The 136,753-nt window shown below is 44.3% G+C and overlaps 3 protein-coding genes and 3 long non-coding RNA genes across 6 annotated transcripts; 2 read left to right on the forward strand and 4 right to left on the reverse strand.

The window, feature by feature from the left end:
• Positions 1-4,100: 4,100 nt before the first annotated feature.
• Positions 4,101-6,472, reverse strand: TLNRD1 (talin rod domain containing 1). Its single transcript, XM_066558582.1, has one exon. The coding sequence runs from the start codon at positions 5,936-5,938 to the stop codon at positions 4,871-4,873; it is 1,068 nt and encodes a 355-aa protein (XP_066414679.1). The 5' UTR covers positions 5,939-6,472; the 3' UTR covers positions 4,101-4,870.
• Positions 6,473-7,366: 894 nt separating this feature from the next.
• On the forward strand, positions 7,367-14,017 carry LOC136562147 (uncharacterized). The gene is made up of 2 exons (XR_010784474.1): positions 7,367-7,558; positions 9,086-14,017. It is a non-coding gene; the product is annotated as an uncharacterized lncRNA (long non-coding RNA).
• A 2,112-nt stretch (positions 14,018-16,129) lies between these two features.
• Positions 16,130-22,026, forward strand: MESD (mesoderm development LRP chaperone). The gene is made up of 3 exons (XM_066558993.1): positions 16,130-16,330; positions 20,713-20,945; positions 21,653-22,026. The coding sequence occupies exons 1-3, from the start codon at positions 16,136-16,138 to the stop codon at positions 21,915-21,917; spliced, it is 693 nt and encodes a 230-aa protein (XP_066415090.1). The 5' UTR covers positions 16,130-16,135; the 3' UTR covers positions 21,918-22,026.
• Positions 22,027-29,710: 7,684 nt separating this feature from the next.
• CEMIP (cell migration inducing hyaluronidase 1) lies at positions 29,711-80,250 on the reverse strand. Its single transcript, XM_066558617.1, has 28 exons — positions 80,175-80,250; positions 77,147-77,299; positions 76,351-76,489; positions 75,334-75,570; positions 74,784-74,963; positions 70,815-70,885; positions 69,996-70,091; positions 69,248-69,369; positions 66,934-67,075; positions 65,923-66,114; positions 58,062-58,237; positions 57,287-57,496; positions 51,939-52,144; positions 49,830-49,899; positions 48,919-49,047; positions 48,150-48,235; positions 45,337-45,468; positions 43,418-43,453; positions 42,945-43,100; positions 41,474-41,654; positions 39,401-39,616; positions 38,268-38,479; positions 37,626-37,811; positions 36,711-36,915; positions 35,879-35,965; positions 35,411-35,568; positions 33,869-33,969; positions 29,711-33,256 (listed from the first exon to the last, which is right to left on the reverse strand). Exons 1-28 carry the CDS (start codon positions 80,248-80,250, stop codon positions 33,129-33,131), a joined length of 4,083 nt encoding a protein of 1,360 aa, XP_066414714.1. The 3' UTR covers positions 29,711-33,128.
• Positions 80,251-87,334: 7,084 nt separating this feature from the next.
• LOC136562264 (uncharacterized) lies at positions 87,335-121,109 on the reverse strand. The gene is made up of 8 exons (XR_010784489.1): positions 120,849-121,109; positions 119,424-119,554; positions 119,278-119,313; positions 118,669-118,816; positions 112,820-113,009; positions 106,552-106,753; positions 91,041-91,194; positions 87,335-87,679 (listed from the first exon to the last, which is right to left on the reverse strand). It is a non-coding gene; the product is annotated as an uncharacterized lncRNA (long non-coding RNA).
• An 847-nt stretch (positions 121,110-121,956) lies between these two features.
• On the reverse strand, positions 121,957-129,774 carry LOC136562330 (uncharacterized). The gene is made up of 7 exons (XR_010784494.1): positions 129,632-129,774; positions 129,015-129,196; positions 128,524-128,694; positions 128,023-128,192; positions 126,963-127,158; positions 122,716-122,785; positions 121,957-122,059 (listed from the first exon to the last, which is right to left on the reverse strand). It is a non-coding gene; the product is annotated as an uncharacterized lncRNA (long non-coding RNA).
• Positions 129,775-136,753: the final 6,979 nt, after the last annotated feature.

A 136,753-nucleotide genomic window follows, 5' to 3' on the forward strand; every position in this document is an offset into this window, starting at 1 on the left:
CCAGAGACCTCTGGTTCCCTACAGCAGCACAGCTGCTGAGCACAGAGCATCCCAAACACTGCCAGCCCCACGTCCTCCCTCTCAGCCTCCTGACAGCCCCGAGAGAAAGGCTGTGCTGTCTGAGATTTGTTTTATTGGATCAGCCGCTGGTTTATCTAGAATAGGAAAATTCCTGTGGGTTTAATAAGAGGTATTGCCCTACAGATTTTCTCTGGTCCCACCTCCTTTCCCATCAGCCACATCCCCTGTTACTGCAAGGCTGCATACACCATGTGTTGGCTGGACCCCTTCTGTCTCTGACAGAAGTTTGGCCAAAAAGAGCAGATTTTCTGCTACTTTGATCATTTCCTGTGGTAAAAAGTGAAGGGAATTATCTGACCCAGGGTCTTTTTTTTTTTCTTTCTTAGTTTTGAAAAATAACATGGCTTTACATTTGCAAGTTCCCTTAAATAGTGTACTTGCTTTCCAATAGCATTCTGCTGCTGGCTTACTGGTTGCCTTACAGAACTTACTTTTTTAAGAATCAGAAAACACATTGCTCTGATCTCAAACTCGAACTCAGCTGCTGTATTATTACATCAATAATGACCTTCCCCATGCTGAAAAAGCAACCACAAGATAGCATCAAATTTACAGACAATACAAAGGTGGCAGCTTCTTCCCTGTTAAAAAATTATTACATTTAAAAAACAAGCTTACTTCTCTTGTGGTGGGGATAGCGTTGTTTTTGGCTACAAATGTGCATTGCATAATGCTTTTAGAAATAAGTTAACCATTTTATTAAATGCACTATTAAGAATGCATTTAACTATGACATATGTGATATAAGCACCCTAAAACTTTTTTTTTTTTCCTTCAAGGCTCCACATCAGAAAACATCTCATGCTTGTGTAAGCCTGTGATGCAATAGTCACAGTACCTGCTAATTTAAATGGTGAGGAAGATTTGGGAGCAGGGGCCTAAGTATGGTGCCAAGTGATAATCACTGACCTCGATGGGCCCTGCAAGTGCACCCTGAAAACTCATCCATTTTGTATTTCTTCTGGCCCAGAGAGTGCAAAGTAAGCATGAATCTACCTACTGAACTAATGTCCTGTGTCAGAATTAACATTCTATAAGAACAAATTCCAAATAAATTATCACAATATACATTAAGTCTATAAATGTGGCACTACAGCATTTAAAAGATACATATATTCGCACTTAGTAGTGGGACCCCACTTTTTTCAGCTCAGAAGAATGCCACAATGTGTAAGTTGTGCTTGTTGGCATCAAAACTTGGTTTTTTTCAACTTTGCTATGCTAATTACATGAGTAGCAGATTTTGACAGATACAGTGTTGAGCTGAGGACATGGTGCAGTGGGTGCCTCCCTTTGTGCAAGCTGTACTCTCAAAAGAAATGATTGAACATTTTGAACTGTTAAAATTACTATTGTTTTAAAATGTTACAGGAAGTTACTTTGGTGAATTTACTATTTGTGTATATGTATTTTTTTTATCAGCCTGTTAAAAAATCATGGCCTGGCTACATTTTCCACTTTATTTATAAAACTGAATCTTTCCTGAACTCAGACAGTTCAAAAGCAAAGGGACACCTAGGACAGTCTGGTTTATTTCAGTATTATAAAAAGAAGAAGATACGTACTTATTTATATATGTATGCATGTACCTCACTTAAAAATATAATAAGAAAGGGGAGGAAGAATCTACAGTAACCTTGTTAAAACAAAAATTGCGCTAAACCACTTCAAACAAGATCTTACCACAACAAAAATCAGCTTTATCGTTGTTAATAATACAGTGCCTTTCATATGCAGAGGTAATAAGGAGGCTGTACTGTGATCCATATAATCTCAATAATGTATAAATGAATCAAAAAGGATCTAATTAGTTCAGCGGCACCAAAAACTAATAAGTAGAAACATCAAAAGAGCCAGTGGGACATTACTGGTTTTTTGTCAGACGTGCTGCAGAGCTGCCCTTCAGAATTCTCTGGTTTGTATCTGGCAGGAGGAGGCCTCACCATGGAGGTGACCGTACCTGGAGCTGAAGGATGCTGCTGTGGCTGTGCCTGCAGCTCCCGGCCCCATCCCTGCACGTCCCGCACGGATCCTGCCCCACCGGGATCCTGCACAGGAAGGGTGGGGCGGGCTGCTCACCTCCTGTCTGCGGCAGCAGATAGCACATCCTGAGTGAACACTGCCCCTTTTCCTCCTTCCCCAGAGCCCCGGCGGAAAAGAAAAGGAGAAACAGGCACTGGGGAGGTGCCTCTGCTCCCACGGAGACACGCGAGGGAGGAGATGCAAAGGAGAGCTGAGCAGAGAGCACCCAGCACAGACACACAGGACCTCCCTGAGCAGAGACTGCACCCAGCACAGACACACAGGACCTCCCTGAGCAGAGACTGCACCCAGCACAGACACACAGGACCTCCCTGAGCAGAGAATGCACCCAGCACAGACACACAGGACCTCCCTGAGCAGAGAATGCACCCAGCACAGACACACAGGACCTCCCTGAGCAGAGAATGCACCCAGCACAGACACACAGGACCTCCCTGGAGATGGCCTTGGCCTCCTGCAAGTCCATCCCGACTCCTACAGCTGCTCCTGCCCTATGATGGGAAAAGGTTTGTGTGTGCACATCTGAGAGCTCCTTAGCAAACACTTGTGCAGGCATCCCAGTCAAAGTTAGAACACTGTGTGCATAGGTTTGTTTATTAAAATAAATAATTAGAATAATAAGAAGAATAATAAATAATTAGAACCTCTGTGTTCTATGTGGTGAAGTATGGAAGTGGGAGGACTTGTATACTTCACCACACATCTGTGGGCAGCCATACCTCTGCAGCACTCACTGCATGGCAAGAACATCACACCCTGCAGGAGTGCAGCTTGGGCTGATTATGGCAAAGAATTGTTCGTACAATTCAGTGAAGTCAGAAAAGTTCCATTTAAATATAAACAAAACCTAACACAGAGGTCCACTGTACTTAAGGAATTATCTCTCTCTAACCTTGAAGATACAGTTTTTATGTCCTCCAACAGTTATGTCTGTCCACTACCCAGTAATGGTTCACTCCACTTAAGTAAAAGCATCATATGCAAGAGAAACAACAATGCTATAAAACAAAGACCTTTCACTACTCCAGGTCCATTCCATACCCAAAGCCCAAGGGTTTCCTTCTTCAAAGGAATAAACAGGACAGTATTTGTTGAGGTTTAAGCCACAGTAACATTTTAAGGTGCCAATAGCTTTCAACATGGTTCGATCTGTAGACCTATTAAAAAACCCAATTATGCAATGGATCAGGACAGAGAAACAAAACTCCTTTCCCGAAGATTTGCTCTTCTGTTTAACAGAACATATAGAAGGCAACAGATCTCACAGGGCCACAAAGACCAGGCTGACAACATTCATCACTGCAGCTCTGGGAACTACTGCAGTATGCACGAAGCTCCACTCACACCTCCCAAGGAATTCAACTGGAGGTCAGCTGCACCTCAAAAGGTAGCCATGGTCTCCTGTAATCTACAACATCAAACTCAAACTGCTGTGACAGAAATCTCTACTGAGGAGCTCCAACACTAACCTCTGAGGAATTCAAGTACCCACTCCAGCAAACCTTCACAATCCCAAGAAGACATATGGCACACACCAGGCTAACCAGCAAAGTTTTTTAAGAAATCATACTGAAACTCATAGATTTACCACACAGATGGCCCACAACACCTGCAAGAATTAAAATACAAAACCTTCTCCAAAGTTAACACCGAATGCTGCTGAAGACAAACAAAGCCAGGCTGTGCCCTGCTGCAGCAAGCACCAGTGCTCTGCAGAGCAGTCCCAGTGCACAGCAATCCCAGTGTATGCAGCACTGCCCAGCTGCCCACAGATACAACTGGAGCAGCTCTGTGTGCTAGTACTGGGAGAGGGACAGTATTTATGAAAATAAAAGAACTGAACTGAAGCCTGTATGCTGCTGTGTAGAACTTACAGTTACGTTTGTACCACCCATTCCCTGGGGGAAATGACATACAATACAAACAGGCCTAGTTGTTCAATTATTCAAGTATTAAAAGATTCACAGAAAAGCATCTGAGAAACATAACATTTTAATAGATGAAATAAATACTCCAGTACATGCAAGATAAAAACTGACATTGGAAAAAAATTAAAAATCACTTTTGTTATAGTGTAATTTTGTTTGTTTGTTTAAACACTCACAGTAGCTTTTCCCCCAGTTTGGAAATCAACACATGGAAAACATAATCACAACCTCCAGTCCTTCCACTCCTACACACCAAATGCACTTCTAACCTAACACTTGATGCAAAATAAAAAAAAGTCATACAAAACAAAAACAAACAAAATAGTAGCTACATCCATCATCTATGTGTTGTTGGGTTTTTTCATTTTTTTAAATGAGTTAGAAACTGAGGTAACCTTTTTCCTGCACAACCGAACAGCAAAATTTAGAAGGGAAATTTCGGAAGACAAGACAAGACAAACTTTAAAAACCGCACCCAGCGCGATTAAAGCTCTTTTTTTTCTCCTTTTTCTAAGATACCCCCACCTCCCCAAATATAAAAAACTTTGAAACAGTTTTACCACTTGTGTGAAGACCTTGTTGAATAAAGGAAAATTTTATCTGCAGATACTTGCTTAACTTTAAAGTAAAATAAAAAGAAGCCAAAACTGGCTACCTTTATTAGTACATATAGTTTGAATACGTTCTGCTTCTTCACCACATGAAATCAAAGGATTGGGCTCATCCAAGCAAATTCTTTGGTATACAAAAAAGGGGTGAGGAGGTGGGATATTATTTTCCTTTAGCAATGACTGGGATCTAAACAGAAGATGTGGGGGTTAATTCACAGAATTGGAGTTCACTGGCGGTAAAGTCCTGGGTGAAGATCTTTCTCTTAGTGCCTGAGATAGCAGGTTGCAGCCATCCGAGACGGCGCAAGCTGAGTTCCTCAACCGTTCCCTGTAATCGCTCATTTTGGTGCTACTTTCGGGGTGTTGGGCTATATCCCTGAGGCATTGGGTCAGGAGCACACAAGCAGATACCACACTCATGGCTCCTCCTAGGATGGCAGTTTGCACAGCTTTGCCCTCTGGATTAATGGTGGCAGCTTTACCCAAAAACTGGGGCTCAGTGGCAAAGCCCACCAGAGCATAGACAGACTGCACCAAAGGTCCACTGAACAAGACGCACCGGTTCCTGGTCAGCTCGCTGGGCGAGGTCTTGACCTCCTTGACACAGGCCAAGAGGGCAGAGGCGCTGGTGCTCATACATTTGACGCTGAGTTTGAACTGCTCCTTAGCAAATTTATCCTTGGATTTCTCACTGGCCAGCACGCAGGCGTCTGTCAGGAATTTCAAGTTCTTGGACATGTTCTGAGAAACCTCCAGCAGGAGCTGAGGGCTCATATCTGCCAAAGGGGTGGTCTTCAAGACCCCGCAGCCGTGCTCCACCTCATGCCTACATCGGGTCACCTTGTAGCGATCCACCAAGCCAGGCATGGCAGGCTGGGCCCCCGGAGTCTCCACTGCAGCCAGGTAGGCAGCATGGGCAGAGCACTCGGTCAGGGAGACCACCAGCTCCCCCATCTCCATCAGGCTTTCTCCCACCTCCCCGAAGCGTCCCATGTTGAGCTGGCTCTGGACGTCATGGGTCAAGATGGAGAGTCCTTTGGTCCTGGCAATGATCGTGTCCCTGCACTTCTCAAAGGACTCACCGAAGACAGACAGACTCTCGGTGTTCACCGGCCTGGTCTCGCTCGACAGCAGAAGCAGATCGGCCACCAGTTGCATCTTGATCTTGCAGTGGTCGCAGATAGAGATGAGCTTCTTCCTCTGCAGGGAGCTGCTGCTGGGGATGCCGCCGCCGGAGACCTCGCTGCTGGACTTGCCGGAGCCACCGCTAGCCATAGCGCCGGGGGGGCACTCGCATGCCGCTCGCTACCCCGCTGCTGCCGCCTCCGCCGCCGCCCGAGCAGTCCCGACTGAGCCCGGCAGGATCGCTCTGCCTTTTCCGCAACATCATTCCATTAATCGCCGGGAGGCAAGAAAAGGCTCTGGGCGCCGGGGCTGCCGCTGCTCGGGGAGCGAGCTCGGCCGGGGCGCCCGCCCCGCTCCGGCGCCAGCCTCCGCTCCTACGGCGCTCCCGCGGCGGGGCGGCGCTCGCCGGGAGCCCCCGGGCCCCGGTCTGGCATCCTTTAGCTAAAAATACGTATTTTTTTTTCTCCTTTCCTTCTCGCACGCTGGCTCGCCTTCCTTCCACCGTCTCGTGCGGCTCCCCGGCTGCGGGATCCTGCGCGAAGTTCCCTTTACCGGACGCGGTACCTCAGGGACGCTCCGCCGCCGCGCGGAGTTGGGGCAGGGACGCAGCCCTCCAAGTTGCTACCGCGCCCCCGGCGCCTCCGCTCGGGGAGCGCCCGCCGGGCGCAGCTCGCAGGGGCCGGAGGGGCGGCGGCTGCGCACCATGTGCCGCCCCCGGCGCCCGCCGCGGCCCCGGCTCGCAGGAAGCGCCGCGGAGGGTGTGGCCCGCCCGCCCCGCACGGCCCCGCCGCGCACCCGCGGGGAGCCGGCCCGGGAGGGGAGAGGGGCACGGCGGGGAGCCGGGACGCGGGGGACCGTGGGGGGAAGGAAAAAAAAAAAACAAAAAGAAGAAAGAGAGGAGGGGGTAAAAAAAAAAAAAGCTCCACCGGATCCGGGTGCTGGGCCGGGCGGGCGGATCCGTTCCCCTTCCTTTGCCGCTGCCTCACTCCTTCCTGCCGCGATCATTCACGCGGCCGCTGCGCGCTCGCTCCCCGCCGCCGCCGTCCATCCCCTGCGCCCCGGGCCCTCCTCGCCGGCTCCCGCGGTGGCCGCCGCCGCACCAACTTAGGCTCTTCCCGCAAACAAGGGTGGTGGCCGCGGGCTGCAGCCGCGGATGCTGCGACCCGCCCGGCCTTGCGCTCCTCCTGCCATCTTCCCCGGCTGAGCGGCCAACTCCCAGGGAGGGAAAAAAAAAAAAATAGAAAAAGAGGAAAAAAAAAGAAAAAAAAGAGGGGCAGGAAATCTTCGTTTAAATTCCCTTTCTCAGGCTTTCAGACAAACTACTGGGAAGCGGCGGCTGCGACGGCGCTGCCAGCCAGACGCTGCACGGCTCCGGGGGAGCTCCCCCGCCCCGCTGCCTTTGCTGTAACCTCACTTGAGCCTATCGAAATCTTTTGTGCGGTGTCACCGCCCTTCGTTTAAATCCTGCCCTCCCCCCGCCGCCGCTCCGCGCCCGCCGCCGCTCGCTCCTCCCAGGCGGAGGGGGCAGCAGCGCCGGCACCGCCCGCCCGCCGCCGCCGCTGCCCCGTCCCCGCCGCGCGGGGCTCCGGAGGGGCTCCGCCAATAAACAAACAGCGGGGGTGCCCGAGGGAGAGGCCGCTGGGAGGAAGGCGAGAGGCAGCCGGACAGCGCGGCCCGGGGCGCACGGAGCAGTCGGATACCGGAGAGCGAGGAGCCGCCCCGGCCCGGGTGCCGCTCCCCGGCCGGCCCCTGCCCCGGGCAGCCCGCCAGGTGAGTGCGGCGTTCCGCTCGGAGCTCCCGGCCCGCCGGGCGGCTGGCCCGGTCCGGGTGGCAGAAGCCGCCCCTGTGCCAGGCGGCACCGAGGGGCAGAGCCCGAGGCAGCGCGGCTCGGACCCGCCTCGCTCATCCTGCGGGGCTCCGGTACCCGGGCCGGGCTGGCCGTCCGGAGTGCTGGAAACGCGGGATGGGGAACTGCCGCAGCTTCCTTTACACAGAATTACTGCTCTCAGCACAGGCCTTGACCCAGATTTTAAACCAATGAAGACGAATTTGGTCTGTTGCTCCCCCGTTTCTGTCGCTGTTTTTGAACACTGGTTACTGTTTATTAAACTTCAGCAGGGAAAATGTAAACCTACTGACACTGCTGTGTACTGAAAGCTCTACAAAGACTTCCTCTGATCTGTTTCCATTCTGCAGCACACCGAGAACTTTGTGAGATGATTCTTGTCAAAAGCAAGATGTTAGAGTCAGTAAACCTGAGGCATACATCAGGTTCTGTCCTGTTGCACAGTATCTGCATCAATATAATTCTGATTAATCAAAACCCATGTTGAAACCACATCCTACACTTGTTACGTATTTTGCTGTACCTTAAGCTGCAGCTAAATAATAACATTATTTTGCACCTTTCAATCAGAATTCTCTTTTTTAAGTCAGCCCCTTAATTCTAGGCATTTACAATGCTTTTAACAGGTTACAGAGCTCCAGAAGTACATTTGTCCGAATTCACAGTTAACATCCTGCTACATTCCTACTGCTGCAGGGGTATAAGTGACCTTGAAATAAATGGAAATTGAACCAGATTCCTCACTTGCAGTTGCAGGTCAGCTCCAACAATATCCTGGCACAAACAGAGCCCACCAAATGGATTCCATACCTTTAAAGAGCTTCAGACAAGTTTATTTGCACATATTCTTAGCCACTAGCTAGAGGAACCTTTGGCCTTCTCCTTGTAGAGCAGGATGTGAGCAGGATGAACACAGATGTGAAAGTGGGGGGTTAACAGGGTGAATGTATTGGGGGGCAGGGGAAGCCCTTGCCATAAGGCAAGGCTTGAGGAAAGGGGTAGATTCTCGTCTATGGGTGTGTCAAAAATAGGGCAGTTCTCCACCCATCCCTCCTCACAAAAACAGTGTGAGGGAAATTCTGTTTACTTGAGTCAGATTATAGCAGTTTCAAGGAAGGTCATGATTTGGGCCTAAACAATTTTGGCTTACTGCCAGCAACTTGTGTTCAAAAGTATAAATAGGAATGATTTCAGAGTGCTCTGAAAAATAAAAATCAGTGGGCAGAAGAAGCCAGCTGAACTGTATTTCAAAGTATTTCCAGATACATCCTTAAATGAGGTTAGATAGTATGCAGGACAAGGAATGTCTCTCATAAATATTAACCTAGTTTATCTTTAATGAGGATTGACCACATTTAATTAGGGTTTGAAAGATTTCATTTTAGAAAACGTAGGTCTCATCCCTGGCTAGAAGAGGTGTTACATGACCTAATAATCTTTTCCATTTTTAGATGCTGCTGCCTGCCATGATGCTCTGTGTGATTTGTGCCATTCCCCAAGGACAAAGGGGAGAGATCCTTGGTTTGGACAGGTCCTGCAGTGCCTCCTCCACCAGTCTCCCTCCACAGAAACCCAGTTGGTCCTTAACCATGGCAGTTCCTGACCAGAGCTCTTAGCAACTGCTACAATATAAAGCAAATTTTGTTTCTAGCTCTTATAACCCATCCTCAAGACTGATCCAGTCCTTATCTGCCTTGGTATTAGCCAGGGGCAAAACTGGTAATTTTTGTCCTGTAGTAAGTGTTGCATGTGGACAGTGTCCAAGGAAGTCTTGCCAAATGCCATTGTCCTCCCATAGTAGCCCTGGGTGTTTAGTTATTCTGCATATTAAATGTTTGGGGAAGAATAACTTGGCTTTTGCTTTTTGAAAAAATAATGTCAAAAATACCACCTTCATTAGTAATTTTTACCATGCAAGTGGCTTTTCCTGGAGCAGGTGCCTGTTAGATCCATCCTACAGACTGTAGGGTTGCTGCCTAGGTACACCTGGCCTAGCTGGATTCCCTCTTAGTCTGTGTTTCCCATGAACATGCAGTCTCATTCTAAAAGGCAGCCTTGGAGGTGGATTCTCCTGGGCTGGTAACCTGAGCAAGGTACTTGCTTTAAAGTGCCAGTACATGCATCTCTGTGATTGAGGAGGAGACGTGTACCCAGTGATGTTTGGGTGGGTATTTCCTTCAAAGGTCTTCTGCACATCTCTTTCAAGGAGGGTGTGTTCATACCCATTTATTTCAGTGCAAAAGTGATCCACAGGGCTTGGGCAGCTCACTGAATTGGTACAAAAACTTGGACGATGTGACAATCAGGTGGCCATGTTTGGCCTTGAAAAGATTTCACTGACAGAGTCTGAATGAATTAACTCTCTGGGGTTCAAACCAGCAGGCATTGTCAGATACAAGGGATTAAAAGGCTTTTTAATGTGGCTTAGTAGTGTACAGAAGATTGGCTTACTTGTATGAGCTCTTCTTTTGTCACATTGATCTTTATTTTGCATTGTGCTTAGTACAACAGAATCTGGAGGCTGAAGTCTTCTTTCCTGAATCGTCTGAAAGGACTTGGCCCTTTTATTGCTTAGTAAAATATTTTATTGTGAAGGAGGAATTGATTTTTGCCAGTGTAGCCACTGTTGAGTAATAGCTGAAGAATACCAAGTCGTAATAATTTCATGAGCACTGTATGTGGCCAGGTGGGTGAGAGGAAGTTACTATATGGTGGGTTGTACTTCTTTATATTACTTTCCTGTATAGATGTATTGATCTAACCTAATAGGGAGCTAGCTGATGAAGGAATAAAAGGCAATTCAGTGGTTCCCCTGTGTCAGCTGTATGTGACAAAACCCATGAGGTGGTAATTACAGGAATGATAGCTCCAGTTCTGAGGGATGCAGCTGGTTTGTCAGGCTGTAAACTGAAAATCATAGGAGGATAAAGTTGGCAGGGACTGATGGAAGAAATACTTCCAATACCAAGGCAGAGTTTGCAGAAGAGGGTGGATGAAGATGGGCCTTCCTCTCTGCAGCAGTGTAAGTCACATGGAAGGAAAGGCAAGTTTCCAAGAATGACCAGCTTATTGTTCTTCAGATCTATTTTGTCCTAAATGCTTTGGTGCTGAGTAAGTGTTTTGTGGTCAGTGCTTACAGCCATTACTTCATGAGAGATTAAACTGTGAGGTCTGGGTCTGTCTCGGGTCTGCAGAGGTGGCCATGGTCGATGCACTCTCAGGGATGCAACCTGAGAACTGGTCTGCTTGTAGCCAAAAACACAGATCTGGAGGAACAGTTAACTAGGCACTTGAGACAGCAAAGTGCAAACACAGTCACAGGTTTTGTTTCTTTTGTCTATAAATAAATAGGTTTTAGGATAGGGTGGGCTTTCACATACAGATTTAATTAATCCGGTGTTCTGATGTTCTGGTTATTTGTGTTTTTTCTTTTTTTAATATGGCATAGTCAAAACCACAGTATCAAAGGTAAGAACAAATTTATTATGTAAACAACATTAATGTAAACATCCCAGTTGTGGGATGCTGGTCAGTTCCTGTTTCTCAACTGAAAGGTAATACAGCAAAAGAGGTTTTTCTTTTGTTGTCCTTTTATTCATTATTTATTGCACTGTTTTCACCACTTGCTGTATATAATCAATTGGTTGTCCCCTGCTGTTACCATGGATATTTAATACATCAACCTGGAAAAGAGACATGTATTTATGAAAAGGAAAATGCAGCTACAAAGCTCCTCTTGCACTGAATGGACAGCTGTGCCATATTTCACATGAATACAGCCAATAATGGCTTTTTGCTTCTTGTTCTTGCCTGCCATTTGCACACAGAGATCTCTCCTGCACCTCGTGTGTCTCGAGGCTGGTGCCCAGGAGGTGCCATGCAGCTCCTTGTGTCCCTTCTCCCTCCCTGGAGCAGGTGAGAAGGGCCAGAGGCAGGTTTGTAGCCTTGAGACTCAGGAGCACTCAATGCAAGAATGCCAAATGCTGCTGGTTACAGTGGTCCAGCACAAACAGGACTCCAAGACCCTCCCTTAGACTCTTACATCTGGGTTTTTTTGAGATCAAAGGAGAACATGGTATTTTGAACAAAATGTGCAAGGGCCCCACCCTTCCTGAATTGCACTTTTGGTTGTATGTTCTGTCCTGCAGCTGTAATACTCTACAGAAGGCTTTGGGTTTCTCCCCTCCCTGCCCTCTTTTAATGTATTGTGAGAGAAGTTTAATAGATGTTTTCACAGGAGTCTCTGGTCCTACACTGCTCTCATTGTGCCTCTCTCTGTGTTCTCCAAGCAGGGTTGCTGATCATTAACAGTTTAAGCCTAGCACCTCTAATTCATCTGAAGTTCATGTAATGTATTACTTACATTAGATGTAGGTGCCAAAACTGACCTGTAAACCTAAAGTGAAATTGGGACTACAAAATTAATTTCATTAGATTCTGAAAATTAGACTATAAATGGAATTCCTGTGGGAGCTGTATAAATCTTCTTTGACATTGATTTAATGTAATTCTTTTCTTAATAGGGTAACTTTAAATTGTGTAACCAGTACATAGTTTTAACCAGCACAGATTTGTAGCAAATCTTGCAGTAAGATGAGTACTAAGAAGAACATTCTATGGTGTTTCTGAATTTAGGGATCACACTGTATAGTTTTAATGCAGTTGAGTAGACAGGCAGCATACCCCCTCCCCAGCCCTGAGCAGGAGGCAATGACACAAAGCTGTGATGTCATTTATCAGGCATCTCCATCCCATCAATGAATTTGAATTTATAAAATGCATGTTCACAGGATAACACAAATTCAGGGTAAATATTTATTTTGTGTTCAAAGCTCAAGTCAGAATCTGAATTTCAAGGTTAGTACTTGAATTAGAATTTCATGTCGGAATCACCATAGTTAATCTGGGAGAATTTTGAATTAAAGACTTAGTTTTTCAAATTGGATCCAGGAATTCAAGAGCTGACTAGCTGTGGAACAAAAATTTTAATACATGGCAAGTAAGTGTGCTTGTCTTATGCATGAAATTAAATTGAGGACTGAAATTATTCTGAATTATTCAAATGTTCACGCTCTAGATGACAGCATATTCTGCTTGCTGTGCTGCTTTTTATCTTAGACGTTTTCTTGTTTTTAAAGATAACATGTTCAGGTCTGATTCTTCAAGTTTTATTCTGCCTGTGAGTAAATTCAGAGGGTTGGATTAACAAATGCACTGTCTGTGCATGACAGCTCGGGCATTAGATTCTCTCTGCAGGGGAACATTTAAGGTACTTGAGATAATTTGACCTATGAAAACAATAATTTTGATTGTTTTACTGCAAATAACTCATAATAGCCTGACATTCTGTAAGATGTATGATAGTGCTTTTAAACAGGGAAGAATATGCTGAATGCTGGGGCATCTCAAAACTTGCATCCAAAATTACCACTGCAAGGCTGCCTTGCACAACACTTAATTCATGTGAGCTTCTATTAAACATCTTTCTGTGCCAGAAGAGTTCTTGAAATGAATTGATTCTTCCAGACATAGCAAATGCTGATAGCAGGCAGCCCTTGCATGTTCATTCTCCCTTCTGCATGCTCTAGGACTGATGTTCTGTCTTAATTGTCCGTATGTCCTTCCAAAAGGCACTGCCTTTTCCTTAACGAAGTCAAGTTCTCTGTTCTTTCTAAGGTTTAATTCCTAGGATTGTCAAGGAACAAGCTTTAAGGTTCTACTGCACTGTATCTGCAAATAAAAGTAAAATGTGACAAATAGGAATCCACTTTAAAATAGAAAATTGCATATAAAACTCCACCACCAGCTAAGACTTGAGAGAGCTTTTGGCAGGTAAAAATTCACATTTTTCTCCCAACTCATAAGAAAGAATGGTATGGAAAATACATTTTGCACAAATATAGTTCCAAAAATGGGAAAAAAGAGAGAATTTAAAACTTCATTAACAGAAATTTAGAACATCCTGAATCCTCTCATATTACAGCTTGACCCAGGCCTGCTCAATAAGAAAAACAGTTTACAAGGGAAGGTAGATTTGCCTTTCTGGTAAGATATAACTTTATAATTAAAGATAATACTCATTAAACTTGAGTGTTGCAGAAGCAAAAACGACAGTCACTGTTTGAGACCTTCCCTGGCATGACTAGATGGGACTTCTGGCTACAAGGTAAAGTATTTACTACCTTACCCTCACAATCTACAATGAAAGTAGCCATGTATTCTCTGATATTCTGTATTGCAATCCTAATAGTGTTAGCTGCTAGGACTATAAAAACTGTTAGGAAATGTGAAAATGCTTAAGCTATAAAAAGCATATTGGCATGATTCAGTAGATGATCTGATCAAAACATATTGTGCTTCAATAAAAAGAGAATGCAATTTAATTTGCTGCTGTCAGTGGTATGTGCTGCACTGTGTTTGTTTCTTGCATGGGAGAGAGGGAGAGCAGCGAGCAGGGGCTGAGCAGGTGTTTGTCCTGCAGCTGACCCTACAAGCAGCAGACTTGAACGAGTCTTCCCAGACACAGAATTTTGCCTGAACAGAGGTAGTTGCAAAGTCAGAGCCAAGCATGAAAACTACCTCCTTTTCAAATTAAAGCTTTTATTGGCACGACAATGAAATGTATCGTTTTGTTGGTGCAGTGCTGGGCGTACTGAACGACTTGTTCACCTACCAAAGGGAAACAGGTTACTTTTGAGATCCCTATCTGAACATAGTCTCAGATATTAAAGAAAGTAAGTTGGCTTGGTTTGTTCTAACAAGAAAAAACAAAATTGAAGAAAATATTTCCTAGTAGAAATTCAAGGAAAATATTTTACACTGCAAGTCCAGCATTCCAAGATAGACTCTTCTTTTTTTTTTCCAGTGAATGTATGCACGGTCCAGTAATAACAAAAGTTAGCAGAAACCTATTTTAGTAAAACCTCATTAATCACAGCAATCTGATATAGTATACCTGATGTTCATTATATTTAATGAGAGATCACCGAGCAAATGTGCTCATTAGTGGCTCTGGTATTGGACAGCTCTGTGAGAAGTACTTGTCTAAACCCTGTTTCAGTTATGTACATTTAACAAGCTCCACGAATAGCTCTGGGCTGCTTCCTGTTCCTCAGGCACTGGCAGCGTGTCTGAAATGTTATAAAACACATGGAGGCTGCAGCCCAGGCTGGTTGGTTCTGGGGGTGCTGAAATCTTGGATCCCACATCCTCCTCTGCTGTTTCTCATGGTTCACGTGCTTGGCAAGCTGCTCCTTCAGGTGCCGTGTCTCCCCGGTGTTCTCCAGCTACGTGGCCCTGCAGAGTCTGCTCACTTCAAGAGTCAGCCAGGCTTTGGAGAGCCCCTCAAACCCACACCTCTGCCTCCTCACTGCTTTTGTTTTCCATGTGCACACCTTGCCCATAAAGGCAGTGGGTTCCTGGTTCATTACATGACCAGAACTGGACCATCTGGGGTTGAAACTAATGATCCTTAAAGTCCCTTCCAACCCAAACCATTCTATGATTACAGCATTCTATGATACAGTAACAGAATTGGGGTTGAAGAGTTCTCTCAACAGAATTATTTCCTCTGCTCTGAACCTGATCTACCTTCAATACTGAAATAGAAAAGCAGCCTCTTCACTAATCAGCCTGACTGCAATTAATATCTACCAGCAGCAATAACAGTGATGCTTCCTTGAATTCCCAAGTTTAAACTTGCTGGAATCCAAGGTGAAAGGTAGAAGAGAAGATTGTACTATCTGTAATTAAAATGCTACCATGAGGAAAAAATTAAGATTGGAGTGAAATAAGGCTGTGCAGACATCCATGAATGTAATTTGGTTTAGATGTTGGAAAAACCCTCTGTACAAAGAAAAACCCGTATTTAAAACAACGTATTTTATACGTTGTTGTGGTGGTCAGATGTTGTGGAGTTCTATTTTAGTAGCAAACAGCATTAATTTTAATAGTTTTCTTTTAGAACCCTAATATTGCTGAGACAGTAGTCAAAATCAGAAGACTCATGCAATGGGCCCAGATCAGCAAACCCAGATACTTTTCATCCTGTTTTTTTAAAAAAACAGGAGGCAACCACATAGTTTAGATGCCAGGCGCTGGGCCCATCATTTATTTATTCGTTTTATCCTTTCAGTGCCCAGCGTTCACTCCCTGCCCGGGGGCTGCTCCGCCTGGAGCGGGGCTTGGTGCGGGGACAGCGGCACCGGAGGAGGCGGCGGGGGAGCCGGCAGTGCCCGGCAGCCCCGGCAGTGCCCGGCAGCCCCGGCCGCTCCGGGGACCCGGCCCGATCCGCCCGTCCAGCTCCTCCTCCCGGCCCGATCCATCCCGCCCCGCTCCCCGCTGCCCTTCCACTCCGCCTCCCGGCCCTATCGCTCCGCTGCCCGTCCAGCTCCTCCTCCCGGCCTGATCCTCCTCGCTGTCTTCCAGCTCCTCCTCCCGGCCCGATCCGCCCCGCTCCCGTTCCAGCTCCTCCTCCCGGCCCGGCCGCGCTGCCCCCGCCCATGAGGGAGCCGGGGCCGCCTTCCCGGGAGCGGCAGAAGATGGCGGCGGCCGCGGGCTGGGCGCTGCTGGCCCTGGCGCTGTGTCTGAGCGCGGCGGCCGCGACCGGCGGCTCCGAGGGGAAGCGGCCGCCCAAGAAGAAGGACATTCGGGACTACAACGACGCGGACATGGCCCGGCTGCTGGAGCAGTGGGAGGTGCGGGAGGCGCCGGGGCCGGCGGTGTCCGCCCGCAGCACGCGGAGGGAACGCCGCGGTGCCGGGGGGCGGCGAGGCCGGGCCGGGGCAGCTCCGCGGGGCAGCGGCCGCTCTGCCCGGTCCCGGGCAGCGGGGAATCCCCGGGCCTGGTCGGGACCGGGCGGGAGGGATCCCCGAGCCTGGTGGAGGGTGGCCGGTGCTGTGTTCCTTCCTCCGAGGCTCCGGGTCCGTGTGTGGGGGTTTCAAAGTCGGGCGAGCGGCCCTCAGCCTGCCCTGCCCGGCTGGCCCTGTCCCGCCTTCCCAGAGCCCCAGCACCCAGCCCGGTGCTCGGTGCCTGCCAGCAGCCTCGTCTGGCTGAAAAGTCTGGTTTTTTCCAAGTATTGAGCGATACACAGTGTATGACCGAGGGGTGGATACCGGAAGGAATATTAATTTCACGTTCACAGGGTAGATACGTTGTTTTGGTTTGGTGTTTCTTTCCTATCTTTCCTCATAGTAACAACTTCTAATTCCAGCTCTCTCTCGTCGCCTGCATCCTTATCAGCCCGCTGCCTTAACTTTCCTTGGTGGTTTCCCATCACTCTCTTCTCCATGTGGTTGTCATGCCACTGTTAGGTTCTTTTCCCTATGTTATGTTCCATCATCTTCTGATAAATGCCAGAGCACTCCTCACTGTCATTTATTCTTTCCCATGAGTTTTTTTCCTGGAATATTTTGCAAAAAACCCTGAAAGAAATAATAGAGAGAAGACTTCTGTTTTATGTAGCACTAGTTGCAGCTGTAAGGCAAGGTGAAATGTGTTTTATATGTGAATTATAGATAAAGTAACAGGAAGTATGGATGCCTGCCTTGGTCCTGGTTGGCAGGTTATGGACTTGTTCATCCCATGGATTCCACATATCCCTTTAGGAAGGGAAGTTCTTATAAAATTGAGTTAAAATTTTAAATAAAATCAATAAAAGGTTCAAAGTTCACTTTTTTCGTAGTGGTATCAGCCAAGGACCCAACAGGCCCAGCCTCCAAAAAAAATCAAGGCTTCATATTGCCCATCTTGAACCAAATTTGGCCTTGTAGGAAAATAAAAAACCTTAAAAGGTGAGCATCTCTTATTAATGAGATGGCTGGAAGGGGGCTGTTGATGCTGTTGAGCTCTTGACTGTGTATTCTGCTCCAGCCCTAGTGGGCAGGTCAGGAGGCTATGGAGGGTTTTTCCCTTTCAGCTGGAGCAGGTCCCTGATGCAGGTCATGGTGTGCTGCACAAATGCAGATGTGGCAGAGCAGCTGGGGAGTCACTGCTGGGGCTGGGGGCATCCCTGGGGAGAGGCACATGGAGCAGAGCAGGGACTGAGCTCAACAGCTGGGGTTGTTTGGTCTCCTGGGATGGTCAGCTGCAGGGCACTTTGCCATAGGTGGGAGTCAGGACACACAGGGAACATGAAAGGCTTGAGGGGGTGGTGGAGCAGAAGAAAGGGCACGAGTGCACTTCATGGAGTGGGATGAGAAACAAAGGGGCCACTGAATTCGGGTAAGAGCAGGAACTGCGCTTGGGAATGAGGGACACAGGAATGATCTGTACAGAATCAAATGTCATTACTTTCAACTGAATGAAATTACTCCAAAGTTTTTTTATTTCCATGGCAATTAGTCTAAAACCATTGGAGGATGGTGGTTATGACATGCTTGGGTTCAGCCACAAGGCTGAGTGTGTGGCTGCAGCAGCTTTCCCAGCAGGAGCAGCCACCTCTGCACAGGGTCTCGTGCTGCCCCTTGCACCCTGTGCATGACTGCCTGCTGATCCACGAGGGTGATCTGGTGGAAAACAGGGATGGGCAACAGGGCCAAGAGGCAGAGGTGCTTCAGCAGCTCAGTCGCACAGCTGGAGCTTGGAGGAAGCCACCAAGGGATTTTCCTCATGGAAGGGGACTCTCCTGAAGCCTGGAGTCCTGGGGAGCTGGACACAGAACTGAGAATCTGGGCTGGAGGACTCTTAGTTATTGAAATGTCAAGTGCTTTAAAGAGTTCATTACTGTTACAAGCTCAGGGTTTCTCAGGCTTGACTCTGATCATTGAATAGGCAAAGCAATTAAGTGAGATAATGTTTTAATGTTTTTAAAAATCAAAATGCAGGGCATTTATGAGAAATTTCTGAAAATGGGAGCTGAGGAGAGGAGCAAGTAAAGGAATATGCAGTTTTTCCTGTGTCTATATAATGCTTTTCCTCTGGAACCTCATGTTACTGTTTAGGTGAGTGAGTCTGTGTCCTGGGGTGACTTCATGATGCTGAGTTGAATCCCCATTCATCTGTTTAGCCCAGAAATAAGTTTTGCACCCTTAAAGCTAGGTGAGAGTGAAGGGAGGGGGAGAAGGAGAAGCAGTGGGATGTCTGAGGTGGCTGTATTCAAAAACACAGAGATAAGAGCTTCAGCCTTCCTTCTCACAGACAGCATGGACAGGACAGAGCTCTCCTTTGCTCTCAGTTAGTTTTTAGCTAGCTGAGGCAGAGAAGTTCCCTGGACTGTGGCTTTTCTTTTTCTTCAAAGTGATTTGCCCTGCTCTGGACTGAAAACCCAGGGAAGCGCTGGAGCTGAGCCCTGTGGCCCTCCAGGGCCTGGGACACTGCATTCCAGTGCAGGAGGGACTGAGAGGAGACTGAGCTGAGCCACACGCCACAGAAAGGACTTTCTGAACTTGCCATCTCTTAGGACAACGAGAGGTTTTATTGTTTAATATTATTATTTTTTTATGCTTGTGAGTACTCTTGCTTCTTGAATAAAGTTTTTTTTCCACTTTTCTCCAAAGAAATCTTTTCCCGAACCAGTAGAGAGAGAGAGGCCACTTGAATCTGCTTTCTAGAGGGACCCCTTTGGAAGTTTCCTCCCAAGTTTGCCCTAAACCAGGACAGTCTGCTAGACTTTACAAAGCTTACACTTTTCCTTCACTTTTTTCCTTTTAGATAGCTTTAAGCACAGCTGCATGACATTTTGTACAGGAAATAAGAAAATAGATGCCATCTAGGGGAGCTCTTGGCATCTTCTGATAATATTTCCATTCGAAGTGAAAGGATACAACTTCAGGAGCATTTAGTTGAATAGTTAGGAAAAAAATAGGTAATACATGTTAGTAGCTCATGTTGTCACTAAATCCAAAGTCAGTTTCTGTATTTCATACAGAGTATTTGGAAATGTTTCTTTCTGCCTTTTTCTTTCAAAACTGTGGAATAAGCTGGCTTTGCTCTAGTCAAACCAGACTTAAGCTTCTTTTAATTGTGGAGAATGTTTTTCAGTCAATCACACAAGATTTTGTATTTTCACTGTACTTTACCAATTTGACCATTCTCTGGCCTCCTGTAAGATTAATGTTCTCACTTAGTGGTGGCAGGGACTTTCTTGGGTTCTCCTTTCCTCCCAGTTCACTCATTTCAGAAATTTCAAGGCGTGTGAACTACTTGAAGCATGTTTCAGTCTTGCAAAATTGAAACAAATACATAATTAGTAAGGAAAGAAAGGATAAAATTTAAGCCTCCTACAGCTTCTGTTCTGCAGTGCATAAACTTTAAAGTTTGCTGTTACAGAAACCAGGTTCTGGCTTATTGTAAGTTGTCACCATATTCAGCTCACAGTTGTGAGCTGTTTTAGGGAGCAGCAGTTTGATTGTGCCTTTCCAAATATTTAAATAGCTGTCAGCCTCAGCAGAAGCATCAAGAGGTTAATTTTTTTCTTTTCTGTGGTAGTGATTTACTCTGGGTGATTATGTTGTCAGGCTGTGAGCTGCATCTGTGCATTAGAAAAGTCATGAAACCTTTAATCAAAGTCTCTCTGTGGCATAAGCACACAGAAGATCTGAATTCTTGTGGGTTTAATTGTTTAAAGACACAAAGTAAGGGGACTTAAATTCTCAAGCAATCACATGATTCCCAGAACTGAGTTTTGACCTCTGAAAGCAGTATCAGATGAATTTTTTTTTCAGATATGTGTGTATGAGGCTTTTTATTGCAACTTTCCCATTTCATCTTGCATGCATAATAAGTATTTGTGAAACTGAAGAAAAAAAATACCATTTTACGAGTTTCATAGGTGGAATTGTATTGAATTAGCCTTAAGGCTGAAATATTTCTCAGTATGTGATAAAATGAGATTCCACGTTTCAGTATGAAAATGCAGCATTTTCAGGGGAGGGTTATAAATGGAAAGAGCACTCTTGGTGAAGTATCTTGAAACAACAGTCACTATTCCTTTTGGTTTCACAGTCTCCATCATTCAGCTAAAAAATATTTTATCAAAGTACAGTTATTCTCTAAACAAAGAGGAATTAGAAAAAAAAAAGACCCAAAATATATTTGTGGAACAGTTGAGTTTAAAGCTTCCTTGTTGTTTTCAAAACAGAAAGATGATGACATTGAAGAGGGAGATCTCCCTGAACACAAGCGGCCTCCAGCACCTATAGATTTCTCGAAAATAGATCCAGGCAAGCCTGAAAGCATCCTGAAGCTGACAAAGAAGGGGAAGACTTTGATGATGTTTGTCACAGTGTCAGGAGATCCAACAGAAAAGGAGACAGAAGAAATCACCAGCTTGTGGCAGGGCAGCCTCTTCAACGCAAACTACGATGTGCAAAGGTGAGCTGTGCACAAGGATAAAGTTCCTGCCTTTGCAGAACCCTTTCTTTCTTCCTGAAAACCTTTTCAACTGTTCATCCTTTGCTGTTCTCTATCTCCATCATCCATTGCTGTTTCTGTTTTCTTTGTCAGTTGTGACAAAATTTGTGGTGTGGTACACAAACCTCTTCAATGCTCGTGCACTGTGTGCGTGTGTGTATAGCCCCAGTTCTTTTTATCTCACTATGGTTCAGCTATTTATCAGTTCTAGCTGCAGTAGTTTGCCTCTATGTGCCTGATGGAAAACATCACACTCTGAAGACTTGTCACCCCAAAAGGCTTTTTGTTCCCCTGTTAAAAAATTTGACTCTTTTTTCTCTCTGAGAGAGAGAGCATAATTTTGAAACAGAAGTGCTCTTGCATTGAGGCTGAGAAGGCTTGCAGTGAGTGTATAAAGCAAATTTAATGCTCATTAGTGGATTTTTCATAGTGCCAAATTAGTTCTAAATTTGTTTTCTTATTCTTACTTCCTTGGTTACTTATTGATAGACTTCATACATTTTATTCTAAATGTCATAGAAGATTGTTCTCTTGTCCCCATCCCCAGGCAACAACTAGACCAGCTTCCTGCTCTTAAACACGTGCCTCAGTCATGGAGGAGTGTTTAAGATGCTGGAGTGTTTGAAAAGCACAGAGTTAACTGAAAAAAATGTGGATTTTTCCTGTAGGTTTATTGTTGGCTCCAACCGCGCCATCTTCATGCTGCGGGATGGTGGCTATGCCTGGGAGATCAAAGACTTCCTGATCAGTCAGGAAAGGTGTGCAGATGTTACTCTGGAAGGTCAGGTTTATCCTGGCAAAGGAGCAGATGGAAATGAGAAAGTGAAAAACAAAACAAAACCTGAAAAAGCAAAGAAGAAAAAAGACACCGAGAAGAAATCCAACGGCGTCAAAGAGGACAACCGAGCAACCAACCAGAGAGAGGAGCTATGACAGCCACGGTGCCCAGACTGAATCCTGCTCTGCTGCTCCTTGAAGGGAATCTGCTATTGAGTCCTGGGTTTTGGGGAGGAAGGAAGCAGAGACTACTGAAGTTTAAATTTATGTTGAAATTCACCAGTTTACTCATTGCTGTTGACCATTTGTTTAGTTACAGGAAAGGTAATGCTTCATGACAGCAATTGACTGCTTTAGTTTGTAATTTTTTATGCTTTTGTTGTTGTTTAAAACTAGCATACGAATCTGTGTGTCTAACATCACAAACTTAATTTAAGTGGCAAAGAAGAATTATGGTCTCAGAATATGCTGATTTTCATCTGTAGTAGCTGTGTCCATCTTGGGTGTGCAAATCATGGATTCACAGCTGCTGAGAGCCAAGTGCAGTGTGAAAAGATTCTCTTGGATGATGGCTTGATACACATAGTTGGTACAAAACTGCCCAAAGTAGCAAAGAATAGTGGCCAAAGATGCCTGAAATGACAAAGTTTAGGACATGTTTGGTTAGACTGCCTGTTTGTTTAAAATAAACTCAACCCGTTGTGTCCCAGGAAATCTGTGTTTAGGAGTATGATGGACTCTAGGTAGGAACTCTGCTCATGCACTCCAGATCTGTGCAGGAGGGACACTCTGTGCCCTGCAGAAGTGAATGGAACTGTAGCATCTGCACGAGCAGTGTCAGGGTGAAAAGTGAAGATGAATCCAGGGCACTCAGGTTGCTCCTGCTGCTAAAAGACTGTGCCTGTGGAAGCACCTGTTCCTTGTGCCCTGTTACTCAGGCAGTGAGCTGGGAGAAAAAGCTTCTAGCTCTGAAGTAAATTTGGTTTACTGATTTAATGGTTTGCTTAAATATTTGAAAAAGCTCTAGTTATAGCACAGAGTTAAATTTTGAGTCAGACATATCACTTACTGATGCTGATCTGGTTAGATTTTGGTGTGTTTTTTCCTTGGTACAGATTCCTGATTGATTAGGTTGATTATAAATGACCATTTGATTCAAATACTATGAAGTTGGACATATGGGAGCCAATACTTTGTATAATTGGGGGGGGTTTATTATTACTCAGATTGTATTGAGTCAAATGCTTTGCTTAGAATTGTTTCCCTTCTGCCTTACTACCAGTTAGGGACAAAAGGCACCGAGTGGTGTGGTCCACATCATTTTGCAGAGGATGAGCACACTATCAACTGTCTTCATTCAATACTGGTATGGAGTTATTTTTTCTTTAAGGTGCTAAAATCCAAGTGTCTTGGATAAAAGGTCCTAATTGAACCATAATGGTTGATCTTGTGGAATACTTCAGTATCAAAAGTATGAAACTGTAACTGAGTCCTTGTTCTAAAATAAAAGATGTCACTAAACTTACTGTTTTGAGGAGTTGTAAAACCTTTTAAATAGATCTGCATTTGCTTATGTATTCAAGAGGCAGACTAACTCATCTTTGGTTTCTGTATGTAAGGACTAAATGATGTTGATGAAGGTTCCAGTTGATTCATTTTATTTAATTTTAATTATATTTCTATGAATTTAGATTAAAGAAACCTCTGCAGCTTCACTTAATTAAACAGGCCTGTACCTGTTTGAGTGGAAAATTAATTTTTTTTTCTTCAGGATTAACTGTTTTTATATTCTACTACTAATGCAGATGTGCAGCAGAGTTGAGAAGAGTCTCAGTGATACTTGGACAGTTGAGCTGTGCAGTCCAATTTTTGTGCATAACTAATTTATCATTTGGTCACATATTCTGAGCTAGCATCACCTTCTGTAAACAATATTGCTTCTCATCTCAAGGGAAGAACAGAGGTCAGATGAAACTATAAAAATGAAATATTAATGAGTTTTTGCTTTTCAGAGTTACGGTATAGAGGTGACAGTTCAGATTTTTATCAGAAATACATGGAAGTGCAGTTTTGTATTCCTCCTAATGTTATGTCCTTTTTGATCAGGTTTGGTTTGAGACTTGGAGAAACAATTACTACACTGTAGCTGTAGCCCAACTTTTGAGTATGGATACTTTAGTCATTCATAAATCTACATTTACAGTAGATTGGGTCTTTCCCCTTTATAGTTAAAAGGGGCTTTGTTGAAATTGACCCAGCCAATTGACTTTTTTTTTTTCATTGCTTGGTTGTTTCTGGGTCAGTTTCCCATGCCAAACGCAGGTGAGTCTTGTGCCACATAGCTCAATCAATTTTCAAAGTGTTTGGTGGTTTTTTTCTTTGTTTTTTTTTTTTTTTTTTTAAGGTTTTCATCTGTGTGATGACTTGACAATTGCTTTTTGATATAAAACACAAAATGCTGTCTTCACAAAATAAATTTATTTTACTCTTCCATTTTTCTTCTCCCTTTTTCATGCTTTACACTAAACAAATACTTTAATATACCAGTAAGTGTACTATGGCAGTCTGGTTGCTTTACCCCAGCCAATCTTTCTCTGCTATCACAGTTCATTACTTAAGAATAACCTGAATTGCCTTTTAAAACTGGTAAAGTCTTTTGAGACAGTTGCACTTGGCCTGGGACAGTGTTAACTAACTAAATGTTTGGTGATGAGTTAAGAACCCCAACCCTATCACACACATGAATATATATATATATATATATCAAAATAAATATCCTCAAAAAGTTACATAAGTCCAGGAATGTTCTATGAGTACCTCAGAAGATTAAATCTTTGGAGGCTTATCAGGCTTTCAATAACAGATTTTTTGGTTCCACATAGAGGACATTGAGATACCTCCTTTAGAACTAATTTCAACCAGTAGGGTGGTAATTATAGCTCTTACTATTTCCTTTTTTTTCCAATTCTCTACAGAGGTACATGGAAAATCATCTGTTTTCACGACAGAAAAAACATCTGCTGCCTTTCTCCTCCCAGCATAGTGGCTTCTCTGTTCTAGTGCTAGAACTAACTTTTACTGAGCTACTGTTAAATTTTTAACCCAGCTGTCCTACTCAGAAAAAAACAGTTTGTCAGTGATGCTACACAGGATGTGGTTACACTTGGTGAAAAATTTCCTATGGACAATCAACTTTTTATGTAATAAAATACTGGAAAAAATATTCTGAGTTTTGTTGGTTTGAGTTTTTTCTTTAAACTGCTCTGACACAAGCTACAACAGGATTTCTGATCTTAACTTAGAGTGGTCAAAGCAATTCTCTGAGCAGTCAGGTCAGCCTTGACTTCTAAGAGAATCTACTTTTCTGTCACTCTTCATAGCTCTTTCAATTTTGTCCCAAAGAGGAAATCATAAATTAAAGCACCATTTTGTAAAGCTATGGAACAACTTGCTTTTATCTGATATTTGGCTTGATGGGTTTCTGGTAAGACTTATAAATTATTTCCATTCTTTTCTCTGTGGCTCATTTCCTTTTTTAATCAGGGAGTAACACTGCCTTTTCCAGAGGTTTTCTTTTTTCTTTTAATTGCATCAGATATTTATAGAAATTCAAAGAACTTGTGCCTCAATAGAGGGGATGCCTCTGGTTCTGGTTTTAAAATGCCTAATTCATTGGTACTGTCATGTTTTTCTTTATTAAGATTGCTGTTCTACTAGGTCCATTCATGCCCTGCTATTTGATCGTTCTTACTCTAAGATAAAATTAAGATTTTATCTTAGAGTGGATACAATGAACTATTTTTTGAATATCACTATTTTTTATCTTTTATACTGTGCCCTTTTAACAGGACAAATCCCACTGATTTCAGGTAGAACCAAATCACCAGAAAGGAAAAAAAGGAAAATCACTCCACTGGGATTTTTGGATGATGGTATTTTTTCTCCTGCAGCGGCCAGGTGGTGGAGGGGGTTGGACACCAGAGCAGGAGAGCTCTGTGCAGAGCAGTTTTTGATTAGCATTTAAAAAGCTGCAACAATCAGGCATTGCACAGTGCCAGCCTTTAGCCACGGACAGATGGGAAATGCTTTGCTCCTTTTTGGTGTGATGCTACTTAAAAGACCAGTGCTGATACTGGCTGGGTTACCAGTGACATTGTATCAGTGTGATGGGAAAACCAGATCTGTTAACCATCACTTAAATTAACAGTAATAATGGTAATAATGGTAATGATGATGATGATGAGTATGATGATGATAATAATAGTAATAATTATTATTATCATTATTACCATTATAATATTATAATACAAAAAAGTGATATTAAAAATAGTGATATTCAAAAATAGTTCAAAAATTATTATTATTATTATTATTATTATTATTATTATTATTATTATTATTATTATTATTATTATTATCATCATCATCATCATCATCATCATCATCATCATCATCATCATCATCATTATTACCATTATAATATTATAATACAAAAAATAGCTATGACATAGACATTGGTATTTTGGGAGGGGAAAATGGGACAGTTAAAGAACCTTCAGCCTTTTCCTCATCTTGTGGACAAAGGCTACAATTTCTCAGAAACAGAACCTTTTTTCTTTCTTACTCCAGAGTTCTTGGGTCTCTGTTGCAGTGGGACAGAAGAAACCCTTGTTTTTTACAGAAGAGTGACCAAAATGCTCTAATTCATGGAGTTTATAACCCAAACTTTTTTCTCTTAGATAATTTATTAGTACCTCAAAAAAACCTGTGGGTCCATCTTTACTGCCTGTAACATCTGTTTCTTTTAAAGGTGATTGTCAGTTTTGTCTGAACAGAGGCTGGACTTTGGTGCTGGCACCCTGCCCACCAGTTCTGTGGGAGGCACTGACCAGAGCACTGAGCACTCATTAAATCATTAACATTTAAATCAGCTCGGCTGCCTTAATTGGTGGCAGTTACATGTCATCAGGGCTGTGTGTGCATTGGAAAGAGGTGAACAGCAAGGCCCTGGAATTTGCTTGCAAAGTGCAAGGATTGACCTGGATCTTACTATAATTTTATTATATATAAAGTTTTCTCTCTAGTGAGGAAGACTGAATTGTACGTGAATAATTTCAATACAAGGGTGTATTGAAAACAAGATCATGGTTGAGCACTTGATAAGTCTATATAAAACATAAGCAAAAAGGTTTAATAGGTGTATTTATGTCACAATTGTTATTATTTCTGAAATTCATGCCTGAAGGCCATCTTGTATATTTGGGATTCTTTTTAACTTGTCCTTCCTGCAACTCCATTTCATTCAACTTCTTTTTGCAAAAAATTTAGAAATTAGTCAGTTTTCATCCCCTCATCTAAAATGATATTTCAGAAGTGTCCAAAATAGTACATATTTGAAAATACATGAGACTTTTATGTGAGAATTTTATTATTCATCCTGCCAGTTGTATCCACAGCCATACCCTGTGCCTTGCCAACCCTTGATAGTCAGCTGCTGTCTTTCAGGTGCTGTACAGCATATTAATCACTGGGTGGACTTTAGATAATTGCAGTTGCCAGGACCTTAATGGAAGCACAGATATGCAAATGCTTTGGCATTTAAGACAGCAGTTGAGCACAAGATCTTGAAAAAACAACTGTCTTGCCTTTAATGTGGGTACCAGGTAGTTTGTTGTGAGCTAATGAGCTGTGTAACCTAATGAGGGCAAGACCACTTTTCTTTTTATCACCACTCCTCTGAGCCTCTGTTCCCACATAACATCACCATTTAAGCCATATTGCTCAGTGCTCAGATAACCCAGCTAAGGCCTGAAATTATTTCAGCCATGTTGTTATTTCTGGCAGTAGTGATAAACCAGGACAGCCTCACTTTCTGGGATGAGAAAATCAACTTTAGATTTATAATAATCAGAGCAGTCCGTGTTCAAGAGACAGAGCTGTAGCACTTGAATACTGGAACTTTCTACAGGAAAGCAGAAATAAATGAGCTGCATTCATTTCCTTAGGTGTTGCTATCAGCTGGCAGGCCCTTTGCTTTCAGGTGAGGTATCTGTGCTTTAAGAAACATTATCCTGTGCTACTCATCCTACACCAACACAGGAGATGGAGATGGGGTCGTGGTGGGGCTGGTAATTTCATTGTGATCTCACATTACACCTCTGGCAAAGAAATAGAGAGAATTATTTGTAGGGGGCTTCCTCCTCACAATTTCCTGTTGAATCCTGTCACTGTTCCCTTATCACAGGCCCCTTCCCATGTCCTGACAGTGCTGAGATACTCCAGCTGAGCCTTACACGGTGAAATTGTGAATAGATTTTTTTCCCTTTGCAGAGTGCTGCAGCTCTCGCTGCCGTGTTGTGGTTGGGGTTATTCAGTGAGGTTCGGGCTGGGTTCAGCTCCGCGCTGAGGGAGCAGCGCAGGGAGCAGCTCTGAGGGAGTTCTGGGAAGGAGGAAAGGTGTGGCTGCAGCCCCGCTTTGTACACATCCCTCCCCATCCTGTGCTCAGAAGGGGGTGGCAAAACAGCCCCTGAGAGAGCTGCGGGATCCAGGCGGAGAAAGCCGGGACACAGCGCAGCGGCTCCAGGGATGGACCGGCTGCTCTGAGAGGCCGCAAGCGCTCCATAAACAGCGCCAAATCTGGGGACACGGACAGACAGAGATTCCTGGGCTCCACAGCGCTGTGGAGAATAATCAAAGCTCGGTGAGGCAGCGGAGGGAGCATCCCTACACCCGCAGCTGGCAGCAGGAGCTGGGACAGCTCCTTTTGGCCCTTGATGCCCCGGAGATGCTCGCAGGAACATCAGGGCTCGGCCGGGACCGGGAGCGCCGGGAGCCGAGCCCGGCCGGGGCCACCAGAGGGCGCCCGCGGACAGGGAACGGCCTGCTCCGGCTAAAAATATATAAACATAATTAATAATGTAATATAATATAATATAATATAATATAATATAATATAATATAATATAATATAATATAATATAATATAATATAATATAATATAATATAATATAATATAATATATAAAATATATCTTATATATTATAGAAATATAATAATATATATTATATTATATAATATAATTATATATAATATTATATTTATCGATATTGTATTATTATAATATATCATATCTATAATATGATATAATATATATCATAATATCATTATATTATTATAATATATCATATCTATAATATATTTATAATAATTATAATATATAAACTATATATAGTATATTTATATTTTTCACATATGATATTATTCACATATGATATATAATCTTCTGTATAATATAATAAATTATAATATATTATAATGTGGCATTTCTGGACATGGTCTAGCAGTGGACTTTGGAATGCTTGGTTATGACTGTTGGACTCAATGACCTTAGAGGTCTTTTCCAAGATGAACTATTCCATTCTCTTCTAGTCCATAATACTCTTTTAATAATTTATATTATCTTTATAATATATAATCTAAATATTAAATAATGTTATATTTTATGAAACATATTAAATTATACTATATTTTTATGTTTTTTGATCTTAGGTAACAGATCCACTCAGCCATCCCTGGTCCCAAATACACAGATACACATGCACAAACACACGCACACAGGGCAGCACTGATGTCTGCATGCATGCTGGCAGAAGTTGAGGTGGGGGAACCCTCTTCACATCTCCTTTTAAGTCCCTCGAGTTGGGTGCATCTCCATTTTCCTGGCCTGTCACCCCACAGTGCCCCAGCTGCCCCAAACACAGGCCTTTCCATGGCTGCAATATCCCCCTTCCCATTCCCATCTCCTTCCCTTCCTGTCCCCCTCTCTCAGATCCTGCAGCTGTGACCAGGCAGTGAAAGGTGCTGTGGTCTGTGTGGACTGGCCAATAAACACAAACAGGGACTGCCTGGCCCCTTGGGTTTGTCTTTTGAAATAAGTAGGGAGACAAAAATAAAATAAGAAATTTGCACAGAATATTTATTTTGATAAACATTGTGTACTCCAAACAACTACGTGTTATTTCAGTTGTAAGCCACAATCTTTTGGAAACGACGTCCCAAGAGCTCTTGTCATCATAAACCCGACAGTCAATGCACCACCATGGCCTGTGGACATAGAGAGCTTTCAAGTGCAAAGCAGATTATCAGAAAAGACACATTGCCAACCTCCTTAACAAACTGGACAATGCTCAACTCCAGTAAAAATGCTTCATATGTCTGCAATTTAGTTGTCTTAGTGCCATTGTAATAAATTAATAGAAAATATATCTTTTTTTTTTTTCATTGGAAAGTCTATAAGAAAATGTACAAACATCTAACTCCGAAAAAGGACCAGCTGTTTCGGCGACAGGTAAAACAAGCAATTGAACAGAGGCAATAAAATCCAAACATCCAAACAAACAAAGAGACAAACAAACAAAATGCAACCAAAAAAAACCCACTCCACCAATGGCAACTGTGTAGACAAACATGGAAATATCTGCAGTAATAAAACCTTACAGAGAGGGTCACTGCAGCTCCTGCAGGGGCTGTACAGAGGATGAGAATTGGGGAATTCACTGGTCAGAGTGTGCACTGCAGCTTCTAGAACAGTCAGAGACTGAGCAGGAGTCACTTGGCTGACTGAGCTCTTGCTGACTGGGGATGGCACCAGGCTCCATTCTGTCTCCAGAGGACACAAGGATGTCACTTCTCACCAGGAGCCCTGGGCATTTCCCTGCACACAGCCACCATGCTCTGCTGGCTGTGTGATTCCCTGCAGGTATTCACAGCAGGAGACCCTCCCCAGCTCCAAAACAGGCCCCACGTGCCAGGCTCAGCATCACAGGACAAGCTGCTGAAGTTTTCTCTCTTAATAAGGTGAGATCTTTTAGGAAAGGAAAAGAAAAAGGTTTTTCCTAGAGCTAAGTCTTATGCTTTCACCCTGAGAATTGCCAAAACAGCAAAATCAGAAGCTACACTTCAGCACAAAGGCAACATGCTCCTGGAAGCTGAGCAAAGCAGTTTAGGGGACAGACCCACATGGTGGGATGCTCCTGGGTGTTTGCACTCTTAGAGGGAGCAGGAGAGGGGAAATGGCCGTGGCCAGTGGAGCACTGCAGAGGGCAACCCCAGCACTGGGGCTTGGACAAAGCAAATCCCACTCCAGGCACATCCCAAGCCTGGCTTTCCTGCCAACCTCTGCTAAGTGCTCATGGAGGAAATATTCCTGGTTTGGTCCATCCCATGGAAGAAAATGTGTTCCACCAAAACTGCTGCAATCAACAGCACTGGCTCAGGGCAGGGAGAAGGTTTAGACAACCCAAACTGACAGACCCAGGGCAATTCCTGTTAGTCTCTTCCCTTGACTTCATGGATCTGGCACTGTTGTGGCCATCACGGGACATCAGATAAACGTTTTGGATGATCATGGTAGAAACACCAGTGAGAATGACTCTTTCATGGAATAATTTGCAAAATCTCCAAACTATCATAAGAATTTTCAGGAATAAACAACCTACCTTATTTGCCTTTTACAATTGTTGCCCATTCACTCTGCAAACAGCACAAATGCCTAAGGACATTCATTACCAGACTCTTGTTGGGAAGCTGGGAGGGAACACTTGGCTCTTTTTTTTTTTTCTTTGTTAAATATAATACACATGACATTCAGTGAATTCAAAACACTTTTGTAGTAAGACTGAAAAGAACATTTCCAGTTTCAAAACCCAGGAGAGGCTTGAGTGGAATGTAACCTACAGTATATTTAAATTTTGTTCATGCTTGCTTTAACAATCAGAGCAACTGATCTAAACCAGTATCTGCACAGCCTTTAGAATGACAAACAAAATCCTTGCTTTTTAGTCTAATTTCAAGGTAGCATTTTTGATACTGTGGGGAAAAAGAAAAACCTAATTAATAAACAAAGTAGCCATCAGCGATTGGAATAATTTATGTGGCACCGGGGACAGGCAGAGATAAAGTGGGGAAATAGCCCCAAGTCTTACTGGCAAGATTGACATTCTTTAAAAGCTTGTTATGATGTCTTTCACACTTCCCCCCTGCCCTCAGATTTCTAAGAACAGCCACAGCCTCCAGAAACGCCTGCGTGGTTTTTGGGGCAACTGACAGAAATATCACTGAACACCAGAACTGCTTTCAGTGTTTTACAAGATAACATCCCACCTTCAAGAGATGCCCCTGTAAAGTCCTGATCCACTCTGATCTGCCATCATTACCCAGGTCTTTGTTTGAAGCAGGGAGAAAGAAGGGACAAGATATCTAACTAGTGCATTGGGATTCCCACTTTAATTCTTCAGCCACCTGGAAAGACCTCATCCAGGTCTCATGTAACTCTCACAGGAGGACCAAGACATAGTATCTTAAGCCTGAAGACAGGATCAGAAAACAACACACAGCAGAGTAGTCTGATCCTGTTCCCTCTGATGTCCTGGAAAAGGTGAGGGCAGCTCACCCTATTTGATGCTGAATAAGGTAAGTCCCAGCATTCCTAGTCAAAAATTGGAAACCTTGAATTAGGATGGAATTAGCTGGCAACCATAAACTGATCCTGGATGTTGTAATACAGAGGGAAAGGCTGAATGGGAAATGCTGAGAAAATACATCTGCTAATTGACATTGCTCCCCTTCTAGCCTGCAGCTGATTGTTGAAGGAAAATTTCATATTTGCACAGCCACTATTAAAACTCCTTGATCCATAGGAAAAATGCAGTTTTCTGAGGAAGCAGGAATAGGTGGTTCCATCAGTCTCTGCTGGCATGTTTTGTCCACTCCTTCTGTCATCTCTTCCCCAGCTATGTGCCGTGGGCTGCATGTACAACACACACCCCAAAGAGCTGGATCAAACGTCACAGAAGCTTTAGGGGAAGTGCTTACTGTCCAGTTACACTTCCCAGCATCCAGGAAATCACTCAAACCCGATTGTCAACCAGTCTTTGAACTGGCATCCCATGTCTACGCGAGCAGCTAGTTGCACTACGGAAAAGGAAAAGTCAAGACCTTGATGGCCTTCAGAGAGGGATGGTGGAAGCAACAATCCTTGATGGTCTTCAGACCAAGAGCTCCCTTCAAGAGGCAGCACCAAGATCAGTGTGTGCCAGGAGCCGCGCCTGCAGGAACAGCCCAGGCCTCGCTCCGTGTCCGCTGAGCCAGCCCAGGCTGGCCAGCCCCGAGCACACGCCGGTCACGTGTGGCTCTCCTGGCACGTATGGCCACTCTACTACTTACAGTGAGATTTCTTTTTCAACAGCAACAACAACAACAAAATGCGACGGGCGAGGCCTGCGCAGAGCGGTCAGTAGTCCATCCGTCCGTCCGTCCGTCCGTCCCACGGGGCGGTGCTGGCGGGCCAGCAAGCACAGCAGGGTGTCCTCACAACTTCATTTTCTTCACCACAGGAATTGGCAGTGCTTGGTAGATTTTAGCTGAGTCCTCGCTGGTGACCAGCCTCACCCAGACGGGGCGGAAGCCGCCTTTGAAGCCCACAAAAGCCATTTTTTCTGCAAATCAGAGCAAATGTATTTTGGAGTGTGCCAGGAGTGCACCAGAAACCCACCTGTGTGCATGGCCACACCTCATGGCTGAAGGTGCACAAGAGCCATGTGTGTGACACACACACAGATGGAATCAGGACAAAATCTCCTAGAGCTGATTGCAGCACTGTGCACATGGAGCTGTATTCTAATGCAGTATGTGATGCTCTGAAATCAACACACTTTGAGCCATCAAGTCAGAACGTTTCAAGAGAAAATCAGCTAAAAACAAGTTCAGACAAGGAAAAAATCCTGGTTTGCAGCATTTAGTGGGTGAAAAGGCTCAATATTTCTATTATTAAAAGGTATTTTTATCTAAACTTATTCTGGAAAATCAAATCCCCTGAATCATTTATTTCTAAGAAAAACTGCCAATGTGTTTTTTCTATTTACAGTTTTAAATGGAGCATGTTAATCAAAGCTGCAGTGGATACAACCTTTCTGAATAAATAAATTACTGGTTCCAGGATGTTTCAGCACATGCTGATAGAAACAAGTGAGGCAAAGTTTAGAAGCAGAAAAACGGTCCCTTTACTGGAATAATGGGAGGTTAGAAATGAGTTTTTTAAAAATGGTTACCTTTTAACCTAAAACCTTCTCCTGCTCCAAGTTTCTCCAGTACTTTAGTCCATGGTCCTCTTGAAATGAATCTTCCTTTAGATGTCACCAGCACTATGGAGCTGAAGGAAGCAAAGAGGTGTGTAAATGGGTGAAGAGTAAGAACACCTCCCTCACTTCTTTGTCCTGAGCACTGGTAACTCCTGCCCCTGTGTGGCTTCAGCTTTAATTCTTCTCAATGCTTTCCAACACTTGGTCATAGATTATTTTTCCAGTCATACAAAACCCATTAGAAAGCAGAGAAAAGTCACATTTTTTTTATTTTTAACATGGTTTTCTAGGATGATTTAAATGTTTCCAGCCTGCAGTTCCATCCTGCTTTGCTCAGAGAAACCCATCTTCTCCCTGGGATGCCCTTAGCAAGTCTCAAGCAATTTCTTGTTCTTTCATTAGCAGATTAAACCTGAGTAAATTCACTTCCTTGAGACTTTTGTTGACCTTACTTTTTTGTTCCTTTCAGTGTGCTTCTCTTTAAAAAGTGTGTTAATATTATTACTATTATTCCTGCTCAGGAACTGGACTTAGCCAGGATTGGGATTTTTGTAAAGCAGGATGGTGGCCTCTCTGAAAAGACTACTTATTTTTTATATAAAAGTGAGAAATTACCATGCTTCCCTGAAGTAACTATGTAATGTGATTTTTGAAACCTCTAGAATTATTTAAGACAATATAAACACATCTGCCTGCACCTGCATGGCACTCTGCTCAAGTTTCCCCCAAGTCTCTAGAGTAAATGCCAGAACAATATCCTGTCAATCTGCCCACAGCTATTTCAGATGATTTGTAAACAAAGCACTCATATTTGTATTAAATGTTACACATCAGATTTCAAATCCAAACAGATTTAATAACAATTAAATATATTCACTTCCCACGAGCACTCCACAAGCTAATGTGGGAACAACCCTTTTGGTTAATGGGGTTTCTGATGTGGTTCCAATTCTCCCTCCAGCAGAAGAAGCCATTGTCCTCCAAGATGCAGGAACATCTCTTGGCTACTTATCACTTATTTCCAAAACTCTGCATTCCTGGTTGCCCATACTTAAAATACAAAATAATCCAGCCCTTGGGTCTGGGCAGGGGAATGTGCAAAGGGGAATGGATTTTATTAGTGGAATTATCTGCAATCTGAGAAAACATAAGTGCAGTAAAAAAATGGAAGCTGTGTGTGTGTGTGTATGGATCAGTGCTTTGTGAATTTAAGTCTGCAGTTTGTCTATAACCCACAACATAAATGTAGCTCTGCAGTTTATTAATCACATGCAGCCCTGCACATTATCTGGGGCTCAATCAGTCCCTGAATCAAAGAGTGCATCCTGCTGCTGCCTGCATGCCCTGCACACACTTGGGCTCTTGGAGTCATCAGGCACAAAAATGCACTTGGGTGTATTGCTCTGCTGTTGGGTGTCTGGCCCATGTTGGGTGATAAAATCCAAGAAAAAGATGAGTGTTATGCAGCATTTCTGTACATTGCACCTTAGTGAGAACAGATTATTTACTCACTGATCTCTGATGTTGTTGACATAATTCTCTATCTGTGCTGGGATTCCTTGTAGAATGGAGTTTTTGAATGTCACTCGATCAACAACTTTTCCATGGTGCCCATCAATCACAACCAGCTGGATACCCTCTTCAGTGAGGAAAAACCTGACACCATCAACCTGGGCAGGGGGAACAACATTCTTCATCTCACAGTAACACAATTGCAAACAATCACCTGTAAGAGGCCCTGATAGTCTTGAGTCATGGGACTGCTCTTTGCTTTAAAGGGCAGAATTCCAGGTCTCTGACATCCTGCTATCCTGCCTATCAGGAGAAGATATACTCTTTTTTTTTTTTTTTCCCAAAATACCAAGCAGAAATTACCCAAATTTAACTCTCCATGGTAACTTTATAAGTAATTTTTCCATCAAGATAAAGCAAGTGGTGTAGAATTGCACCCCATTAAGTTCATTGAGAGGATGTGCTCACCTCAATGTATGCAAAGTCATCCTTCAGGTGGAAGTACTGTTTCTTGTAAGTTTCTATTTTCACTTCAATTAGGTGGTCCTTGGTCTTCTGTTTGCAAAACAAAAAAAACCCAGATTTTCTATTGAGAATGTCCATTACCTGAATGCTGCATTTTAATTGAAAACATTTCAAACCCTGAAATTCAATCAACAAGGAAGCTACATAATAAGCACTGACCTGCCAAATTCAATTGCTAATGAAACTGGGCACAATGGTAACCTCTCTGCTCATCCTGTCACCAGTTAAGCTGTTTCACTGAATGGCAGAGTGATTCTTACTTTGCAGAACTGACACATCATTCTCCAAGGCTTTGCTTGTATTCCTGTTTCAAGGGCAAGGAGTGGAAAAACCCAAATAACAGATAAATACCCCACTTCCTCCCCCAGAACCAGACTGGATACTGGAGATTGTGCTATGCATTATATAAATGAGAATAATTCAGCTCTACTATTCAGTCCCCTGCCTGTCACTGCTGTCCTTACAGCCTGGAGGAGCTGGAGGCTCCAAAATCACATTCACTGGACCAACCTGTCTTCCAGCTCATCAGTTTTCACCCTGTGCTTTCAAGAACAGCACATCACATCAGAGCCCCAAAAGAACAAGCATAGAGCTTGCAATGCCTCTCCACATACTGCAAGAATCTGTTTCATATTATTTCACCTGCCTGAACCATTCCAGAAAATCAGGCACAGCATATGCTGACCCTGGCACAAAGCTTTTCTATATCTGTGGGCACAGTATGTGCCAGATTTACATGAGCAGTGATTCTGGGATAAGAAATCAGCTGCTTTACCAGTTGTGCTCTGGAGAGCTTCTTTGGCATTGGCACTTCCACTATTGGTGTCTCAATGTACTTGGGGTAGGCTGTGGCTTCACAGTCGCTGACACCAGCTGTCTTTGGGATCACAGCTTTGATTCTTATTCTCTCACAGCCCTTTACAGAGCAGAAAGCAAACTTCTCCTTCTCATTTTGAGCTTTGAGTTTCAGAAACAGCAAGCTGTAGGCAGGAAAAGAAAAAAAAAACAGCATCTTTCAAACATTTTGTGCAAAAACATACTGTCTTAGTGGAGTCTTTCCTATGGTTTGCAATAATTTGCATTGCAGCCCTTGGCCATGTGTTTTATAGTGCCCAATATCTCACATGCAAATAAAAGGGAACACTCATCCCAGAAATGGTTTAGGGAGCTTATGGAAAGTAAAACAGAGAAATCAGATAGCACCTGAACACCTTCTGAGCTCTATTCTATAGTGATACATATATGTAGAAATACATGCTTTGTATTTTAGGTCTTTCTTTACTTTCCCTTATTTTAATCCTTTAAAATAACAGGCTTTGCACTTAGTTCCTGTGCATCCCTGTCATGGTGTTTATAAATAGTTGTTGTTCAAAACAATAAGGGCTGTGCATGTCTTCGGTTAAGTTTTGTGGTCAGCACTTTGCTCTTGTCTTTCTTTTTTTTTTTTTTTTTCCCTTTTCTAATTTGTATTCACTTGGAAAAGCATTTCCCAGAGTAATTGGCAGTGCAGCAGAGGCTGTGAATGACTGGCAGGCCTGGGAGTCCCAGGAAAATTAAACACTGGTCACATTCCCAGAAAACATTCCTGGTTTGGTTGTGATCCCTGCTAGTGGCATTAGGCAAAGAGCTCCCAGCTCCAGCAGCATTCCCAAAGCAGCAATGTCCAAACCAGCAAGGGCTGCTGTCTTACCCAGTGTCCTCATCCCAGTAGTAGTACCCTTTGGTAGGGTATCTGTGCTCCAGTTTCTCCATTTGGGAGGTTCTGTAGAAGGTTCCAGTTTTGTATGTTTTCTTCAAGAGACGGTTGTGGATGTCTGAGAGAATGGAAAATGTTGTCCCTTTAGGATAGCAAAACCCTACTTGGATCCAGTCATTCCTAAAAATAGCAAAGGCCCACATTGTAACAAGTTATAACATAACTATTATTTTCCTGGGCATGCTAGAAGCCAAACTAAATAATTTACAATAAGTTTTTTCCCGTCCAGTTAAAATTTTCATGGTTTAGAAGGGATTAATGCAACATAAATATATAGACATAACAACCATGGGTTAGTTAAGCAATGCAGGGCAGATCTGCTTCCGACTTCTACACCTGTGACTTCCATGCAGCAGGGATGAATTAGCTCTGAACCTCCAAAAATGAACTGAGTTATCTTACAGAGCCTCCTGGGGGAGGAAACAGGAACCTGAGATGGCTCATGAAAAGATGAACTCGATGGACTTCCTGCAACAGGCATGTTCATTCTGGAAGAGCTCATGAGGTGATGACCTCACCCATCAGAAATGTGCAGTTACATGATTGTGCTGGAATGCTGGGACTCAGTTCACTCACTTGTTGAAGTTGATGAGCCATATGGCCAGCTCTTCAGGGGCTGTCTTGTCCCAGTGGATGGTGTAGCCTTTCCTCAGAGTTACAACTGGCTGATACTGCTGGTAATGAGTGCTTTTGCTCAAAGCCCCTTCCAAGTAGAGCGGGTGATTGTGGTAGTCATTTTTTATTATTTTCATTTTCAGGTTGGCTGGCTTGTAGGCTTGGATGTATATCTGAATGGAAAAAAAAAACCAACCAAACAAAAAAAAACATCACCAAGGGTTTAATGAACTACAGTGAAAGGTTCAGATATTCAATAGATGTGAGCTGGAGCAAGTCCTGTGTGCTGGGCAGGAACCTGTGGGCTGTGCACTTATGTTCAACTTCTTAGGCTTCCATTTCAACAAAGCAAACTGTTTTCAGGAAAAAAAAAAGGCTCATTTCCTCATCCACTGAGTTCAAGTGCATGTGCCAGAGGCTGCAGCAGGGCTGAGATATTCCACAGCACCCTGCAACCCCCAGCAGCAGGACAGTATCTACCTCAGACATCTGACTTGTGCTGAACAAGGATCCTTCTGTCCGGATTTCAGAAGCCTGAAACCCAGCTCAGTGGTTAGAAATTGGCTGTAGGGGCACTGCACACAAAAAAACCCCAACTGTTGCAACACACAAGACAAAACCAGGCCCTCTCAGCGAGGAAAGTGAGGACTCTCATGGCAGCAGCAGCACTCAGGGCTCCTGTGGTGGGAAGAATGGTTTGGTGGTCACACACAGGATGAAAGACCATGAAAGCTGAAGTCTAATTTCAACTCATCAGCACATTTCCCATAACACTGTGGGCAACACTTCCTTCCATAAATCAGGGAAAAATAACTAGCTGACAGCCCAGGGATTTATGAATATTAATCTGTGAATGCCCACGGAGCTCTCAGGAGGCTTCAGGCAGAAGTTGTTGGAGTTGTCAGCAGCCAAGGCCAAGGTTTCAGAAAATACACCACAGTATTTCTCATGTTCAAAGTCACCTGTGCAGACATGCTGACAAACAAACACTGAGCACTCTGAAGAAAGTCCATTTCTACAGGTCAAGCTTTAAAGTGCCAAGAAATTTTAAACAAACCAAAGTGATAATGGCACTGCAAGGTGAGCAGCCTTACCTGTGCAAAGTGCCCACTGCAGATGGAGCCTCTCCAGTCGGGCACATCAATGCAGTCAGGGTGCTTGATTAACCAGTTATCCTCTTTGATCAGGTATGAGCCTGGGTATTCTGACACAGAACCATCTACATCATGAAAAACTGATGTTTTGTCACCATCCATATCCAGATCATTGAACCACGGGCCAGGTTCTCCAAAGAAGACTCTTGAAGTAATCTAAACAAAACAGTGGAACAAATTTACATCTCCAGAAAGGAATTCACCACTTAGAGTACAAGAAAAGGATGCCCTTGGTCACTACAGTGGCTCAAATTACCCATTTTCTGACTTAAAAGGTGTGTTTGATTTGTTAGGCAGAGCAGACACACATTTCCCTGCTGACCATGGGGAAAGGCTAAAAGAACAATTTCAGCCTCACCACTGGGAAGGTTTGTCTGAAAATTCTGGAGGAAGGTTCAGGACTTGGGGCGATTTCACGAGAGCCACTTCACTCATTGTTTGCTAACACAGTTTCAAAGTTCCAAGCCACATGAAGTCATCCCAATGTGGGAAACAGACAGCCCTGGGAAATGGCTGCCCAGGCAACTTCTGACTGATATTTTTATCCAGCATAAATAAATGTCATCTTACCAGCCTGCCTTGTGCAATGTGAGAGTGACCAACCAACACTTTTAGGGGAATTTTGCCTTTCCCATCATATTTGGCACTGGTCAGCATTTTTCCTGACCTGTGAGCAAGCCTGCTAATTTTTTGAAAATTAGGCAAGACAAATCATTTCAGCCCAATCATTTTATTTATTTATTTGTTTGTAATGTTTGGCAGCTGGATTTAACAGCTGCTAAAGGTGAACCCCAGTGAAACAGTTAGCACGTATTTGTGCAGGCAAATGCAAAAATAACTCAAAAGAACAGGCCCCAGGACGGGTTCAGACCAGCACCCAGAGGTTCATACTGTAATTCAAAATTTGGCAAACCCCTTTTGGCTGGACTCTGCTCTCATTTATGTCTGCAGAACTGGAGTCTGGAATTACCCTGGTGTGCAGGGCTGCAGAATTATCCTGCATCAGCTCAGTTTCACTGGCTGTTCCCCAAAATCAGTATTTTCTGCTTCTAGGTCAGTCAGGCCTTTCAGAACAGACTTCCTTCTGTTGCTTTAATATCATACCACTGTTGAAAATAAAGGGGGGCTGATTGTTCAGTTTCTGAGACATACAGAAATAGAAATTATTTTCACTTCAGTGTTGCTATGGGGTTTTTTTTAACTGTTCCCTGCATCTGTTTTGCTGCAAACCTGACGGACATTTGGATCTTCTTGTTATTGCACCCATCACATTTCATTGTTGTTAAACTTCTGGCAAAGACAGTGGGCAAGATTTTCTGCTTTTTGCCCACAATCCTACTTCCAAAGCAGGGAGGGCTGTCTGGGAGGGTGTCAGGACCCAGGACATCCCTCTGGCTGTCCAGGACAGCCAGGACCCCTGCCAGGGGGCTCAGAAGCCCTGGCACAGAGCCCAAAACACCTGGGGTTTTGATTATGACCCGTGGAGCAAATTACCAACCTTAGATGAAGATCAGCAAGCCACTACAGTTTAGGTAGAATATTAATGAAGTTATCATGGGGTGGAAAAGTAGATTTTAGGGATTCTGGTATGGGGGTTCAGGAGGCAAGATGGAGGGAACTGGGTGTGTCCAGCCTTTCTCCTTCTTCTTCTTCTTGGCCTCCATCTTCTGCTGTGATGTTGGCACTTACAGATTGGTTTAGAGTAGAAGCTCACTGTCTAACACAGGTGATGGGTATTGGAAAGTTATGGTAAACATTGTACACGTAGTTTTTAGTATAAAGACATAACCCTGCCCTGGGGGCAGGCAGAGTGCCTGGAACTGCCCTGCTGGATGGACCTCGGCAGGGCAGGAGACAATTTTTTATAGATAAGACACAATAAACAACCTTGAGACCGAGAAATTAGGAGCTCTGACTCCTTCTTCAAGCGCCGGGCTGGGAAAAGAGACTTTCTAACCTATCTATCTCGGGGTCACTCTGAGCAGCTAACCATCCCGACAGGAGGGGACTCACAGGGACGTCCTCGAAGCGGATGGCGGTGACGTTGTTGTTGGGGCAGCTCTGCCAGGCGTTGTTGAGGCGGAAGGCGAGGGCACTCGTGTGCCGCCCGTCCAGCGCCGCGAACTTGCGGAACGTGCAGTTCTGGACATTGATGGGCCCATCGTAGAACTGGATCCCTCGGATGGGGAAATCCCTGGAATGCATTCAGAGAGACTTGGTCATGGCACGTTAGCGTCAGGAGATGTGCTCTAGACACGCACGGTCCCACAGCGCTTTCAATTCTTGCAGGCCATAGGATGACTCCTAAGTTCCTGCTTTGGAAGAGAAGGGATTTCCCTTCTTTTCAGCTCTCTTATCCTTGCAAGTTCAGCTCAAGTTCTCTCGTGGTGAACAGATCACCTTTATTTAGCCTGTACTTCTCCAGGGAAGGAAGTAACAGCAATGCCAAAGGACTGAGCTAAAGATGAATAAATTCGTGTTTGCCATCAGAAATGAGTTCTGCAGCAGTGAAACCTGAAACTCAGCAGAGCTGTGCAGACTCCTTGGGCTGAGTAATGGCGGGGCTAAAAGAAATCCCACCACATCTTTCAAAGGGATTTGGAAAGAAACATTGCAAATCAACTGCAATAAAAAATGTTTTTGAAAACAAGGAAAGGTCCTACAATCTATAGAGCTAACAAGAGTTGATAGGGCAGATTAATTAATCTTTAATCTCTTAACCTTTTCTGATATCAGCTGCAAGGTAAAGAAGACACCATTTTCATACCAATTAAACGAACAAGATGCTTAAGGCCTTTAAGAGCTAAGATAAGACATTTCAAATTTCACTTATGATAAATAAATTTGATCCCTTCCTGGTATGATCCCTTAGAGAATTCCTGCCTGCTCCAGTGCATTTGTTCTGAGTTTCTGCATACAACATCCAAGATGACATATGTCCACATATGTGTAAAGGATATTAGGAGACTCATAGCAGAATGGGTTTTCATTATTGGTATAGTTTATAAGTCACCAGCATCACTGCTGACAGCAAAATTGAGGTCAATTTTGCAATATGGCAGAAAAGGATCAGCTGAGCTGTTTGCTCACTGTGGGGCTACTGTAGTGAGAGCACTGAGCACACACATGAGCACATGCAAGCCTAGGAAGGGGTTTCTATGAGCCTTCCTGGAGCTGATGGAGCTCAGCTCATTGCTCAGCACTGCTGATCACACGTCCAGAGGTGCCCTGCTAGCACAGAGTACTCTTGCTGTCCTCTCAAATCCCCTTGCAAAGGGGAGGGGGAAGGAGAGAGGAGCCTGATCTGTCTTGGCAGCCTGCAAGGATGTACCTGCCAGCAGCAGCTGCACAGTGAGGACTCTGGGATTGGGAAACATGAAATTAAATCCTTTCTGTGTAATGGTTATTAAACTGAGCAGCGCTGAGGAAACCACACTGGGCTGGATTTGTGAGTGAGTGCTTTGATGTGCTGAGCGGAACTTACGGGCCGATGGGCAGGGTCCTTCCCCGGTGATCCAGGCCCCCAGGCCCCCAGATCTCATTGTCCATGGTCTCCGTGCCCAGGTTTCCACTCTCACCCACAAACAGGCTGTTCTTGATCTCCTGCTTGGAGCCATCATCATGAGGGAAGGTGCCACCACTGAGAAGAAAGGGCTGGAGGTGAAAGGGGCTGCTGACAGCCAGCCCCAGCCCTGTGCCCTGCCACCCATCCCTGCCACCCAGCCCTGTCACCCATCCCTGCCACACAGCCCTGCCACCCAGCCCTGCCACCCAGCCCTGTCGCACAGCCCTGTGCCCAGCCCTGCCACCCAGCCCTGCCGCACAGCCCTGCCACCCAGCCCTGCCACCCAGCCCTGTGCCCAGCCCTGTCACCCAGCCCTGTCACCCATCCCTGCCACACAGCCCTGTCACCCATCCCTGCCACACAGCCCTGCCACCCAGCCCTGCCACACTTGCCTTGCCAAGGTCAGCCCAATGCCATTGTCAGCAAACCTGCCAAGAGAAGAGAGATGCTTCAGAAGAGATTTGGGGTGGCTTTGGTTTGTCATGTCAAACTATAACAAGCAAACTAGTGGGGAATAGCAGGGATTTATTACTGTACAGTGCTCAGGGGAACTCGGGTTTTCCCAGACTTGTTCCCATTCCAGTTTTGGAAGATCTCTTTTGGCACATCTTGCAGAATTTTCACATCACATGAAGCAGCAGACACACACCTGATTGCTCCAGCTGGGGTTAAGATGGTGATTACTAGCCATAGTTTACTTGCCTGATAAAGCTTTATCCCTTTGTCTAATGATCACATGCTTTTCTCTGGTAGATAAAACAATCATGCTTATCTCCCACTCCAACCAGCTTTTATTATTTAATGGTGCTTTGCCTTACACACTGTGCTTCCCTGTCTTCATGTTTCACAAACTGCTTCCACAAAAGAGCTTTGCAAGGTGATAAAAAAAGAGCAGCTTGGCTTTTCTTTCCTCAACAGGAATACAGAGACCAGAGCTTCCATATTAAAAATAAAAATAATAATAAAAAAAATTAGAATATCTTTCTATTTTGCTGAAATTTCAGGATAAGATAAATCACAGATGTTGGTCCTTGACTGCTGCTTAGAGAAATGCCACTACGAACTGATAGTTCAAGTCAGTCTTGATGCTGTTTGCACACCAGCATCACCTCCCACGTCTGTCACTGATGCTGGCAGTGGTTTGGGAGCAGATCCCCTCACTGTGCTGTTGTCTGTAGGTGGCAGCCCTTCCCACCCTATGGCCTCCTTGCTTCCCTGCAGGCCACATTAACGCTGGCCCTGTTAATGGGATACATAAATTAGATTCTAGCCTTAGAAAAGGAAATGGCTCTGGCTATAAAGACAATTACAGTTTGATGGCTGCTTCCTCCAATTTACACACACTCAGAGATTTGCTGCTGGAAACTCATAAAGCACTTGGTGCTTTAGCACCCTGGCAAAGGATACTCAGCAATGCAAATGTCCCAGTGACCCCAGTGGGATCTGTGAGGACAACACTTGCTGGCCTTGGAGCAGGGTGGATTTTTGTGGGTCATAAGAAACACAAACTGTATCGCTCAATATGACATTTCTGAGTGTTCTGCTACAGCCCCATTCTCACCAGGTCACTGCTGCCAGCTTATCCCACTGGCTGCTCTAAGAGGTTTGGGTCACTCCAAGGTAAGGCAGCTCTGGCTGGGAATTGGACACCAGGTATCAGCGTGGCAGCCATTCCCACCACGGTTATCACAATATCCCTCCTAAAGGGGCTTTTTCCTTCTTCTCCTCTTTGCTAGGATTGATATCAGGAGCCTGGCTCAGAAACAGAAACTGCAGCAGATCATCTGTTTTCAAGTGCAAAACAAATATCAGCTCTGGCCAGGGCAGGAAATGGCCTTCAAAGAGCACAACACACACTTGCCCAGACTCTCTCCCTTGCTGCTGTGATGCATAGTTTTATGTCTGCTTCATCAGTACCTGCTTATTCAGCATTACACTGAACCACATAAAACTGATCTGTGACCAGCCTGAGCCAGGAAAGGTGGTGCATTTCACTGTTTTCTTTTCAAAGCACCTCATCTTTAATATTAAAAAAAATAGGTTTTATTTTTAGTTATTTGCATCTGTGCATCTGTATTGTGACGATTTATTGCTGGTCAGCATCACACAGAGACACAACCTGGGGCATCCTCAGCTCAGACAAAGCAGGTTTTGTTTGTGTAAAATAATGCCTGTGGTGGCTTAACATTTCATCTTCATTTCAATCTTGGCCATATGAAAGGCACAAAGCGATATAAATAGTCTGAACCACAGCTATGCTTGCCATAAACACCAGGCTGAACTCTGAGAGTTGAAATAAGGCAAAACTCACTGGCAGTTGTCCAGCCACACATCTCCACCTCGCAGCCAGGCCCCGTGATCCTGATTCTTGTAGGCAATAAAGCCCTCAATTATTGCAGGTTCCCTGGGCTTCAGAGGATCAGCATCCTTGTGGGGGCTGTACCTGCAAGCAGAGGGAGAGAGGAAAGGTTGGTTGGTGAGGGAAGGTGGCCTTGCTGCCTGCATGGCCCCGCTGAACATCTGCTTTATGGTAACTCAGGAACAGCTTTGGGACCACTCTCCATCCACATAGCGTGTCTGCTCAAGCTGTGATGGCCAGGCCCAGCTGCCAAGGGAAGGAAGGTCCAGGCAAGGCAGTTGTAAAGATCTGCTCCAAGTTTCCTTTCACCTTTCCGGTGTTGTATTGCTGATATATTGCTGAAAGCATGGAAAGTTTATTATTGCTCCCAAAAGTTCCAGATATATTTTTTTTAAATCTCTTACTGCTATCCTTTAGCATGTTCCTGTTATTTAGATAAATATTCTTTTGTTTTCCCTTTTGAGCATTCTTATCTCCTAACTCTGGCTATACTGTGGCCATGAGTACCACTGCCAAAATTTTCTTGCTGTGGAAAGGAATTTAAAAATCTTGGAGAGGGGCTGAGAGCGTGTCCTTCACTACTCCCACTACACAGGACACACGTACAAGATTTAGTGACCCTGAAGTTCTCAGTATGATGAAATATTGGCCTGATTTGGTGAAAAAAAGCAGACAGAAGCAGAAACTGCAGCAATGTGTGCCCTCAGCTGCTCCCTGACAGCCACTGCTTGGGCCACAGGATCTGAGCGAGGTGATGCTGAGCTTGGCTGTCATTTACCCTGTCCTGAGGCACCTTTCTGCTGTTGGAGGAGCATCCTCCATCACACTGCACAGCTTAGAAAACCTGACAGATGAGTATCCAGCTCAGTGCCAGCAGCGGATGGTCCAGAGATTAAAATTCATTCCTCACCATGGCTAGCGAGGCCAAGCTGTCAAATTGCTAACAGATATTCAATAGCACTTTGCTTTGCTTAATAAGCCATCATATCAATCTAAAACTGAGCATCAGGCTGATAGGGTTCCAATAAATGAATATTGCTTTGGCAGCTCCATCACTGTGAATTTACTTTCAGAGACAGATTTAGTATCAGCTCTTGTGAATTCCCCAGGCATTGTTAAGTACAGATATTTTGAGTTGAATTCCAATTTCATTCACATCCATGATAACTGGAAGAACATTACAGGGTCCAGAATTTGACTTGGACATTTAATGCTGTTACTGAATGCAGAATAATCTCTCCAACTCTGTCACTGTCCAGCCTAGCTCACAGTTTGCTCCAGCCAGCCCAACTTCAGTCATTTATTCAGTTCAGTCTTGTCACGTGAAAGGTGGAAAATGGAATAAATAATCTGAGCTGCAGTTTATGCTGCTGGCTAATCCCTGAGCACAACCACGAGTGCATTATGAATTGTTTGGCTTCCAAGGGCCATTCCTGCCCTTGTATGGCAGGGGAGAAATTGCCTTTTCTAACCACTAACTGCGCCTGTGGCAGCAGGCAGCTCCCCAAGGCACGTGTTCATGCAAAAGCAGCATCAGGCTCCCAAGAGCAGGCTGCTCTTAGGTTTTTTTTTTAGCAGCTACTTTTACTATTGAATTTATCATTTAATTAACTGAGCATTTAAATAATGTAAATAACATTCGCTGTTGAACATCTTTTAGCATCAGCTGCTAGCCAGGGTGATGTGGATAACTGATATCTGAGCTCCTGGCTGGGCTCCCCTGGGAAGATGGATCCCACCCCTGTAATGCCTCCCCAGTGCATGTCTACAGCAGTCTGGGTAACCCACACCCCAGAGATGAGAAGGAGATAGAGTTGCCATTCTCCCCTGCTGAGCAGAGGCTTTCAGCAGGTTTCTCTTCCTTACATGGTTTCTCCTGTCAAGAAATGCAGTTGTGGGGGAATGTAGGATAGGGTGCAACTGGAGGCAATTGGTCTGTTAGGAAAGAAACTATGACATTTGAGAGTATTTAAGTCCTTTTACATGTCTGGGGGTTGGTAACTAAGAGCCAGACTCAACCTCTAATGAGATATAAGGGTGCAAGTGCAGCCCTTTCATCAGCCTCCTCTGGGGCCAGCTCTGGGGAAAGAGTAGGTTCTCAGAAGCCACCAGACCACACTAGGTCTGCTGATGTGATCCAGTCTGCAGAGGGGTTTCCATTATTTCTAAATTACTCCATTAGACCACAGAGAGGCTGTGCACAGCAGCAGAAATGAAGGATCACTCTGTGTATTTAATTGTGATTGTTACTGCAGTGTCAGATTTGGAACTAGACTGAAATCTGAAATCAAAGCATGAGCCCCATGACATAAGCACTCCGTGTTCAAGCAGGTTCTAAAAGAATGAACAAAATTAATAACATTCCCAAGAAATACTGATATTTCTTATTCCTAAGAAACTCTTGCAGCAACTTCTGCCCAGAGGGACTGTTGACCAGGCAGTGAATTTTCTTCCTTATCTAAAAAATTCAAAAATCAATGGAATTCAAAAATCAGTGGAAACACCCTACAGCAGATGTAATATCCAAGCCAGCTCAGCTCAGAGCTAAAAAACCAGAAAGGTGTGGGTGTTGAGGGTCCCTTATAAAGGAGAATGGAGAGATGAAGTCAGAAATGGCAAGGTGTATCTAAGAACTTTCTTCAAAAAGAGCCACCCCAAAGGCATTGCAATGATTCTTGTGAGCTTCCCTTGTGGGGCAATTTCATAGCTTTCAATCAGTGTTTTAGAGAAATCTTTCCCAAATCAAGCTATGCAAAACACTTTACCTCCCAGAAATCAGTGTGAGGATAGGTCTTTTGTCCTTGGCAGAGGCTGGGGTGGTTTTAACACCATTATCAATGATCATTCCAGCCTAAAGGAAAACAGAAAAGCAATTATCACAGTATATAAATTTTACAGCTCTTTCCATCTCCAAACACTACTTCCAATTGTTCTAAGCCAAAGTCACCCACATGATGCTAGGAACAGCTTCTGTCAATAGCATGTGAAACAGAGGGCTTCCAGGACTATCCAGACTTGCATATACCCCCCAAAATGGCTGCAAATTTCCAAAGCTGCATTTTTCTCATAATTGCATGTATTCACACACACCTATACCTTCAGCTTCAGTCTAAAGCCCTCAGTAACACAACATGGCACGCTAAGGAGCAAATCAGCAGAGACAGCAATTAGACACAGCGGCCGTGTTTATCTCTCTAGAAGCTGTTCAGGTAATTGCCAGCATTGGCAGCTGAGGTGTATCATTAGACAGGCTGCCAGCAGATGCTCCTGGGGGCAGTATTTCAGGAGCACAGAGGCAGGGAAGCAGCCTTAGCAGAGGGGAGAGCCTCTCTGGATGCCCAAGCGTCAAGCGGAGCAGGTGCCGGCTGGCCCCGAGCGCTCCCGCGAGCTGCCTTATCTGAGCCACAAACAAGCAGAGCTGCAGAGCTCCAAGGGAAACAGAAGGCACAGGCTGTAATAGCCTGCAGGCCCAGGGAGCTGGAGGGAGGGATGGGGTTTGTTCTGAGGGCAGCATTCCCAGTGCTGCAGACTCACCCGGTAGTTGGAGTGCGCGCGGTTGTTGGAGAATTTCCCCATGGGCATGTGCTCCGAGTAGCCGGGGGAGTACATGCCTGCCGAGGGGCCCGTGGGCACGTGGTGCAGCACAAACCAAAAGCCTGTTTCCTGAGAGAGAGAAGGGACATCTGAGACTTTGCTGACAAGACATACACCCTGAGATTTCAGGACAAATCACAGCCATTGACCCATGTAACGCTCTATGGAAGAGTTTAACGCACACGAAGAGTTTAACGCACACGCTCTTACATTGTAACCCATGTAAGAGTTTAACGCACATGAACATTGATATTCACCCTTCTGATCTTCAGGGTGACTCAGGTTAAGTTTTGGCATCGATATTGGAGCATAAGTGAGACTTTCCAAACTTAAAAATCAAATAATTTTTGTTTAGTGGCCTAAAAATTTAACAAGGAGTCCTAATACAGGTACCCAAGATTTGAAAGCTTTGGAAAGACCACATCTCTCTGTTTTCTTGTTTTTGTCTTCTCAGGACAATAAGGGCTCCTGATGTGACCAAAAATGTCTGTGGAATTAGCATTAGGGCTGACTGAAATTTCGGAGCACCATTACTGTACTATAATCAACAATATCATTGCCAAAGGCTTCTCTGAGACTCCACAGTCACATTTATTTAATTTATTCAGGCTGCACACTGTGGAATTTTGTTAAATCCAGCTCTAGAAACAGCAAGTGACAAGAAGTTTGGAGCAAAAGCAAAACCATTCTTTTTATTGGTGCCACCAGCCACAATAATGTGTGTCTCAATCAAACAGCTTTAAAAATGTCTGTGTCACAAAAGCAGGTTTTATTCCAGTGAGAGCCTCCCTCAGCCTTGCAGGGCTGTCACTGGCTTGAGCTGTTACCAAATAAGAAACTTGTGCACTCACTTCAGATCCAGCAGCTGCACAGTTTATAAGGTTGTTGTGTGGGTTGGCTATCCAGAAGGTTGATACAGCACTGCAGGTCAGAAAAACAAAGAATGACATGAAAATGACACTTTGAGCACAGACCAGAGTCACCCATAAACTCCCCCAGTGCAGGCAGGGCTGATACCTCCCCAGATAAGGGGCCCTGCCCAGGGGCAAGAGGAATGTGTTTTTTCTTTCTCTTCTCATACCTCATGTCTTCTGTGGTATGACAGAGAACATGGCCCTATCTTTTAAAACTCCATGTATTAAATGAGGAATTTCAACTGCAATTCCAAGCCTGCTATGAAGCTGTCAGATGTCAATCATGTTTTATGATAAGGCAAATATGTTGTTGCCCAAGTCACAGAAAAGAACTTTGCCCCCACATAAGCGCTTGGGTTCATTAGAGACTCGTTTAATCAAGGAACCCAATGAATTGCCCACTAAGGGCTTTCCAAGTGTACTCCCCTATCTGCCTGTTCCAAGAGCTGCTGTGATTGATTAACTTTATTTGCTCCCACCCTCCTGCATATTTCTTTTGGGACAAAAGCATTCCATTTGTCTAAGGCACATAAAAGACTCTCAACTGAAAGATTCCCATCAAGGAGGACAGATCAATCCATCCATCACTGTCCATCCTGTGACATGCAGAATTTGTTAACCAACAGGCACAAAAAAAAACTCCAGCACTTACAGCCAGCAGACTGGCCCCTAAATCTGCTGGGTGAGATTTGCCCTTCTGCAGGATATGAACCTGTGGAACCTTTATGTCTATTTTTTTCTTGCCTGAGGGACTTCACAGGGGCTTTAGGCCAACTGATTTTGCTGATGCATTTCCGTTTGTCTGACTTTATCATGAAAACAGCAAAATTTTTCTATTTTAGGCGTGGGACTGGCTTAGAAATAAACAAATTTGGATTATTTATAGACCACCTCCTGCTGTGTAGGCAAGAGCAAGGACAGTGTATTTCCACAGTGACCTGTCTTTCAGCCTAATCTGTTCTTCAGAGCCACATGGATTGGGCAGGTTAGTGTCATTTGGCACAATCCTGGTGTTTGAATTCCTAGCAGCAGCTCCCTGCCTGCCTCTCCCAAGCTGATGGAGCCACAGCTGGTGCTCATCCCCGTCTCTGCACTGGGATTAGTGTTGGTGTACTCATGCACTTCCAGGCTGGATGAGCCTAGTGCAAAACAAGCTGAGCTGTTTTTCTGACCAGATTTTGAATTCTTTTATAAATGAAGACAGGGCAGATCAAAGCACCATAACACCTTTCCATTAGAAAACACTCATTCATGCAACAGTCTTCAAAATTACACACAAAATATGTCCCTATGACTATTAAACAAATTATCAGTGGAAAATGAGCATATTGGCTAATTAACCCTTATTTTAAGAATAGGGGCATTAGGTGTATTTTATAAACAAACACAGATGTGAAAAAGAGCATTGCATGACTTCCTCTCTAACCCTTGCCAAACTAAAAATTTAAAAATATCTCCAAACAAAACCTCAGCTTGTTCTGAGGACAAAATGGGTGATACTGAAATCTTTTCAAAATCAGCTGCCATTTGAGATGCACACAAATGTCAGAACATGGCCCACTCTGAACTCAGCAACTTTTTGCTGAGCCATCAGGTTCAAGACTCTATAAAGCACAAGGCAGGGCTTGCACACTTTGAAAGAAAGATTTACAATATTTTAGGTGGGAACTATCTCAATGGACTTTATGAAAAAAGTTAAAAGTACGCCTTAGGTCTGTAGGCATCTGAATAGCACAACAATAAAGACCCCAAGGAAAATGCTCCCCCAAATTTGGGACAAAGAGCCCTACAGACATCTACATAATCCCATACACAGAATGCTGTCTGTTATGGCTAAGTCCTGCAAGGAGAAGGAGAGGGAGAAGGAAAAGGAGAAGGAGAAGGAGAAGGAGGAGAAGGAGAAGGAGGAGAAGGAGAAGGAGAAGGAGAAGGAGAAGGAGAAGGAGAAGGAGAAGGAGAAGGAGAAGGAGAAGGAGAAGGAGAAGGAGAAGGAGAAGGAGAAGAAGGAGGAGAAGGAGAAGGAGAAGGTGAAAGGCTCCTACTCACCTGCAGTCCTGCCTGGGCTTAGGGATGTAGCCTGGGTAAGCTCCCTCTGTGATCAGCTTGCACATCCTGCTGTCGCGGTCGGAGGGGAGCAGGGTGCTGGGCTTCACCAGCAGCCCCAGGCAGTGCTCAAACGTGTTGCGCTCCTCTGGTCCATCCTCCGTAAAAAAACAATGGCCCAGGGCATCATAACCCACCACATCCTTCACCTGCATGTACAAAACAAAGGCCAGTGTTAAGGTTTTATGCTTCAGCCACTGCACAATTAGAACAAGCTTTAGTGTGATGGCACATAGGAGCCTCGGTTCCCTTTTGAACTCAGGATCTAGAACCAAAACCAAAAGCAAGATTCCTCTCAGCCCTTCAGAGCTTATAGTCAAAGCAATAACTCCAACACTTAATTAGAATTTGTCATCACCTAGGAAATGTTCATTCCATTCCTTTGTTTGCCTGAGAAATCAGAGACTGTCTTAGCATGAGGCTGGAAAAAACACAGGGTGGGGGATGAGGAGAGGAATTAGACATTCAAATCACATCTGGGCTCATTCATCTTCATGTGGAGTTACATGTGCAGCTACATAAAATGCAGCTCAAAAATGCAGCTGAGATGAAAAATATTTTTCCAGGCTATCAGAGAGGCAGAAATTTGTTTTCCAGACAGGCTGGCTTGTTTTAGGTTTAACGTGATCTTTTTCTTCAAGTTGTTGACAGAAGCTTTGCTTGACCCTGAGACAAATCAGCTGGTATTAATCAATGCTGCTCTGGTTTTGGTTTGGGTGCTGGTGACATCAGGACACTGTTGGTTGGACAGAACAACAGCCCTCACACCACTGGAAGATCTGAGAGCAGGAATGTGAGTTTGAAGCCTAAGGAAGATGGGAAGCAACAGCCCTTGGACATGCAGCAATTGTGTCCAGCAAATCAGCTGCCAGTGGATATATCTGGGATATAGAAAATTAATGTCAGGTCTCCACTGACCAGAGGAAGGTCTGGATCTTCTGGGCTCTTTCCTTGCTGCTCCCATCAGTCACCACTCATCAATCACCTTGGACTCAGGAAACCTCCCCAGCAAAGGTTAACCTGCCACAGAAGTGTTCCTCTAAATGCTTCTGATGAAACAGCAATTGCCAGGGGACAAGGGACAGTATTAACCCTGGTAGAAGGCCTGTTCATCATGGTGTCTCTGAGAGACCAAGTGCATGGGCATTCAATTGCTGGAATTGCTTTTGTAAACAGGCTTGAGACTTCTTTGTCACCTTCACACCTCATTCCTGAGGCAAGGAGCACCAATTTCAAATAAAATCCCAGTATTAGTGTTGAAATGATTACAAATATGTTTTCACATGAGAACAAACACTTTGCTTGCCAAATCTATTACTGGCTTACAACCACACAGACTTCTATTATGTAGCATCCATGCTCCAGTGTAAATTCTCAAATCTCTGAGCACAAGTCATCACAGTAAATTAAACACTGCTAAAATGACCTGCAAAATGGTACATTCCATTAAGCTACTTCACTGAAATTCACTGCTAACTTCCCATGTCTAATAAATTATAGATTTTGCAAGGTTTAGCCTTCTTTATTTAGGTGTAAAACATATATACTAAAGAAGAATGACCTATCCCAGCCTTGTTATGACAAAGGTTATGACAGGACAGAACATTTCAAGAGAGTGAGCAACATTCAGAAGAAGGTTTCCAACATGTAGAGGAAGTCTTTTAACCACAGGGATGTCAGAATTCCACAGAAACTGCCACCAAATCCTATTAGGTTTCTCTCACAGGACAGCAATACCAAAAAGACACATAAACAATAGTGTTGGGACAGTTAGATGATGGAAGCAGTTTCCCTAGAGAAATGTTTGCCACTTCAGCCATTTATCTTTCCAGCTGGCACAACACTGCACCAGGACAGGGACATGGAAACCTGCAGTGACCAGACTGAGCTGGGGCCAAGCAGGGGATGCTATCCCAGGGGATGACATCTCCCAGAGCAGTGAGAGAGAACAGGAGCAGGGTGAGACAGGGCTGTGCATTGGCAGAGAGGCTCAGAGCCAGCAAATGCCTGTTGCTCTCCTAACTCATCCCTGAAAGCCCACAGAGCAAGAGGGAGTTAGAGCCAGGGATCTGGTCCCTTAGGCATTTGTCACCTTCTCTTTGATTAATTATTCCTCCATAAGCCATCTCTCAGTCACCTCTGACTTGTTTCATGCACAAGCCCACTGCTGAAATGCTTGCATAGCAAACAAGATGTTTGTTCCAAAATCACTCTCCTAATGTATTTAATTTTTTATTTGATTAAAACCTTGCTAATAGTCCATAATCTTACATTAACCATGAGCAATTTAGAGCCAGATAATGCCCTTCCTGGCAAAACAATTGCTGTGAAGTATAGCTGGATTAGTAAAAGCAGACACCACTGAAGCTGTTAGATAGCACAACCTCTAATTCCATGCAGTACAGGTCTCTCCTGGATCCTGCCAGACTTTAATGACCCCCATTTAATTTCCTTCCCCAGTGGCTGCTTCTACTTTAGCTTGCACACAGGGATCCAATGGAGAGTGGGAATCAGAGCAAAGCTCCATCCCTGGGATTGCAGTGGTGTAACTAGCTGGGTTTTGGCCAATATATTGCAGAAAACATTGGGTAACTATTGCATTTTAAAACAATAATTATGGTGGGAAACTCATTTCTACAGATTGGTTTCCAGAAGGACCCTCAGTGCCTCTCAGCTAATATGAATTTACAGGCAAGTGCAGAATATCCCATCAAAGAGGGGAGCTAATGTTGAGACAGCTACTCCTAACAGACTGTGCAGACCCACAGAAAAATACCTGTCATCAGAAATAACTGGGTACTCTTTTCTCCTAGGCTTTTCAGAATCTGTGAGCATCTCTGAAATGACATGAGAAAAGTGACAGCAAAGCAAGCAGGAGAGCCTGGATGTAAATGACGTGCCTGCTTTAATGACAGTAAAAAACAACTGCTGCCCCTCTCCCATTTATTAAAGCATTTTCACAGGTACTCTACAACACTCATGCAAGAAGCAGCTCTGAAATCAACAGCTCAGTGTTAAGGGCATAATTCAGTCTATGCTACGCTGAGGTTTATTAATCCAGATAGAATGTTTATGGCTATTCCCAAAGTGTGCACATCATTAAGGCAAATTTTCCCTCAGCAAAGTACACTTTGGATCTACCTGATCTCAGAGGGAATGGATGTTACCTGGGGAAAGACAGAGCTCATCTCTGTTTGCATGAGTGGTGTTCCTGCATGTAGAAACAGCTGGTGCTGCCCAAGTAAAGAGACAACAGGCAGCTGGGAAATGTGTACAATAACTACTGCAGTCATCAGAAACCCATGTGGGTGTCTTTGAATATATCTGGGGGAGAAGGAAGAGGAAAGGAAGGAAATTAGAGTCAGAAAGCAGATGAGGAGATGGTGGTGGGATCACCTGATGAATCAAGGCATGGAGCTGCTAACTGCAGATGTGTATCAGAGCCATGGAACAACATCTAAGTGATGCAACATTTGGAGCACATTTTCTGTGATGCAACTGAACAACCTTGATCAGATTGCTTTAGTTCACTGGAGCTTTCTTTTCAGCCATCAGCAGTAATGATGAGGTTAAAAAAAACCAAAACAAGTAAAGCTAGAGCTTCATATTCACACATTTTGATAAACTAAAATCAAGAGGGATTATATTGACTAAATAATGTCCTAAATTACAAGATTTCTCTTGGGTGCCTTGTCACAGAGGCAAAGTATGATCATTTAGGGAATTGTGGTTGTTCAATAACAGCAAGAGAATCAAGTCACTTCCATCAGCTATATCAGCCTGTCTAAATTTCACTTTGCCACCTCAGCTGGAAAAGCCTGAGCACATGGATTCCTATGCCACAGATCCCCCACGGCACAGTTGTTGCCCAGAGAAAGCACAAGGGACAAAACTATTTCCAAATTCTCTGCATGAACCCATCCATCTGACTGATAAGAAAAATGCCAGGCTCTGGGTATTTGATTTGGCACAAACCAACTCTGCACATTCATTGTGTATTAAACCCTTCTACTGGCAGCTTCAGATTGGGCAAATGCCACATGACCCTGAACAACTTATATAATTTATACAGTAAAATGTCTCTTCATTTCAGAAGCCGTGCTCATTTGGTAGGTTTTCAAGATCATGTTATAAACTTAGAAGGACAGAGGTCAAACCCAAAACCTCAGATTCATAAATAGCAGATAAAAGCTGGTCTACTTCTGGAACTGCAATTTAAGTGCCCTTTGTTCAACTTCTGTGCATTTTAATTATGCTGGGACTCTCCCTTCACACGCTAGCACTTCCAGAGGTATGAACTCCTAATGCACAGTGACCATCCAGGTTACCACTGCCAATTATGTTTCCACTTAAAATTCTGTTATATATAGCAGCAGGGCTCTTGACAGTACACATTCTTTCTCCTCTTCAGGGCTTGGATATACTTTTTTCATTTGGAATACACTGCCATTTCTCTGAATGGGTGAGAGTCCTTTGCCCAGAGAAATCCTGCTCCTTTAAGATTTGCTTCTTGAAGATCATCCAGTCCCCCTGGACTCTTCTGCCCTTCAGGACCTGCCTCTCAAGGGACTCTGTCAAACAGGTTCCCAATCTGCCCTCTGGAAATCCAGGGCAGTTGTTCTGCTGACCCTCCTCCTTACTTCTCCAAGAATAGAAAACTGCTGTAATTTTGTGATCACCATGCCCAAGACAGCCTCTAACCATCACATCACCCACAAGTCTTTTTCTGCTCACAAACAACAGGTCCAGCATGCTTACCCCAAAAACAAAGGCACCCCTAGATCTGGGGAGAATCTGAACATGTTCTTGACATCGCTGGTGTGCTGTAACTTGTCTGGTATCCATCAGTCATTCTAGAGATTTATCCTAAAGGATTTCTTGTTATGGAGTGCAACTCTAGCAAATCACAGCTCTGTGAGTGCTTAATGCTATGACTAGCATTGCAAGCCCAAACCTTTATTACAGGAAAGATGAGGCACACTTAAAGCTTCTGATTATCCTCTTTAAATAGCAAACTCTGTGTCTGCAGAAAGATCCAACCACTCATTAGGGATGGGCTGGTCTGCAGGCACTGCAGTACCCAGACAAATGCTCTGCCCACTGTGAATCACACACAGCCCCCAGTGCCACACTGGCAGGTTGAGATACTCCTTGTGTATCCAGGGTGGGAAGAGTCAGGCTTGGTTTTAACAATAAAACACATCATTCTGCAAAAATTAAGGTGCACTCATACTATGAGGAAGTTTTTTCCCTGCTGTCTTCATCTAAAGGCAGACACTGGAACTTCTTACCAGTAAACCATTGGATCCATGGATCGTGACGCAGCGGGAGAAGGTGTTGTGGATGGAGGTGTCCTTCACATAGGTTGGAGGGTTGTAGCCTCCTTTCTCATCCACATCTCCAGCCATATGGAAATGAATTGGGTAATGCCCCATTGTCTGCTGGCCCATGTATTTCAGTTCCAGACCTTCAATGTGCGTAGCCTTAAAATCAAGACCAATCTGGAGAACAAAAGAACAGCAATCAAGAAACACAAAAATCTGTTGAGGGCAAGGAGAGGGAACACAGGCATAGGAAGGTCTGCATTGTATCTGCTGAAGGATTTACTGTGTGGAGGGGAGTGTGGGGCTGCAGGGTGAGGGAGAGAATGGCATGGTGGCTAAGGAGACCAGAGCTGCTCTTTGATTTCCCCACTGCTGCCATAGACACATTTAACTGTAGAAGGAAAGCAATTTATATTTATAATTTTCCATGGGTTTTAGCCAGCTGGGTTCAAATGAATTTCCTGGGCTAAGCGCCACCAAAATCTAGGGAAAACTGGGATTGGGATGTGGAGAATTCATCTCAGGTGTATTGATCACCAGCCTCATTGTCTGCAGGGGCATGACATGCACTTCTAAGCCAAAGGACAGGCAGCAGGCACAGGGTGGATCTGCTGTACTGTGGGGAGAGCTTGTTTGCTCAACGGCTGATGAGGAATTTTTCCCTTCCTGCATCTTGGCTTCCTTGCTATGTGAAGGCGTGGCTGCAAGGAGGAAAGGACAAAGCCAAGGGCTCCAGCCTCACCTTGATGTGTCCCCCGAAGGTGTCGAAATCAAAGAAGGAGCAGAGCTTGCTGCTGTACTCGTAGCACTGCTGCTCCATCTCCCCCATCACCAGCACGTTGCGGCTCAGCAGCCCCACCTCCGCCCGCATGTCCACGCCGTCCACCACCTCGCCCATGTGCAGGTACGTGGCCTTCCCTAGAGGAACCAGATCCACTCTCAGGGTTACTCTGCCAGTGCTGCTGGCTTCCCTGGGCTTCCTGTGGTGGGGCTAATGAAAGGAGCAGCCGAGTCAGCACAAAGTGTTGGCTGACACCTCAAAGGAGGGAAGGCTGGAGTACAGGTGACACCCAAGGTCTTGGTGGGATGCTTGCAATAGAGGAAGTGGGAACTTTGGTCTTAGGTTGCTTCATTTATCTAGGGGGTTAAACCAACAGTCTGTTAGACAAAACACATTTCCTACCTTAAAAAGGATTACAAGCAGCTGTGTATGAACATCCAATGCAAAAAAACCCTGATGGTGCAGCTGCTGGAAAGTCTAAATCACCAAGGTTAGCACAGCATTTCCCATAGTGAGACACAGGGAGCTGCTCAGACCCCACAGCACTGCTCTTGGGCAGGCATCAGCCAGATCCTGCTAACACCATGGCTGGTGATGCACACCAGGAGCAGAGCGGGTAGAAAACCCTGTAGGAATTGTGACAATCACAGCCCCTCACCAAGTCTGTGGGCTGTAATACCTCTGACTCCCTGGTCTCCCTCTCTCCATTTTAGATCTACCCTCACATCTCCAGCTTGCTCCCAAGGCTTCCTCCTGCCTTAGTGCAGCCAGAGTGAGTGGGATCTTCCACCTACCCCAAGCCACACCTCTCTTTGCCAAGCCAAGATGCTCATAACATCTACCACACACACCCTCCTCCATGGAGGGGTTAAAAGCATAGGAAAACTTTCCCTGGCCTGACCAGAAAGGGGGGAAGTCCAGGCAGTGGGGATGTCTAGAAAGCAAAGTATCTCCTTGTTGTAATTTCATTCAAACATATTCCTACTACCTCCTTCCTTCCACAGGCTTTTGAAGAGAAAAGTCAGCTGGGAAAAGGTTCACCTTACTGACTCCATTCTGTATTATTCCAGTAAAAATAAGTAATAAACTCTTTAAGTAAACACTGAACTTTGAGGAATGCAACACTTGCATGTATTTAATTTCCATTGAATCGTTCAAATCCTTAATTAGAAACAAATGGCAAGCCTGAAGCCTGGCTATCCCTGCACAGCACTTTATGCTTCAGCAGAAGTGCCAAGTCAAGAGGAGGATTTTGAACACTGAACCAATATTATTTTTAACCAAAACATGATGCTATGAATGTAAAAAAGATAAGCAAACACCATTCACTCCCTCCTCTCCTGAAGCTGGAAGCAGTTTGATGGCAATTCTGGGGTTTGGGAAGGGTGAGTGCTCCAACCTGCTCTTCCACTGCTGCCTTGTAGAACAGGGTTCACACCACAACATCTGCCTTCTGCCTGTGCACCTCTGCCTCCAAAACCATCTGATCTTGTGAAAAACACTCTCTGTTAACTAGGGGAGTAGTGGTGGCCAAAGAGCTCCATGCTCATCTCAGAAGTTAAGGGGCGCAAGGGACCCTGGATTTGCACCTCACCCACTTTTTCAATTGTCTCCCTAGAAAGTCCTGGACTTCCCCATGCCCGTGTTGCCCTGCAGCCAGTGAGCCTCATCAAGTGTGTGACCAACACCAGACTCAACCCACCCAAAAACCAGCAGTTTTGCTTCCTTTATCCATATACATGAAAAAAAGCCACTGCAGTGAGTACCCTCCACATGAGGATACCCCATGCTGGAGCCTTGAGTGAGTCTGCAAAGGAGCACAGCTTCTCCTTATGGAACCCTTTTTAAGCTGTTATTTTTCAGTTTTCCCCAGAGCTGACCTCTCCTTGATTTACTGAAATGCAGGAAGGATTTTAGATAATCATAAGAACATACTATTTGAAGCCACATCTCCAGGATTTGTGGCAGTGAAATTAGATAGGCAGTTTTGTTATTCCCGTGCTGAGCTCTAGAATAATAAATGTCATGCTTGCATGTATTTAATTTAATTTAACACCAGTCCAGACATGCAAAACAGGGTAAGCACTGACAGGAATGTTAAATACAGACTAACCAGTTTCTAAATATAACTTCTTGGGTGCATGTTTTTCACTCTATGCTTTTGCTGATTTGACATGTTTGGAGATAAAAGGAGAGACGGAAAGCAATCCCCTTCCAAAGTAAAAGCGGATTTTGAATAATAGCCCCTTTAATAGAGTTTTGAAAAACAAACCACTTCTCAAGGCAGACAGAAATTCAAGCTCCCTGAAGCAACAGGGCTGAAAGGAGCTTTTGGGAGACAGACTGGCATGGGAGCCCATGTGTGCTGTAAATGACTGCTGGGAACATGCACTACAACATGGGGCACTTCCCATGGGACCTGGAGCACTGTGAGGGGCATTTACAGACATGTGGCACTGCCAGGGGCATGTTTGGTGGTGGGCAGGGAGAAAACCCACAGAAGAGTCTGCTCTGTGGTGAGTTCAGGGAGTTCACACCATCTCACTCTACAGAGCTACAAGTCTGAAGTTTGGCTGCTGCTCCCAGCTGGCACATGGAGCCTTCCCAGAGACCAGCCAGGATATCTGAGACCCTGAGCACTGACCAAGGGCAAACCCCAGCCAGGGGTTTGGAAATGGGCACTGTAGTGGTTTGATGCTAAAAAGGCAACCCTGTGCCTTGAAAGTGGGAGGGATGTGTTGCTGCTTCAGCATCAAAGGCAGTGCTGTGATTTCCCAACCACCAACAGGCCCTGAGGCCACTGATTCACCTTCTCCTGCTTTGGGTGAGGGTTTGCTGCATCCCTCATGGCCAGAGACTGCCCTGCCAGCCTTGTGCCATGCTGTAATCTAAACCAAACACAGCCTTGCAGTGACACAGATCACATCTCCCCACCACAGACCCACAGGAAAAGCTCCTGGCTGTGCTGCTGCATGTGTCATAGCAGTGCCTCAGTTAGCACAACCTAAATTTACAGGGAAAACTTCCTTAATATGTGGGCTTGCCTGGTGGAAGTCTTGACTCAGCAAAATATGAGCACATTCCTGTGCTTATTACTCAATGCAGTGACTATTGAAGTCAGTTGTTGGTAAGGATAAGGTAATTATTAAAAGGAAATACACATTAAAATAAACATAGATGATCCATTCAGCAAGGGCATGCTTATGTCAACAAAGCAATTCAAAGCAAATGGTACAAAGGAAAACCTGCCACATGTGAAGCCAGCCATAAAACCTGGGTCCTGGGCCTTATCAAACCTGGGAAGGGTGGGATTTTGAAACTATTTCAACTGCTGCGAATCTGGAAGAGTGCTCAGATCTGGTGAGTTAGATCTCTCAGAAAACCCTCCCAGGTACACTCATGCATTCCTAAATCCCTTGGCTCTAAATGGCCCAAACTGCTAAATCTCCCTTTGAGAAGTGAAACCAGCACTTGAAGGTCTGGATTTGGTGAAGATAAAGTAAAGCTGAGATTCTCCTGGAGTATTTTTTTTTTCTCTAAAGTGTCTTTTCTTCTCCTTTGAGCTCTCTAGGGATAAGACCCAGTACCTCATAGTCTTTTGAGGTTTCCTAATCAAGTTTTTAAGGGAAATGCTAAACACAATTTGTCTGTTCAACCCACAATCCAGTGACAGTGAATCCTTCAAGGCATCTTTAATGTCAGTTCAACTCATTGCAGATGCCAGCCCAGATCTGACAGATTTATCATTTTTGCCAAGCACTTGTCATCACTGGTGGTAATGCCCCTATGGCTTATATTTAATAACAAACAAATGTTCACACTGGCATCTTTCAAATCCTCATCATTCTGAATTATCTTGCTGGGGTTTGCTGTTGCATCCCTAAGCCACAGGCCTGTAACTCAGCATGGTTTGGGTGAGCTGGCTGGCTCCTTGAGTCACACAGCACAACCTGATGTCCTAATCAATAAATATTCCTCCAATTCATAACTTTTACATGGAAAATTGAGTTTTCAGCAAATAGACATAACAGCAATCAGGCACAAACTCTACCCTTATGAACATCTATGTCAACCTGAATTAGATTCTGTCAGCTCAGCTCCCAGGCAATGCCCCAAGGTAGAAGGAGCTCTGAAAGACTGTTGGAAATGACAATTTCACAAGATTTCCTGCCCTGCCCTCAAACACCAGGGGTGCCTTAAAAAAAGAGCTTTTGTCAAGTTCCAACCAAAATGATGCCAACTTCCAAACAGAACAACCTAAATCTCTAAAAATATCTGAATTTTGATAGTGGAGTAAATTCTCCCATCCTTTCAGCACCAGATGAATGCTGACACAGGTTGTGAATTTGTGAGATAACTACGTATTTATACTTCTAATTCAAAGTTCTCTGCATGAACAAGATCACAGTAAACTCCTTATCTCTCTAATATTTGCAACCCAATAAGCAGGATTTAAGAGATGTGTGCTTGAATTCATAGGTTCCCCAGTATGTGGGATAATTGGAGTAATTATGCCAGGCACGAATAGTTTTTTCATCCTTTATCAAGAGCATATAGGAGCACAAAAGAGCACTTCATCATTTCTGTTCCATGGTGAAACTTATCAGCATTAGGAGAAACTTCATACAGAGCAACCAAGATGAAGATAAGACTGGTTTCCCAGAGAAACTAGACAAAATACTTGATCTTTCCTACTATCCAGTTCTATCATAACAACACAACCCTTCCTTCCTTCCTCCCTCCCTCCTCCCTCCCTTTGCCCTGCACTGTTGTCCCTCCCCAAACCTTGTGAAGTTGGAAGATCAAACACTTTTAATCTGTTCCCACAGTGAAAACAATCTAGGCACAAAAAATTACGAGTGAAAAAAAGAGTTAAACAAAGAGAGCAAGTGGAGGGAAAAGCTCCATTTAAGGGAGTGACCATCTGGGAGCTGGACCTGCAGATCTGGGTCCTCATGCAAACCACACTTACCCATGGGAGACACAGTCTGTACATTAGGGCAGTTACTCCAGTAAAAAGTGCAAAAGATCAGAGCATGTGTGCCCTCCCTCACTTTCTACACTGAGACTTGCAGATGTCCATAGTTAAATAACTAAATCCTCCTAGAAACTGATGGCAACTGAGTATTAACTCCCTTAAGTTCTTTTGAAAAGCTCTAATCAACCCAGTTCTAGCCAGTAAAGAAAGTATGAGTTTCAGCAGGAAGTATCAAATATAAATAGGACATGAGCTAACTAATGAGTTTGACTTTTTTGGCACAATATGCTAAACCAAGACTATTAAAGTACCATTAAATTATGAGAGTATAAATGATATTAAACCTTGGTATGCCATGTGGCTGCCACACCAAACTGGCTGTCCACAAAGCAGAGGTTTTCTGCCTTTTTTTATAACAAAGAGGCTCTTAAGTAGTTCAGATCTGACATTTACGTTTCATTTTAAAAATAAATAGAAAGGAGAAAAATAAAGATTAAAAGGGAAATAAATCATCATGGGTAGGAATGGTTTTATCATTTGTCTTTCAAAGGGCAAACTTTTGGAGTTCTTAGCTGCTAAACTAAACCTCTTAGGAAAATTAAGCCTTTTCACTTATTACAAATGACACCCCTCTGAGATCTTGTGTATAAATGTATGTGTGGAAGGCTTTTCTCAGAAGGAGCAAAGCAATCTTGCCTTCCTCCACAGCAAAAGGCAGGAAGACATTTATGATTAATGTTATTCTACACCCAATTACACCTGTGCTAAGACCAGGGGCCATCAGTGGTCCCTATTCTGGCTAATTACCTGTCATGGCACAGGGCAGTGGATGAAGTGGCACCATGGCCAGGCACAGAGCAGCTCAGGGACCTCCTGGCCCCTAAAGGCAGGGGACATCTCAGCCTTGCCAGCTTTTATTTCAGCTAGACTGAACCTAGATTCAGGCAGATTATTTTGTTTTCTAGTGTGAATGTGTTTTTGTTACAAGAAAGTTGGAAGTGATTTTTATAATTGGACTAAATTTTTCCTTGATTTATAAATCAGTGAAATCCCATTGACGTCAATAGTGTTGCTTGGATATAAGAGAGGAGAGACTTTGGCCCTGGTATTCATGTCATTTGTGGTAATAAAAGGAATGTCCTAATTCTCCTAAAGAGAAATTGGAGACCAAGAGCACAATTGCTTTAACAAGTGTTTCCACTGCTTCTTTACTTGAAATTCACATGAACTTTTTTGTTGTTTTTAACCCATTATTTGTTTCCTTAAACTAACCTTGTTGCAGAAGATGAATGCAACTACATGAATTCCACAGATCCATCAGATTATGGGAAGCCCAGGACTCCTACACCATCCTTATCTTAACTGGCAATCTTCCAAGACCATCTTCATGATGTGACTTGTATCATACCAGTCTGAGCCCAACAGCTCAAAAGTTGCTCAAGAAAAATATTCAGCTTGGAAATGCATCTTCTTTGAAAGCACTAGACATTTGAAGTCATAAGACTGTGAATAACATTTTTCTTGGCCTAATGCACATCTCCAACAATGGATGGCCAAAGCTCTGTGGGGAGACAGCTGCCAAAGGAAGTGTGCTGGTACCTTCCAGAAGAAGTTGCATCAGAGATAATGCTGAAGTGGTTCATTTCAGAGAACCAAGTCAACTCCCTGGTGCATTGGATGTTCCAAGCGCCCTCATGGCTTCTCAGAAAGGTCTTACTGTAAATGCAGACAAGATCTCTGCCTGGAGCAACAGCCAGCATGCAAGCAAAGATAAAGTCACAGGCATGATTTACCACCAGGCAGATGCTGCCTCTGAAAGACAGCCTCGTCTACTACAGACTTGTACACTGTAAAATAATGTTTGCTTTTGTAAATTATAGAACCAAAATAATCCTCATCTATTCAGATAAGGGGCAGTTCATGTGGTATTTCCATGCTCTGCTTATCAGTATGCCAAAACAAGGTTCTAGAAGGGAAAGACAACTTCATAGACTGAAGTGAAGATTAGATCTCCCACTCTGGATTTCAGTTTTATGCTTATGCTGGTAATAGTCTGTGCTTCATCATAGTTATGCTTCTTAATTGGATTCTGTGTCCAGAGGCCATTCTACAATCATTGGACTACAAAATCCATTAATCAAAAGCAATTTGTTTTGCATTTGAGCTGGTCACCTACAAGAGGAAAATGCTGGGGCTCTACAAAGGCTCCCCCTCCTCCTTCTCAGGCAGGCTCTGGCAGCACCCTGCACTCCATCTCCCCAGTGCAGAGGCTCAGGAAAACTCACTGCCTGCCAGAAATGTTTGGTTAATACATCACCTCTAAGCAATACTCTCTGGAGACACAGTAAATTGGAAATAGTACCTTCAGTAGTACAAAACAGTATTTCTAAAATGTAAGATTACAGCTCTTGTTAAATAGAACTTAGGAAAGCAGCCAGCTGGAAATTACTTCATAGCCTTACAGTGTCTCACAGTCTGCTCCTGCCCTAGCTCCCTCTTCCCATCAGCTGTGCTCATCTGCTTTCTAGGAAGTGGTGTTTCAAATGCAGTTATTGCAAATCTCAAATACATAACCTATATCTGTTCCTCTTAAGTGAATTCACCCACTCAATAGCATGCTTGGGGACAAAAATGCAGTCAGCTATGAAAAAGGAAGGCAGAAAGGAACCAAAATCAAATTAGATTGTTTTCAAGCATGAAAGTTATGTATCCCAAAAGCATCTAACAACCAGCCATCAAATTCAGGTGTCTTTCAACATTTTTCAGTTCTTCTTGCAGTCACCTGAGTGCGAAGGACAGAATTTGTGAACTGTGATGCCAGAGTGAGAAGATGAAGCAGCTCACCTGCTACCTTGACCTGGGTGGGCTTGCAGGTTCTGCAGGGCAGCACCTGGAACTCCTCTGCCTGGTACATGGAGTAGTCAGTGCTGGCCACCACCAGCCTGTCCCCAGGTCTCCAGGAGCTCACATCATCCGCCAGGTTCAGGATTGTGCTGTTCACGTTGGTGTCAACAGTCACCGTCAGCTTCGGTTTCACTGAAAACCCAAAATGCAAGGGTGGTAAATTCAGTCAATCTCATCAAAAAAAGCTTGCTCTTTCCTTTTTCCCCCCCACCCCTCCTTGGAGTGCCACCAAAAATTATTATTTTCTCATGTTAAAAAGAAAAAAAAAGTTAACTCCTTCAAACAGGTTTTTTACTAGCTTTGGCTTGGCAAGCAAGAAAACAGGAAAGTATTTTTCTTCAGTTGCAGGCAGGTGGATTTTCCACTAACACCAGGATAAATTTAAATGCAGCTCTCAGTGGTTCATTCTCACCACACCCACTTAGCGGCAGCTCTTGTGGGCGTTGGGTGCTGTTGTTTACAGCAGCCAAGTGGTCTCTAACCTAATGATGGTTTTTTCCAGCAAAACAACAGTCTGCCACCCTTCTTTTCCTGCCATCACCAAAAGTTCTAATGACCCTAATGACCAGGGTAAGGACAGCGGTGTTGGAATGATTAACTACAAAATGACAGTTTCAAACCCTGTTGTCTTCACAGGTTCTGATTGACTAATCCTACCTCATCTCAAAATGTGTTTGCAAAAGACAAGGAATTCACAGGAAAGAACTTGTCAAATATTTCTCACAGCCTTGCTGGGTATTTGAAAAACCACCATGCTGCTTCTGTTAGTGCTCAGGAATTTTTCCTGATTTAAATCTTCGGCCGTTCTATCTGAGTTCGTGTCCATAGCCCAGCCCAAAGCTTTAGCTTGGAAAAATTACAGAAGTTGTTGTGACACCAAGAAGGAGCCAATCGTGGGAGGACAGGATTTCTGCTGTTCTCTGTTCTGGCTTTCAGTGATGGGGCACATACCAGATTTGCCACACAGGAACCTGACTCTGTAGTTGTGGCAGCCCTCTCCTGTCTGGTCCTTGCCGTGGCACAGGAATTGGTAATCGTGGCCGCTCTTGTAGAAAACCTCCACGGTTAAATCTGCTCCATCAAGAGTCATCGCCTGGAAAAGGGATGGAATTACAACTCAGGGGCTGCTGGGAGGTAAAGGGATTTCACCAAAACATGTGAGCCATCAGAAGAGGCCTTTGCTTTGTTTTGGGTGGTGGCACAAGCACTGCCTAGCAAATCCCTGTGACTGGGCTCTCCAGGCAGCATTTCCAGCTGCTGCTCACACACAGCCACTGCTGAGGTGCACACCTTTTCCTGTGTCTATATGAGACCATGGGCTGTTTGGGAGGAGTTTGGGAGCTTCACAAACAGCTGTTTCAGTGCCCTGGATTTTCTCTTGCCACTGGTTTGAGGGCAGATGGAAACGTTGAACACGGATGTTCGCACCTGGATGAACTCATGGCTTCAAGCCTTTGCACTGCTCTCATTCCATTGCTTGTGGCAAAGCTCTGGCTGAACCTTGCAGAGGAAAGGGGCTAGGGGTTTTATTTCTCCATTGCATGGATCAGTCTCTCAAAAAAACCCCAAGGGTGCTGCAACACTGCTGCCTGTTCCAAAAGAAACAAGGAGAAAATGCCCTTTTCTCACAGGCAAGTACCAGCCTGTAGAGCTGCCTTGGGAAAAAAGGCTGTATCATGCCAAGAAGCAGTGAGATATGAAACCTCTCTGCTGTTCCTGCTGGGGCAATGTCTCAGGGTCATGTCAAATTTCACATTCTGCCTCCAGAGCTTGCATTTCTCTCGACCCTTTCACAAAAATGTGGTGCATTGCATGGGGCAATCCAAATACCACGTGCGTTTTGACAAGACACCAGGAGAAAAGCCATCTTTCAATGAAGGGTCTGATCCTCATCCTCTCACTCATGCAGGCTTTCCTTATTAATGAAACCACCCCTGCTGCCGTGTGTGGGATTAGCACCATCAGCTGGAGGAATGTGCCTCTGGCTGTGCTGTTCTGCTGTTATTATCATCATCATATCTTCAATCTTCTCCCATGTTCCAGAGCTGGGGCAGGCCAGCTGCTATAAATCAGTGTAGCTTTTTAAAAGCAATGAGCAGCACCAGATTACAGTACCTAAGGATTTGCCCTAAGATCTGCAGGATAAACTGAAAAATGTCTCGCTTTTAATATACATGGGGGAAGAAAGAAAAAAAACAACTTATTTCACAGAAGAGGGGAAAAAAGGTTTGTTTCTAGAGCAGAAGAATATCTTCTTTCTGTTTTAACATGCATTCTAGAAGGGGATGCATCATAAACATCTGACCCCTGTTTTGAACTGAGTTGTCACTTCTAATGCACGTATATGGAAGCAGAAATGAATGTGGATTTGGTAAGACCTGGCCAAAAATTATAGGGCAGTTTTTTCCTTTCTGTTCAAGAGAGATCCTTTATAACATCTAGCCCTGGAAACTTTCACTCATACAGTCAGCATTCCCATTTACTTCAATAGCCACATTCTTGCAAATAAGAACAACTCCACTGGCTGAGAGCACACAGGAACCTTGGGCTCAGCCTCACACAGATGTGAAGGATTTTATTGTCTTTTTCTAGGCAATGCTTCTGCTATAGTATTTTTACCAGTATTTTTACCAGGTATTTTATATACAAAAAAAAATCCTCATTTCTCGCTAGGCTTTTTTGTCCTTAAAGAGGTTTTTTGCAGTGTCACAAAAGGTATCTCAGTGTTCCTTAGACGTGCTGGCCTGATGGCATAATTATAATGCTTAGCTCCAAATAGAATTTAAATTTCTTTCCACAGAGATAAAACAATTGGTTCCAAGAAATGGCTGAAAGCTCACCAATATTTTTGACAACCTGCTACAGCTGGTAGTTGCACTATCTTGTTGCATTTTGTGATTAATTTTTAAGGTAGGGTCTATTCCAAGACCATTTAAAACCTTTGAAATTTTCATGTGCCTGCTCCTTTTAATCTTCCTGCAGGGAACCACATATTTCATGATAGCATCTGTGCTGTCCATGACCCATCTGTACACCTTTTCATGCCAGGAGCTGGAATTTACTGAGAGGAACTCAATTCTATCAAATTTGTCCCAGAACAATACGAGACTGTATACGAGATCTTATTGGTTCTGTATTAGAGTGGTAAAATAATTGGTGTATTTTATTTAGAAACAAAAATTACTGACAAGCAGAATTATTTTTGGGGTTCAGTGCCAGTCCAAAGAAGACTTGCCTCTCTAAAGCAAGTGGTAAGCCTGCCTACCTGGATGTCAATGGGCTGCCTGCAGATTTTGTCAGGATGAGCAGCTTTGAAGTCAGACAGCTTCTCCATGTCCTTAGATCTTGCCTTGTCAGGCTTCTCAAACCACTCTGTCCATTCTACATCTGGAGACAAGTGCAAACAAGTATAGTCATTTGAAAGTCAAGCTTAATGAGTGCAGCAAAAATGCACGAAGCATAAATATGATCTCAGATATCATTCACAAGTTTCTTCACTGATGATCTGATTCATGCCTCTTCCTGCCAGTCTGTCAGCCACTTTTAATGATGCTGTGAAGTGCAACCAGCCAGGGAAGAGCAGAGTTATTAAAAGCTTCATAATTGGCATGTTCACTGTAAGCATTATTAATAGATACAGATTTTGGATCTGTGTCTGCCTTAGCTGCCCTCTCTGATCTTCAGATCAAGTTGCACCAGCTACTGTGTGTTGTCTGAAACATGGACAAGATGACTGTGCAGTGAAAAGAAGAGGTTGTGTGTGATCTCTGAGACCATAGGAGATGGAATTTCATACCCAGTTCAGAAGAGGAAAAAGGATCCCAATTATTCAGAGGGTCCTAGAGACAACTGGGGGAAGAATCTGTGAGTGTTCATTAGTTGGTTTAGTGACGACATAAATAGCAGCTAGCAAGTCCACTCTTCCCAAATGGAAAAGGATTGCAGGAAAAAGGATGATTCACCCTATTTGTCAGCTGTCTAGCACCGAGTGAAATAGCCCACAGACCCCTCACCTTGAACCCACTCGCTCGTTGAAGAGACGTTAAAATGTTCTCCATTCTCAGCTTTGAATAGTTTGAATACTTTGGCCACAGCTGAGCCTTTGTGACCTGTTAAAAAACCCAAAACATTGGTAGAATCATTGAAATCAATTGGAAAAATCATTGAATACAATTAATAAGAGTAAGAACTGAAAATATTGTGCTTATTTGCATACTTTGACTACATTATTCAAAATTAGCCCTGCACAAATTCCAGAAAAATTTACTAATCTTGGAATGAGGCTTCAGACACTTTTGTAACTGCATGGATAATGAGGAAGAAAAGCTTTCAAAAATCAAGAGGATAAAGCCCACAGTTATTTGTCATATATTTCTATTTTGATTTAATGTTGTAGCAAGCTGTGTTATTCATGTCATGAGAAGACAGAGACTCAACAGTGTTCAGCTTGCAAGAAAATGGTTTCACAGGAGGACTTGAGGCTACTGATTCAGGATACACTAATTAAAATTTCAGCTGGTGTGAACTTGTGTCTTAAGAGAGGCAGTGTCTGAGCTCAGTGAAGTTCCATGGATTTACACTGGTGCAGGATCTCACCTTTTATCTAAAGGTTTGGATAACCTAAGCTATCCCTCACTCAGCTGCTTCAGATGCATCAGTGGGAAGATGCAATATATAAAGAGAGCATTCAATTAAATGTGTCAAAGCACCAATTGCTCATAGCTTTGATGTAATGCAGTGGGAAGTAAAAACACCATTGGCCAAATTAATCTCAGCTATAACTCCAGTAACTCCCAGACATCACGTCAAGACAGCATTTTGTGCATAAGTACCTTGATATTCAATGTGGTCTTCAACAGAAGAGGAGGGATTTCCTTTAATGGTAATAAAACTCCATGGGTGCCTGGAAAATGAAAATGAGAAATGATCAAGTAATGTCAAGTATGAGATGCATATGTCTTATAGCCCTATGTTCCTAAATTTCTCAGAGGCACCACATCCAAAACAGTGTCATTAGTGTCACAGGCAGAGTAGTTAAAATTAATATTATCTTAACACTCTATATTTCTTCAGTAAATATATCAGAAGAGAAGCAAATTTGAAGACAAATCCCCACTTAAAACATGCCTGTAACAAGTGTGTTTGTTTTTTAAATGAATGTTTGAAGAAACTTGTGTATGACAGACCCAAGAGACACTGGCAACTCCTTGGGGAGCCTGAAAATAAATCCTCTCTGTGTGTGTACATGTGTATACACTGAAGAATATGAAAAGAAGCCACTTCTGCTTAAATAAATTTAGCTCAAGCTGAAACCTTGTATATGACAATTGTCTTTGGAATGACCCATGAGAATTTCTAATAGACAGACTGGCTGGCAAAGGACAGTAAAAATTCTTAGATAGTCTCTGCATATCTGGTTTCCTTCTTTGAACATTGAACATTGAACAAGGATAAAGGTTTACAGCTCTGAATTGTCTATTCAAACCTGATCCCAAGTCAGAATTCAGTTCATTATCATCTGATGGTTTTTGATCAAGTGGGTTCAATAGCTATCAGCCACCCTGGAGGATGAGAAAACAATGGAGACAGGGACTAAAGTGCCTCCCAACCTTGGGGCTGAACCCAATTAGGAGGGGTCGGGGGGATTTTTTATCTTCAAAGTAGAGGTAGTTCAGGCATATCTGCTCCTAATGAATAAGAGAATAAAAAATATGCTTTTAGGGTGGTAGGGAGACCGTCCTGAATTACCAAAAACTCCCATGGATTAGGTCATGTCTCTATAGTTATAAATATCTGGTCATTTCAATTGCATCAAGAGTCTTGCAGGTCACCTTACATTGGTGCAAGTGAAGTTCCAAACCACTCTGGTCTGGAACTCCAGAATAAAACACATGCAGACATTGACAGAGAGCCACTGAAACACACCCAAATCACGAGCTGGGACTTGCTGGGATTTGCTGCTCTGGGCGCAGCAGGGGCAGGCTTGGGGTGAGCTCTGGTGCAGCCCAGGCTGTGCCGTGGCCCTGGTGGACACGGCTGCTCAGGGGACACTGTCCCAGCAGCATCCTCAGCCCCAGCCCTGGCCAGGCTGGGTGGGAGCTGCCAGCACCACTGCCTCAGGAGCCTGCCAGCGAGCCAGATGCTCCTGCTGGAAAATTTGCCTTTGTGCCAATTGCTGAGGCACTGACAGGCTGTGATCTCCATCCAGGGAGAGCAGGGGGATGGGAGCAGGAAGGACACTTTATCACTCAGCACTCAGGATAGATTTTTTTGTTATTATTATTAATTTGGTAAACCAATTTTGAAACAAATGACAAAATATTATAGTGCCTCAAAAATAAGAAAAAAAAATTAAAAGAATAAGGAGTTATTCACTTCTGCAGCTCAAGGTTTGGCCCCATTTCATGTGTTAAAATACTTGTTTCTCCCTGTTATTTTGCCACTAAAAATAGTTTTAAAGTCGTTCAACCCTGACACATAAGGACACATGCAATCTGTTTGGGCTGTATGAAATGAAGCGACCAGGAAGTCCAGAGCCAAGCAGCAGATATTTGTGTGGAATTCCAAAGAGAATAACTGTGTCATCAAGTGCAAAAAGGCTTTCTCTTCATTTATTAGTAAAAGGGGAAAAAATAGCTCACACTGAAAGAGTAAACACACTTTTCAGAAGGAAAACAATAGGAGAGGAATGCAAGATTTTCCTTTCATTCCTAATGAATGTTCTGGACTCAGCAAATAGGGATTAAAAGAGATTCCAGGAGCACAGAAACATTTCTGAATAAATCAGCATTGTGCATCGGCTCTGCTACAGCAAGGGGGAGTTGCACAACTTTGCAATCTGGTTGAACACTGAGCAAGTGGAGATGGACAGGAATTTGCCCATTAACCCCCACCAACACCCCATCCAGAAACCAACACAATCTATGACTGAATTGCACTCGTCTTCTCCCAGGGGTGCCCATGGCCAGCCCCAGCCATCCTCAGGAGCTGAGATTTGACAGCCAGGATTCAGCAGGAGCAGCCAGCAAACCCCAGTGCTGGGCAGTGAGTGGTGACAGGAGTGTTAGAAATAAAAATCCATCTGCTCTCCTCAGTCAGAGCCTGCCATGGCCACAGAGGGTAAAATGCGTACACATGTGTGTAATTTTCTCATTCCGAACAATTTTTTCTAAGATACTAAAAAAAACTTTCCAAAAGCACCTGTCAAGTGCATACATCCTAATTCATAGTTATAGATGTACCTGAAATGTAAACCACTATATCTAAATCTTGTTACACTGAAAGGGAAGTTCAATTTGCTTTGGAGGAAAAGCTTGGATACACCTAAAGCTGCCTGTGCTCCACTGTGCCATCAAACTGCTTTTCTAAGTCAGGTCCCAGCTGCCATCCAGACAATGTGGTTTTTGAGAACTGATGAACTTAAACTCTGAGAACACTCCTAAAAATATGTTATTTTAAATAATGCACCAGATATTTTTCCACACACCAGTATGCTGGTGGAAGACAGTGTTGGCCAATTACTACTTCATTATTTATCCACATGTCTCTATAATTCATGGAATGCAATTTTGTGGTATTTCAGATAACAGCATGGCAAGGATTAGCCTTTTGACTGCAAACAATAGCAACACTGAAAGTCACACTTCCATGGATGAATTTCTGCAGTATTTCCATTATAAACATTGATGGCAAAATGATGAGAAGCTCGCATTAAAACACCACAGCAGCCTAAAAAAACCAAGTGCAATTTACTTTTATAAACATGTGCAAAACCCATCAATTCCTTCCTGTAGCATCACTGGGGGAAAAAAGTGTAATGTTCAAAAGTCACATTCTATTTCCCTAATTCCAGCATTTGAAAAAAAACCCAGCAGGCTACTGGACTATAATATGGGGTCTAGATTTGAGAGCAAGAATTGCAGTGATGGAGATAGCCTGGTTTTGGAGACCATTTCTGCCCTCCTTGTTGATTCTTTGAAATGTGTTGTCTGGTGCCCAGGAGCCCCTGTAAGTTTTGACACAACCTCTTCATCAACCACCCCAGATCTTGCTCCATCTGTGTGTGCCCAGCTGACAGATGTCTCTTTCCACAAACTCCTGTATTGAAACACTTCTCCCTACAAGGCAGATTTTGTGTCTGTGTGTGTGTTCTGCAGACACTCTCTTAGTGCCTCATAAAAAAAAGCCTACATAAATTGAGATAAACACAAAAAATATAATGGCTACAGTTGGGTAAATAGCAAATATTCTCAACAGTCTGTGTGCCAACACAGACACTGTTTTGGCCACAGAAGTATTTACAGTCCACACCATAAATCCATGTTTGCTAAATTTCTGTGCTGCACAAGTCCCCAAACCTGTATTGGACAAGCTGAGGAATGTGCTGTATGTGTGTCTGTATGTAGCCAGGGCTGCACAGCAATTATTGTACCCTCCTTAATGCTCAGCCCATCTAATCCTCTGTGTGTGTATGAATATGCTTCTTAAATCTTTGGGGGATGGCTTGAAAATAAATTGGAATAAGCAACCTGTGGGAACAATGTCTTGGAAAACCATCTTTTTTAATGTGAATCATATGCTATTCCTCAATCTGCTAATAAAAATACCCAATATAGACTCTGAGTGCATCTGAAACTATCCAATTAACTGCTAAAACTGCACATTGAGATGTTTCCCTCTTTTTTTATTTTTTTTTTCCCATGTGAAAGAACTTTGTGACTTTGAAAGAGTGGAACTATTTGGACATCTCAGGAACATAATAAAGCCTCTGTGCTGGGAGAACTGGCAGGACTGGCACATACCTAAACCCAAGGTGGAGGAAATGCTTGCTGCCCAGTTTGGTCATTGCTTTCCTGGCCAAGTCATCCAAGTTTCTGGATCCTTCATCATTCACTGCGACCGACAGGATCATGCCATTTGCAACTCTCCCCAAATACTGAGCCAGGCGGACACTTTCCTCTTTTGCTCTGTAGGTATCAAACCTGAAATGATCAAAAACACCCATAAACATTTACTGCAGCAATCACCACACCTTTATGCACTGAAAAGCAAGTGCTATAAAGAAAGAACTCTTTTGTACTGCTCACTGTAATATTACCCTGCTGCAAAAGCACTTGTCTAGCAGGGTGTCTGTTAAACCAAATTGATGAAACTCTAATTGACAAACTGCAAGGTATAACACTGCTCACTCTGTGGTTTTGGAGATGGCTGCTCCAGGAGGAATTGTACAGACATGCAATTACACACCCATTTGAACAAGATGCTGAAATGTGTGTGCTTGAGTTTGCTGAGATGCTGTCCCCAGCCTGCCCCCCAAGATCCTCACATCCAGGCAGCCAGAGGGTCACTCACCGATCGGAATGGACAACTGCCCCTGTCTTTGGGTCAATGACATGGACAATGACACCCCGGTGGCCCCAGCTCCTCTCGAAGTAATATCCACCTTCTTCCATGCCACCAGGATGGAGAGTCTTGTTTAGGAAAGTCCAGGAGAGCTTTTTCTTTCCATGGATCTCAAGAGTGCCACCTTTGCTGACTCCAAGGTACTTCTGTCCAAAGTAAGGATTTGGCTGGGTGCCGTCATCAGCTCTGAAGCAGGAAGGGAGGAAAGGGACCAGGTTTGGGTTTGTTCTGAGTCAAGGAACCTCTCTCCTTGTGCTGCCAAGACCCAAGGAGAGAAGGTTCAAAGTTTGCTGTGCATTTCTTTCAGGTATTCCAAGAATCAGGAGCTGCCCCCATTGTACAGAAAATCAATTATATTAAAAATAGTAGCAGCTACCAAGGACTAAAAGCAATCTGGAACATAGCTTATACATGCTTTATTCATTATATCCAAGCCAGAGGAAGCCTGGATACCAGACTGAATGGGATTTCTGTGTTTTGAATTCTGGAGGCAGGCAAGACCCTAGCCAGGAGCTAAGAGGTCCAGTGGTTATTAAATGTTAATTTAGCATCCTTGAAATTTTAAGAGATCCTGTACCAATCTGCAAGACAAATGTATTATCCTTCAGCTCACAATTCCCATACAGAAAGAAAGGAGGTTTAGAGAGGAGAACTTTCAGACAAAAATAACTCCTCAGGTTTTAAGCCTATTCTGGAAAATCAGTTTGAGTTGTGGGAAGGTGCATGCTGATTCTCTAGCATGCCCAAACACCCCAGTGCTCATATCCCAGTAGAAGAGAAAAAAATCCCAAACCTGCATCAATTTTTGTTGACCATTTAAATTGTTTAAAAAGTTACTGAACTTTTCACAGAGTGCTGATGATAAGTATACCTGAGAACATGCAATTTTAAGGAACATTTTCATTCCCCGACGTGGAAGAGAGATGCCAGAAGGTTCTAAGGTAGTATTTTATCATGCATACGTACCGCCCATATAGGATGATAACCACATTGCCTTGGTAAGGGCACAGCTCACTGCCAATGTGCAGCTCTCCATCATTTTCAATGAGTATGTGTCTTGTACGCAGAATGATGGGCTGCGCATCATCTTTGATCACCAGTTTTCCTAAATAGAGAAGGTTATGACATTTGCTTTATCACCCAGCAGTTCTTGTGAGGTTGTGGTATCACTGTGCTAAACCCAATGCTGAGCTGACGTCTCAGTTTTTGAAAAATTCTCTTCATACACCCCAAAACAGCTCTCAATACAATTCCTGAAAACATTGGTTTTTATTCAGTCCAGGTCCTGAAGAGTGCCAATAAGATTTACATGGAAGAGGACTAATTCAAAACTGGGAGTTAAGATGAATGGAAGCTATTCATGCCAGCAACACTATGGCTCTGTCCTTGGAGGCAAAGAGGGACATAAGCATCTGCCCTGTCCTGAGGCCCTGATAACACAACTACTGTGGTGTGATGCTATTGGGCCAGTGGTTTGGTAAAAAAAATGTTTTTGAAGCAGATTGCAGAAGTAGAACTGATCATTACACTGAGCTACTCATGTAAATTCTCCAGACAGGACAGAAATTAGCCCAGGTACAATGGCTAAAGAATCTCAGCACCTCAGCTACCACCCAGCCCTGTACTGAGGTAAAGCTGTGTTTGCCCAGTTGCCACCCACTTCTCAGCAAAAAGCAAGAAGCTCTCCCAGCACAATCCACAGGGATTTAAACAGTCTCAGTGGAGAGCAGGGTGCAGGCAGCCTTGGAGCAGCAGGTTTTACCTCCATCAGTGATGTGGATGGAGTGCACAGTTGCAGAAGAAGAGAGCAGCACCTTCCTGCCGTTGCGGATTTCAACGCGGTTTTCTTCGTTGTGACCTGGGTTCCACACTTCTAACTCAGGCTCTCTGTCAGGACATGTGACAGCTGCTTCTGCTGGGCAAAGATGGAGAGAGAGGACAATCAGTGTTTGTTGGGAGGGAGACAGGAAGCTCTGCACCTGGGCATCTTTACAGTATCATTCAGCATCAGCCTCTTGGCTGACTCCCCGGAGCACAGCAGTACCTCAGTGCACCAGGGCACATGTGGGTCACGACCAAAAGAAAACAAACAACAGCTTCAGCTCTATGGTTTTCTGTTTTCTGGAAGAATGGAAAAACCCAATGCAAAGGAGCCTTGCAGGGGATGCAGTTTCTAGAAAACTACTGAAAAGGCACTTTCACTGAGCCCTTCCTGAAGTGACATGTATCTCTGTTCATACCATCTATACACAAAGCCCAGGGAAGCTGTTGATAAAAGGATAAAACTGCTACCTTTAAAAAGGCCCCCAAAAACCTGCTTTGTTTAATATAAAAATGCTAAAATATGTTTGCATTATATATTTTCACTGGAGATAGAAAGAAAAAGAGATCAAACTAACATGGAAACACCAAGGACCAAGCAATTACCAGTACATCCAGCAACAGAGAGCAACAGGAACCTCACAAGTGTGCCTGGGTTTGTGAGCTTTTCCAGGCAGAAGCAATGAGGATTCATTCACTTTGGGATCACACATGTGCAGTCTCCACACACCAATTTGATGATGGGCTGCCATGACGTGTTAGTCTGAACAGCTCTCATACCACATGCAGGAGTCTCATGTTGCAAATATTTATTTCAGATAAAATATTTCCCTGGTAAAACTTCAGTTGATATGTGAGCCTCTAATCAACAAATATGATATGTCTTACTGTAATCAACAAAACTGTGAGTGAGAGTCTCAAGTGTGATGCATATTTTCTGAGGGTAGAACCCTTTCTAATCCCAGGAAGCTGAGGTCAGTGGAAGTTTGAACAATGAGTCCTTTGCCTTCAGAAAGGGCTGGGAGTTCTCACCAGCTCTACAATTTTTATCCCTTTAAACAAAAACACCATGGAGGAAAGCACAGGACCAACAAATCAGTGATGATGGGCATGGGATAAACACCTTGACCTCAGCAGAGTTATGTCTCTGGAACTTGGCATAGAAAAGTTGGGTGGGTTTTGACCCACAGGTACTAATGCCTCCAGGTAATGGAAAGGACAGTGATGTGAATCCAAGCAAGGAAACATTTTCTGCTACTGGTGCAGTCAACTGGCAGTTGTTTTGTGCTGCTACTGTGGAACTTGAAGGACATAATTCCACTGCAACCAAATCAAAATCTGTCCATCTGCATTCAGTTTCCCTTCACATTCCTCCACCAGCTTCATATCTTAAGAAAACAATAGAATTGGACCAGCCATGGGTTTAAAGACTCCAGAGCCCCAATAAATATCAATTTTCAAGGTGAGTGAGGGATGTTTCATGTGGGCTGCATAGACCTGTCTCTCTGAAGACTTTCCCCATATACATGAAGTAAATCAGAGAGGGACAATAATCTACCAGGCAGCAAGTCAGATACAGATAAACATCCAGTAGCTGATTTTGATACCACTGTGCCAGCTGGAAGCTGGAATTGCATTAATAATGTCAGAGGCACTCCCTCTGATTTACAGTAATTGAGAAAAATGAGGAGGTGTTTCTGGGTTCCTACCAGAAGCCACACAGAATTAATAAAAGTTAGAAAAGATAAATATTTCAGACATGGAATGGGGCTTGCATTGTAAATAGATGTTCAAATATAACTGCAATACACACTGACAACAATTAAAAAAAATAAATCTGTTATTTCCCTGAGAATAAGGATAATAGAAAAAATTTGCTCATCATGAGAAGTGATATAAAACCAAGAGAATCAACTCAAATGTAAATGCATCATTTATCAATTATACCTTAATTAACCAATTCAAATGTAAAGGATAAAAATCTTATTCATTTTTTCATTTACTTGACTATGCAAGGAGCTTCCTACAGTCTCAAAAGATGGCTTGTGCCCCCAGACTCATTATTTTGAAACAGAGAGGCACACAGGGAAGCCTAAGGGGAAATCAAGAGGAATTTAGGCTGATGTTTGGGATGACAAACAGCAAAAGCCAACAAGCCAGAAGCAGAGGACCCAAATTCCCAATTTCATTAACCAATTTGTAGCAGGAACTTTGCACATCACCAGCATCTGCTGTGCCAATGACACCATCAGGCTGAGCATCTTCTGCCAGCTGGTCCAGTTACCTTGACAGCTTGATTACTGCCTTCATTGTCATTTTTTAAATAAAAGTGAAAGTTCTAACCCAGCACAAGGAATTAACTGAATGTTGGCTTCTTGACCAAAAGGGCCTGAGCACGACAATGAGAGGTTGCTCCATGCAGCTGCAGTGTTGGGCATATGGGCTCTTTGTTCCAAACAAATACAACCCTCCAAACTAGCTGTACATAGAATATGTAAATCAAGCTCCCCTTTCCCCCTTCCCTAAAATGCTTAGTAAAAAAACAGCTTGGAGGAGACAAAACCCAAGGGACAGGGACGTCCCAGGTCAGAGCTTTTTGCTCTCCACATCTGGGCTTGAGGAATGCAGGAGAATGCTCGCTTTCACCTCCCTCAGCCACAGCTATTAGACCTGAGGTTTCTTTTGCTATTTCTTTGTGGCAGTTTGTTGGGTTTGTGTTTGGTTTAGGGATGTGTGGCAGAGTCTGAGGCATTGCTGAGGGTACTTTCACCTGCTCAGAAGTTTTAGTCTTTGACACTCCAGCTGCCCTTGGCTGGGTAAATTGGCACACCAGAAAACTGCTTTTCTCCTCAGTTTTTTCACTCTTTCCTTGACTCTTTTTATACAAAGAGTTAAAAGCTGATCAATTTAAACCTATTTAAAAAAGCATTACAAACCATACCCTTTTTCCCCATGGCAAGAAAACTTACCTGTGCTTACTGAAGAGACTACAAACAGAAAAAACCCCAAACTTCCAGCCAGACACTTGGAGGTAGGTAGAGCCATTTTTCAGGATCTTCAATTCTCTCTATGGATAACTGTGAAAAAAGAATATCAGGAAAATGTCACTTTTTTTTCTCAGCTCATTCACTGCACAAAAAAAAAAAAAAAATATATAAAGAAAGAAGAAGAGGTTAAATCCAGTTTTATGCCAGACCACATCCACTCCCGTTCAGCTCAATGGCTGAAAACACCTTTGCACTGATTCAGGACCAGCCTGAACAGAGCAAGGAGCCATGGGCAGCTCCTCACCCTTTGTTTGGTTTAGGATCAACCCACTCGGGAATCCAAATAGACACTCAGAGAGCAGCCACCAGCTGTAACCAAAAACGCCTTAGGAATGTGGCATAAACACATCCAGTGTCAGGCCTCTCTAGGGCTGCATATTCACGTGTGCTAGAAAGTAATGAAACACAACAGAGAAGGCGTTTGCAGAGTGACAAATTTTCGTGGAGTAACCTTTCAGTGGCACCTCTCTCCCCCAGAAATACCCACACATTTTAGGCAGTGGTGTTCTGTGTAACCCCCAGATAAACTGTACTCACACTTCCAACCTGAAGCATGCAGTTTCTTAGATTTCAGATCTAAGAAAATATTGTCTGTTTAGTGTGCCAGCTCAGAATTTTCTTGCAGAAACCAAAAGCTGCTTTTGAAACCAGTCTACCTAATGTTGTTTTTGTTTCTTCCGTAGCCAACCCCCAGCAAAAACAAACAAGCAGTGTCATGAAAGTCAAAGTTAGAATTAATGTGATTGTCTCTGGTCTCCAGTGATTGATTCTGCAGCTCTGCCCCGGGCTCATGACAATTTATTGACATGTGTATTCACAGGGAGGCAAGGACACCCCTTCTGTACTCATAAGGCACTGTTTAAAATTCACATGTAGTCCTTGGAGTCTTTAGGTTTTATCATATAAGCCAGTGTCTGGGGAATATCAAAGACATTTTTTTGTAGCTGTCATGTCACATCCCACTGCTGAAACTGGATAAATGTATGCATCACACAGTTTAGTTCAACACAAAAAAAAAAAAAAAACCACTGAAAAACAATTCCAGGGTACCCCAATTCCTTTAGGGCAAAAACAAATGCTATTTTTCATGTCACTTGTTAAACAACAACAAAAGCAACAACAAAAACACAAGAAAAAGGATGAAAGAAGCCAGGATTTATTATGGAGCAAATTTTGTAGTGTATATGTAAAACACATCTGTGCGGTTCATAAAAGGTGTCACAGCTCAAAGTACAATGACAGGTTCAAAACACATGTAATCCAATGATTGCAGTAAAAATAGCACCAGGACCAGATTTTACAGGAAATATTTTGCCAGGGAAATATTTGTTTGCTTTGGTGTAGTGTATTTGACAGCCCTGAGCTCTGGAAACAGCATAGTCTCAGGGCTTGGTAGAGTCTATCAGGTGCTGAAATGCTGTTAGAGAGCAGTGGAAGAGAGGAATGCACTTAGCAGTGCTATAACTTTGAATGATGCACATTATCAGAGAGCAGCGCCGTCGCCATGGAATTTGTGCCAGAGCCGGGCTGCACGTGTCTGACATTTTAACAGCATTCACCACCAGCTTTGGATAAGCCAGAGCTCTTTCAAAGAAACATTATTAGAGGTACACCCAAAGTACAGCAGTCACCATTAAAATGCCAGGATTTATTAGTGATTATTGCACAGCCTGATCTGCAGACCCAGTCATTAGGCTCTGCTGGAATGATTGAGGAAGAACTAAACAAGAGGCAATACCACAGGATGGTCATTGCAGAGGAGCAGCATTTCTCACAGTGTGCACACAACTATGTGTTAGTGCTCTATAAAGCCAGATTCCAACCAGTGAGGTTTTGGTCATAAAATATACTCAGATGATATAAGGTTTCACAGGAATAAAAAGAAGGGACTGTTTTTCTGACAGTGGCATGCATTTGCTCACCTATTGCTGTGTAGGTAGCAAAGAAATGTTTTTGTTCTGGCCCATTAAAACCTCAAAGGAGCTTTTTTGAAACCTTACCTGTGATACAGACCTGTAGCAAACTAGTAGGAAACTACATCAAGTAATTTCTCAGCCTTTGCTCTCTTTAGAGCCAGGAACTGCACAGTACTCACCATCAGGTTGTGGAAAATGGCTTCTGATTTTATATCCCTTGTTGCTCACCAGGGACTGCTTCTCTGATTGCATCCATCTTCATCAGCAGAGCTCAAAACAAGCAATCAGACACTGGGAAGACATGTCATTTTCAGAGGCATCAGCTGTGTGCCAGGGCTCCGATGTTTTCACAGTGTCTGATCTGCCCCAGCCCAAAGAATCTCCTGCTTATTTTGTGACTGAGGCAGGGTGTTTGATTCCGAGTTCATTGCAGTGTTAGTATTAACTGGCACTTGCCTTGGAAAGGCTGGAAGCCAAGAGGGCCAAGAGGATCTGACTCCTCTGATTCAGCTCTGACTAACACCAGGCTGGAAAAACGCTGCTCGGAGGATAATCTCAGGAATTTTCCTTCCAAACCTCTCCATTCAGCATCTTTCCCAAATACTGGGTCCAAGCAGTGGCGTGTCTGGTTTGATTGTTCAGTATGAGAGGAGGAAGAGATAGTGACTGCCCTGGTCCCTGTGGTGCAGGAGCAGGCTCAGGAGCAGTTATCTCCTGCCAGGCAGCGCTTCCCTGGCTCAGCAATGGGAGCCCAGGGGATGCAGCCACGCATCCTTGAGCAGGCTCCAGCTCTGATGTAACCACCAGTGTCAACAAATCTCCCTGCAGACTGGGGCTCTCACAGCACAAGGGCTATGCAAGTGGCTGCCTAAGCCTCACATCTCCAGCCTTCCTCAAATACCATCTGGGACTTCTCTCTTGGGCGAGAAAAGCTTTTATATCTAGCCATTAAAAGCTGCCTGGCAATGGCAAGTGGGACTCATATCCTTGGATCTGGCAAGGCAGACTCTCTGAAATGATTCCCAGCTGCTGAACCTTTCCAAAAAGTGAACAATAGCAGCAGACAATGCTAAAAGTAGATGCAGGAAACCATCAGTCCTCAGCTGGCTGCTACCAGGTGTCAGCAGCGATGCTGTACTAGAAAGCACAGTGCAGAGGAATCCCTTCCACCACCCTGCCCACGGCTTTAGTGCTGGAGGCAACACACTGAGGACAATTCCGAGAACAAAACAGTGAAGAAATGCTCTGAGGAAGCTGGATCCTCACATGGTGGGGTCACACAGACACCCTGAATCTGAAGGGTCAGAGCAGAGCTTTGGGTCATTCAGAAACACCCACCGTGACTCGCCCCCTTGCACAACTCTGGACCAACCACCCAAACCTGGCAACAAAATTTTTTTAAGTTACCCCCAATACTGGGTGTTTAGAAGTGCTTTTTAAGACTGAACTGACACTCTTTGGAGGATGCACCTTCAGCATCTGCTGGAGGCTTCTCCTTTCATTTTGTCAAGCAGGGCGTAATGGGATCATTCACAAACCATTAAAAAATGAGGCAAGGACTGGAAAAAAGCAGCAGCTACCTGATGTCTCCTGAAAAAGATGTCAAACAGGGGCAGCAAACCATGTGGCTCCTGTTGCTGCTACTGCCCAGTGAAAGAGACCACCAACCTGCATGGGGGCAAAGCAGGGATCCAGCACCATCCCCAGAGAACAGGGAATGCTCACAGGGAAAAAAAGCCTTTTACATGATGGGGAGTGAACTCCCAGCAGACACTAAAGTGGCCCAGGGGCCCCTCTGCAAGGGAGATGCTCTCAGAGACCCTGAGGGGTCAGTGCCAGGGCCGTGGTGCTCCAAGCCCAGACCCTCCCACAGCCACCCCTGATGCTGAGGCTGCAGCAGTTTCTGGTCTGAAGCCTTGCTGCATCTTTCCTCATGCATATGCAGGGAGGCCAACATCGATTTGGAAGCTGATCCTGAGAGAGGGAGGAGCTGTTGAATTAACGCCTCTGCTCCCTTCTTGCTGACACTGCATGGCAGCAGGTCCCCTCGCCCTGCTCGTGGAATTTCGCATTTTAGCCCCCACTGGGAAGATGGATTTGAGGTGCACATTTGCTTTTCTGACCTGAGAACATGCCAGCCCTTGCTACAGTGACATACAGAGGGGATTTTCACACACCCAGCCGCAGGCACAGCCAAAGCCTTCAGAAAATAAACACACGAATTTCTGGGGATTGCTAATGGAAATGCTGTTCAGTCCCAGAGCATGGCAGAGCATAGCTGCCTCTGCTCCACATCTTTTTCTTCTGCTTGCCACCCACACATCAGCTGCTCGTTTTTACTAGCAAGAGGAGGAGGATTAAACTCAGGAACAGACTTTAATTCTCAATGAATCAATACTGGAGTCAAAAGCAACATTCTGACTGTTTTCCCAGTGAACCTTGGTTTCTTATAAATTTATCTAATAACTTTCCCAACAAGAAGGTTCTGCTCACATATTCTGTATAAACATCACTGCAAATTCCTTGGTTCCTAATGTCCATAAAAATAGATTCTGAATGAGAAGCAGGAGTTAGAGGAAATTTTTACAATGAATAAATTAAAGAAAAAGAAGGTGTTTGCTAATTTGTTGTAATATTGGCAAACTATTTTGAGACAGAAATAAAAGGGGAAAAGTAGGGGTTTTAAAGCTATACTTTTTTTAAGAATTTACTCTTTTTTTTTTTTTTAAGGCTTACTGACTTTGAAGAGGAAAGGAAGCAATTTTTGGCTCTGTTTAAATAAAATCATTTGCAATTCCCATCACTCCACCCATCTGAGGCTGACTCTCAGTTTCACATGCTTTCGAAGTGCTCAGCATTTCACTGAATTCAACCCTCCTCCACCACATGAAGTTTTCAAAGCACCAAAGCAGTGGAGAGCTGAGCCCCATTTGCTGAGGCTCAGGGTGCACTGACTCTGCTGTGCCTGCTGCCAGCCAAGCTCGTGCTTCCAGGGGATGCCAGAAATGCAGAAATGCTCTGGGGATGACCAGAATGGCCACATACCCCGACTGAACGGGATGTGCTGGACACACCTGGATTAGCTGTGAGCCCACAAGGACACACACAGTCCCTGTGGGCTCCAGCACAGTGTTTGGATATCCTCAGGAAATCCCAGGAGGAACAGGGCAGCTTCCTTCCAACACAACACCCATGCAGCACTTACCCCACAGCTTCATTCCCACAGGCTCCTGGTGTGTGCCAAGCTAGCAGCAGCCTCTGAACACATCCCCTTGGATGTCCCTGCAGTCCCTGGAGGAACAGTACCCTCTGCAGAGCGCCCCTGGTCAGAGGGCTTTCTCCCTCCCAAGGCAAGGAAAGTGAGTGCTGTGGCTGAAGAGGATCACAGCATCCTGAATCCTCTTCAAACTGCTGCTTTTAACTACCCAAATAACTGCATCAGGATGTAAATATTTTTCTTTTTGCTTTTGTGGTACTTCACTGTTTGCATCTGGCTCGCCACGACTCCACGCCTTCCTCTCCAGGACATTTGCCATTTGCTCTCCTTCTGGGGCGGGAGGAGGAATAGAGATTTTTCAGAGGTTTAGGCACATTCCTCTCCTTCCTTCACCAGGCTCTTCCTTTGCCAATTGTTTAGTCTCAGCCTGGGGTTAGAGCTCTGCAAAGTTTTATTGGGATCCAGGGTCTGGACATGTCACAGATTATCAAATAAATCTCCCAGAAGCTAAAAGCTTGCTCTGTGAGTACTTGTTCCAGTGCTGGGCTTATGCTTACCAGCCAAAAATATCTTGCTTTTTTCCCCCTGTGCAGCATCAGAAATCACAACAATTAGGTATTAATAGGAGTTCCAAAAGACTTCAGGGATCTCCCCAGAGGGTCAGTGCCAGCTGCTCAGGCTATTGTACCATTCTCTTTCCCATGATGTCCCTTGCATCATGATTTATCTTACCTTTAATGGGCAGCATCACTGATTTCTCCACACTTTCTGCCAAGCCAGGACCTCTTCCCAGCCAAACCCAACTCTCACCTCTCCCACCTGGTGTGGGGATGGGTTTCCTTTTCTGCCTGTAAACCTTCTGGGTGTCCTCTCAGCCTACATCCCAGAACCATGGCAGAATGGGTGTGATGGAGGCAAGTTTCCCATCCAAGGCATTCAGTCCCCACTCAGAGGCACAAGTCAGCTGGCCAGCACATGGATGCCAGAGCAATCACTCACCAGGGAGCAGAAGTCTGGCCAACAAAACACTAACCTTTCCCTGAAGCAGCTTGTTTGGCCATTTCTGAGAATGCCAGAGAAACAACAGGACATCAGTTGCACAACCTTCACCTACCTGTTTGAGCAGCCCTTGTTATTCAATGGCAGGGGTGATCTGAAATCACCTGTCCCACCACTGTTGTCACCAGGTAGCATCATGTTCAAGCCCAAGTGACTCTTTCATCATTTCAGGGTCACTTTGTGCCTAGCTGCAGTCAGGGGGGCCATCAGTTTTTTTCTCACTTTGCATATAAATCTCTTATTTTTGTCTTTACGTCAAACAGCTGCAGCATAAACATAAAGCAAAGAGAATTAACCAATAATACTGACAATATTTCAGTCCTCAATGGGAGCCAAAAGTCACCACAAGCATTGCCTGAAAGGAACACAAAGCTTTACTCTAAGCAGCACATACTTTATCCTGGGTTTTGTTCCTGTAGGTCCTTAATTAAGTGTTCACATCAGTTAGACAAACATCATTTGACTAGTCATTAGCTTCAGACAGAAACACATTTGTAACTCCTTGTTGTGCTCTGAGCTCAGTTTGATTAGAAGACTTTGTCACAAGATCACTGCACACTGACCAAGCAGAGGTTGCTGAGTTCACCTAAGATGCCACAGCAGATGGACACCTTTTTTAAAAAGCAGACATTAATGGGTAAAAGCAGGAATTAAGGGAGAATTCCCTACCTTTGCTTAAGTTCATGTTTCCCTGGAATTGCTAAATTTCCACGCCAAATTTCATTTGTAGTCCCACAGTAACCACAGAGCAACACTTGCCTTTAAAACTTACCTTTGGTACCAAATCACAGATATGTTGAAACACTTCCCCCAGGGAAGGGCAGCCCACAGACTGCTCCTGTTCTTCTCTGTAAGGCACTGATTGAAAAATAAAGCTCTACCACAGAGGGTAAGGTGAGAATATATTTATTGGTTATAAAATATACAAGTGAACACCATCAGTTTGGTACAATCTGGTAAGAACAGCAGGTTTTGGTGGTGGTGCTGGGCTCTGCCTGGCTGGTGCTCCCCAGCAGTGCCCCAGGGCACCCCAGCCTTTGCAGAGATGTGCTCCAAGCAGGTCTGAGAAAAAGAAAATTTTAGTGGCTCAACAGTATTATCAGGACCCTGATATTCTTACAGCTTCAAGGGAACATAATGCTGAAGAGAAGCAGCTTTCTGATAACCAGCATAATTAAAGACTTTAATCCAGGATGGTTTGGCTTGTCCTTTATAGCCAAGCATGGCAAAACTCCCTGAAAAACAGACACAAGGAGAGGAGTGACCCTCTGGGTGTGGCAGCTCACTTACCAGCAGCACAGCTTGGGATCCCTCCACACATCATGGACCTTTCTTAGCCCTTCTTCTACTTCTTGAATTAAAATTACAGAAAATACAGGAGAAAGTGGAAGGAAGTGGGAATGAGCCTCAGTGAAATTGTAAACTTGCTGCCTCATGGATCTGCTGGTATTTCAACAAGCTAAGCCAGGTACCCAGATGTCAGTTAGCAAAAATGTTATTTTACTCTTTATTTTTAAATAAAACTGGTACTTCTACTTATCTGACTACCTGAAAATGGTTAGACACTTTGAATCCTTCTTTTATTAGTTTACATCTGTTTCATCCTGTTATGCCTTAACTATCCCTCATGTCAACTCTGCTCTGGTTCTCTGCTGTCCCAATGTACAAAGGCATTATGTATTCTTCCATTTTAATAATAATGTCTTGTGTTTATATTATGTTTTTCATTGCAAAGACTCCCAAGGCTATTTGCAGCTGGCTGGATCGAGACCATTCCTGTAAACACTCCTAATTTAAATAAAGTTTTACAAAACCAGGAAACAAGACCCTAAATCCTGATCCCGCTGGGGTCAAGAGGATTGGGGGTTTTTTTTGCATTATCCTTGGCAGAAGCAATGTGTGCTTGGGAGAAATGCTCCAGCCTGCCCTGAAATGCAGCCCCCCCAGCACAGAGCAGTCCTGGAGCTGTGAAGTCAAAATAGTCCAAATACCTGAAACAGCAGGAGGAAGCTTGTGGAGCAGAACATGATTCCCCAGACTGGAAACCAGGGCAGGCACACGGGTGAGCACCCTTGCCCTTAGGAAAGGCAAAGCAGGGGCAGCTTGAGATCAGCCAGCAGCAGCTCAGTCCCACTGCCAGCACCAGCAAGGCACCAACGTGGCAGGGACAGGACAAAACCCCAGCCAGAGTGTCCCCAGGGTGGTGCTGGCCCTGCCTGAACCAAGCTCCCAAAACAGCCAAGAGGATGGCACAGGTGGTTCAGGGAACAAAGTTTGGCAAAACAAACAAACAAACAAAAAAAAAGATTCCTTTTTAATAAAAAAATTCCTTTCAAAAGTATGCAGGGCTTTGATGAAAGAATGAAACAATAAAGTTTCAGGGCAAAAACAAAAAAGAAAACATCAAATTTTTGCTTTTCAAAGGATGAAAGAAGAAGCAGCTTCTCACGAATCAAACATGCACCGAAATGAAATCACTGCCTCTGCTGTAAAGGCCGTGTTGTCCTCCACTGGAATGGTCATAGCAATGAGCTTTGAAATTTCAACCAGAAATTGATATGAATTTCAGTTAAGCAGTGGGAGAAACATCCCCAGTCCCCTGCAACCAGCTGTCCCACCTCTGTCCCAAAAAATAAGAAGCTGGAAATACAGTCAATTTTCCATCTGATCTCTGAAATCTGCATCAAGTTAGGTTGCTGTTTTCTTGATTTCCTTAGCACTCACATTATTCATCCAAACCTGGACTCAATACCCTCTAGTTTTCCGTAGGAAACCCAGCATGGATTTTCTGGACTAATGAAACCAATGGATTTCTTGCAGCAATACAAGGTAAAATTATAATAAGGACTCTCCCAAACGATTGATTTCACCATCCTTCTATCCAAAACAATAAATAGTTCTTATTTCACTGCAGACTGCTTTCTTTTTCATCAGGTTTTCAGGTTATGATTGTTTTTCCTCACAAAGAACTGGAACTTTCAAGATGGAATCTTTATCAGATGATTCTCTCTTTTTTTTCGTTAGCAAACCAAGCTCCCTTTAGGATGAAAAATTTGCAGCATGCAATATCTCACTAGCAAAATGGAGTCAAAATCCTGAAATAACTCTCCTCTTTCTCACCATCCCTAAGCCAAGAGGTTTTCACTGGGTTTCACTGGCATATTGTGGTGGGAAGTATATTGATAAGCACTGTATAACTGCATGTACATTTTTGGATGGGATACAAACCAGTAATTCTTCTGGGCTTTCCAACCTAATTAAAAGCCAAAGAAACATGATAGAATAAATACATTTACCTCCCTTGATAATAGGCTTTGCTGAAGCTAACCTGACAAAAACTGACATTTCAGACATGCCCAGCAGGTCTCTGATATTTCTAGAGCACACAAGGATAAGTGATCTGAAAAGAAGAGCAGTAATTACTGCATGATTGCAAAATATTCCTTCATTAAGGATCTTCAAGACCTTTAAGCTCCAATACTGAAAAGTATGTAGGAGCATGCTTGACTTTAAGAACACCTAAATCCCCTTAATTTCAATCCCTTGTAAACTCTCCATTTAAATAGTCCTAGATTAAACCTGTGTTTCACATGGAAAGCCCAAATTACTTTGAGTGCATCTCTGACTTATGGGAGTGCTGAGACTCTGAAACCATCTACATCCTGGCCCTGATTCTCAATCAATCTTCAATCTTTGGTGCTCACAGATGTCCTTTCAGTCCCCAGTGAGTTGTTCCTGCAGGGAATTGCAGGCACCAGTGGTCACATTTAGCTGAATGCCTCACTGCAAAATCTTACCAGGAAAACAAACTGAATATACAGACATTGCATGGATCCGTGTCCCTTCATGCACATCTGAGACATGCACACACTCATGTGCAGAAATGCAGATGTAATAACTCAGCAGTGTGCTAATCTTTGGCCATGAACTGCTCAGAAATGCCTTGGACTGAAAGTCTGTTTTCTGGCTACTTGACCTGCTCCTGCCAGCAGCCAAGAATATAGCTATCCATCTCTGTTGTTCCATGTTTATGTGGCAGCACAGAAAGCCACAAGGAATGTGGGACAGACACAAACAGAGATGGTCCAGGCCATTGCCAGGACCCACACAAGGCAGGAGAGCCAGCAGGCAGGCAGGACTAGTCACTGGCTCCCCCAAGAAAAGTCCCACTGGAAAATCTGGCACACCTATGGTTTTCATCTGTCACAGGAGACAAAAACAATCAGTAAGAATAAACAGAAATGGACTTGTTTCCAAAATGGAAAACTGAATCACTGGCTGCCAGGAAGTGGGAGGGCATGGGGATGGGTGCAAGTGTCATTGCAAGGATCTTATCTCTCCATGCTGGAAAATGACTGGCTTATTCAGAAGAAATTGCCAGTTTTTTAGAAAACCTGTTTCTGTCTGCTCTAATCTGTACAATCCTGGGGGAGAAATGCTGCTCCTCTTATCTGGCTGATGCTTGGGATTTGTGCATTTTAATTTGTGTCAGATTTCTTCAGAGCACAGGTTTGGTTATGAAATGACATCATTTTCCTTTCTTTGTCTATCAGCCACAGGTTGCTACACGAAGTGGAGTCTCAGCAGTTTTCTTACCTCTCTTTCATGGATGTTTGAACATTTGCAGTTACTGCAAGGGCATTTCTGGTAACTGTGCCAAAGTGCTGCCTACCATGACTGCTCCTGAACATTCATCCAGCACCACGAGGAATATCCCAGTGCTGGTGAGCAGGAGCACTGTGCCATTTACCTGCAATGAGAAAAGCAGAGGTAGGGCATATGGAGGCAGGCTGAGGAGCCTTAGACTATGATCCTGCTCCTCCATAAGGGAGTTACAAGCAAGGAAAATATCTACATTTTAAAAACACCTATAATTTTAAATGTATCCAATACAGAAAAGTGTGGATAAATAAGTATGGATAAATAAAAAAGTATGGATAAATATATATATAAATACCTATAATTTTAAATGTATCATTGGTACAGATGAAGTGACATCATTGATTGTTGGTCAGTGGAAGGAGGAAGCAAAACCCCTTCTCAAAGGGGTACAAAACCATGGGCAAATGAGGTCATCAGCATCTTCTGTGGATTAGTAAGACACATATAGGAAGCCAAGAATCCTGAGAGTAAAATGCTTAGTTCAGCCTTAATACAGTTTCCTTTCATGTGGGGAAAATTACTGTCACTGGGCAAAGCAGATTTGCCCATGGAGCAAGGGAGAGGTGCTGAGACAGCAGACAGGGGAATAGAAATTACACATGCATTTTTTTGTTGTTTTCCCTGAAAATGTAAATATCCAAACCAAACTATTCCTTCTTGGAAGGCCTGTCCCAGTGCCTCAAAATTGTGGCAGAAACAGCTCTTGCTCTTCTCCTACAGCAAGAACTCCTTCCCCAGGTTACACATCTCAAGATGTGCCATGGTATTTACTTTTAGACAGCCAGGTGCTCTCTGAGCAGCCTGGCACTGGTGTGTCCTCCCAGCATCTTGGGGACAGCCCATGCTGAGAGAACAGAACCTCCACCAAGGAGAGCAACAGCACAGCAAGGTCAGGCTGTCAGAACACTGAGCCCAGGATACACAGGACTGCAGTGCACACAATTTTCCAAAGCCTGCAAGCACCAGGAAGTTCACATCCCATCAATCTGAAACATGCATATCTCCAGGGAATATAAGGCCAGGCTAAATGTGGGAGCCAAGTGTTAAAAAGTGACTTCAGCAAGATGTCAGAGGATGCTGAATGCAATATGGGGTCAAGGGTAAGGGAAACATGAATGTCCAGGCCATGGGTGGGCAAAGGGGAGTGACAAAGAGCAAACACAGACAAAATCTTTTGCCTGTCCTGGCTGTCTGACCATCCTAAGCGTGGGAAGTGTGTGAAAGTCTGGATGCAAGCACAGCAGAGAGCAACCACCCCAGCAAACAGACCCACAGGTGAGCCACTGCAAGGGGCAGCTGTGATCTGCCCTGTCCTGTCCCATCTGCACACTGCAGAGCCCCCGAGGAGCCAGCACACAGCCCTGTGGGACCTGGGGCAGGGCACACCACAGCCAGCTCACTCAGCCTTTGGGGAGCTTGGATCAAAAATTTAAAACATCTCCGACTTTTGCATTTCATTCAGCAAAACAAGAACAAAAGGTGTCCTCCTTCATTTTCCAAATGTTCTGTGCCTTTCAAGATTTAGGGTAAGAATCCACCTTTAGGCATTACCCTTTACCATTTGCCTGTACCAGCCTTTACCTCAGCTAGGACTACATGTGTTGAAATTAAAACTTCCTTAGAAAAACAACAATTTGCATCAAAGCCTCAGAAAAGACAAAGAAGCTTTGAGGATTCCACACCTGTGCCACGAGTGCTGCACACACAGGTGTCTGTGCCTCACCATGGGGAGGATGCTGCCTCCACTAACACCTGCTTGCTAGTGGCTTGGAATACATTTTTGACTAGCAAGAAACCTTGGCTGCTCATATTCCTTAAGGATGCTGTACCAGCTTTGCTTGGAATTTGTTAGCATTAATTATGATTCAGTTGCACGCAAGCGTGTAAGCCTTGGCAGTGTCCTTGCAAGAATTATTTCAGTCACCCTTCTCTGTCTAGACACATATAAGGCATGTGCAGGGACAATCTGACAGTTCCAAACCTCTTTAGTAGTGAAATATAGTTATTTTTATCTTTTAGTGCAATGCCAGCAGAGATAATCAGAAAAACAAACTTGTTTTTTCCCCCACATCCTTTGTAAACAATGGCTTCTAGTTTGCTTTTTCCTCCCCTTCCTCTACATTAGAGCAGTGGTGTCAATTCTTCTTCCTAGGTGATAAAAGGCCTTTTTTTTTTCCCCTAAGAGCTCAAATCCTCATCTGAATAGAATACAACTCCCAGTGACTTTAATTGAGTTAATTGTAAGGGAGAACAATGTACTTGCTCCTTCCAAGGGAACTTCCCATTTCCTTCTGCCAAGGCTCAGCAAGATTCTGCAGCAACTTTCCTTGGAGATAAAGCTTCCCCTATTTAACCACTACTTCAAATTCAGTAAAACACAAAATACCTTAATGAATGCAGATGTAAAGTGGGTTTGTATGTCTGCCCTGCCAAGAGACTGGATCTGGATCCTCATGAGGATCTCAACTGAGGGTGTGCTGCTGACAGCAACCTGCAATTACACCAGAGACAACCTTAGGAACTGCCTTGCTAACTGGTTTTCATCAGCAAAACCACACTGGCTATCAATGCCCAGATATACATGATCCCTCAAGTAAGAATCCTTTGCTCAAATTGTGATCCTGATTCACATTTGTATTCATTATCAGTATTTATAAAAGGGTTGTTGCAATTTGAGGGATCCTCTGATAAACACTCTGGCTTGAAGTTGAGCATGGATTTCACACATTTTGCCTGGCTAGAAAATCAAGTGCAGATCTGTACAAGCCTGAGATAGTTCTGCAGGATTTAGAGTGGGGTGAACATACAGCAAATGAGCAGAAAAGCCGCCTCTAGTTTTTCAGTTATTCCTGGTAATCAGAATTACTTGCTGGTTTGAAACACAGCAGCAATGTCTTTGGAATTCAAACTCATCTAAAATAAGCCCTCCCAAGAGTCCTTTCTGATTTAAAAGAAAGAAAAATGAGGGGAAGAGGTGCCATGAATGTGCACCCAGGTGGTCACCATGCCCCCAGGCCTGGTGACATGGCACCAGAGGAGCAGCAGCTGTGCAGAGGCTGTAGTGAAGGGGGACACAGGTTTGCTTGGAGTTACCAGCACCAGCTCAGCCCAAACTGTGCATGACAGAAGCTCCAAGGCAGCCAGGGCTTCTGGCCTTTGCAGTTCATTTTTATTTCTAACTGTTCCAAGTATGTGTTCAATCCTGTCCATTCTGCAATTCAGGCTGAGGAAATTATATAAACAGCTCAGTTCAGCTCCAGGATCAAAAAGATACACGAGCTTTGCAAGGATTCTTCCTTCTATCTCTTTTAAAACTAAATATTTGTTTCTATCTGTCTGGAAGACTGAGTAAGCTTGGTTCCTTTCCAAGGATCCAGCATGTGGGGTTAAAAAAAGAAGGGGAAACATCCCACTCATTATGAAATAGTCTAAAAAACAACAACAGGAAAAGAAAAAAGCCAATCCCATAACTTCTGGACTCTGAAAGGCTAAAAAAATAACTGCTGAACTAAAGAGAGAAGCAAAGTGCTGATACTGCCAGAATCCAGTCAGGTTAGACCCATCAGTCTGCATGTGCCAGCTCCAGATGGCTGCTGGCAGCTCATGGCTCCCCCCCACACGTGTGACCAGTTTTCCTGCTATTTAGTAGTAAACAACATGTTTACAGAATTTCAGCAACCTTTTTTTTTTTTTTTTTAAAAAAAAGGAGATTTAATTACCAAATTGGTGTTTCACAATTCCTGTGATGAGAGAGACCTGGCCATCATCAAGGAGCCTGGTTAGCAGGGAAGGAATTCCGGGATTCGATTGCTCATGTGTTATGGTTGAATGAATAAATATATCCCATCTTATTTTCAAATCTGGCATTTGTGGATTGATCCCTGAAGTAGCTACTTAGTCAGGTGAAGCATCATGGGACTCATGGTTAAACCACAAAACACTTTTTTCCTGCCTAACTATTTTAGCTGACTGAGAAACACAGTTTCGTAATATGTTTTTTTAACCAAAGGTGTCCTCAAGTCTCACAAAGACACTGCAAAAATTTCAGGAGTCTTCATGCCTCCAAACGAAGAGATGTGCTGCAGTGCTCTCCCTTTTTCACAAAACCTGATTTTTTAGATTGGGATTATTTTAGAAATCTCTTTTTGTGGGCATATGAGGAGGTTGAAGCTTCACAAACTGTCTCAGTGTTGGTCACGAGAGGGGTGTTTCTCACGGCCCTCTGGGGTACAATGGGTTTAAACAAATATTTACCCCATGCTGCAATCTAAGCAGCAGGGATGCACAAGGAGCCCAGGCCAGCCTAGAAATCAGCCCTTTGCTGAGCAGCACTGCCAATCTCAGCTTGGGTACAGACACAGACCCAGGTACTCCAGCCTGGAAACCCCTTTTGGCTTGAAATCACGGAGAGCATGCAAGGCAGACAGACCTGAATTTCACCTGTGAGAAGGAGAAAGGAGGTGCTGGGGTAAGCAAAAAAGCCCCGAGGGTTTTCTGCCCTGCCAGGGCACAGCAGGGCTCACCCCTGTTGGGTGGAAGAGCCACTCACCAGCTCCATGTGCTGGACACTGGGCACTGTCCCTGTCCCTCGCTGCCACCACCTGGAAACAGCTTCCCTGGGATGGCAGAGGGTGACACACAGCCAGTGTCCTCTGCTGGCAAAAAGGGCAGGCAGGGGCAAAGGGAAAAAATGCACTTAAGGGCTTGAGTACAGAGAGATGGTCAGCAGCCAAGAGTACAGACTTCAGGGGAAAACAAAGAAATGGCCTTTGAGGTTCTCTTTCTGCTCTAAAAAAAAAACACAACAAATCCTCAAAGCCAAAGAAAATCAGATTTTTTTGCTTTGTCTGGAAACAACGGCTGCTTATTACAGAGGTCTGATCCAGGGACCCCGGCTGACCTCTGAGAACTTTGAGTCAGGTGCCAGGATGGTTTAAAACCAGGGATTTTCTCTTGCTTGCCCTGTAAGGCTGAGGTACAAGCAGTCACATACCCACTCTGTCTCACTGCTGCAGGAGAGGGAACCAGCATCCAGCAGACATTTCTCCTGGGGCACAGATTCAGGAATTAGAAAAGTAATCTCCAACTTGAACCAGAGCCACAGTCTAAAGAGACCTGCTTCCTCCACTTTACAGTGAAGTTTATTATTATGGTTTCCATTTTCTCCCTGGCTGTTTCTTCAATGTCAGTTTAGAATAACCAAGGATAAAGTTAAATCATCTTTTAACTCCTGTTTCCCCAAATTTCAGCTTACACATTTACAATAAAATTGCCCCTATGTCTTTCCTTCATCCTGTGGTTCCTATTTCCACCCTCTTTCAGATAAAAAAAAGGCTCCAAACTAGAAACCTTTGGTACAAGCCTCAAGAGCCAAAGCTGCAGATACAGAACAATTCTTTTATTGATAGAAAGGAGCTCCCACAAAAGACCCCAACACCCATTCCTGTCTGAGAGAGGCACTTGTGCTGTGCAAAGCAGAAAGCCACATGAAAAGAAAAACTAAACACCAAGATAATTGGTTTTTTGGGTTTTTTTTCTCCTTTCTCCCCTCTTAAGTGGCTCAGCATGTAACACCAAGATGCCTGAAACATGGCTTGCTTTCCTTGTGTCACCAAAACCTTCCAGGATTTAAATGTATTTTTTGAACTACCTACATTCCTGGTAAAAATGGAAAATATAAATTTGGCTTAGAGAAAGGAAGCACCACCTTCATCATCTCCCTCTCTGCATTCTACAAAGCTCAGAATTTTCCCAGAGGATTCCCTGAAGTGACCCACCACCCATTTCTGCCTGCAGAGCAATAAATGAGGGGAAACCAGTTCATTGTGGTGAAATCAGGGGTCTGCATGCCTGGACCTTTACTCTGCTTTACACATGGACAGCAATAAAGGAAAGCTATTTTGGCCTTTTTCTGTTTTTTTCATCAAAACAAAACAAAGCTATCTACAGGATGGGAGAGGGGACAGGCTGTTCTAAAATAATAAATCAAAGCTACACAAAGACCCATCAGCTTAAGCCAGATACTGCCCTCTAGATTTTAACCAGCTCCAGCTGTGTCATAACACAGCACAGCTCAAAAACAGATATATTTTCAGATGATCTGGCCTCTGACTAGAGGAAATGAAAGAAATGCACCAGAGCCATATTCATTGAATATTTCTAGGATGGAGTCCCAGGACATTTGGCTGTTTCATAAGGGTGATTTGCATTGCATTAGCACATTTCATCCCCTGGAGTCACCGTCACAAAAAGAGCTTGTCACTCCCCCAGATGCTGGGAACCAGCTTTGGTGCTGTGCTACAGGGGCTGCCACCCCCCTGAGGAATGAGAAGGGCATTAGAAAAGGAAACTAGAGGGTGAAAGAATTTTTAAAAATGAAAAAAACCACAGCTGTGACCATCCTGAGTTGCCAGGTCATTTGGGAATAGGAGTGCTACAGTCCAGGGTGCACATGAGCAGGTTGAATGAAGCAATGAAATCAATCACACCAGCATTGAAAAGATCAAATGAAAAGCACCTACTTTGGAGTTTGTGGAGGAGATGGAAATAAATACTGTCCCACCACAAAGGGCTTGGGAAGAGCTGTGAGAAGCGAAGGTTTTAGAACTTATCCTCTATGCAAACATTGGAAAGATTAAGGGGGTTATTTTCTCTTTAAATTAGTGGCGTTTAACAGTTTCCTATTTAGTTCTGCACTTCAGTTCTGTTTCTTCAGCTTGCACAAAACCCACAGCAAACCCTCCAAAATAGCTGTGTGTGTGTCTGAGCTGGGCTGCAGCTCCTCCAGGAGAAGCAGAGGTGTCAGCACGGCTGTGGGAGGGTTCCTGTGGCTCTGCCCTGCAGCTGGGGGCGATCCTGTGCCCCAGCCACTGCCAAAACTGGGGGAGAGATGCAGCCTCAGGAGAGGAGCAGCAATCAGGAATGGGTTGGCTGGGGCACGGAGGCCAAAGTAAAACGGATGTGTGTGTACCTTCCTCTGCAAGAAATGGAAACACTGAATTCATGGGACACCCCAAACTACAAACTCAAAGTAATTTCAGAGCCCTACCTGAAGGCTGGGGGAACATAGCTTTAGATGCTATTGTGCTTAAAAACCAGCACAAAAGGAGACAGACTTGAAATACAAGGGATAGAAGTCAGACTTGATAAATAAAACGCCAGTTGGAGCATTTTATTTATCACACAGGCCACTTTTTGGTCCTCTACTTTCATTCTTGCAAGAAAAACAAATTAAAATATTTTTAGGTAAAAAGTCTAACTTTCCAGTTTAAATAAAAGTCATACTAACATGTATAGAAAACTAACTTAAGCTATTTAAGGTATTTGCACCCCAAAACTAAGTAATTGTGTTCACAACCTTTTCAAGTGAACAGGTTAATTTCATTTTATAGATAAGGAACATTTTTCTTTTTTTTTTAATTCATGTTCCTAATCAGGCCAACATTTTTTATGTCTTTACCAAAAAATTTGGAGTTTGAAGGAGGAATCCTTAATATAAGTCACAAAAAGTCAGTGTTTAGTGGGTCCCAACTGTTTCAAACATTACTTTCAAAATTTTTGAGGATCTGCTGACACCAGACTATATAAAACCTGGCATTTCTGCCCCTCTGTTACTGTCATTCAACAATCCCCACAGTGCACTTCGTGCATTTTTACCATTGTGTTTATCCTGCTTTTTTTCTTTTGGAATGGTTGGATGAAACAAACCCAAGAAGTCTTTGGGGTTTTTTTCCACCAAGATATTGGTATTTGCAGTTCTGGCTCTTTCAGGTAAAGCAAAAACACCAGAGAAAGTTTTAAAAAAGTTCTGTTTTGGCAATGAGCAACCTTCCTGGGTTAAGCAAAAGCATAAAAAGGACAAGGGAAAGGCAAAAAAGCAGGCGAGAGGTTTCCTGTTCTGTAACATGTGGCAGATAGAGATCTGCACGTACACACATCCATACCTCATTTACAGCCCTCAGAACACTCCTCCAGTTCAACCCTGAACTCTCAGAAGCAAAGACACCAGAGAAATGTGATCAGAAATGTGATCAAGCAGCAAAGGAGGGGAGACTGCCCTGAGTGGGGGGATGTAAAGCGAGTCACGTAACTGGGAGATGAGATTTGGCTGGAATAAAGATACAAAAAGTGCAAGTCTGGGGCTCTGACTGCCTGGGAGAGGATGAATAACACTTGTTCAGTATTGTGAGCAGCACACAATATTGGCCATGTCAGGTGCAGCGTGAGTCCTGGGCAAATGGGTATCACCCAGTGCTGGGGTTTCTGGTTATCCTGGAGGTCACTCCTGGCTGTATTTTAGTAAAGGGGACCTCTAAGCTGATGACTGTTTTTCTAGAAAACAGCCCTAGCATGTTTATTGACGTGGTGTGTCACATAGCTGATGAACGTGGAAGGGCACAGTCCAAAACCTGACCTCACTGATGAAAATCTGGGGTAAACTAACGAGGGAATGCCATAGAGTACAACTGAAAATTACATCTTTTTTTCCTTGGGCTTGAAAAAACAAGAGAGTTCCATCCAGTGAGTCAGTCTCCCCCAACTGTTATTACTCCTATTTAAAAACAACCCCTCTGACATTTTGGTCAACATCTACGTGAGCTGAACTTTCAAAGGGAGTGAGAGAACTGGGAATTTCAAACTTTCCTGTTCATAATATGGGAACCAAAGAGAAATCCCCACATGCTGCTTTGCTAAGTCTCTTACAGACTGAAGTTTAAACTTCAAAGGACCATAAAAAGCGCACAGCCCCTATTTAGCCTCCAAACCCATCCCAAGAATAAATCACAGGAGGTCAGTGCTCCTTGCTCTCACTCAGGATACAGCTGGTTTTTCTCTCACAAAAATTCTCCCAGCAACTTGCCCAGCACTTGGCTGAATCTCCTCTGGCACAAAACCTGCTTTCAGGACAGTCACCTCATCTTCAGCCAGCAGCTCTGGTGAGGAAGGAGGAGTGAGAGCTGCCCACACATCTCCCTGGTGCTGGGAGGAGCAGAGGAAGGGCTGCAAGGGACCTGCCCATGGCTCTGCCCCTTCCTCCCTGCTCAAGCTGCTTTCCTTGAACCCCCATTCCCCACCAGCTCCCTGCAGCTGTCACTCACTCCTCTTTTCTTAGATTTTGGCTTTTTTTAAAGTTTTCTGCCTTCAGCTCAAGCCCAGTAAACACACCCAACCCCCACAAATGACAAATATGGCTATTGGGTGAACATCCAGCCAATTTTCCCAGGGCCTTGTTACTGAGGATAGCCTCTTCTAGAGGACTGCTTTTTGCAGGGATTGTAACAATTCAGGTGTGTGTTTAGCTAACTAGAGTCAGGTGTGTTGGGATTTAAATGCCTCTCTCTCTACTGCTATTTAGGAAATGCCATTAAAAATTCAAAAGCATAGACCATATCTTAATACAAATTAATTTTTTTTTTATCCACATCTCCTTAGGCAAAAAAAAAGGAATGATTTTTGGTTTTGTGAAGCTCAACAAATTACAGGAGGGATCCTGCCCTGAGGTACAGATCTGCTGATCCTCATGAAACCAAGGTCTGACTCAGACAGCTTTTGGCTTGCAGACAAATGTATTCAAGCAAAAATAAGAACTTCCTGCATTTAAGCACAGTACATCATTTTATCATCTCTGTTCCCACCCTACATGTTTCATGGAGGAATCCCATGCCAGTTCAGTTCCTATCTCCTTGATGTCTTCCCAAGCTCTCTATCACAGACTATTGTGTATTTTGCATTTTCCTGCTGCTGTGCCTTGGATGCTCATCAGGTCAGGAGATGCTCCCTCAAGACCCCCAAGCCTCACTCCCTGGGCCAGGAGAAGGGTGAAAGCAGGGAAAACCCCTCAGGTTTCATATGCCAAGCTGCAAAGTGAGAAGCAGCCTGGTTTGCCACAGCACCTGGGGCTGTCTGATGCTCAGATTGCTCTAATTCCTACTGTAATGTGATCATCTCAGGAAGGATGTGTCTCCTCATAGTCACCTTGTTAATCCCTTGTTAATTCAGAGGACAGAGACCAGCAAGGGAGCAGGAGAGGAGGGGAAACTTCAGGGCTTTAGGATCCTTTGGACATGGCAATGGCAGCACAGGCTTCACCCAACTGCACTGAGTGGTGCAATCTGCAGCCTGGTGTTCTGGCAAGTGCTCTAGCTTCTTTCCAATTATAAAAACAAATGTATATAAATCTTGTGGCTTTCATCCATGGGTTGATCTGTGGGTAGTTTAAGGGATTTAAATAGACAGGAGGGAATTCAAATAGATCTGCTGACTTCTGTGTTGTGTGGATGATTAACTCTGAATCACAGATGTTATCAGGAGGGGCAGGTTATGAAACCCAAGTAGCACTTTATTATTATTGGAAGTAGTGGTGGTGTTCCTTGTATTGCATCCAGATCTAGGGGATGGAGGGGTCAGAACTCGTGCATGTACAAGAACAATAAAGCATTCACAGCTTTAAACTGTGAGCTCCACTTTGAAACACTAATTATGCCTTCCTGAGCATTTATCAATCTGGGAAGCAAGAGGAAAAGCTAATCTGAACAAGAAACAATTTAGGAAATATCTCTAAACTGGGCAAGACTGCAACAAGCACATTCTAGCCTTGTCTTGTTATCTTTGTTTTTCTCCAGACCTTATCACCGCTAAGGAATTTAATCACAAAAATGACAAGTAGCTGAAGGTATGAATCAGACTGGCACTGAATAATCAGCCATAGGAAAAGATCTACCAACACAACCTTGGCAAATACAAATATAATGAGTCCCCCAGAGCCTGAGTGCAGATTCGGGCTGTGGAAGTTTCCCTGCACTGAAATCTCCATTCTGGATGGGTTGCAGCCTCCTGGAGGCTTTGTGTCACCCAAGGTCTAAAAGGTCCAGGATTTTTAAAGAAAAGTCTAGACACAAGCTCATTCTGGGCTCTTGAATTTTCAGACACTTAAGACTGTTCACTGGTGAACTTGTTAACAAGCCCCTGCACAGGTTCTTAGCCCATGAAATAGAGGAGTTGAGCAGTGAACCTGTGCCCATCCCTGCACAAATACTGCAGCAGGAGAAAGGCTGAACACATGCCTGGGCACTCACATGGGCATCTGCCCTTTTGTTTGCTGTTGACACAAAATTTGGCCCTCCCCTCCCTGATTTTTTAAATGAGTCTCTCATAAGGATCCAACTGCTTCATCAAGGGACCAAAGAGCACTGTGCACCTCACTGTACACCTGCAGGCACATTTCCCTGAATTCTCCCTGTTGAACCACGGCAGAGAGCCCTAACAAGGAGCACCCTTCCCTCTGAGCCTCAGCAGACCACGTGTGAAGGTATTTCCCTGTTCTCATTAAAAGCAAGGAATGCTTCATCTAACTGCCACTGCTTTGAGGCTGCCCCAACAACATGACTTATTACACTATACTTCAGATATGTGCTTTGAGGAGATATAATTCTTATCTTTAGATGTGCTGATAGCACAAAGAAGCCTGGCTGACTTACTGAACAGCCCTGTGCCTTTGATAATAGTATTTGCCTTTGCTTAGAAAATTTGCACAGGCACAATGCCTGGGTCATTAAATTGAAGGATTAAATTTCTGACTTTGATTACTGTATGAAATGCCAGTCTTTGTACTGCTCTCCAGCACCCAAAAGAAGGCACTTACTCACAACCAATTACTGTTTTCCATCCTCTCCTCCAGGCTTACCAGCCTCTATTCCATCTTGTAACAAGCCTGATGTTCTCTATGGACCTTTGTGCTTCAGGATAATAATTTTGAGGAAAGCCCTTAGTAAGTCTTACAGATAATTCTCAATCTTCTATGAAGCAGAAAAAAATACCAACACCCCCCTCCCACCAACAAAACCTACCTCAGAAACCTCACAGCCAACACTGCACCCCAAAATTAAAAAAAAAAAAATAGAAAGCAAACCAAATCAACCACTCAAACAAAAGGAAAGGAAAAATACAAACTTGGAGAGGGTGAAGTCATGGAAACCACTCTAACAAAAAGACAAAACCCTTGGAGATCTGAGGGTGCATAAAGGTTTTGCAGACACTTTTTCTGCCCTGAAAGAAACCCTCAGCAGATCTGGACTGATTCTGGAGCACACTTAATTGCTAGGCATTAAAATTCCAGCCTGTGCTCTCCTGCTCACTTGCCAAAATACTCAGAGTTCCTTGCCTTGCACATCCCTTTTCCAGAAGCATCAATACCCATCCTCCTGCTCATCCTCACATGGAAACTCCCAGGCATGAGACAGAGAGCTCTTATCTGTAGCTTCATCAGGCATTTCTGCTGAGCCTGCAATGTTCCCCAGAAGCCTGAAAACACAACCTGCAGGTCTCCACCACAGCTTTGTGTTTGCCCATCAGTCAGTGAGAGACACAGATTCCCTGAGAGACACAAACTAGTCCCTCTCTCCCTGGGAATAACGCTGGCAGGCATGGAGCAGCCTCTTTGCAGCACCTGGAGACACTGGAATTCTTGTTTGATGGAGGTAAAGAAAGTGCAGGATTACTCTAAAGTTGGTTTGAATCACTCTAAAGTTGGTTTGAATCAGTGGGAGGAAGGCACAAGTACTGCAGGAGGGAAGGAGGGAAGGAATTTTGGAAGGAATTTTGGAAGGAAGGAATTTTGGAAGGAAGGAAAGGAAGGAATTTAGGAAGGAATTTAGGAATTTAGGAAGGAAGGATTCCAGGAAGGAAGGATGGATAAAGACAAAGATCTGCTGGCTGTGCTGTAGCTGGTGTCCTCCTCCTGAGCAAAGCCACCCCAGCAGTGCCTCTGAGCTCACTGGACAAGATTCCCAGCTCTCAGCACTGCCAATTTCAGCTGAGTCATGTGAATTCATCCCCAGCAGCTCCTGCCCACCCCAGGAATCTGGGTGTTCCAGCCTTCTCACAGATGTCTGCACTGGCACAAGATCTGCTGGGTCTTTCTACCATGCCTCAGATGCAGGGAAAGTGTTAATCATGCAAGTATCCAACACTAATGCTATCCAAATCCTGGTACACATCTGAAATAAATTAAATAAATAATTAATTAAATAAATTCTTTATTTCCCCTCTGACCTTCCTTTAGCCAGCCTAGTGCAGATCACTCTGGAAGTGTGAGGGCAGCCTGCAAAGGCAGCATCCTGGACACAGCCATCCATCAGCTTACAGTGACAGGACTGAAAACACTTCAGCTGTTCACTCAGGTTATTTCTGAAATTATTAACCCTAGAAGATTGCTGTTAAAGTTCATCCAAATGTGATTTCATTTGCATCTCATGTTTGGCATGGATGCTACTATATTAAGAGAACATTTTTTGAAGGTTATGCAGTATTTTGAATTTTAAAAGAACAGATAAAACATAAAGCCACTTGAGACAGGTAAAAGTCTGGTTTTCTATCTCTGATTACTCTGGGCTCCGCTATCTGAGATTTCTTTCATTCCAGAAATCATTGGAATACAATGCTTAGAAGAGGTCATACATGAAATTGCTTAGGCAGGCACTTACTTTCCTTCACCACTTTTTCTCCTTAATTCCTTCACCCTTCCATGGGAATCTCATTTCTCCATGTTTTTCCATGCAGTCTGGAGATTTCACTATTGCATCAGCCTTAAGTCTCACACTAGTGAGCATCCAGCATACTTGAGGTGTAGACAGAGCAGCCACACAATTCATTCCCAATTATTTCTTAGCAAGATGCTCTAAATGAAATGAAGTCAAATTGTGGTTTTTCTTTGTTACAGTTTATTTCTTGCTTATGACTCTTCAAAACAGCTGCCTTGCCAACAATTTCTGGATCAGAAAACTCTACTAACCTTTGCCCAGTTCAAATAACTGGTTTTGTACAAGACAAAAGGAACCACAGCCACATTGTGGTTTTCAATAGTAAAATGTGGTTAAATGGGTGCTTGAACAAGAGCTAAAGCTTAACTTTACCAAAGCCCTGGTGCTGCCTTCAAATTTAAATTCATGCCTGAAGATTGTGGGCCAAAGCTTTGGCAAGTGTGAGATGGCCATCAGTGACTTGGCAGAGGATTTAGCTCTGCCAAGGATTTAGCTCTGCAATAGCAAGAAGAGAGCTCACCATTTAAGACAGATAATAATTGCAAAGCTCAGGTTGTCCATGAGCAACTAGTAAGTTTTCCTCCTCCTTAAAGTGTGCAAAGATTTAATAATACAGAAAAAAGTGATTTAATTCTGATAATTCCCCTGTGACAGGAGTGTCCAAACACTGATCATGCAGGATCACTCATGGCCCTACAGCTACTACATGTTTAAATCAAGAGGCCCAGGTGTGTGTCACTCTGGAATGGGCATGTATCAAGAGGAAACACTGCCCTTCTCAGGTGCATTCCCATGGGTCTTCATAATGGTATCAAAGGAAAAGATTTTTAGATTCTTTTTCAGCTCCAAAGGTCAGGGGAACTAAATAGAGCTCAAGCTTTGGCCAAAACTCTCCCACCCAAAGCCCCAGCAGGGACACTCTGCCAGAGGAGCAGTGGATGGGTGCGGGGTTTGGATCATACTGGAGGCACTTGGGAGCCCTCCAGGGTTACCAGCAGAACGTGCTGCTTCACGTCCCCAGTGCCTCTGCCTTCTTTCATGCCAACTATCTCAAACCTGCTTTGGCAACCCGAGCCTCTTTTGTGTGTAATCAGGTCAGGTTTCACTTGCAAACCTCTGGTTTTTTTACCACAGTGTGTTTTTAACAATAACTGAGGTCTCAGACAAGCTGCAGAAGCCAAGGTGATGGCCAGGCTTTTTGTGGTGCTCATCCCTTGCAGCATGTCCTCTGTGCACCATGGCAACGCCCACCCCTGCTGATCTCTCTCCTAACAGTGGAACCAGTGCAAAGCACAAGTAATTTCACTAAAGTAAGAACAGCACTAGAAACCATAAATGAAATCAAGCAAAATGAAGAAGATTGCAAGGGGAAAAGCAGCATCTAAAATGGATATTCCCTGTCTTTATACAATGCTAAGAAAACATGGGAAATAAATACAGCACAGCCTGCAATCTTGCTGTGCTGAGACCTAACATTTTAAACCTTTAGTTAGAAAAACACAGTAATTCCAGTGCTGTTTGGATTACAGAAGATGCAAAGTTTTGTGCACATTCTGATGCATTTCTGCACTTTATATATATGGGAGATAAATTATGTGAGCAGTGACTAGTACAAATAAATGAACCAGAGCCAGAGCTCTTCTGGAGGGATTTCAGGGACAGCAGGCCAGGACTTACTTGGATTCTATTTCAAAACTTTCTGGAAAGAGAAACCTCTCTGCACATCAGAAAAGCTGGGCTAGAGTGAAAGCAGAAGCATCTCTGTGCATCAGTTAGTGTCAGGCTTTAAAGCCTTGCTTCCAGACTCTCAGAAATTGCTGAGACCGTCAAAAGGTCACTTATGAATATTTTGAGAAAATTATAAAGCTTTGCAAAACAGAACGTTCTCTATCAAGATAGGGAAGTACCTGTTGAAGTTTCTGGGTCCAGGATGATATTTTCAGGTGCTCTGCCATTCCAGTGGAGGATTTAATCCTGCTGGAGCAGGACAACAGGCTGGCACTGCTGGCACACCCTGCTCACACCTCGCAGCCACATGGGATGGGAAGGGAATGCTGCCCTGGCAGGGGGCAAGGTCAGGATCCTGGGGCATGTGGCCTGGATGTAAAGCTGAGAGTGAAAGGAAAATGACAAACATGTCCATTAAACCAGCCAGGCACAGCCTAACATGTGCATTTGATCATCGCTGCCTGTAAATGGTTTCTGCCAATGAGGAGTTCAGAACATTTGGAAAGTCACTGAAATGTTTCCAGTTTAAATAAAAAGGTAAACCAGAAATAGCATCTGCAGCCATCCACAGGGACACCATGAAGTGAGATATGAGATGTACAGTGCCATAAAACTGTTCACTATTCAAGATCTTTAGGGAGAAGGATAATCAAGGAAGCATCACAAAGTAACTCTTTTTTTATGAATTCAAATAACTGCACTTTAAAACAGGCTTATTCCATTGAAAATACAGAAAACTGAAGTTATTTCAATGGACTTTGGACTAGGCCCAGTTATCTAATAGAATCCACATCTTTGCTCTCAAGTAGCAGACTAGGCTGAAATTCTGGGGGCTAAAACTTGATGTCCTGACTGTATGACCTTATTGACTAAATACCAAAGTCCAAGGCTTCAGCAAAGCTCTTCTTGCAGGGACCAAGAGATGCCTCTGACCTGTAGCTCAACTCTACAGAACAATTACAAAGCCACACTCCAGCTGTGTGCTTTTCCTGCCCTACCATCACTCAAAGGCAAATTTGTGTGGCAAACATTGGTTTTAAGGCTGAATGTATGACACTGCCCTGCTTTCCCCCATGTGAAATTCCAAAAGGAGGACGCACAGCTAGTCATACAAATCTGTCTCTGCATGCAGGGCTTTTTCAGGCAGCTTGTCATGTTCCCTGAAGGGTTTCAGATGCACAAAGGACAGATGAGGACATCTATAATCCTGCTGCCTTTGCTCTCCTACAGTGTGGAATAACACTCTTTGCATCAAGAACTTAAAACATCCAACATAGAAATCCATGGTAGCTCACAAATGTCTAAGCTTCTGCATGAGCATCCAGCCATCAAAATTATTTTTAAACTCAATTTGTGTCTTTGAGGTAGATCTAAATGGAAGCAGTAGTTTCTTATCAGATTTTAATTTCACAAGGATACAAGTGCAGCCAAGACTAGCAGAGAGGTTAAGACTCCATCTATCAGGATATCTGCCTGCTAATGCAGGGCACTCACATCTCCAGATCTGCTTATCCTCCTCTTGTCTACAGAAACTGAAAGCTCTGCAAAACCAGCTATCTCTCATTGCTTTGTATGTGGGGTTATTTTAGTTAGGGATTCACGTGAGTTCAGCGCTAGTTCCAGTTTCACGTTCAGAAGGAACTGGCCTGCTCCTGTGTTGATTTTGAGCTCCTAAGGATCTCCAATAGATGGACCTCATTTGCCTACCCTTCCTCTCATCCCTGGATCCAGCAGCCTCGTGCTGAATGCTTAATTTAAACATTTGGGTCTCATGCCAAAGGAGCAGTCCAGAAGTGGTTGTGAAAGTTTCTCAGATATTCAGTCCACTCCTCCTTTCACACCATTACACTTCAACGATGAGAAGCTATTCTGAGTGGTATCTGTAGATACTGGAAGATTAAAGTGGATCCCAGAATGACATTAACATAAATTTTTCCTAATGCCTGAAACTATTGATCAAGTAATTCACTCCAAACAACATTTCTGGGCAGTAATGCATTTGCTCATTCTTGATGGATCAAGAAAGACTGAATTCTTTTACAGTCTGACAAAAAAAGCCTTTTTTATCTATGAAACCAAGAAGAAAAACCTATTTTGTATTCACATTCAAACCATGGCTGGAAAGCCAATAACACACAACACAATAACCCTCATTTCAATCTCACTTGGCCCCATCAAGATGGGATAGTGCTGAGGTGGGAGCAGAGTCCATCCATCAGGTACATTCAGACCTGAAATCCCATCAGTGTATTAATTGTTCTCAATCCAAACAGCATTTTCTAATGAAAGCCAGTTGGAATGAACACTTATATTGCACTTAATACAAAATTAAATGCACCAATGAAAAGCCAAGGAAGGAAGGAGATGCATTCAATGAGCCCCAAAGATTCCTAGATCACAGGTTACCAAGATCAAAAGATTCCTATGTTCTTTAAGCTATTTGTGTAAAGATTAAGAAAAAAAAAAAGAAAGGAGAGAGCTACGCATGGCTTAAGCTGCTTGCTGTTATGAATGAACCCAAAGAAGGGCTGGAATAGTTAACAGAATGCTTCAATAAGGTGATGAGGGAAGGAGGTCAGAGATTTATTGGTAGCACTTTCCTCCAGTCACAGGACCAAGACACAGGTCTGACATTAAGGATAATGATCACAGATGTTTGGAGAATTAAATGGCCATAATTAGAACAAGGAAAATGCCACATATGCATTATGGAAATGTTGTAAATTTACTTGTAAATGGCTTTAGAGTGTCATTTGGTCTCCTGCAGTGACAGTGGCCGCTGAGTGATTGCTCTCCAGAAGTGCAAAACAGCAAGAATGTGATTTTCAGTCCCATAGAAATACAACAGTATACCTGACAGATCTCTGAACATGTTTCCTACTAAAGGAGGCTACAGCCCTGATCAAGAAATCCAGACCCTGTGTGAAGAGACTGTTTTGTCCATGTGAAACATCACTATGTCAACAAGAATGAAAAATTCATCCACTTTCTAGAATGAAAAATCCATCTTCCTTAGAACCACCTTCACAATTTTTGGTTACTTCTATCAAAATCTTTAAAAGAAAATGGAACACAAAGAGACTTTAAAATAAGATAAATGGTGACAGATTAATGTGGTAGGAGAAAAAGAGCTGGTTAAAACATTACAAAATGTGAGGCTTCTAATTGCTTGGGTGGTTTAATGGACACAGTTGTCCTTTTAGCTGCTTGACACTTCATGCTGAAGAGATGTGTCAGATTCCCCCATGCTTGCATGGCAATTTTCCCAAGTAGATTGTGAAACTGAGGAGATAGGTTCTTTACAATTCAGGGGGATCTGCTATTCAGCTGGAGAGTGAGTATGAAGATAAGCAACATGCCAAGTATTGGAAATGACAATCTTGATTTCTGAGAAAAGATTTCTTGCTTTCTTGTTTCATTACTCTTGCTTTTGTCCTGTCGTGCTGTCAGCTGTCATGTTGGGGCAAAAAACCTTGAAGATGAGAAGATCAAAACATACCTTCTCCCTTTCAGGTTGACTGACTGTTCAAAAAATGTTAATATCTTAGGGGAAAACATTTTCTTGCTGAAATTTCCAAGTGAAGGCTTTAAAATTCTTGCAGAAAGGAAAAAATGTAGCTCTCTTTCTCTAAGACATGCTGGGATGTCACTGGCATCAGGAAAACTGCTTGGATTTTCAACTGATGTGCATCAGAGATCCAAACTAAACCTCTTTATCCAATACAGACAGCATGAACTGAAAAACATCTCGCAGGCTTTTCCTTCTTCCAGTGTGATAATCCTCAAGCACCACAGACATCCTGTGGCTGGAAAACCAGTGCTCACCTCACTACCTCCTGCATCTCTTGCCTGCTTTACATTTAAGAGCATCAGTACCAAAGGCAGGCACAGAGGCACTGAGCTCACAGAACCAGCTGAAGATGTGAAACCCAGAGATGAAGGATCAGCACAAGTGCAAACATTCACTGCAAGGACAGAATTAACAAGAATGAAATAATTTCTACTTCAGCCAACAGCAGTGAAGGAGTGACTGAGTGAACAGGTGTAAAATCAACAGCATTTCCTAGAGTATTTTACAATTGCAAGGCATCAATTTTTTTTAAATTCAAAACTGACACTAATTTGGCTGTGTGGCAGTCTCTTATGACTGTCTAACACCTTTTTAAGCTTATTAAAGAAAACAGCACGTACTGCCAAAAACTCTGCTTATTTTAATAAAGACTAATACCAAGAAAGAGAAGTTTCACAGCCTCCCCTGATGTGCTGCTGTGAAATCTGCAGGCAAACAGTAAATGCACAGCTTCGACTGCCCAGGGGGAAACAAGGCACTTCTCTTACAATTTATATATAAATCAGAAAAGGTTTAGGAATCTCATTTACATTGTAACAAGTACTGCAGGTGTCAAGGAGTCTCCAGTTCTGTGCCACTGGAAATCTCACACACCGACATGGGGAGAACTATGAAGCCTCTCTCCATATTTTTCTTCCTTTATTGGCCTTTGCAACAGCTGAGATTGAGGTTGGTGGGACACCAAGGACCTTGGTGCCCCAGGGATGAAGTCTGAGTGACTCAGAGACTGCCAGAAGACGTGGTACTGACAGCTCTTGTGATTTCCCTGTGAGCTTCCCTCTATTTAGTGCTCCTCCTTTAAATAAACCTTGCTTTATTTACATTACAACATGAGAGTTTCAGCTGCCATTAAAGAGCAGAAGGGTTGGTCCTGTTTGGACAACAACAACCCTGCAGACTGCAGAACCTACCAGGGAGGACTAGAAGACCTGGTAGTTCTTGCTTAGTGATTTTCATGATTTGGAGGTGGTCCCCAAACCAAACTAAGGCATTTCTGAGTGCTCCCCCTTGGACACCACAGGGGGATGAGATTTGATGCTCCTTGGAGGCACTGAGGAGGCAGCACCACGAACCCACCACAGAGGGTGGGAATGTCAGCCTGAGCTGCCAGATTAGAACACCCCCAGGAAAGCCCATCCCCAGGATTTTTGGATCTAGAAACACTGCCAGAGGAATTGCTTTTCCCCAAGCGTTTCCTTTCTTGGGCGAATTGTATCCAGGAGAAGAGGAGCATGAAATGGGACTGAAAGAAACCAAGCAGAAAGGAATTAACTGTACTCTAGGCACTTAGCTCAGAAAGGATTTGCCTGCAATGTTAGCTGAAGGACTTGGATCTCAGTTTTCCATGCCAAGTAGCCCATCCCTAGAGTGACTGTCTTGGGCTCCATTCAGCAGGAACACAGGAGTCACTCTTTCCTTCAGCTGAAAGGATATTTTCACCTGCTTGCACTAGGGGAGAATACAAGTTCTTGTCTAGCAGAGCTACATGAAATGGAACAGAAAAACAGATTTTGTAATAAAGTTGTTAAGATCAAAGCAAACCATCTTTCTCCGTAATTGGATTCACTCTTTTGGGCTATTGCTCTGAAGTATGACACTCTGAATTTAGCAGACAAACAAGCCACCAGTAGGAAAGGGTGCTGAGAATCAGAGTGAGGGTGAAATATTCTAAGAGTTATCCTCTTCAAATTAATCAAACCCTGCAGCACGAGACCAATTTCTTCTACCCTGCACATACATATATTTCCCTCCCCAAAACCCATAAAGTGAAGCATTTAATATGACCTTTACTCATCCTGCTGGATGCTTATTAGTTGAAAAATGCTGGTAAGTAATGGATCCCAGAGAAGTAAATGTTTATGCTTGCCTAAACCTAGCCAAGGAAATTTTCTATGGTGGAAAAACTGTCTCACCATGTAGAGTGCCATAACCAGGAGGATATTAATAGAAATAAAAATATAAATGCCTACTTGTTTGCAACTCTGAATTTAACTGTTAGGTTGCCAGAGCAGGGACAATTATTTCTCTAGAGACCCAGAGCCAAACTAAGTGCCAAGGACAAAACCCTGTTTCAAAGGGACTGTTTCATAGGAGCCCAATCCTGTTTCTGCCCAGCCAAAACACACCAGGGTTTTTAATTCCAGTGTTTAGATACTTAAATAGCAACTCCTGCTCTCTGCTGTGTAGCTAAAGCAAATGCATCCAACTCTTCTAGCTTAACATGCATACTCTGTGTTTGACTGTGACATTCACTGCTGGCAAGGTCTAGGGCCATCTCTGAGCCTGTGATTTCTGCATGGGAAATGAGAAATAGGTGTGAGTTTGCATCTCAACCACCCTGAACACAAGTAGGATGTGGCAGAGAAGTAGCACCTTCCATGCCTGAAACCTGATTCACCAGCACAATCCACAAGAGCCCCATGATAGAGTGGACAAATGCCTGGAACAAGAAAACACCAAACTTCCCTCAACTGGATTTCAACTTGCAGCGGAATCATACAAGATCTATTGTTCACCCTTGGTGTGAGAAGTGCTGAGCAGCTTCCCTGCCTCCCCCCTCAGCAGAATGCCTGCTGCTGGCTGGGCTGCCCCATTACCTGTGAGATTCCCAGGAGAGATCGCCCCATTCCTGCAGGGGACACGGAGGGAGCTGGGACCTGTCTGCTCTGCCTCTGAGGGTGTCTGGATGCCCTCACCCAGCCACCCACACCATGGAAGATGCACGTTTCCGTTGTCATTGTTTCCAAACCACTGGCCTGGTCTGCCAAAAAACACTTTCAGTCCAACCTAGAAGAGAAAATAAGGTGAAAAATCACTGCTTAGCTCAAAGTAAGGACTCAGCTTTGCAAAACTCTGTTTTGACAGTGATAGAGTTGGAACTAGGAAACTCCATTGTCTGAGCAGGGTTTTTGTTTGCCTCTTCTATTTAGAAAATATGCCAGCCATGTTGGTTCTCCCTCTCATTTCTTAATCCCAGGAGATATTTCCACAAAAATTAGACTTTGGTTCTTTGAAGTGCACCCACACCACCATGTGTTGCTTGAAATCCCATGGCAATAAACTGAACAGTGGCAAAAGAAAAGGATGACTGAGAATGTAGGAAAATACTGGATGATTATGAAATTTACTGAGGAATATCATAGCTGTTAATAAAGAAAAAAAAACAACTATTCCTATTTGGGGAATTTTCTCATATCTTTTCAATGGCCCTTTTAAGTGGTTCTGTCAGTGCCATTTTTTTTCTAATTGTTCTTCCTAAACTCCCATAAAACTTATAAATGTTTTAAATTCTCAGAATTGGCTTTCATGCAAATTCTAATATATCCCATGATTTTTAATTTTTTTTTTAGGAAAGAGAAATAACAGGAAGATGTATTATCCTCATTGGCAGAGCTCTGCTCTCAAGATTCTTCAGTAGCTAAGTAAAAATATCTGTCCTGATATGAAAATACATCAAAACAAGGAAACTGCAGATGTTCAGCAAAAAAAGCTTGGAATATTTTAACGTCTGCAGATGAAATTATTACAGGGTGTGAAGATTAAGTTCCGAAGTAATCAGGAAAATAATTACTCCAGGTCAAGCACTCTGAATGAATCTGCTGGCAATGAATATCAAAGCAGACAGCATAAATAACCACAGGAAAGTGCCAACCTAAAGGAGTGTCATTTGTTCCATTTACCCCAACTCATTTTAATTGGACTGTGCACATGAATAAGAATTAGGGTCAGCAGGATTAGGCTGAAAGTTTATTAAGGGCTTTAAAGGCTTTATTTTAACAATAATAAAAGAAGGGCTTAGGAGAATAGGAGGGTTATTGTGACTCTGAGTTGGATGGGAAGTCCATTGCCTTAAAAAAATATCCAAACCCTGCAGCAACAACTGCAGAATAAAAGTCTTTATGCCTTTAAAATGAAATTAAAGCCTAGAACCATTTTCTGCCACCTTCTTGTCTAAGTATGAATCTCATAAACAAATACTTGAGGCAGTCTCCTTTAAAGGAGGCTCAAACACTGGGAAGTTTAAGGGGCATTTCTGAGGTTTTTAAAATCTTTTCTCTCTGCAACAGGAATTTTTCCCCCAAAAGGCTACTTTCCCTTGGCTTAGGAGGATCCCAAAATTTGTTCATTTTTTCTTTCATTTTAATTTATTAAAAATGAGATATTAAAAAGTGTAAACACTGTGCAGCAGCTCAAAACTCCTTACAAATACTCTGTGATGGCACTTCTGGAGTTGCATATGAAAACAGGCACTGCACTGGGGAGGAGAACAAAGCCAGCTGTACTTCAAACCAAACCAAGGCACAGCCAGTACATCCTGCATTTGATCAACACTCTCAGTGTTTCCATCCAGCAGCAGACACTTCAGGTGCTAATTTTATTCTTATCTCTAAAATTCTCCTCTAAAAAGTCTGAAAGTCAGAATTGAAGTGGAAATTTTAATGAGCAGTGTCACTTCTTGTGTAAGCCTCAAGGTTACCTTACTTTGGATCACTGTGGGACAGGAGTGCTACTGAGTTTGCAATTACAGCTGTGGCAGTGGTTTTTTTATAATTTTTCCTAAGTGAGCACACAGGAACAAAGACTCTGCTCCTCAGGTTTGTTCACATGGAGCTAGGAAGGAGCTAGAAGAAGGTGCAGAGGCAGGTCATGTCCGGCTACCACGCCACTATTCAGACGCCTAATTTTCACTAGGTGTGGCCACCTCTGAGAGACACATATAAAGGATACTTGAGTTACCTGACTGAGTTTGTAATCTCTTAAGAATGTGCTAACTCAACCTGCCCAAAGGCAGCACACCTAACACACCTGCAGGGAGCCCTGATGACTGCACTTTCTAGATTAAAAACAATAAGGTGCTGGAAATCATTGTAGTAATTAGTGACTTCTTGTAACATTCAAGTGTTTGCACAAGCTGCCAACAAAAGACATCTCACTATATCACTGCTATCATTTTAATAAAACCATTTTCATCCAGCAGGAATCTTCCTCTCATTTACCCCCAAGGTCTCTGTCCCCATGGCTTTTCCTCTGCTGGAGTGATGCAAACCCTCACCCTGCCAAGTCCCTTTGGTCAGGAGTCTCTTTAGGGTTGGGACTGGTGTTTTTCTGTTCTCTATTTCAGGAAATAACAGACTTCAACTAACTGTCTGCTTTTCTTTTTCCCATCATGAGCTGTTTGCAAATGAGACACAGCAGCCCAGCACTAAACCAACACAGGCTAAACACAGCAAAGTCAACATGAGGAGGTGCCCATCTCTCAGCTAGGCTGGGCTGCAACCCCATGGGAGCTGCCAGTCCATAGCCAGGGGTCAGTGCAGCCCCTGTGAGCTCTCCTGGGGACACAAACCCACCCAACACAGCCCACAGAGATTTCTTTGGCAGAAGCAATTCCTGAGATGCAGTAGGGTTGGCACAGGTAGGAGTGGGATAGGAGGGAATCCACCCCAAACTCCTGGCTGCAGGGACAAAGTGACCAGAGGGACATTTAGCAGTGGGTGTGAGCCGGGACAATGTGGGAGTCCTGCAGCTGTTGCAGGTGGTTGTTCCTGCTTCTCACCTCACTCTGTGCCTCAGAGGGACACAGGGGTGAATGGGTGGCTGTTTTGTGACTACAAAGAGATATGTCAGCTCTTCTCGAGCAGTGGTGCACCACTGTGTGGATATGGCTTGGTTCTGGGCTGGGGCATCTTCCTTGAGCTCTCCAGATCCTGCTGACTGACAGAGATGCAGGAGACCACAGCCATCAGTCATCCCTCAGCTGGGCTGCAGCCAACTGCTGCTTCCACTGCTTTGAAATAACTTTTTAAAAGCACTCCTCTCAAAACAAACCAGCCCAGCAGTAATATTGCAATGGATAAATGCATGGATAATATGTGAGATTCAGCTTTGTCAATGGACAGACAATTAGAATCCTTTGTGTGGAGTGTAATGTTTGGGTCTTCTGTTCTGCTTCACTGTTATTTTTATGCTGGAATTAAACAAGACCTGACTGGCTTTATTATTTTGTTGTCTAATCAATCTGCTGATTAGTCTGATTAATTACACAATTATCATTCAGCATGACTAATAGTTTTGTCATCGCTGTACAACTTGCAGTAATGTTTAATTTCTTCTTAAAGAACAACAGTAAAATGATTGTACTTTAGGGAATTAGTACTTAGCCATCCTTTAAAAACTAATAAAATGGCTAATAAAACTAAGAAGCCTGGAGATGGAAAATTAATTAAAATGGTTGACAGGCTCTATCTTAACTAGGCAAAGATTTATTACCCCTATATAGCAATGAGCAACAACAACAAAAAAATAAACTGTGTGTGATTCTACAAGTATAAAATCAGATGTAGCACATCTGGATTCAATCCAGATAAAATAGAATCAAAGAGAAAATTGCTGGGATGCAGGTGCTTACAAACATACATGGCAAAGTACCAGCTTCAGAAGTTAATATTTTCTTGTAAATATACAAATAATAATTAATTACTATTAATAATTAATTTTTTAAATAATTATTGAGATCATGTCATTAGGGTTTGTTTGGGTTTGGGTTTTGTGGTTTTTGGGTTTTTTTTTTTTGTAATAGGCTTACACTGCACTGGTTTAATTTGCTTTGCAAATTATTTAGGAAATCTTCTGACCATTTTCACTTTGAAAACCTTAGATCCTAAAGCTGTTGCAGTACTGAACTGCCTCTCAAACAGATAATGCTGCCTCTTCAGCAGGCTCTTTGGTCTCAGATGTTGTGACTGTATTAAAGAGTTGCATTTTCAGCCATTCAAGGTATGATCAACCCTTTGCCAATGTGCATAGATATCACCTGTCTGAATCCATTCTGGTGAACAGTCCTACAGCCTTTACTGGAGGAAATTTTCCACTCTCTTCCACTTCACTGATCAAACTTTTTTTCTCTAAGCTCCTCTCCCCTGTTCCTTGTTGATTTTCTTGTTAATGTCCCCCATGACCATCTTATAACCATTTCCCCAAGGGAACACATGAGGAAGGAACAGCAAATTACCCCTTATCCTTGTTCCAAAGGTCCATAAAGCATCCAAGGCAATTAAGATCTTCTCACCAAAACGCACAGAGGCCGTGTTTTTTACTTAGAGGAGCAGTCAAGTGACTGCAATCAACACCATCCTTTCATGAAATACCCCCTGGTTGTTGGTCTAAAGTGCACCCGAGAGGGGACAGATAAACTCTCTGCTAGCCAGAGGGAGTGATATTGGTCAATCTCAGAGCAATGGAAATTTTCCTCAAGGTAAAGCCAAACCTCAGGCCAAAGTTACTGCAGTTCATGGACATCCCAACAACTATGGACCTTGTCTGAAAAAAGCTCAGGAGGTCACGATTCCTGGAGAGAGCCAGGTGCAATCCATCATTTCCAAAGCCAAGTGTCCAGGGTCATGAAGCCTACAGGAATCCAGGACAAGGACTGGAATTGCTCAGCATTCTCCAGCTTCTGCCATGGCAGAGATACAGAGCCCCATTCTGTGGCCACAGCTCAAGGGAAGTCCCTGTTGTGCACAACAGGAATTTCACAGCTGATCTCAGAAACTGGGTCATGGCTTTGCTTCTCAGTGCCTTTGCTATTTCTGTAGAATTGTTTTGCAGCTTATTGGCTCCTGATATCTTCTGTGTGACCCTCTCAACCTCTGAGACCAGGTCCTTACCAGGCCCTCAGCAGCTGGCAATGCTGCACTACCTGACTTGTGTTTTGGGTGTTCTGATTACAAGGTGAAACCTTTCTCCAATGCAGATTTCTTTGTGTATGTCTGCCCAGGCATAAGATATCAAATTTTACTTGCTTACAAATAACCTTCATCACTAAGAAGAAAAGGGTTTCAAAATTAATTGATGGCATTGCACCAATGTAACACACACCTCTGCTTGGAAATCCTGCTCTAGGATAGATCTCTCACCACTGCTAAAAACTTCAAAACCTATCACATCTAACAGCAAACATTTCTGCTTCTCTCACTCACACTTTTCTCCATCAGGGTCTGTGACACATTGTTCTGGGGGCTGATCTGACAGGGATTTTACATGAAGAACCTGATGGCACTTGAGTATCTGTCAACTTGTCATCCTGACAGACCCATCATAAATCTGGAATCCATGGACAGGGAATATCCTAGGAGACTCAAACACAAGCACCTTGATGCTGCACCACTGAAGCACCGCACAAGAGCCATTTGGCATCAGTCAGATTCTCTAATCCATTCTCCACTAACTAATACACCAAGGAGAAAACTAAGTCAAACACATTCAGTCAAGAATGCTCTCAAGCTGTTGGCCTGAAGAATAAGTTTATTTGGATGCTTATTATTTCTGGCCTGAACAATAATTTAAGCACCTGGTATAAATTACTCATTGGTAGCCACATTAATTCCTGGGGCTTTTCTTCTACCTTAAGCTAATGCCAAGAAGAAATGGCAGAAGAATAACTCACTTGTTTCTGGGCAGTGTTCTGTGTTCTCCATTTGCCCCTTTTCCCCAGTAGCTGTTTTGACCTCCCTGGGAGCCAAAGTTGCTGCTTTCTCCAACAAAAATGGAACATGTAACCTCCAGGCTGGAGCTGTTGTTGGAAAAGTCCCATCCTGCAAGCAAAGAAACACCATGTAAACATGCAGCACAGCAATTAATTAACACTTTTAATTGCACCACAGACACAGTAGAATTTGTGTCTTTAATTTGGAAAAAAGTGCATGCAGCTCTATAAAAGCCTGCTTTAAAGTATGTTTAGAAACCAGCAAGTTAGTGACAAGGTAGCTTTGTGCTTGAGCATCAGGACCTCCTGTCCAGAAGCTCCTGTTCAGCAGGAAATATCCAGCAATTATCATGTATTCCCCAGGCATGCTGAGGCAAAGAGAATGAAAGGCTAAATTGCCTCTTGTATTTATGGCTGCCCAGGGAAGAGTTGATGTGGTCCAGAGGGGAAATGGAAGCTTTTCTCCTGTCTTACACTAATTAGCAGGGGAGTGTCTCAGTTTCCATTCTTGGAATGAAGAATGATACACTGGGGGAAAAAATGGATAGAAGACCCATTTTAAGAAATTACCTTGCCAGAGTGAGTCCAATTCCATTGTCTGAAAACCTGGGACAGAGAAAACACAAGGGTGTAAATGATGAGGAATGTCTGCAGTGAATTTGGCCTACAGACCTATTCATGCCTGTTAGGGGGGGGATGATATAACAGTAACCTACCCTGAGCTGCAGAAAATAATGTCACCATGCCCAGCCCAGGCCCTGTGGTGATTATTTTTAAGAGCAGTATGACCATCAATCATGGCAGGAACTCAAGGCTTTTCAGGATCAGCATCCTGATGTGGGCAAACCTGGAGAAAGAATCTTAGTTAATGCACCACAAGGGACTCAGGAATCAACTTCAGACAGAGACAGTAATGCCCAGTAGGTCTTTTTTGTCTTCCAGCCATTGGCATGATGGGTCTAAAGAGGTGATATGCCCTGAATCAGAGTCAGGGTATTAGCCTGGTTTTGCTTTTGAGTTTTGGTGTAAAGCAGAAAACAAGAAACATCCATAAGGATGAAATTCTGGCCCAGGTGAAGGAGCAGGTGATTTCTCACTAGACACCAATGAGCCCACAGCTATTCTTTAATTTGATTCAATGTGGTTTAGAGGCATAGAAAACATTTTTCCCAAGTCACTCAGATCCTTTTGTAGATGTCCTTAGAGGGCCCAGTGAGAATCCCTCTGTCAATGTTGGAAAATCAATTAGCCACTTGCAGGAATCCCACTCAGCAAAGCTAACAGAGTAACTGGAGCTGCTCTCCTTGCATGTACAGCCCAAACCCCCAAATGCTTCTGTGGCTGCTGAAGGAGAAGCTGCTGAAAGAAAAAAGATTCTCCCTGGGAACTGGGTGCACCTAAATTGCTCACAGGCCACAGTGGCTGTTAATGGTAGATTTGTGCTGTGTTTGAGGAAAAAAATGACCTTACTTTTTCTGAGTCTACCCTCACCTCCTGCCTCTCCCAGCTGAGGTGCAAAGGCACATTTCTCCTTGGTGCCCAAGGGGGTGGCCCTGGCAGGGAAATGTCACAAGGGACACACAGTCATCCTTTCCTTTCAGCCTTATGGGAACATCATATTGATAGGGTACGATGGAGGAGAGAAAAAGCCAAAGCTTGACCAGGAGCAGCAGCTGATTTCTCTCAACTTCCTCACACAGACCCAAAACTGCCTTAATTTACCTGCTTCCACTCTGCAAGAGGCAGCTGACAAAAACCTTTGAGGCTACTTATTTTCCTCATTAATCCCAGATCAGCAGCCTCTTACATCACCTTTCAGATGTAAGTTCTTCTAAGCAATCAGTGATAAATATAAGAGTTTACAAACCCACTAATGCACTAATGGGATCTGGATCCCCTTCCACGTGCTTCACTGCTCAGCCCTCACAACCCCAAGTGCATGGGTGTCCTTTTTGGCCAGCAATAACACAAACAATCCAGTGCATGGCTATGGAATAGTTGCCTCTGCACATCAGAGAAAGCTTGTGTGTTTTTTTTCAGATGCTCCAGCCATAATGAGGCATTAATGATCTGCTAAATGCAGTGCAGAAGCCAAGATGCAGTACAACTATCCAAAACAACGAGCCTTGCAGTGTGCTCACCTGGCATTATCGACAGCAAGATCCTCCCTGGGATCTTCAGGCTCTCGTTGTCTTTACTCCTTTTCCAATAAACAAACCAGCCTGGAAGTGCACACGCCTCCAATTACTTGAACAGATCGCTCAACAGGGACCAAAGATGGGAGATTTTATCAATGAATGTGGGCAGGCAGAGCGTGCAGGCACAGGAGCAGCAGCAGCCAGGGCTCTCCCTTCCCTTTCGGTCTCCTGGCACTGCTCAGCAGGACATGAGCACAGGATGTAGCACGCTGAATTCAGGACAGAATGCCAGATGTTATCCATCAGCATCTTGGGCTCTCTTCTGACCCAGAGCAAGGCTCTGAACTCCCACTCTCCCTCCCTCGCAGAAAGCAATGAGGGACCCTGCCAAGCTCTTGATAACTTTTTGGAAAAAGAGCGTTGTTGAGAATTAAGGCTTTAAATGCCGAGTGACGAGTCCCCCGACAGGCAAAAGAGAACATGAGCTGCTGCAGCCAACTGACAGGCTTTGGGCTAGAGCAGCATGGACCAAGAGGTAAAATATACAAAGCACAGCAAACAAAACCAATTTCTATGGAGAATATTGAGAAATAACTTTAAAATGCTTTTTATGTCTTACAGGTAATGTTTTCACATCAACAGTATATTTGGGGGAAAGTGTTTTTCTTGGAACTACTCTTGAATTTTTGGTCTCATTTTCCAGAGGTGATGGGCACTTGTGGCACAAATGACTTTCCCTCATCCCCTTAGATCCTGGCATCACTGTGGTCAACAGCAATGCTGAGAGTGCTGCCTGTCTGCCCTTAAATCTCATTTTGAGTAGGTGTACCCATAGCCTACACATTCCCTCTAACACAGCCACACAGCTGAAGCTCCTGGAACGGGACCTCTACTCCCCTCAGCTCCCTCTTCAATATTTAGAACAAACAGGGCCCCCAAAAGTTGCTTGTGTCCTGATACAGTGTTAAAAAGCCCCTTATCAAAATGTGAGACACCCACAAGCATCACAGAGCAGCACACACCGTCAATGCCATGCATTGCAATATTGCAATGCCAATGCCATGCAATTATATTGACAGAAACATAAAAACCATCACTTGCCTTGAAACTGGAGTGGGTTTCACTCCCAGGGCTGTGTTCAGCCTGTCCCTCTGGATATCTTCCTCAGACTGTCCAGTGGGGCCCCAGTGGAAGAGGCACCGTGTGCCAACATCCTGAAAGCCAGAGGGAGGTGTGAGAGATGGGGCACTGCCCTCAGTGATGCCAGGCTGCCCTGGCAGTGCAGCTTTGCACACTGTGCCGGCCAGATTTCCAACCTGAGCCTGTCCAGCATGTGCACAGCTCCTGCACCTCCCAGCTTAGCCTTTGGCATGCACAGTGGGTCCCCAGGGCACACACAAAGGTTATAAAAATGCATTTATTGTGGGTGAAATTCAGGTGGTTTGTTAGAAAACAGTCAGGTCTGTACAGGTACATAAAACACAAACATGTTTTGGGTAAACATAAGAGATAATAATGAGAGAGTATGTATTCATATAGAGAAATAGAAAATTTTATTATTAGTTAGTAATTTAATAGTTAGTTACTTATTTAATAGTTAATTAGATAATAGTTAATAATTTAACTATTAACTACAAATAAAAATCAATATTTTCTAAGAGATAGCACACACAATTTCCAGGCATAATTGTAAGAGAAATCAGTGGAGAAGTGTAGGCAAATATTTGTTCATAACAGAAACAAAGGGTGCAGAAATGCATATCCAAATTCTATTTCTTAGTTAAAATTTATTGCTCCTGACATCAATAAATAAATGTAACATATTTGGGAAGTGGTGGCAAAGCATAGCTCTGCCATTAAATGGTTTTACCTGAGCACCAGCCACTGCATTCTCTATTAAGTTTTTGTTTGGATTTGCAATCCAGAACGTGCTGACAGCCCTGAAAAATCAAAATCAAAATGATCCTAAGCAGTTACCAAACAGGAAGGGATACATTTTCATAGCACTGCCCTGGACTTGAGCCACAACTCTCCTATTGACTTTAAAACTCCACACAACCTTTTAATGACACTCTTAAAGGAAAATAAACCATCCAGTAATGTCAGACATGGTCATTTATGGAGCCACATGCTGAACCTATTGTAAATTATATGGGAACATTAACACAAAATCCATGCTCTGTTCAATGCAGCTGAAGGAAATCCAAAGGTTGGGGTTTTTTTAAGTTAAGAAGCTTTGGAAAATGTCTGAAAATGAAACTTCTGGTCTGTTTTTTGAAACTTTAGGGGCAATGGCAGGAGCTAGGGATTCTCTATGAATTTATGAAGCTTCTACATGAAAAAAACAACCCAAATATCCTTGCAAGCCACAAGTGGCCCATTAAGAAGAAGTTTAAGGAGATATAATGTTGATGTTTGTCCCAGTAAGGAGTTTTTCTTCAGAGGGAAGCTCAGTAGTGGTACACACAGAAGCCAGATATAACTATAAAAACATTTTCATCTGTTGTCTTACTTCACTGGATAGCATCTTTTGCAAGTAATTAATAAAGGTCATGTATAAAAACACTGCTAGCCCTCTATCACTGAGGTGCCTCCATCAGCCCTGGAGCTGACTGGATACAGGCAGTGTGCATCACTGTGGACTGATCTTAAAACTACTCTGAGGAAGATTAAATGCATAATTAAGGGAAAATTGCAAAATACTGGATTTAAAAATACCCTCAGCTCTCAGAGAGAATATTTGATTCAGTGTCATAGAGTAAATATCAAAGATGCATAAAGATAAGTGTGTCTGACATGATATACCAACAAATCAGCATGGTTAATCTAGAAATTTTTATGACTACAACATTTCCAAAATTAAATAAGATATTCTTTAAAATGCACCATGCAAAGTAATTAATATTAACGAGATTCACGTTCTCAGAAGGTGCAGGGCCACTTCTTTCCTGTAATGATCATCTTGGGTAGAGATGGTATTTTACTATTTTAGTCTATTTAATATTAATTGACATGCTCAGGGATGTTGCATTAAACCCTAATTTGACCAAAAGGGCTTAGCACAAGCCTCCTTTGATGTACAGTCTTATGAAGATAAATTCAGAAATCCTTCTTTTAAATGTAAATACTAAATCAGGCTAGTTAAAATACCAGCTATTTGTTACTAAATCTTCCAGAAACCTTAACTTTGTACTCAAATGATCCCTGTCAGCATTTATATTCCCTCTTCAGGCATACAAAATTCCTGTTGACGTCAGTTATGTCTGTGCAAGACTGCAAGATTAACTAATATTAACCTACTTGGTTATTTTTGTATACAGAGGGATACTTGAAATAAATCCATTTCGTGGAATCATATCCTGTAATTTCCCCTTGATGGGCTGCAACTCTACATAACATCTGGAGTCACAAGCACTATAGTCCCCATAGGTATAGCTCTGCTGGATTTCATTGTTTTCCTGGCAGTCACCCCTCAAACTTGTCATCTGCTGCTCTTGTTTCTGCCTCAGTGAGGTGTCCAAAAGAGAATTAAAAGTGAGGCACAGCAAATTGAGGCACACAGGTACCCAGTTCCCCCTGAGTGAGAGTTGGAAATCCACCAGGACCCTGCAGATGGGTGCAGCACCTTGGAGTGAGCCACAGGGAGGGTGACAGGGAGCTGACACTGAGCATGTCCCTCCCAGCCAGCTGAGGCTTGGAAACACAAATAGGAAATGGATTTAGACAAAAATGCAAGTGTGCCTGCCAGCCTGCTAAGATCAGTGAGCCTGGCCACTTCCACCCTCCCACATGATGGGCAGGAGGAGGCCATGGAAGACTAACTTTGGACAGAAAACTTCAGCAACAAACTTCTCATTGTTTCAAACAGCATTTCAATTGTAGAGTTTCATTCTTCCGCATTTAGCTGCAGTTTGGCTAATTGTGCTTCAAAGGGCTGCATGAAAAGCCAGACTTGTATCCAAAACCAGATTTTAGCTTCAATTGATATGACCAGTGCCAGCTTCAGGCTTGCAGGACAGCCCTGAAAAGTCACACACACAAAACTGTAGAGATCACTCTCATGACCAGGACTAATGTGATTTAAAGAGCACCTACATTAGCACTCAGAGATAAGGGTCCATGCCATCAGAGCAAAACCCCAATAACTGATCAATTCCAGCATATCACTGATAGAAAACCCAAGCCTGGAAAGGCACCCACCTGCAGCACTGTCACAGTGCTGTCCCCAGCACCAGTGTTTCATGCTGGCACGTGAAACACTGTGGCCAACACCAGATGATCAAGACACCTCTAAGCACTGAATTATAAATAGTCCAGCAACACAATATTGGTGACCTTTCTGCCCTGCAGCATTGGCCAGCACAGGCTGAGCAGGCTGCACACGCCTGACACGTGCCCAGCTCTGGGCACAGCCCAGCCTGCCCCCAGCTCCCCAGGAACCCAAGCTGCTGCTGGCTCGCCAAGCAGCACAAGCCTGGCACAGAGCAGCAGATGGAGAAGGGGACTGCAGACATGACCCACACACAGAGGAGCACAAACCACTCTGGCAATGTACATCTAAAATTACATGCTCTAAAACCTCGGGATGGGAGGGGGGGAAACCTCCTCTCTGGTTCACTCTGCCTCAAGGGCTGGAATTTCATGATCTGATGCTGAAGCAGGTGCCTGTCTGTGTTATTTAACTGCCTTGCTCTGATACACATGCTGCTCTCTGGAATTGCAAATTATTTTAAATTATTTTAAAGCAAGACTGCTTATTACATTTTAACTACTTTTCATTTTAATGACTACAGATCAAAGCCACGTGAGTCTTTCAAAGAATCACATATTTAATCTTTACTATAAGATCTTCTCACTGGTTCAAGTACTCCCAGCCCTCAGGGCCATATGACCAGGGCTGGATCTCACTTGGATTATTGATTGCTCTATTGCACCCCACACATACAGATAAACCCTTGGGTGCCTCCCTTCTGATAAAGAGCAAGGCCATACACTGTTCTTCTAAGGACCATTATTAGCATAAAGCTTTTTTTTTATCCCAGACACATTACTTCAATTCCAGAGCTTTAATACCCAAGCAGAAGAAAGCAAGCTAAACTACATCCCCACATACTGGACCAGCCTCTGTTAACCTAAGGACTCTGTACACAGAATTAGGCTCCACAGACAGAGAAAATCACATATACGAGAAGGCAATCAAAAATTCTGAGTGATCTGAACAATATAAATCAAGTTTAGGATACATGAAGAATTCTCCTGTGTTGTACAGGTTCTATATTGCATTTTCATTAATACATTCTTTCAGGGGACCCTTTCACACATGGAGCACATTTCTATTTTGTGCTTACAAAGCCTTTTCAGTCCTTACAGGACTGAGAAAAAGTCGTCAGGAAAAACACAGGAGGTCAGGGAGTGTCAGCCTGAGCACCCACCCAGTGAATGGGGAAATGCTCACAGACACCAAAATATCACTCAGGGTCCTGCAGAGCACACAGCAACTGGACAAGTTGGGACTGGAGTAGGAATCTCTCTTTTCCAGCTGGCACACGTGTGGCTTTTGTTGTGACCCTTTTTTCTAGGTTCAGAATGCCCTTGTGAGAATCTAGGTCAAAGCCAAGATTCTGAGGACTGTCCTGGCACTGAAGTGACCATTTGGGTCTGTTCTGTTCATATTTCATTCCCTTTGTCTCATGTAAATAGTGGGATATATTTCATGTTACTCTGACTTAAGCCCTGTCTTTTTTATCTCATTGCAAATTAAAGGCCCATTGTTTCAGTCAGCTCCATTTAAACTTCACTGCTTTAATTTTAAATGAAAGTTCTCATTATCACAAACTGTCCAGAATTACCATGGCAAAGATTTCCCTGTATCTGATCACTCTGTATCTGATCTGATAATATTAATTAGGCTGTGCTGAGAACCTGGCATTTATTTCAAACAGCTGCACTACAAGAGGAGCAGTCCTAACTCAAATAAAGGCCAAGTCAGGACATTTCTTGGGAAAAATATGCCTTATTTCAATATTCTGATTTCTCTTTGTGTCACAGATGGCTCTTGCTATTTAGCCCTGGCTATGCAAAGAACTGAACTTGTTACTAATGAAATATTTGTCCTACCAGAAGGCCATGAGTTGCACCCTGAGAAGCAGTGGTGATAACCAGGTTGTTGAGGTGCATTGGATGTTCATCTCCTCCTCTCTCATCCACATCCTCAGCCAGGTGAAAATGCACAGGGTAACTGCCCAGGATTTTTTGCCCTACTTTTTTTCAGTTCCACTCCTGACACGTGAACAGAGCTAAAATTCCTTAGGATCTGTTGAGACAAATGCAGATCCAGGTAAGGCATTACAATAGAAAAACACACACAAAAAGAAAAACAGGTTTGGGCTTTTTTCCTCTCTCATTAGGCAATACTTTTTCAGAGTGAAACATGGTCCCAGGGGGAAGTGTGAGCTCCCTGTTTCCACCCAGAGCAGCTCAGGACCTGCAGAGCCATGTGCCAGCAGCTGCACACCTACGGGCAGGGGCTGCCAAGGAGCAGCTGCCAGGCAGCATGTGCAGAGTTTAGCAATAGCAGTGACAGACACGGTGCTCCTGCCAACTGCAGAGAGGGGGAGCGTTTGCCACCAGGCTCCATTTCCTGGCAGCTTCTACTGTCGAGTGATTTTAGCCCAGACCTGCACAGCTCCTCAGTTTCCACCACCTGGTGCAGGAGCAACTTTACACAAAGCCCCTGCAAACAGCAGGACTGCACCCAGCACACGTGAGACAACTGAGAGGCAAAGCACAGCAGGGTGAGAGCCAGCACTCCTCTGAGCCAGGGAGGCAGCAGGTTTGCTCTGCAGGAACCACAATTCCTTCAGTGACATCTCAAGAGCTGGCTTTGCATGGGCCCTACTGACAGCAGTGCTGCCACAGAACCCCCTCCAAGGGAATCCCCTAGGAGGGCATGTTTTTGCAGGCATAGTGAGGAAAATGTCTCATTGCAAGTTAGTTTTGCAAGACAGGCCAACAAATTTCCCCCTTTTTCATAGACAAATATACTTTTTCCCACACATACAATGGTAATTTGATGATTTATATCAATGGTAATTTGATGATTTATATCACTTATTTACAAACCGGGGAAGGAATTATCTGAAACTACCTACAAGCAAATGTATTGAAAATTACTCACTTTAATGTGCCCTCTGAATGGATCAAAAGAGAAAAACTGGTGTTGATATTGTCCATAACAGAAGTCTTCCTTTTCTCCTTGAATAAGTATATTTCTGGTCAGAAAACCAACCTCTGCCCTCATATCAACACCATCTATGACTTCTCCAATGTGAAGACAAAGTGGGCTGCCTGTGGAAACCAGAAAATTTATTATTCAGGATGAACACAACATCTTTATTACTGAATTGTTCTGGGCAAGTGCACACCCTTCCTTTAGGCAATCACCAAGTCTGGGGACATGCCAGTTATCAGTGTCTGATCCCAGAGGCTGCTACAAAGGACTGCTGCCTCTAGTGAAACTTTCAACCCCCAAAATAAAATTAGGGCCTTCAGCTCTCATATGTGCTCTTGTGTTTATGGGGCAAAAACTACTTTAAAAGACAAGTAAATGGAGAATGTAAAAGACAAGACAAAATACATTTAAGAAATAAATATTTAATACCATCAATTTACACTTGACCTTTTTTTCCTTGGGCAAGGAAGGAGATTAAACTCTTCAGCCTGATGCATAAAATATTCTGTGCTGGCAGTAATGATGCCAGGTCACCAGATAACCCACTTGTAACCTCATCCACCAGATGAAGAATTATTCCTTTGGACACTTCCACTTTTAATCCACTATGAGGCACACCTGAAAAATGAAGCAATCAATTATTTTTACAGCTGCACGTGGCAGAATCATACAATTAGATGAAGAGCATGCTGATTTAATTTTGATCTAGATAACCCTTTGCATGATAGAAGTGCTCTAGCCATTAAAAATGTTAGTGCCATCTCTTTGTAGAAAGCTAAAACATTACTTTGAGAGAGTACTTCTGTTAGCTTGGTCAACATCCATGTGAGCCAAAGACTGTGATATGATTGTCATTGCACTGTTCAGATTCACAGCAGCCACACAGGAAAACCACAGCAAAGCAAGAGAAGACGAGCAATTCTCAGGGAAGACTGAACCTTTTATCCATCCACTGAAAGCAGAAACAGTAAAACAGGTGATGTCCTATGTGAGGAAATCTCTTTGGGCAATGAGATTCCCAAACAGTCCCTGTTGTTCCGTTCCTGTGATACTCCTGCTTATCTTCTGCTCTGGAAAGCCGATCCTCTCTGAGAATGCCCACCACCAGCGCCCAGGATGCCTGAAGGAGACAGGGAAGGAGCAAACCGGTGACATTCCGAGCCCTCCACCGCGCAGAGAACTTGGGCAGGAGGGAGCGTGCAGCATGGCCCAGCGCCTCTCCCTCTGGCACGGGTGGCCCGGTGCATATTCATCCCCCGGGGTACCCACTGCATCCCCCCGGGGTACCCACTGCATCCCGCGGGTACCACGGCATCCTCCCGGGTACCCTCCACATCCCGGGTACCCACTACATCCCCCTCGGGTACCCACCGCATCCTCCCGGGTACCCACGGCATCCCCCTCGGGTACCCACGGCATCCTCCCGGGTACCCTCCACATCCCGCCGGGTACCCTCCGCCCCCCGCCCGGCCGAGCCCCGCTCCGCCCCGGGTCGGGCCGAGCCCCCGGCGTTGCGGAGCTGTCCATGGTGGCTCCGCTCCCGCCCCCGCCTCACCTGTAGCGCCGGCGGACGGCGCCGCTGCTGCCCAGGCGGTCCCGCAGCAGCAGCCGCGTCTCCGGTGTGGAGGCTGCGGCCAGCCGAGTGCCCCAGGGCGGCCGCCACCACCCTGCCGGGGGCTGCGGGGCCAGGAGAGCGCTGAGCCCGGCCGCGGGTGGCTGTGGAAGCGCCCCCGCCAGCAGCCGAGCCGTGCCGAGCCGAGCCGAGCCGTGCCGTGCCGCCGTCCAGGAGGCTCAGGCTGAGCCGCGGCTGCCCCAGCGCCTCTCGGCGGAGTCGGGGCCGTGGCGGAGCCGGCCGGGATGCACAGTCCTGTCCGGGAGGGCCCGGGAGCGGCATTGCCGGCCGTGCGGCTCCAGGATGCCGCCGGGATTCGCGCACACCAACTTCTGCCCGCAGCCCTCCGTGGCCGCCCCCTCGGCAGCTGGCCCGTGCAGGGAGCTGGTGGCCCCTGAGCCGCAGGGGCAGCGCTCCGGGCCGATGCGCCGCTCCCGCCGTCGCGGATGAGGATGCAGCGGGCTGCATGCAGGGTGATGGGCGGCCCGTGGGGGCGGTCGGCGAGCACCTGGGTGGCGAAGGGAGCGGAGGGGCTGGGGCCGGGAGGTGCCGGCAGGCCGGGACATCCCCGCAGCACCGGGCCCGGGGCCCCGCTTACCTCCGCGGCGGATGACAAGGGAGGGAAGGCGGCGGAGCCCTCGAGGCGCACGGCCGGCCACGGGCCGGTCCGGCAGGTGTCGGAGCGGCGTCGCCACGGGGCGAGGCGCGGGGCGGCATCCGGGCAGGGCCCTGCAAGAAACGGGCGGCGGCAGCGGCGGCGGGGTCGGGCGGGGCGCGGGGCGCGGAGGGCGCGGTACCGACCTGATGCTGCTGCCGAGCGCTGCTCCGCGACGCGTCCCGCGGCGGCACCGGCACCGAGAGCGTCCCCGGGTCCGGGTAGAAGGGCAGGAGGAGCCGCGGCTCCCAGGGTCTGCCCGCGGTCGGCGCATCCCGGGCGGTCCCGCAGCCGCTACCTGAAGCCCGGGGCCGCCCCCGGCCGCAACACGTGCGCCGCGACTTTGCACGGAGCCGCCAAAAGGCACATTTTGCTTTGGATGTGTTTTGCTTTCGTTGTTTTGGGGTTTTTTTTCTCTTTTTTCCCCTTCACTAAACGTCGCGACGGCGAAAGCAGAGCCCCGTCCCCTCTCGGCGCAGCCCGGAGGCGGCGAGCAGCGCGCAGCAGCGCGGACAGAGGGAGCCGGAGCGGCGCGGACGCAGCGGCCGCTCGACGAGCGGTCCCAAACTTCTCTGCACGCACTTACCTGTCCCGACAGCGCCCACCGTGGACTCTGCCCGCAGCCTCTCGGAGCTGCCGCGCCGGGCGGGGCAGGCAGGGCAGGGGCCGGCAGGCGCAGGCAGCTCCCGCTCCGCCGCTCCGGCTGCCTCCCCTCCGCCTCCCTTTTTATATCCATCTCCCAACCGCTGGCGGTGCCCGCACTGTTTACAGCGGCTCAGCCGCTGGCTCCTCCCAGCCGGGGACGTTCCCTCCAGCCTGGACGTATATCTACGAGCGGAGCCTGATGCCCCGCTGCCTGCACGGAAAGGTTTCCCCAGCTCCGGGGGCAGCGGGCTCCTTGCCGGGCTCCCCCCGGGTCTGTGCAGAGCCCGGTGGGGCTCGACAGCCCCGTGCAGAGGATGCGGCTGGGTGCCAGCTGTCTCTGCAAGGGCAGAGCGCTGAGGAGCCCCAGTCCCGATGTCCTAAACCGGGGCTTGGCATGCCTTGGTCCTTCTTGGGAGGCAACTGACCCCTCTGGCACCTTCCCGTGGGGTGTTTCCCCCTGTACTGCCCTGTGTCTGGCAGATCTATGGATGACACTGTAACCCAGCAGTTGCAAAAGCTCCCCTGGCAGTGAGTGAGCAGAGAGGTATTGGCCACTTCACCACCCATCAACCTGTACTCAGAGTCTGCAGTGAGAGGAAGAGGCTTAGAAACTGCTCCGACAAGATACAGACACAAAACCCCCATGTGCTGGCACTGCCTTCCTGGCTTGGAAGGTTCCAGTCTCAGTGGCCATGGCACCTGTCACACCTGACACCTGTCTCACCTGGCACTGACCATCACACACTGCCTTGTTTTCCATGAACCACAACATCACATTTTTTCATAGACTCTGAAATACAGCACAACTGAGCTTCTGGGTGGCACATAAACACAGATATCTGCTTTACTGCAGCCACAGCAGAGTTGTAATCCCTCACTTCCATTCCAGAGTCCAACATCCTGGGAGGACCAGCCAGAAGTGGGTAGGCAAAGGTTCCAGCCACTGCTGCTGCTGCCCAGAGCCAAAGGCAAAGAGGTGCAGAGCCACAGGTGCTGTCGGTCTCAGAGACATTTGTGTGCCATCATCTGGTCAAACTGTTCCAATCTGTCACCTCTGATATTTATTCTGGTGCAGGATTTCTTCTGACAGGGGGCACAAAGACGCTATAGTCATGTTAATAAGGAGCAAGTGCTGTCAGGCAAAATATGGGAACAGACTGGAAGCAGGGGGGGTGGGTGAGGGGCACAGCCATGCCCCGTGCTCCAGGCAGCAGCTCCAGTGAGGGAGCAACATTCACTTGTGCTGAACAAAACCCATCCACTCTCTTACGCCCGATCCTGGGACCCAGAGAATTGCTGAACCTGAAGATAAGCATCCAGCCCAGAAAAACAAATCCAGATAACACTCCCTTGTTTCAATACTCCATAAACACAGGGAAATGCTAGAGCTGCCACCTTTGCTACCAGCTGTTCATCTGTCATTCAGTGCTGGCACTTCTATTCCTGTCTCAAATAGCTTTTGTCATTTTCCTTCCAAAAAAGCAGCATTAGTCAGCGTTGTGCCTCCCCCTTATCTGAAAATGACACATATGAATGCAGGTCATGGGAACACAGAGCTGTTACCAGAAGTATAGGAGGTTTCACTCCTTTTTTAAAGAAAAATTTATCTACTGGTGGAAGTTTCAGGCAAGGCAAGACAAATAAGAGTATTTTGTCTTTAAACACACTAATTTCTCTGAACAGAATGTTGGTAGAAGTAGAAAATTTGAAGAGAACCTGAGCCTTTTAAATCTGTCAGGGCTCTAAATCTCTTACATTGTTATTTAAAGTATTTACTTCATGCAAAAGATTTCACAAACTTGCAAGATAAATAAGAGATATCAACTAATCCAATCAATCAATTAATCTAGCATAGTAATAGTCAAGGTAAATGGAAAGCACTTGGTGAGTGCTAAGCTTTGTGCAGGCCTTACAGAGCAATCAGCAAAGCCAAAGTCACTCCTGCTTACCTGGGACTTTTCCTGAAAAAGGAACTAAAATCCTGCAGGTGTGAGCACTGCTTAAATCCATTAAAGGCATTTTCTCTTGTGTAGCCAGAACTAGACTAGTTTGATTTTTTTTTTGAGAGAGAGAATTACTCTCAGATAAAAGATTTCAGTGCCATTTCACCCCATATTAAGTTTTCACTGGCCTGAGGAAGAAAATTTCAGAATAAAAGGGACTGAACATATCACCCTGTTTTCTAAAAATTCTGTCTCTTTTTAAAGTAAACATAGAAGCCCCCTTTACTATCTGTAGAGTGGTGCTTGGCAGCTAAACTCTTTCCCTTTCACTCTTTAGATTGCATTTTTCCAAGCTGATTTCTGTTTTGCAGCAGCACTGGAATGAAGTTTACCCCACTGCCCTCTGTTACAGGATGCATCCAGAGCGTGAGAACAACCTCACACCTGCAAATGAGAAATCATGACTAACGCTCACTGCCTCCAACATACGCCTGGTGTAACTCTTCCTCACAAAAATAACCAACCTGAGCCCTCCTCCGAGTGCTACTGTGGGTTATAAACTGCACTTTACCCTCCTAGCAAACAAAAATGGGCCATTTTCTGTAATGGGCTGCCAGGGACGAGACAACCTCGACCGTCCTGTGTCACAGTGATTGCAGTGCTTTGCCACAAACACAGCTGGAGCGTTCAATACCAAATATCCACGGCTGAGATTTCCATGGTAAGGCCAGGGCAGAGAACCAAGCTAATCCGAGTGATTGGCCTGTGGGAATTGACTCGCAGGGCACAGACATCCCAGCCCAGGGACTCAGCTCTGGCACACGAGGGCAGGGAGGTTCCCCCTCTGTGATTTTTTCCCGGGCACACTCCCTCGCTGGGCGGTTTCCTGTTTCCTTCGAGAAAGGAAGGAGGAACGGAGGCAGCATCCCCTGGGCAGCACCCCGTTCCCACGGAGCACTGGAGGCGCCGCGGGATAACTCGGGCAGCGGGGGGCTCGCCCCAGGGCCAGCGCCAGCTCCGAGCCCAGTGTGCGAGCCCGGAGCCCCCAGGGACACGGGGGGACACATGGAGGACACGGGGGGGACACGGGGAGGGACACGGGGGGGACACAGAGAGGGAACACACGGGGGGGGACACAGAGAGGGGACACACGGGGGGACACGGACGCCGACCGTCCCTGCAGAGCCGCGGGCGGCCGGGAGGCGGCGCCCTTGCACAGCCGCTGCCCCGCGGCCCGGCCGGAGCGACCCTGCCCATCCTGCCGGAGTCCTGGACATCCCTCACTGATCCTGCCCATCCCTCACTGATCCTGCCCATCCCTCACTGATCCTGCCCATCCTTAACTGATCCTGCCCATCCCTCACTGATCCTGCCCATCCCTCACTGGTACTGCCCATCCCTCACTGGTACTGCCCATCCTTCACTGATCCTGCCCATCCTTCACTGGTACTGCCCATCCCTCACTGGTACTGCCCATCCCTCACTGGTACTGCCCATCCTTCACTGATCCTGCCCATCCTTCACTGGTACTGCCCATCCCTCACTGGTACTGCCCATCCCTCACTGGTACTGCCCATCCCTCACTGGTCCTGCCCATCCCTCACTGGTCCTGCCCATCCTTCACTGATCCTGCCCATCCTTCACTGGTACTGCCAATTCTTCACTGGTACTGCCCATCCCTCACTGGTACTGCCCATCCCTCACTGGTCCTGCCCATCCTTCACTGATCCTGCCCATCCCTCACTGGTACTGCCCGTCCTTCACTGGTACTGCCCATTGTCGAGGGGTCCTGCCCATCCTCCAGGGGTCCTGGCCATGTTTCACTGGTCCTGGCCATCCTGCAGCAACCCTGCCCATCCTTCACTGGTCCTGGCCATTGTCCAGCAACCCTGCCCATCCTGCAACGGTCTTGGCCACCCTTCACTGATCCTGCCCATCCTCCAGCGGTCCTGGCCATCCTTCACTGGTCCTGGCCATCTTCTATTGCTCCCTGCCCACCCTTCACTGACCTGGCCCATCGTCTCCTGATCCTGGCCATCCTTCACTGGTCCTGCCCATCCTCTATCAATCCTGCCCATCCTCTATCGATCCTGCCTGTCCTTCCCTGACCCTGCTGAGCCCAGCTGTCTCTCAAGCTGAGCACTGAGTGCAGTTCCTGGCATGGCACAGCACCCACCCAAACCAGGCTGCACCCAGCAATGCCCACCCCTCACCTGTCCCACTGTTCCTGTCAGCCAGCACCAGAAAGTGTTTGAGATACCAAACCCACATCTCCTCCTTCTGTACCTACAGTTTGTTCCTCTTTGGGCTTTATTGGCATTTTTCTTGGTTTAATCATTTGCTTCTGGAGCAGAGAGAAATCCCTGGACTGCTGGCCTTGAGACAACATTCCCATATTCCTGAGGAGCATCTTGTATAGCAAGAACAGCTTCACCTTGTGCTAGATCACCTTGAGGGCACTGATGTGAATTTTGAGCAGGTTGGCATTTTGATCACAGCTGCAAAACCAAAAGAGATTCCAGGCCAAGGTGCAAAGGTATCCATTAAAATATATCTGAAGGGTTTAAGGAACACTTCACTGGACAAGTGCTTTTCTTGTGGCTTCTGGCCCAGGGTCTGACTTAGCAAACTTCTGCTGTGGTAACTCAAGAGAGAGCTGCTTCTGACCAGGCTGGAGGGTTTGCAAGAGCCCACAGTCCCAGGAAGGGTTTTCTTACTGGGCAACAGTTTTTCATAATCCATGTCCCACAGAGAACTTCTGAGATTTGGGCTATGTTCTGAAATAATTATAAATACAGTGAACCTATTACACATAAACAGCAAAGAATCCCAGAGAGTTTGTTTCCTCAGAATATATGTGTACAAAACTACATTTATGGATTTCTGCTGCAGTCCTGGCTACAGATCACTGCACCACTTTGACAAACACTGAAAGTTTCAACAGGCCAAATCAAGAGATGTTTGATAAATAGGTTTTAGGTAATAAAATGTAATAATGGTTATATATAATTTTTCATTTAAAGTACTCTTTTCTTTAATGCTTAGGAAAACTATCTTCATTATTCATACAAACGCTCAAAGACTGCACAGATTTCCCCTCCCTCCCCCCCAAAAAAACTTAACCCAATCACTAAAACAAAATTTACTATTCCATATTAATTTTCTGAAAAACATTTTAAAAAGTTGTTCAAGCTGTTATTCTTGTTAAAGACTTTTTTATATTTGATTAAGGAAGGAAACTTTTACATTTGCACTTTTGGTCCAGTCCCAGGGTCCAGCACAGACTCTGTTTTTCCAACAGATGTAAGTTGGGTTTAAAGGCTCCATTTTGATTTCTAGCTGCACCTTGTCTCTGCCTGCTGATTAAAGCCATTAGTCTGGTGTACCCAGGCGAAGCTGTGGTTGCTCAAAGGCCACAGCAACTTCATCCTGTTGATAAAAAGGTGCTGTAAGGGACAACTGGGACTCTATGGAGATTACATTTTCTTCTAAAGCAGTGCCCCTATCTAGCTCTCAACCTCCAGGCCGAGCCCAAAGGTTCAATTTACACTCTGGGAATGGATCAATAAAGCAATTACATGCAACATAAGTAGGCTGGGACTTCACGATAAGTAGGGCTGCAAACACAAAAGAAAGCTCTGATAATTAAAAGGGACAAGGAACCCAAAACTCAGCAGCACACTGCCAAGAGTGTTTGAAATGGTGAATGTTTTAATGTAACTGCATACTGCTGAAGGCTGGAGGTCATGTCCTGGGAGCCCTGGAATGTGCCTGAAGCCTTCCCTTTCATTTCTAAGCAGACAACAAAAATTTTTAGACTGT

Source organism: Molothrus aeneus, chromosome 13 (assembly GCF_037042795.1).
Source record: "Molothrus aeneus isolate 106 chromosome 13, BPBGC_Maene_1.0, whole genome shotgun sequence".
In the NCBI taxonomy this organism is placed as follows: Eukaryota; Metazoa; Chordata; class Aves; order Passeriformes; family Icteridae; genus Molothrus; species Molothrus aeneus.

Excerpts from the sequence above, each read along its gene's own strand:
- MESD (XM_066558993.1), top strand. The coding sequence starts at position 16,136 with ATGAGGGAGCCGGGGCCGCCTTCCCGGGAGCGGCAGAAGATGGCGGCG. Across the intron at positions 16,331-20,712 it reads GGCTGCTGGAGCAGTGGGAG|AAAGATGATGACATTGAAGA; the intron begins GTGCGGGAGGCG and ends TTTTCAAAACAG. Across the intron at positions 20,946-21,652 it reads GCAAACTACGATGTGCAAAG|GTTTATTGTTGGCTCCAACC; the intron begins GTGAGCTGTGCA and ends TTTTTCCTGTAG.
- TLNRD1 (XM_066558582.1), bottom strand. The coding sequence starts at position 5,938 with ATGGCTAGCGGTGGCTCCGGCAAGTCCAGCAGCGAGGTCTCCGGCGGC.
- CEMIP (XM_066558617.1), bottom strand. The coding sequence starts at position 80,250 with ATGGCTCTACCTACCTCCAAGTGTCTGGCTGGAAGTTTGGGGTTTTTT. Across the intron at positions 74,964-75,333 it reads GCAGTTGTCCATTCCGATCG|GTTTGATACCTACAGAGCAA; the intron begins GTGAGTGACCCT and ends TGATCATTTCAG. Across the intron at positions 67,076-69,247 it reads GGCAGCCCATTGACATCCAG|GCGATGACTCTTGATGGAGC; the intron begins GTAGGCAGGCTT and ends TCCCTTTTCCAG.